Below are 108,483 nucleotides of genomic sequence, written 5' to 3'. Positions count from 1 at the left end.
ACTAAATAAAATATTATTATTATTAGGTTAAATTATACAGTTGGTCCCTATACTTTTGGTGAAATTGTAAATTGGTCATTACACTTTAAAAGTTTGTAATCGGGTCCCTAAAGATAATTAAAATTTGTAATTTAGTCCCCACCGTTCAAAAAGTGTTTGATTTAACAGAATATTCTCAGAATATTCTTTATTTTGAACATGTGACCTACTGCACATGTTTGAGAACAGGGACCAATTTACAATTTTAGTAAAAGTATGGGGACCAACTGTGTAATTTAATCATTTGGAGTGACCAAAAACTCCCTAGGCTATCTGAACCTACCCGTCCCTCCCCAGCTCTCTCACTCTCACTTTCTCACTTTCTAAAACGACATCCGAACCCCACCGCTCTCTATCTCTCACCTCGGTTTACCGTCGCTACACCGGATCCACCGCATTTGTGCTCACGAGTCGGGTCTCGCCTCCTTTCTCTATCTCGCCTCTCTCATCTGACAACTTTTTCTTCTCTTCCAATTCAAATACTGAACACCGACGATAAATGAAAGAGAACAATTCCAATCCCAAGCATGCTCAAAGCGAACAATTTAATGTCTAAGAAAAAAATAGCAACAAATCAACACAAAAATAGCAACTCAATTTATTAGTGAATTCAGCATGGTGACGGAGGCGAGAAGCACGACGATGGTGAGCCGAGGTGAGAGACAGAGAGTGTTGGGGTTGGGGTGCCATTTTGGAAAGTGAGAAAGTGAGAGTGAGAGAGCTGGGGAGGGGTAGGGTGGATTCAGATAGTCTAGGGAGTTTTTGGTCATTTTCAAATGATTAAATTACACGGTTGGTCCTCATATTTTCACTAAAGTTGCAAACTGGTCCCTATTGCAAATATGTGCAGGTCACATGTTCAAAATAGAAAATATTTTGAGAATATTCTGTTAAATCAAACACTTTTTGAACGGCGAGGACTAAATTACAAATTTTAATTATCTTTAGGGACCCGATTACAAACTTTTAAAGTGTAATGACCAATTTACAATTTCACCAAAAGTATAGGGACCAACTGTATAATTTAACCTAATAATAATAATATTTTATTTAGTCAATTATGAAGTATATTTAAAAATTGGCATTATGTTTTCAATTATTTACATATTTACTTAACTATTTTTTCTATTAATCTGTTAAATACTTTTAAATTCTAATAGTATCTAATTTATATACTTAATACATGTATTAAAATGACTAAAAAATAAAAAAAAATTATAAGAAGAGTCTAATTATGCAATGTTTATATATAAATGGTCTTTGAGTTTGATTGTAGTGAAATTGACTTGATTTTTCTTTTTATTTATAATTAAATGAAATAATTACATGACTGAAAAAATTTGAAATAAAAAATTGGAGAGTTATGTATTTATAATGTACATTATTTTTTATTCTTAGACCAAAAAATACAATTTAACTCTCTTATAATATTTTTTAATCGTATATAAATTAATTAATGGTGGAAGATTGTTTCTAACTAAAAATTAAAGACTCGTTTTTAACAAAAACACTATATATTCATTGTCAAGTTGATATAAAATTAGATTTTTTTTTAAGTTAAAATATTTAATGCTAATTGAATGTGTAAAAGTATTAGAACCTCACTTAATTAAATACTAATCAAATTAACTTATAGATAATGTAAAAATAACCCCACATTTAAAAAAGAATCTTTTTTTCTTGTATTCGAATATTAATGTTGTTATTATTGTTATTGTTGTTATTGAAAGATTAAGTTGTAATAGATAATGTTGTTATTATTTTTAATGACCCAATAAAGATTGATGACCGAATTTTCAATTCAATCAACTAAAGAGTGTGTTTGGTAAACACGTTTAAAGGGAAAAAACATGTTAGAATTTCTTGAAAGCTTCAACTTTTTGTTTGGCTAGTTTTCTTCTCTACAAATGCAGAAGTGATTTTGTTCATAAAACCAAACTTAAATCAAATTTGGTATAGAGTTGCCAAACATAAATCATGTTAACACAAACTTACTTCTACCCAAAATCAATTCTATAAAATCACTTTTATTCAAACTCTAATTTGACAAATTACAATCCAAATACACGCTAAGTCAAACTGGATTTACCAATTCAACTAAAAAGATTATGACCGAATTTTCAATTCAATCAACTAAGCTAAACTGGATTTACCAATTCGACTAACAAAATTAAACTGAGTTTAATAACTATGCTAAAAATAACTTTTACTAATTTTCAGTTTGTTTTAAAACCGTCCTTCGGACCAAAATGCCCATTCTCCTTCTTTCCCAAAATCATGCAGAAGCACCAGCAGAAGCACAAGCAGAAACAGAACAAGAAGTAACAACAACAATTAATCAAACAGAAGCAGAAGCAGCAGCAGGACGACAACAACAACAACAATGAATCATCGATGAATCAACAATGGAATCAAGTAGAAACAGAAGAAGCAGGAGCAAAAACAGAAATAGAACAACAACAACAACAATAACAATAAAACAATATAATCAATCAGAAGCAGAAGTAACCAGAAACAACAATAATAAAGGTAGAAGAAGAAGAAGAAGAAGAAGAAGAAGAAGAAGAAGAAGAAGAAGAAGAAGAAGAAGAGCCACCCAAAACCGCATCAAAGCACCGCAACCCTTTTCTTCTTCTCTCTTGCGCTACCTAGTGCCACCATCACAGCGCGACCTCTTCTCTTCCCTCATCTCACCACCGAAGTCTTCCCCTGTTCTTGCCTCAAACTATAATCCACCGCCATCGAGCACCTCTGCCAAGCCCAGAGGAGCAGCAGCGAGATCCAACCACCGAACGACGACGAGCAATGGCAGCCCTGACATTTGAAAGCGAAACTGCGACTGATTCTGGTGCTGTTGAACGGCGGCGGCGGCAAAGAGCAGCGGCAGCGATGGCGACAGCGAGGACCCTTCCCCCTCTTCTTCCTGAACCCCTCTCCCCCCAACCCTTCCCCCCTTCGCGTAACCCCTTCCCCCTTTCCCCTTTACTTTACGCGTTTTCCTTTTTTATTTTTTTATTAAGGGTAATTTGGTAATAAAAGCAAAAAATTTGAAAAAAAGGACGATTTTAAAACAAACTGAAAACCTTGGGGACCATTTTGTGGCGAAAAAAGGCCAGAGACGAAATAAATTTTTGGCCTCTACGTTAGGAACCGAAATCATACTTAACCCTTAACCCTTTAAAACAAACTTTCAATCTGAAACTGTTTGAATTCAGCAGCAGAAAATTTATGGGACAATTTCATTTTGTCTCATGAATATCAGAAAACAGAACAGAGCAGGGAAGAAAGAAGCTGACACCATCATGTATCCTGGTTCGGTTGCTTTGTGCTATGCAACCTACATCCAGTCTCCACCACAACAGTGGTAGAATTTCCACTATAGTTAAAGAATTACATACACAAATTCCACAGGATTGACACAATCCTTTCACACTCAAGTTCTAACCTAACTTGACTTAGTTATGCTAATACCTAACTCTTCACTCTTAGTGCTCACCCAACTAAGAAAGGGGTACCTCACATGTACAAGATACAAGACATTGGACCAACCTAAAGAAATCTGAAATCACTCTAGGCTTTTCACTCAAGTGTTTCTCTCTGCCTTTTTTCACTCTTAGGCTCTTTCAATAAACTCTCTCATTCAGCCTTTTACCTCAAGAAATTAAAAAAAAGATAAACATTGAAAAAAAATACAATCTATAAAACATGAAAGAGATTAATGCTTCAACAGCCTCTTTGCTATGTGATTAACCAGATTTGCTTGCCTCTGATTTAGTTCCTCATTCTGGCGGAATGCTCCTTTGACTAGGAAGCACTGTCCAAGTTGATGAACTTCTTTAGAGAACTCTTCTCAGAACATAAACTTCAAAATACTGGTTATCTCTCCTTACTTTCTGAAGGATGAAAAATCTTCTTTTGTATCTCCTTGCATGTTACTAAGTTGCTCTCTCCTAGGTCAACCCTCGAGCTGTGTGCTTCACCAACTCAGCCGTTCACTTTCTTCCATTAATCCTCAATTTAGGAACTTTGGTTCTGACCTTCTTTGTTGACCAAAAGCCACATGACAACAAAAATAAATATTTTCAATGGTAAACTCAGATCTTAGCCATTGACACACTACTTGGTCACCAAGACACAAATTTGACCGTAGATATGCAGCAGTGTTGATCAGAGTCCATCTTTCCCATGTATCCCAATTTGGACTGGCAGAGAGTTGGGGAAGAGTAGAGGAAAGCACGATGCATGTAAGAGGAAATAAATTACCTTTAACTTCTGCCTTAGCTTGATTTGGTTTGATTTGGGTGATTAGACCTCTGCCTTTCTTACTTAATCCTTCTCTTTCTTTTTTCTTTGGTGAACAGTTTAAAGGCTAAGCTTTTTCTCTCTTTCTCTGTGTTCTTTCCGAAGTGACACAAGGTGAACGTTGCTTTTGGTGAAAGCAAATTAGAGGGATTTGCTTGAGAGAAGCCAAACCGGGCTTGGATCAGTTCTATTCAAGTTCAGCCCGTTTGATTTCTTTGCCTTGTTTCCTTTGGGCTTCCTTTAGATTGTTAGCCCACCAACAGATTCAGTTTGTTCCTTAATGAGCTGCAGCTTTGTATATTTATTTTGGCCTGCATCACTCAACCAAAATAATCAAAACTAATTAGGTAATTAGTCCAATAATCTATTGTTTGTCATAATCATTTATGTTAGTTAATTTTTTAACTCAACAATTTTATTTAAATTGTAAGAAGAATGATAAATAAATATATTGATGCATTTACGGTTGATTTTGTGACTCTGGAGCTTGTACTTGTTCTCCATGTTATCAATCTTATTCTTATACTGCTATTATGTAGTACATTCCGTTTATTATTTAACTTTGACCTCACAGTAGGATTATATTAAAGCTAAATGAAATTTTTTTGAATTCAAGTAAGACACTTTAAACCTTAAAGACCCAAATAAAATTACACCAAAAAATAGAAAACCAATTTAGTACTTTAATCTTTTTGAATTATATAAGAGAAAGCTCTCTTTGATTATAATATATGAAATTAGTTACTAATTTTTTTCATCAATTAAAAAGCATATATGTCATAATTTTTTAAAAAAATAATTATATCAATTAAAATTTAATCCATATTTTAGCTAATTAATATTTTGTTTTGTCTTAGCTAATTAATATTGTTATTGGTATTAAAACTCTTTCTCTATTTTTGTTGTAGGACTCGTTAAGAAAAAAAAAAAGTTTCAAGGAGTCAAGAACCAATCCATATACAAAGATGGGTCCAACATGAATAATTTCTCTTTCCTTATATCTAACAAGCCGCCAACTTTCTAAACTACCGAAGTTTGCCAAGCTGCTTTCCCAACATAAAAACAAAATACACGTGTTGAAAGAAAAGCAAATATCTGTAAATTTAAATCTGTACCGTAGCGTGACCCTTACAATAATTGGCGTTAATAAATGTTATTTTCACGATGATAACGTTTTTTTATATACTCAGGGACGAATGTGTATATATATATAATTGTGGGGGCAATTGCTCCCACTACAATTTAAAATTTTTTTGAGTAATATATGATAATAATATTTATTTGTCTCCATTAAATTATTGAATTTGATCTTATAATAATTTTTTATTCAATTTTTTGATACTTCATAGTCAATTTAAAAAATTCATATTAGATGTCATTAGAATGATCAATTCTCAATTTAAATTAAATTTGTGTTTTTTTTCTTAGAAATCGACTCGAAAGAGTATTTTTTATCTTTTTTTATATTAGCTTTAATTTTTTTTCATAACAATTGCATTAATTGAGAGAACTTTCTCAACTATGAATCTCAATAAGAATTGGCTTCTAATTGTATGAGAAGTAAATTTTTAAATAAGTATTTACTTATATATATATATATATATATGAATAATACTACACATCCAAATCTTTTTATGAACTAAGTCTAATCAAGTTAAACAATAATACTTGAAATAATGTTAGTGATAACTGATTTTTGTTATCTTAGACTAATTTAGGTGGACTTGGTTAATAAAAGAACATGAATATGTAGCATTATCCTATATAAAAAGACAGATATTTTGATTGTATTGTTAAGAAAAAGATTACTTAATTTTTTTAAAATACGAAACCTAAATAATAAAATTCTAAATTATATGTTATTATTTAAATTATTATTTTAGTGTTTTAATTTATAAATTAGATATTTTAAAAACTAATCATATTATATGTACATAAAAAATAACCACATGTATATATATATTGAAATAAAAAATTTATATTAAAAATAAATTAAACAATACATATATTTATATACAAATACATAACGATTAATGAATAATTTGATAATTGATTGTTATGTATACATATTATTTTTATTATAAAAAATATTTTATATATATATTGCCCCCGTTATCAAAATTTTTTGGATTCGTCACTGTATATACTAGTGTTAAATTCGTGCAATGCACGAACTTACATTTTAATTTGATATAGTTGGTAAAATAATATTTTATAATAATACATTTTTCGAATTTAATATAACATTATCATCGTCATTATATAACAAACGTACTGAATATGCTGTTTTATCTTTATTCTAAGTATAATGCAAATGGAACGGTTTGAAGTCCATAATATTTTTGAGCCATAAGAAAAGTGGTCTATAAAAATAGGAACATATATAATTGTATTAGTAACATGTCAATTTTACACTAAACTTTATATCTAAAGGCTAATGAAAATTTATCGACAACCTAATATTTTACTAACCTCATTAGAAATACAATTGGCATATGATGTGTTGCTTCCTGTTACACATTTCATCTCAAGTTTGAAAGCAGAGTTATAGATAAATTAGTTATATCTACAATAAATATTTGTATAAAAGTGTAAATCATAATACGTTATTAAAATAAAAATACTATTTTTCTTACTTAAATATTATTAAAAACTTCTTTGAACACAACATTTGTTGTTGATGACTTTTGATTGTCGTCTTCGTCCAGAATTAGAAAATTGAGGCCACTGCAATTTTTAACTCTTGACAAAGCAACATAAAATTATTCATGGGTGAACACTGATTTTGGCAAGTAAAGTGCTACATGTGATAATGATTGACCCTAACTTTTGTTGATGGTCATTGCAAAACACACTGTTAATGAAAATTGTCTCCGTTGAAATTTAAATGACAATCCTAAATCTGAAGGGAACAAGTTTATTCTTAAAATGTACACTTTATCATCAATATTTCTACCAGTCACTACCGTTGCTCCAATTACGTTATATATATAAAAAAAAAAACATATACGTTATACACATATAGCAGTTTTGTGTATCTATATATGCACTCAATACATTGTAAACTATGTATCTTTTGAATGATAACCGACGTAGTTAGTAGCATTTACGCCCAGTTTGGTAAACAACTTAATTAAGTTATTTTTAAAGAAATAGCTTAATATCGAAAATATTTGGTAATCAGAGAAAATCAGTTAAAAACAGTCATAACTTGTCTTATTTAGCATTCATTAATTGTTGCGATAATTAATTAATGCTAAATAAGGTAAGTAGATCCGAAATCCGACACGATCTAGTGGTTTACAAAAAATAGAATTCAATCAAATTTGAATTAGTGCGATTTTAATCGATTTTCGATTTAGATTATATTGGATAAGCAGTTTAACTTAAAGGAAAAGTTTAGGGGCCAGCAATTTTGTTAAATTCTAGCCAGCATGTAATTAGCAAAGAAAAGTGAACCATTTGATGAAATTTCACATCAATCTTGCACCATTAAAACCATTATTGATGGCTATTTGATGGCTATAAATCACAAAAATTGCTGACTCCCTAATATTCTTCTAATTTAAATTGATTTAGATTTAAAAACTCCTAAATAAAACTGTGGAAGTGTCTTCCTGCTTTTTCTTTTTTAACTACAATTTTTTTTCATTCACATTATTATGTCACGTGTCATAATTCATGTGTTCATAACACGCAGCGAAAGAAAAGAAAGCAATCCTTAAAGATCTATTTTTGTATTTAAACTTTATTCCAATAATATACAATATAATAGATCAGATCTAAATACCTGTGTACGCTAGTAAAAATCACTTTCTCCTTCGATGGTACGAAGGCGCTATGCGTATCCACACCGAGACCAACCTTTGCTGTCAACTCCTTGACCAATGGACATCTGATCTAAATTGAGAAACCTCTTGCAACTCTTTGCACGCCATAAAATTCTTCTCCAAGAATCAGACTCACATTCGTTTATGTGTGTAGAGGTAAAAGAATAAAACCCTTGTATTTTATTCTCATCTATCTCTTTCCTCTACTCTTGGCATACATATATATAGTATGAAATTTGTTACTGATTTTAAATTTGATTCTCAATTCAAATTTAAATCATATCTTTAAATTTTAAATCTGAATCCTTCAAATTTATGAATCATATCATAACTCAATTTGAAACAAAATTAGTTAGGATCCCATCCAAATTTAGAAATAGAATAACTAATTATTCTCAAATCTCTTTTAATATTCTCAATTATCATACTATTATTATATTCTTAGTGCTAGCAAAAAATATAATAATATTCCATTTAAATTAATATAATTATTTATTTGATCAAATCAAATTAATAATTAAATAATTCTACAGCAAAGATTAAAACATTCGTTAGTGTGTGACCCCATAGGTTCAATACTAAGCGGGTAGTAAATTAGTCATACTAAATTTACTAATCAAGGTTGGCGTCTAGCAACACTCCTCAACGACCCGATAGTATGAAGTAATATATTTTTACTAAGAACCTCAGAAGAATAAAGTATAATTCCTTCCATCTTTCCAACTCTTGGTTATTATGTTTTAATTGTCAAACTCTAACTTGTTACCATTATTATAATGAACTGTGAATGACCTAAGAAACTCATTTCTTCATTCATTCAATCCCCTTGGCCAAGGTTTTATTTATTTCAGTCATTATAATCATAGAGCTCAAACTCTTTACCGAGAGTTGACGGATTCCTTATTGACTAATCATTAATTCTACAAGTATTTAAATCATACCCAATATCCATTCAACTAGCACCCTAAGGTATTAGGTGTCCGGAATCAAAGTATAATAAATACATTGTTAATTACTATGACAGTCGCAGGTCAAAGGAAACTCTATTACTATGTTCATCTTGAGAATATCCTATTGACAAATATACGGTAATTATAACCATTAGGAATTCTCAAAGTGAGTCAGTTCAATGGTCATATCTCTATATGCACCATCTATATATATAATTTAATAAATGAGATCTATTAATCTTCATCCAATAAAGACCATTATATATATATTAGTCTTTCTGGATTATTAATGTCCTTTTTAATAATCCTATGACCAAGAACAATTTAGATTAAATTATAAAAAATTTATCTCTCAATATTATGATCTCTATCACAATGATAAATCTCTAAATTTAATCAAGAACGTTATTATATTAACATTTTAATATAATAATAATAACAAATTATTTGACACATAATTAATTGAATTGTGGTCAAACTTTTTATTCCCAACAATACGCATTATTAGATATGACTAAATTATAATATAATACGGATTATCTCAATAAGTCATGTCAGAATACCGAAATCACAAAGACTAATGTTATGTACAGGTAATTGATGTTATTTGAATCTCAAATAATTTCGATGTACAACACCACTACAAAAAAAAATTAGTTTTAGCGACAAACTTTTAGTGGCAATAATATAATAGTTATTATTTTGTTTATTTAAGTTATGTTTTAGTGGCAATTATATATTTGTCATTAATATTATATATTTTAGTGGCCATAATACTATTCCCGCTATTATTCTTAATAACATTAACTAAAAAAGCCTTGTGTCAATATTCATTAAACTAAAACTCTCCTAAAACGCCAAAACGGCAAAACCCAACCAAATAGAGGAAGAGTGAGATCAGAGGAGTGGCGAGTGTCAGAAAAAGAGAGATTCAAAGAGAAGAGAGAGTTCGTCGCCGAAACCCTAAGCTCGCCGTAGCCGTCGCCGCCGCTATCGTAGTTCATTTGCTTTTCACTACTGTCGTAAAGCTTATGGGATCGAGCTCCGCTAATGCATCATCTCCAGATTTGTAGCAACGCGGAATCCCCTGATATCGAGAGAAAGAGCCTCTCCCGTTAACACATCTCATTTGCGAACGACGCTGTTGCATTCTCTGTCAGCATTCTATTGCAGGATAGGAAGCAATTGCATGTCACTCTTCTCAATTTGATTAGTTTAATGCATATTTTTGCGTTCCGAAAATTTTTCTCTTGATTTTTTAATCCTTAATTTACAAACTTAGTATAATGTGAATAGCTTGTGTATATGAATTTGAAGTAAATTCTAAGAAAATTGATAAATTCGCAAGGTAGATTATTGTACAGGTAGAGTGAGGAGGAGATGAACCCTAACCGTAATCCGCAATCAAGCAATGGAGGAGGCATGATGCGATGCTACACTCACTGAGTTTCTCACTTCGTTAATGCATTATACTCCTATGGTTCGTTCTGTTTTCTTCTATTTAGGTAATATCTATGTTTTAGCTCCTTCATTAGAATTGTTTCCTAAATTTGATTGAACATTGGACCAACTCTTTCTTCTTCTCAGTTACCTGATGAATTGGTGAAGCATTACTTAGCCAAGAGCGGGTTTTCAGTCTCTCGATCTTCGATTATTAGTGCCTTTTTCCTTTACAGATTTGTTCCTTTTTTATTGATGTGTGAGTTTAACTTTGATGTTTTGACATTGTCAACTAATTAGAGGTAGGAATTGCCATATTAGAGTTGATTATAGAGAATAATAGTTCAATTTAATATTTGGTTATAGGCTCAAATTAGGATAGTGAATCAGAGGTAGGATTGTCCTATAGCTAGAGGCAGAGGTAGACCCAAGAACAAATGCTTCCAAGACACAACAGAGGTAGCAATAGACCATCAGCTTAACAAGACAAAAGTCCTTCAAGGACCACCTATTTCTTGCTCTGCAATGCAGTCCTTCAAGAATCCCTTCTCTGCTCTCTTGGCTGTGTTGTTCGACGACGACGCTCCTCTTAGGAGAGTTTGCAGCACCGGTGATCTTCATGTATGCACCATATATTAGCTTTCTTTCGTTCGTTCATTCCTTCATTTTCTTACCCTTGGCATCCAACGTTTGTTTTCTTGGTACAGGGGACTCATGGCAGCATCATGCATAACAATAATGAAGTATGTTTCTTAAATTAATAAATTGGCAGTAAGGTTTGCTTAATATTTATATTTGTGTTATGCTTAATATTTTTTTGAGTATTATATGTTTAGTCATCAATTTGGTTTGTGGACACTCAGCTTTCAGTGTTCAAATTTGGTACTGGTCAAGTCTTGCTGAGATTCTTAATTCCCTTCAGTGAAATTGCGGAGTTTTCTTAGATCAAAGATCTATGATTTTCTGCATTCACGAGTCCTTTAGTGATGTTGGTACTTGGAATCATCTGTTTGATTTATTTTTTGTTCTTTCCCTTTACTCATGAACTTGGGGATGAGTATGGAATGATATTAAGGTTGGAATGGATAAGAGAGTGCTACATTTTTTATTCTTATTTTTTGGTTCTTTGTTACTATTTCTGATTTTGTCATTGCTTTGATGGAAAATTCTCCAACTCTTTATGTCATTATCCAAGTCAATTCCAGATGATGTCTCAACTATGTTGATGGCAAAATCCGAGAGAACATGCCATTGTTAGAGCTGGCATAGTATGCTTCATGGTTGTAAATTTTGACTCGTTTGAAGCCTTTTCATATTCAATAAGTTTCTCATGGATAATTATAACAGTTGTAATGGTAATTAAATATAAAATCATTTATATGCTTCTTCTTACAAGTTAGCTTTTTTACTTCCCCTTTTCAGCTTAGTTTCATAATTTCTTCCTGTCTTCCTTTTAAGATAGTATAGTTATGCAAGCTGATGCGTGATCTTAATACTAGTTATTTTTAGATGTTTCTAGTTGAATACCTTACTGATTCTTTACTCAAATTTTTTTTAATTCTTTGTATTCATATTTTCAATTTTCAATATATGTGTTATTGACTATCAATCAATACTTTGAATTGAACTTCAATCTGATCTGCTGCTCAGAACTTCAATTCATGCTTGGGGTTCTCTACTTTGTTGTCTTGGTATGTTTTTTCTCTGCTGCTTGGAACTTCAATTCAGAACTTCTCTTTACTGTTATCTTTTTTCCCACACCACCAAGTTTTGCGGGTATGATTTCTTAGTTTTGTTTTTGCTGTGTTTCACCACTAGCTGCATTGTTTGTGTTCATTCTCACAATTTCTTTTTTGTCTATGCCATCTTGTGCCATGTCAATATTATAACCCTATTAGTTCATTTAGCAAGAAATAATTTTAAATTTAAATCTTAAATCTTATTAGTAATGATATTGATATATTGATGTTGAACTATTTCGTTGCTTCTTTTTGGATAAATAAATTCTTAATTGGTTAAATCATTTTGAACCTCACAAGGTGCTACATAAATATTTGTAAAAACAACATATATTATAAACAATTATTTAAAATTGAATGTGAGATTCCTCAATCTAATAATTGATTTTAACTTTCAATTTTAACTATTTAATATGAAGTAAATTAAAAAAAGAAAAGAAAAGAGAAAGACCAGACTAAAAATTATGGCAAAGTGGAAGTTATTAATTGACTATCCACACAAGTAATACGGTCTCTCCATGATAAGACTGATCTTATTTCAAATTAGCTTTCCAATGCACAATAAAATGTTGGAACATTATCTTTACTGATTTTGTCAGAAGTGAGACTTCAAAACCACATTTGAGATGCTTAAGTGACATTTCATAACTTGCAGAGATAACAAAGCATTTTGCAGCTTTAACTGTGGATCCGAGGAAGAAGTGGAGCTCTCCTGGCTCAAGTTACCATGATCTCTTCTTCAAGGGTCTGCTTTGTTGGTTGTCATGATCCAATTTTCATGGTTTTATGATAGCTTTGGTAGAGTTCTATTCCTTCTTAATCTTGGTAACTTCTAGAAAGATAAATGCATTATAATGTTTCACTAGATGAGACAGAAAGAGGCCACTGGCTCTCACTCATCAATGCACGCAGCATATTGGCCATTGAGATTTTGAATATTTCATTGAAACTATTCTTATTCTAGAATGAATATGGTTAAATTTCAAATGGATAAACATTATATCAGTTCACTACTTTATAGTTATGGAAATTTTGAAATGGAACCTATTTATTATTTGAGGCCTAATTATGTGAAGAGAAGAAAGCTTACATTTAGATTAAATTACATAAGCCGTTTATCTCACAACAATATGCGCCAAAAATTGATGTCAATGTCTATTTTTTAGCAAACTTTATACTTTTTAAGACGAAGTATTTGTGCTTGTTTCAGTTGTTTGGGTGCCATGTCTCATGGCATTCTCCCAAGAAATATGCTATCATTGAAAACAAGGTGTCATCATTAACCGTTTTGAATTGACATGATAGCAACACCAACTACCAACACGAGGAGACTGGAAAGACAAAGGCATAGCTGCACTACAAAACAGGGTAGCAGAGAAGGAGACTCAAAAACTCTCCGAGAGAACAACTGTCCCTTGCTATAATGTGACCATGTTAGTTAAGTGTCAGGCCATTGACGAGTTTCTTAAGATTCATATAATTGAGCAATTGGGAACTTTGCTTCATTCTCTCTGCTGTATTATTGTATTGCATCTGTGTTAGGTTATATTTGTTTTCTTTTAATCATTAACTATGTGTTAATCATTGATGTAACATAGATTCGTAGTATTTGTGTTGTTTAAATTTGTATTATGCTTTATTACTTTTCAAGAGAACTTTTTGTATAAATATTTAATTAAATTTAATGAAATATTTTATTTTGTAGTAATTAATTTTAGTATATTTATATTATGTATAATAATAATAATAATTAATGATAAAAATAATTTGAAATTTTAGAAAAATGATAGGTGGTTATTTCTAAAAGAGTCAGTATAATTAAAAAAAAATTTAAGATTTTAGCGGCAATAGTAATGGCAACTAAAAGTGAATAATATTACAATTTTAGAATTATTTTTAGTGGCCATATTTATTACCGGTAAAATGGGTTTTGGCGGCAATAGTAATAGCCACTAAAAGTGAATAATATTGCAATATTAGAATTACTTTTGGTGGCCATATAAATTGCCAAAACAATGGCCGCTAAAAATTATATACTTTTTGTGGCCATTAGAAAGGTCTTTATCGGCAAATGTTATAATTGTCACTAAAACCTTTTAATGACAAAGCATAAGACGACTAATGTCTAATTGCCGGTAAATATATTAGCGGCTATTTTTATTGCCGCTAAAAACAAAATAAATGGCCGCTAAAAGTGGTGTTTTTTGTAGTGCACCAAATTGTGTGGTTGTTATATTTCCTTTTCTTTTCTTTTATTTTTTGTTATTTGTTATATTAAGAGAAATATTGAAACCTAAATTTTTATATATACATTTTGCCGTGTATAAAAAAAGGACACAATTAACTTTTTTTTTTTTTAATTTATTCATTTATTACCTGGGTTAGGTATAACTGTCTAAGATTTGGTAGGGCCAAATTTATACCATTACAATAATTGGCGTTAATAAATGTTATTTTTATACGTGTGTGAGCTAAACACTTTTTTAACTAAATTTTAATATTTTAAATCAATCTCTAAAAATTGTTAGTTAGATAATTTAATCTTCAATCAATTTTAATCACCATAGGCCACGCTTGATTTTTTTTTTTGAATGAGAAGTTCAACACAACAAATGGAGCAACGAGTGTAGTAAAGAAGAAGCAAAGCAAAAGTAAAAAAACCAGAATAAAAACAAATATAAAAATCTTTTTGTTATCTCCGACATTGCCATCAACAACAGAAGGGGTTCGGCACCTAACCACTTCTTGTAGTTCAGAAAAGACAAATTGATAATCTCTTCAACCTCTTTTTCTTTGTTCTGAAAAATTCTCCGATTGCATTCCAACCATATATTCCAAATGATCGCACAAAAGTACACCATCCATCTCTTGTACTCTTGTTTTGTTTTTGAGTTCTCAATCCAATTTTAAAAGTGCTCCTTTACTGTACCTGGACATACCCATTACATTTCAACGTATGATAATCAAACACACCATACCTACCAAAAAAAACTGCAACCAAAAAATAAATATATAATGACTATATTCAACACCATTGATATATAAAACACATAAAGTCTGGATTGTTGTCTGTACTTTTTCCTTTTTTTGGGACAGGAATTGTTGTCTGTACTATATGCCACGCTTGATTTCATTATATATAGTCCATGCGATTCACATTTGCCAATGCAAAACGGATTGTCTAATAAAATAAATAAAAATATAAAGAAACAATGAGTTTAACGAAAAATACAGTTACACATACACGAACCTTACTTCTTTACTTATGATTTCTTCTTATGATTTTTATAGGGATATAATATATTTTTATTTTATTAGACTAATTTTAAAATTTATTATTCATATTATTTATAAAAATTATGATCTATCTATCAAAACTGAATAAATAATTGATTGTGGCTCGCAATGTTCAATATATTGTGGGGATTGGACCACCTCACTCGTACAATAATTCAAAAGAAATATTACCCATACCAATTTTTAATACACATTGCATTAGTGTATACTTTTTTATATATCTATTTAAAATAATAAGATAATTAATTTTTTGAAAAGAATAATTTTGTAATGAGTTTATAGATTATTAAATAAAATAAATATCACGTGAATTTTGAAAAAACAAATTTAAGTCTTTATTAAAAAATATATTGAATATTTTTTTAAAAAATTATACAAAAGTTTATAAATTCTGACAAAAAAGTAAATCATATTAGACATTGTAATTTTTCAAAGACTTGTAAATTTAATATTTTAATTCTTCATATAATTATTTAATTTTTTTTACCCATAATTTTTTAGCAGAATATTTTCAAATAAGAAATTTCATAAGGCCCTAAGCAGAAAGGAATATGTAAGTTATTAAAAAATTATATATCTGAAAACATATACTGTTAATAAAAATAACGTAACAATAAATAAATATCTAAAACTATGACAAAATAATAAAAAATTATATTTTTAGAAGTGAAAAATGACTCTTGTATTTAACAAATAATTTGTACATTTGATCCAAATTTTAAATTTGTAAAAATATTTAGATAACTATATATATAAGGTAGCGTTTGGTGGAGAGACAAAGACAGAAAGACTGAGACTGAGAGACAGAGATTGAAATAAATTTCAATATTCTGTTTGATGTAACATGTGAGACAGAAATTGAAACAAGAATGAAACTCTAATTTAATTTGCACAAAGAGTAAAATTGGAATTAATTAATTGAAATTAGGGTATTTTAGGTATAAAATGTTATTAAAGTTTCAGTCTCCACTTTTTGAAAGTACTGAAATACTGAAATTTTAGAGACAAAGACAAAAATTTTAGTACCAGAACCAATAAATATAATACTGAATATCAGAACAAAATTTGATTTCTAGACTTTTTTGTTCATTCTTTAAATTTTTAATTTGACAAACTTAAGTGAATTTATACAAGCTAAGAACATAATTTTTAATTTAACAAAAAAAAAAAAAAACTTTACCATCGTGTTTGAGTAAATGCATGCTAAACTTGCAAATCCAAAAACCGGTAAGCATATCAAATCTTTCCACATGGTCATTCCTAGAAAAGAAAAAGTGTACATGAAATATAAAAATAAAAGTAGTATATATAATGAGTAATATAAAAATAAGGTGAACTCTATCCAATTCTTCTAAAATAATATTGTAAGTTATTTTTTATGATATGTCGTATTTTAATTGGTCATATTATCTTATTATTTAAGATGGGTAATGATATAATTTTTAAAATATCAAAACTCAATTTTTCTTCAATACGTTGCTTCGATTCGCCGTCGTCACAAGAAGTACCAGTAGTCATCTACTGTCCTCTCACGCAATTTCTTTTTTTCAGTGCATTATTTCTTAACGACGTCGTTGAATTTCTGTCGTCCGTAATTTTGCGGTCCTTCCCAATATAGCCAGTGCCGACGACATCACTATCCCCTGTCCTCTCACTCGATCCCTCTTTTTGCCGTGGATTACTGATCTTTACCAATATAATTAATGGTTAGTTGGGTTATTAAATTTTTTTATTAAAAAAACATATCTTTATTTAATTATATGATAGAACATATATTCATATGTAAAATATAACATAATATAATAAGAGAAAGTACAGGGAGCTAATGGAGTATCTATAGGGATGTTTGATTCAATAGGATATCAGATATTTATTGGTATCCGGATGGTTATTTAGTTATTCTGGATAGTATGAGTGTATTGTGTTTGAGAAATTAGTAGTAGTAGTATTCTACCTGGATGTTTATTTTTTAACTCATATTGGGCCAAATAAATAGCCCATTGTACACATTATACAAATACTCCATTAGCTCCCTAGCGGGACTCATAAAATAAATCTATTCAGAGTATTTAAAAATATAATTAAAATTAGAAATATACAAATATAATAATAAAATTTGTACTCTAAACAAGTAAACATATCTTTTAGCATACATAAATTATTTAAAAAAAATAAATAAATTGTTAAAATTAATAACACAAATTTAAAATTTAACTTTCTTACTAGTATTTTTTTATAGTATTTTTATTCTTTTAATTTTTAATTTATTAATATTTTATTATTTAATTAATGATTAAACAAATTATTTTCATGAGAAATTATTTTTTGTATTATTTTAAAGAAAAGACCAATATAACAGTTTAAAAAAATAATGTAAAAATAATATTTTAAATAAAAAATAGTTAATATTAAAATTTTTTAAATACAAAAATAAATTGTATAGATATTTAAGATATAAATATGAAATACATGTCTAAAATAAATAAAACAGATAAAAATAATTTTTTATTTCTCATAAGTACTTCTATTTTATCTGATTTATTTATTTTAGACATATATTTTATATTTAAAATATTATTTTTACGTTATTTTTTAAATTGTTATATTGGTCTCTTCTTTAAGATAATACAAAAAATAATTTTTCATAAAAATAATTAAATAATAAATTACTAATAAATTAAAAATTAAAAGAATAAAAATGCTATAAAAATGATTAAGAAATGCTGCAATAGAATTTCTGATATTGTATATAAGGAGTATCACATTTTGAACTTACATACACATACACATACTAATATTGAACATACAAAGCCAAAAATGGTTAGAATCAAATGTATCCACACTGTAATTCCTACCGAAGCTACCCCAAATGGCACTTTGTTGCTCTCTGAGAGTGAGCAAATCAATGCTCATACTCATGCACTCACAATTTACATTTACCGTGCAAATCACGATCACAACCACTACAATATCATTGACACAATCAAACACTCCCTTGGCAACATCTTGATTCTTTACTACCCTCTCGCCGGCCGCCTTCGCATGATTGAAGGCGGAAGAATGGAAATTGACTGTAACGGGGAGGGTGTAATGCTGTTCGAAGCGGAGTCCCTGAAAACATTGCAAGACTACGGTGATTTCGTGCCCAGGGCCGCCTTGAGGCCGCTTCTGCCGACGGTTGATTACCGTGAGCCTGTGGAAAACATTCCTCTTGTTCTGGTGCAGGTGACGAGATTCGCGTGTGGTGGCCTGTGTGTTGGGTTTGGAGTTTCCAATGTCGTTGTGGATGGAATCTCTGGCACTGTCTTCGTTGACGCTTGGGCTAAGCTTGCTCGAGGTGGCACTTTGGGAGAAGATGAGAAGCCAATTCTTGATAAAATGGTGATTCTAAAATCTGAGTTTATCGGACCGCGTTTTGTGCACCGTGAATTCAAGCCACTTCCGCTGATAATTGGTAGCTCTGACGTCAGTGAGGAGAGCAAGAAGGAAACAGATCTTGCAATTCTGAAGCTCACAAGGGAGATGGTAGAAAAGCTGAGGAAGAAAGCCAATGACGACGGATGCTTGGAATTTGGTTACGAGGAGCCAGTTACGCCGCAGAATCACCATCGACCCTACAGCAGGTACGTTTACGTACTCACAAAATGTAGTTGGCGAGGTTGAAAACAAAAATGTTATTCCTCCAACAAAATTATCCACTAAAATAAATTATTAATATATTTATCTATATTATATATATCATTTAATTTATTTTTAATATATATTTATATTTTAACATATATTTAATATTGATTAATTTTGATAGGAATATTTATAGATCATATCCAATCTGCATATCCACAGTATTTATTCTAATCCTATCCAAAAATTACGGATATAGATCGGATACAATAATAAAATTGCATTCGGATATCCGCGTATCCAATGCGTATATCCACGTATCCATCCACGTATCCGTAAAAATAAAAAAATAAAAAAATAAATATTTTTTGGTATTTTATTTCGACTAATAATTATTATATATATTATATTATTTTAATTTATTATTTAAAAAAATATATTTAATATTATTTTAAAAGTAAACATAGTTAAAAGAATAGAAAAAATAATTTTATTGATATTTTTTTAATAAAAACAAGTTTTAAAAATATTTTGTGTTTTGCGGATATATTCGATATCCGATCTGATTTGAAACAAGTTTTAAAAATATTTTGTGTTTTGCGGATATATTCGATATCCGATCTGATTTGTAAATGTAACAGTGCAGTTGAAAACAGTGATGACTTGACTTTTGGTGTAATAGTGCAGTTGAAAACAGTGATGACTTGACTTTTTTTTTTACCAAAGATAGGAGACTCGAACCCGCAACCTCTTAATTGAGAATGGGGAGACTATGCCATTTGAGCTATTACTCATTGGCCAGTGATGACTTGACTTATTAGTTGTTATTCATTTATTATTAATCGATTATGTTACGTGTACACTAAAATAATTAGCTATCAGTATAAATTATAAAATATATGTTAAAATATAAATACACATTTAAAATAAATTAAATTACACATGTATTTATATAATTATACATAAACTAGTATTTTTATCTGTAATAACATTACAAAAATATAAATCTTGTAAAATTACGCTAATTTATCCTGATATTATAGATTATGGCAAGAATTCAAAGATTTATAGAATTAAATTACTTTTATAAAAAGGTCGTAGGGGACAAAAGTTCTCGTCAACTAAGAAGACCAGGATGCTTGTGGATAAAAAAAATCAAATAATAAGATATTTAATTATTATTTTCATGTGAAATAGTGTAATTTTTTTACTAATAATTAATTTTAGCATTCGTTATCTAAAATTTAAAATAATTTAATGTTTATACTTTACATTTGATTAGATGTTACTATTACATAAATATAAATAATTAATTTTATGCATTTTTTTTAAATAATATTTTTTTCTCAATGGGTATAAAAATATAATTAGATATTAGTATAAAAAAATTTATATTGATAATTATAAAATTAATTCAATTTTTTTTAAACAATTGAATTTTGATTCTAACTTTTAATTACAATATTAGTATTTTTTTCAAATTATATGTAATAAATATTCGAAGGAAAAGAAAAAAAAATATAAATTAAAAAGATAAGCGGTAAAAATTTAAAATTAAACAAAAAAAATGTATATAATAATATTTTTTATTTGAATTATGTTATTTTATTAATTTTTTTTTTTGTAGAATTAAAAGGCAGAGAAAAATAGAGAATGAGAGAAAAGAGAGAGAAAGATAAAGAAAAAGAATAAGAGAAGGAGTTTGTTAATTTTGAAAGAAAAATTTTTATTTTAATTGTAATGAAAAATATTTTGTGATACATTTTGATTTGTGAAATTACTATAAAATATAAATTATATAAAGTGGAAAGGATATAAAGAAATAGAAAGAGAGAGAGAGGCAAATAAGAGAATGTAGAAGAGAATTTATTAATTTTGGAAGAAAATATTTTTTGTCAATTTTAATAAAAGAGCGTTATATGACACATTTTGATTATTAAATTAGTTAGTAATATATAATATAGCTATATTTTAATTTTAACTTTAATTTAATTTTAATGTGATTAGAGAATGTCATATTATATATTTTAATTCAAAAATAAATAATTTTAATTATAATAAAAGAGTGACATATAATTATTTTAGTTATAAAATTAATAATATATAATAAATATATTAGTAATTAATTTGAGTCACTGATTTTATTGTAAGTATTTTTTATTATGAATGAAAAAAAAAAAGAAATTTAATTGATTCAAAGAAGAAATATTAAGCTTGGTGTATTTGGAATCGGAGCAGGTATGAAAGCATTGCCGCTCATATCTGGAGGTGTGCATGCAAGGCACGCCACGTGGATCACAACCAACCCACGGTGGTCCTCACTGTCGCCGGCGTCCGAAACAGGCTAAAGCCACCTCTCCCTCTAAACTATTTCGGGAACGCGACGCACCCAACTGTGACCCCCACATGCCTCAGCGGGGAAATTGCTTCAAAGCCACTAAGATATGGTGCGCAAAAGATAAGAGAAGCGATCGAGTTGCTAACAGATGAGTACCTGAGATCAGCCTTTGAGTTCATTGGGAGGCAGGACCATGTAGGGTGGCTGAGGCCAAAGCTTAACAGTGAACCACCATTTCTTGGGAATCCAAACCTCAACATTTGGAGTTGGATGAGTAACATGCCTACCTATGGACCTGATTTTGGATGGGGAAGGCCGCTGTATATGGGACCCTGTGAGGTCGTCGGAGACGGCAGGGCGTTTATCATGCCAGCTCCCACCGGAGATGGGACTCTTTCCGTTGTCATTCGCTTGCAGACTCCTCATCTTCAACCATTTGAGAAGTTCTTCTACGAGGACATATAGACAGACGCATGTGGCTATTCCGGTGAAAATATTTTTATGTGAAGATATATAATTAAAGATCGTAAAATATATTAAATTATTTAACGATTTTTATTTATAATTTTCATATAAAAATTTTAATTCGAGTGATCATCATAAATATGAGTTACTTTGGTGTTTGTAAATTTTAATGAGTTAAGATATTTTAACTCGTTAAAAACTTTAGTTATATATATATGGAGTGCCTTGCCTTGTTTCAACTTCGATGTTGAAGCTGTGGGCCTGTGGTAGGTACTTTGCCAAATTTGGGCATGAGTATTTAAGTTTTGAGAAAAGGGTAAATAGGTGTCTGACTTTTTTTTTGTGGATATTTTTCTCTCTAACCATTGAAAAATATTTTTAAGTTTTTGACCTTCATAAAACTTGGATGGATCAATCTTTCCATCCAAATGCCTCCGTCAGAGACTGATCCGTCCAAATTTTATGAAGATTAGAAACTTAAAAATATTTTTCAATAGTTAAAAACAAAAATATTCGCAAAGCAAAAAGTCATGACCTATTTGCCCAATAATGTGAGGTGACGCATCTGCTATTCTGTGGCAATAAAAGGTAGTAAGGTACTACTCATATTTCATTTCATACGTACATCATTGTTGGCACACTAGTTTTCTTTGTCTCATTTCTAGAAAAATTGAAGACTTTTTTAATAAAATCAAATTAAAGGAAAATATGAAGACCTGCTAGAAGTAATAAGTAATTTAATTTATAATAATCTTATTTACACACATAAATCAATGCTTTATTTTTAAACATCTTTATAACTATTTGATTAGATTTCCGTCCCTACTCATCAGCCAATAAAATTTTAGGGAGGAAAATGTTAGAAAGTAAATTTCCCATTTACCGGAGTAAATATTATTAATAAAATTCTTTTTCATCTTGTTTAGTATTTTTCTGAATATACATTATACAATGGTTGAACTCATAAAATTTATACAGCATATAAAAAAGTATATGAATATTAATTTAACAGGCAATACAATAAAGGCAAGTTAGCAATTTATAAAATATAAAATGCTTTAAACAAATATAAATAGCTCGAACAAAAATAACTTATTAAGGATAAAAGGTAGTTAAATTAAAATCTAATAAAACTTTTTAATTTGAAGAAACTTGAAAAAGACTAGGACGATTTCGTAATCAATTATTGAGATGAATTTGGCAATGTTAGCTCACAAATTCAAGAAGGAAGGGAAAATGATATGGGAATTAATTCAAATTTTACATTTCAATATTTTTAAAGTAGTGGTGTATGTTATTATTTACTTGATTTTAATGATTAGTAGTTTTGCAAATTGCAATTTAACCATATCGGTTTGAATTTACTTCAAAATTTAGTTCTAAAATATGTAGCAAATATAAAAACCTTATAACATATCCAGAGGCAGATTTAGGGGAGACCAGCATGGCCATGCTCCCCCTAAATTTTCAAAACTTAAAATACATTAAATATAATGTTTAAAAGTTTTGATAAATATACTTTTTAGTTTGATGGTTAAAGAGAGGCATTATATACTTCAAAACATGGATTCAAATCTCATGTCATGCATTTAAAATTTATTTTCTTTTGTTCTTTCAATTATTTTTTTTATAATTTTTCTATCTATTATTATATAAAAATACTTTGATTTTTCTTTTGTTTTTTCAATTATTTTTTATAATTTTTTTATCTATTATTATATAAAAATAATTTGATTTTTATAATAGTTTTTAATTGAATGTAATAAAAAAATATATACATAAAAATAAATTAGATTAAATTTTATTTTGTATAATATTAAAATCAAAATATATTAAGTGAATTATTTATTAATATAAATATATCCTATATATTATATTCATTAATTTATTTTAAATACATATATTAAAAATATTAGAAAAATAAATTTATATTATTTATGTTATATCTTTTATAATAAGAATAAAAATTTAATTTTTATTATAATTCTTCTATCTATTATTATATAAAAATATTTTAGTTTTTATAATAATTTCTAATTAAATGTAATAAAAAAATATATACATAAAAATAAATTAGATTAAATTTTATTTATTATAATATTAAAATCAAAATATATTAAGTAAATTATTTATTAATATGAATATATCTTATATATTATATTCATTAATTTATTTTAAATACATACATTAAAAGTATTAGAGAAACAAATTTATATTATTTATGTTATATCTTTTATAATAAAGATAAAAATTAAAATTTGATGAAAAAAAACTTTGATATAAATTATTTTTTAAAATTAATTTTAGTTTAAAATAATATTAAAATATACAATTATTTTTTTATTAAAACTTTTAGTTTTAATATAGCATATTTAATTTTTTTTTTATTTCTGGCCCCTCTTTATAAGATTTCTGAATCCGCCACTGAACATATCAGTAATAATAACCTTCTAAAATAATATAAAAACCTTAATAAATATCGGTTTGAATTTAGTAATTTACTTCAAAATTTAGTTCTAAAATATGTAGCAAATATAAAAACCTTATAACATATCAGTAATAGTAACCTTCTAAAATAATATAAAAACCTTAACAAAGGGTACTAGAACTAATAATTGAGTTTAATTAACAGGTTTGGTAGTGAGGCCAAATCCAAAGGGGAAGAGAGGATCATAATGAGAATCACCAACATTCATAGGTAACTGATCAACAGTCTTGAACCATGTTCTTGAAAGCTTGCCAGTGAAACCATAATCACCAAACAGAACATCAGCAACACCTTGTCCCTCTGTTCCTGGAAGCCATGCAGCAACAAGTGCATCAATGGTGTCAAGATATGGTTGCATAACCAATGGGCGACCAGAGATTACTACAACAACACATTTGATTCCTCCACACACATTCTTTATAGTGTCATATCCATTGTGAGAGATTGTTAAGTTCTTGCTGTCACCCTTTGTTTCTGCATATGGCTCCTCTCCAACCACAACAATGGCATATGAGAAATTATTTGACTTCACATACTCTAGATCTGGGTTCTCCTTGTGAACTACCTTTGTGTCTTTGTCAACACTGTTTTTAATAGCACTAAGAATTGTTGTACCTGCAAACAATATAAAATATCACGCAATTATACACAAATATATAACGACTGATTTGACAGCTAATATTTTTATGTGTATATAGCAATTTTTTATTACATTTTGAGTAATTTGAAAGATATAAGATCATAAAAAATTAAAAGAATTATATTGAATACTATTATTGATTTATTCTAAGACAAAATTGCTTCACCAAATTAATAATTTTTAAAAAAAGTAAAGATTATAATTTGAATAGAAACAATGAACTTTTTGTACCTTTAGTAATGTTGTTGCCACCTTGTCCTTGCCAAGTAATGGTCCAACCACCACATTGAAAGCCAAGATTATCAGCGTGGCTTCCAGCAACAAGAATCTTTGATGCTTTCTTAGGAAGAGGAATCAATGGTTCATCACCATTTTCACCATTCTTCAACAGCACCAGAGATTTTCTCACAGCTTCCCTAGCCAATTCTCTATGCTCCTGTCAGTTTATTATGTGCAAATAAAAAGACGGCTTAACTATTTGTAAGAAGAAAAAAATGCATTGGTAAAAGAAAAATTATATACATAAGTGATTGATTAAGGTTTAATTATTCTGTAAGTTCCTGTAATTTTTATCGAATTTTCAATTAGATCTCTATATTTTATTTCTTTTTAATTGGTTCCTATATTATATCAGATTTTATAACTAAATCCTTACCGTGACAGAAACGTTGAAATTTACTGAATATTCTATTTAACTATACAGAATATTTAGTCAAGTGTTAGGCATATTTGTTTTGTTTAATAGAATATTCCGTCACCGTAGTAACTTAATTACAAAATCTAATATGGTATAGGGACTCAATCGAAAAAAAGTATAAGAACCTAATTGAAAATTTAGTAAAACTATAGAGACTGATAGAGTAATTAAACCATTAATTAACGAACCTGAGTTCCAATCTGGTTGACGAGGCTGTAATCAGCAAGTGGATTCTCAAAAAGACCCATCACAAACTTAACCCTTAAAATTCTCTCCACTGCATCGTTAATTCTACTCATGGGTACAAAATTATTTTTCACCAAAGAAGTTAAGTCATCTATGAATTCTTTGTAAGTAAATGGAATCATGACCTGCACCATGCATGAAAAAGAATTATGAGATAAATAATGACATGTTCAAAAATAAAAACAGGTCTAACTCAAAAAAATAAATCTGATAATTACATTAGTGACCTTAAAGTCATTTTAAGAGTCACTTATTTTCTCGTCATTTTCATAGTTTGAAAAATCAATTTGATGCTAAAATTCTTCGAAAATGTTCGATTTTTATGTGCTTTCATTAGTATATCAAAATGAAACAATTGAAATTTATAATTACCATGTCAATTCCAGCATTTACTCCAGCTAGAACAGAATATGTGTAGTTAGCATGAGGAGGGTAAGTAATCCTATCAATGCCTTGATAATCAGATATCACAAAACCCTGCAAACAAAAAATTAAATAAACTACGAATTTTAGGACTCAATCATGGACATAAAAAATTATGGATATATAAAAATTATGGTACCCTGAAACGAAGTGTCTTCTTGAGGAAACCAGTGACTAAATCACGGTTAGCATGCATCTTAACTCCATTGAGGCTTGAGTAAGAGACCATGACAGTTGCAACACCCTTAATAATTGAGTTATCATAGGCTGGCATGTGAATGCTAAGCAATCCATGTCTATCTATCACTGTGTTGTTCTCATTGATCCCTTTTGTGGTTCCTCCATCACCAACAAAGTGTTTAGCACAAGCTGCAACTTTTGTTCTGTCCCCAAAAAAGAATAAAAATTTTACAAGGTTTTTATATTTTTTTAGACCGTGGAAACTCATGTACTTAACTTCATGTGAAGTTAGATAACTGAGAGCCGTTAAATGATAACAATTTAGTCAAATCTGTCAAACCATTTAACGACTTTCAACAACTTTCAGCTACATGAAATTAACTGCACACGAGTTTTCACCTGTCAGTAGTAAAATTAAGCAAGCAAGAAGATGCATAAAAATTCATACTTTCCAGGAGCAACATAGGGAACACCCTTGGGAGAGTTTGCAGGGATTTCACCCTGCAATCCAGGGATGATCTCTGTCATAGCTTGGACTATCCTATGATCTTCGCTATAACTTTCATAACACCTTCCCCACCTTGGATCCCTACACACCTAATACAAACAAAATCCACAAAACTTACATAAATTATAAACCGTCAGATAATTTAGTCAAACATATTCGGTCAAACATATCAATTTATATAATATTTTTTTTTATTTTAATGTGTTACCGCAATGCAAGGTGCGAACGCATATGGAATCCCGGTAGCTCTAACTTCAAGAGCAGTTGCTTCCCCAATCTTCCTCACAAGTGCTGGGTCCCTGTGTTGTTCAGAAATATTTTTTAAAATACTTTTCATTATATAATAATTCATACAAATACATATTGGGATATATATATATATATACCTAGTAGCTCCTAGCCCAACATTATGAGGAAAAATCGTTGCTTTATAAACATTGTTATGGCCATGAACAGCATCAATTCCATAAATTAATGGAATTCCCAGCCTTGTTGATAAAGCACCCTTTTGAAGTTCATTCACCATGTCAACCCAATCCTCAGCAGTTGCATTGACTTTTGGAACACTTCCACCTCCACTCAACACACTCCCTGTAAAAATTCATATACAGTTATCTTTGTATAAAGTTGATAGACAAGAACCACTGTTAGATGATTCAACGGATTTGACTAAATAAAAAACAACTATACATAGATTTTAATCTTATTTTTTATATGGCCAAAAGAATAATTACAAAAAGGTGAAAACTCAGGTGAAGTTGACTTCACGTGAAGTTGACACCTGAGAATCGTTAGATGAAAATTTAGTCAGATCAATCAAATCATCTAACGATTTTCAGGTATCAACTTCACGTGAAGTCGACTGTACCTGAGTTTCCACCTTACAAAAAAAGTATCTCTTTGTTTTATGAATAAACTCAAACGTTAAATCTTACCAATGAAATAGTTCTTGATGACATCAGCAGAAGCAACAGTGCGTTCGATCTGCACCATTTGGCCAATTTTCTCTTCCAAAGTCATCCTTTTCATAAGATCCTTGATTCTAATATTTAATGGCTGTTTTGGATCTTTGTATTTCAAATACTCTGCCCCTGTTATTGACACACAACATGTCAAAAGCATAAGCCCCACCAAAAGATTTAGAAATTTCGCCATTGTTTCTTTCTTCTCTTCTTCACCTCTCGGCTATAATTTCACAATTGAATCAGATTAATGTTCAGGCTTAATATATAGAGAGTTAGTATTGGGTTAATTTTAAAATTAAATTTGATTTGTTGTTAAATTTGCTTAGTAAATAAAAAAAATTACAGATAAGATAGAATCAGCGTGATTAAGGATACGGATATAAGTATTTAAATTCAATGAAATCTAATTTAAACAGCACAAATTTAAACTTCTGTTTTTTTTTCTCTAATATTTTAAAAAAAAAAATGATCATTACCTTTTAATTTAATTTAAATTTATTTAAACAGCACAAATTTTTTTTTTTTTGGGTGACTCAAACAGCACAAATTTAAACTTCTGTTTTTTTTTCTCTAATATTTTAAAAAAATAAAATTATCTTAATATTTAAAAAAAATAAAATTATCTTTACCTTTTAATTTAATTTAAATTTAATTTAAATTATCTGTTTTTTTTTACTTTTAAAAACATAATTAGTTATAAAAAATATCTTCGTAGATGATTTTAAAAACATTCTTAATTTTTTAAAACTAAAAATAAAGATGTTTAAAACGTCTTTTTTTTTAAGATATTTTTTAGTAATTAAAATGTAATACATATAATCGATTAAACCGTGTTATTTTTTAGTAATAAAAAATTTAATATATATAAAAAATCTTGAACCGATCTAAATTAATATTTTTTTTTATAAAAAATAACTATAATAACCCTATTATAAAAATTGACTAAAATACTTCTATTATATATATATATATATATATATATATATATATATATATATATATATATATATATATATATATCATAGTTTAATCAATTATATTTGATTAAAATACTCCTATTATATATATTAATTATGGTTTAATTAATTATATATATATTAAATCTTAATTACTAAAAAATATTTTAAAAAAAAGACGTTATGTGAGTCAGTCCCTCCTTTTATTTATCAAATATAAAGCTGTTTATATTTTCATACACCAAGCCTAACACAAAATTAGTGTTCTACAAGACTCAAGAATTACATTCTATTCCATCAATTTGGAGCGTTTCAAGCCAATCCTAGCACAAAGAATGAATTCTTAAGTGAGAATTATGGATCTATTTTACTATCTCTGACCTGTAGAGCTGAAGATAATGCATGCATATGTAAGACCAAACACATGATAAAGTTTAGTATCTAAGTATTAACTAATACTATATCATGTCTTCTAAGTGAGAAAGAAATAGATATAAAAATCAACATCAATTTTTTTTATCTTTTTATTAATTTCTTTTATGAAATTAAAAATTGGTTTACAGACGTAAAGGCTTCAAACCTAACAATTGCCAAAAGCATAACTTGGTTATACCTTATAAAAAAATGTTATTTCCATACCAAAATCAACCATTAAAATTAGCAACCATGTATACAAAAATACATGTGTAGTTTAACTCATTTTTAATGTGTATTCTACCTTAATAACTAACTTTAATGACTGATTTTAGTGTACATCTAGTATGGTTGATATCGAACATACCAAGCACAACCACAAGAATGGTACATGGTGGCTGGCTAACACTTATTAAAGTTCTTATTCTACTTTGTTGGGTTTGGTTGTAAGGCCAAATCCAAATGGATAAAGTGGATCATAATCTGAATCACCAACATTCATAGGTAACTGATCAACTGTCTTAAACCATGTTCTTGGAAGCTTGCCAGTGAAACCATAATCACCAAACAAGACATCAGCAACACCTTGACCCTCTGTTCCTGGAAGCCATGCAGCAACAAGTGCTTCAATGGTGTCAAGATATGGCTGTATAACCACAGGGCGACCAGAGATTACTACAACAACACATTTCACTCCTCCACACACATTTGTTATGGTTTGTGGACCAGGATCTGCTATTGTCAAGTTCAAGCTGTCTCCAAATGTCTCTGCATATGGATGCTCTCCAACTACCACAATTGCATATGAAAAATCATTGGACTTCACATACTCCAAGTCAGGGTTCTCCTTGTAAACCACCTTAGTGTCTTTATCAACAGTGTTTCTAATAGCACTTAGAATAGTTGTGCCTATAAAATAAGAGAAATGTTAATACAACATATCAGTCATCAGTATAGAATACATGTTAAAAAATCAATATTTTTTATGTTCATTTGAAAAACAATAACAAAATTGAGAAGTAAGGTTATATATACCAGTGGTAAGATTGTTTCCACTTAGTCCTTGCCAATCAATGGTCCAACCACCACACTGATAACCAAGATTATCAGCATGGCTTCCGGCAACAAGTATTTTTGAAGCCTTCTTAGGAAGAGGAAGCAATGGTTTATGTGCATATTGACCATTCTTTAACAATACTAATGATCTCCTTACAGCTTCTCTAGCTAAGTCTCTATGCTCCTGTCTCCCAAGTTGGTTGACTAAGCTGTAATCAGCGAGTGGATTCTCAAAAAGGCCCATCATGAACTTAACCCTTAAAATTCTCCTCACTGCATCATCAATTCGACTCGTGGGTATGAAATTATGTTTCACTAGAGAGGTTAGGCCATCTATGAATTCTGTGTAGTTGAAAGGAACCATTATCTGCAGGATTACCACACCCAATGAGAAAGCATGGCTTGAGCAATATAAAATTAAAGAATTTAAAATGTCAATGTTTACCATGTCAATTCCAGTAGTAATTCCAGTAAGAATGGAATATGTATAGTTGGCATGAGGAGGGGAAGTAATCCTATCAATTCCCTGCCAATCTGATATAACAAAACCCTGCAACAAACCAAACTGTTTAACACTCATGATAATATAATATAGGAAGAGTTTCAAATATATTAGGACTAACAGTACTCCAGTAGTTTTAGTCATTGACCTCAATCTGTATTTGTTGATCTCAACATATATATATACAAATTGAGATCAACGACTAAATTACTAAAACACTAGTATTCTTGGTATACTTAAAAACTTTTTTTATAATATAATATTTGCAATAAGTTAATTATTATAGGTTTAATTATTCTTTTGATCTCTATAGTTTCATCAAATTTGTAATTAGGTCTATATATGTTTTTTTTTCTTTTCAATTGGATCCTTACACTGTTTTTAACTTTGTAATTAGGTCATTCTTAGTATAAAAATTGTTAAAGTTAATTAAATATTTCTCCCAAATTTAAAGTATCCATAATTAAAAACCTAATTAGATCTTTGACTACATAATTTTTTTAGAAAAATATTCGGTTAATTTTAATGTTTTTTACATGAAAAGAACCTAATTATAAAATTAAAACAGTATAAAAACTCAATTGAAAAAAAAATAAATATAAAGACGTAATTAAAAATTTGATAAAACTATAAAGACCAACAAAGTAATTAAACTATTATTATACCCTGAAACGAAGTGTGTTTTTGAGGAAGCCAGTGACTAGTTGACGGTTAGCGTGCATCTTAACTCCATTCCAGCTTGAGAAAGAAACCATGACAGTAGACACTCCCTTGATGATTGAGTTATAGTAGCCTGGCATGTGAATGCTAAGCAATCCATGTCTATCTATCACTGTGTTGTTCTCATTGATTCCTTTTGTGGTTCCTCCATCTCCAACATAGTGTTTAGCACAAGCTGCTACATTCTTTCTGAACAAACAAACAAACATGCTCCACATTTTTATTTGAATATTAAAAAAAAAAAGTTAAAAATATTATATGATTGGTATGAATTCTTACTTTCCAGCAACAAAGGGAACACCCTTGCGTGAATTTGCAGGGATTTGACCTTGCAATCCGGGAATGATCTCTGTCATAGCTTGGACTAGTGTAGGATCTTCACTGTAACTTTCATAGCAGCGACCCCACCTTGGATCTCTACAAACCTTTATTTACAAACATAAATGGCATAATAAGAGAATTTTATTGAGATAACAACAAATTTTGTATATTGTGAATTATTATTACCGCAATGCACGGTGCAAACACATATGGAATTCCGGTAGCTCTAACTTCAAGTGCAGTTGCTTCTCCAATCTTCTTCACAAGTTCTGGGTCCCTGCTTGTTCCCACAAATATTTTAGAAGAAATATGCCCAAACATGTTAAAATATTGAGTATACCAAAATTTGCTACTAAAATTGACTACTAATATAAAATATATATTAAAAATAAATTAAATAATATATATATTTATATACAAATATATAGTGACTAATTTTAGTATGTAAATATATATAGTGACTAATTTCGTAGGTAGATAACATTTTTATTTTTTAAAACATAAATGCCTTAAATGGTTTGTTTGATTTATATTTTTTATTTTTTGTTTCTATTTTTAGTATTTTCTGTTTTCTAGATTTTATAAAAAAATGAAAATAAGAAGTAAAAACAGAAAACAGAATTTTATTATTTTTACTATTTTTATTTTTTCCTTCATAAAATACAGAAAATACGAAATACTAAAAACAAAAATAAAAAATAAAAACGCAAACCAAACACGCTCTAAATTGTTCTTAAGTCAATAAGAACAATATGTTAATATTACTTTTAAACTCCTTAAAGTTGTATTATTCGAATTTTCTTTCACATTATCAAAAGAATTTATAAATTTAATATTTTTTCGTAACAACTATATTAAATAAATACTAAAATCAGACATTAGTATAAAATATATATTAAAATATAAAATATACATAGTGAATAATTTTAATGACTAATTTTAATGAACAGATAATATTTTTGTTTTCATAAATTAAAAATATATGAAGATATTCTTTACTTTAAAATATTCAAACCTTTTCATTTTTCTTCTTTTGAGATTTTTTCCAAACACATTACATAAACTCGAAATCAAAACAGGACTTTCTAATTTGAAAAATAGTAACGATTAAGGCTTTGTTTGGATATAGAAAAGAAAATGGAAGGAAAGAAAATGAGAGGAAAAAAAATGAGTGGAAAGAAAATAGAAGGAAAAGTAGAGTTATTTGTATGTTGTTTGGATTAAGAGAAAATGGATGGAAAGAAAATAGAAAGAAAGTTTTCTTTTGTTTGGATGAAAAGAAAAGTGAGAAGAAAGAAAATCATAATAGCATAAAATTACATTAATACCCTTATATATATTATATGTAAATTATAATTTATTAATGATAAGGGGTAAATGTGTAATTTTATTCAAATTGCTCTTATTTCTCTCCATTTTCTTCTCATTTATGGAAAGAAAATAATTTAGTGGGTCCCACATTATTTTTTTCTTTCCTCCCTATTTTCTCTTCTCATCCAAACAACAAAAAACTTACTTTTCCATTCATTTTCTTTCCCCCCATTTTCTTTCCTTTCAAAATCCCTCAATCCAAACAATGTGTAAACGCTTTATAAAGCACAATGGCAACATTAGAAACCTTTTTTGGCATCATGCATAGTAGATAGTAAGTGTAAGTTTGACTATCAAAATGTTTTTGTTTTTATTTCAAATCTTATTTCCTATTAAACATATAATATTTCTTCTTAAGATTTGAACTTAAAATAATCTTATATGTAAAAGAGAACAAGAATAATTTTACCTAGTAGCTCCCATCCCAATGTTGTGAGGAAAAATGGTTGCTTTGTAGACATTGTTATGGCCATGAACAGCATCAATTCCATAAATCATAGGAATTCCCAGCCTTGTTGATAAAGCACCCTTTTGAAAATCATTCACCATCTTAATCCAATCCTCTGCACTAGCCTGCTTCTTTGGAACACTTCCTCCCCCACTTAGCACACTCCCTAGAGTGATAACAATAAATTTATTTTTAAAAGTTTAATTTAAACTATCTTTTTAATAACGAGTTTAAAATTTTGTTATTTTTACTGATTTAGTAATACATGATTGTATGACGGTCTAAAATTTCGGTATTATTTTTTTAAATACCTATAAAGTACTTGTTAATGGCATTAGCTGATGCAACAGTGCGATCAATCTGCACCATTTGGCCAATCTTCTCCTCCAAAGTCATTCTGTTTATGAGATCCTTGATTCGAACATTCAAAGGCTGTTTTGGATCTTTATATTTCAAGTACTCTGCATCTGCCAAGGCTACCCAGCAGTTCAACAGCAATAAACCCACCATAAAGATGAGAATTTTCTTCATCTCTTCTCAACACAACTTCACAACAAAATTAAAAAAACCATCAGGTCTCAACTTGCAACACAAGTTGAATCATTTAGTGGCATTCAAAAGTTTAATACATTTAGTAAACAAACAAAACGAGAGGATCTTTGTCTTAATAAGAAACAAACTTAAATTTTTTTTTTTTTTTTAAATTCTAATGGTCAATTCTCTAGTATGTTTGACTTTCATGTCAAAATTGCCAAAACAAATGTCAATAGGAAGTTTTACATCTTACGATTTACACAATTCGTCACATTTTTTTGGCAATTTCGACAAATTAGATTAGATTTAGGTAGACAACAACATTTTTAGTATCTATCCCAGAATTATTTTAACCTTGCATGTAATCTATAAATATTTCTGTAATCACTATAAAAACTTGAAAATATACCTTAATAAATAAAAAAATAAATAAAAATGTATGTTACCGACCACTTTACAAGTGTGTGAGTGTATACTCAAAAGACACCCCAGCTGCTCTCTTATGATAGTGCGTGTACTCAAGCTCAGTGTCACTGTTGTATATATAGATCAACAGATCAAAGCAATAAGAATTTAGCTCTAAAGTAGTAGTAGTATTATTATAATGGCGGCTAATTATTATAGTGGCGGCTAATTAAGTATCAAGTTAATTATAAAAGAGAAATACCCATTTTAGTCTATGAAATTCAAAATTACCTATACTGGTCCTCCAAATTCAAGTCCCGACACCAATGTGGTCCCTCGAATTTTTTCGGCGTTGACTAGACAAATAGAATGCGGAGATGGCATCTTCCCTGCTACGCTGGATGATGAGTAAACGATGTTGTTTATCCTTGGCATCCAAACAAGTCAGAAATGTCGTCGCTTTGTATATGAAGGGAGAAGAAACGATGAAGACCCAAAATAAAGTATTATTCTTCTCCTCTACCTCTAATATTCTTCATTTCTGACTTGTTTAGGCACTAAGGGTAAACGATATCGTTTACTCATCATCCAATGTAGTAGGGAGGGTGCTATATCAGCACTCCGTTTGCCTAGTCATCACCGGAAAGAGTCGATGAATCATATTGGTGCCTGGATTTGAATCTGGAGGACTAGTATAGGTAATTTTGAATTTCAGGGACCAAATTGAATAATCGCGTGAATCTCTAGGACTAAAATGGGTATTTGGTCCTAATTGTTAGCTCACTAGTCTGCTTAAACAAGTGTCGGGAGTTCGAATCTCGCCATGTTCATGCAACAACCCATTAGATAACTAAATGGAATTCAGTACTGCGATGGATTAGTCATTGACTTGCTGGGTTGGAGGATACGATGGAAACTAAAACTAAAAGAATAAGAGTCAATGGCTCCTTAGCATGAAACATGGAGAATGCGTTGAGGAGAAAATCAGGGAAACGTGCTTCCCAGCTCAAGGTAGTTTTCCTGCTCATCTGTTACTCTCTATATATATTTCATTTTTCTATTCATTCCTTATTCAAAGGATTAACCATGTGGGTATCTAGAGTAGTAGTGATAAAGTCAAACGCCAGTTTAGCATTGTGATCTTGTTTGTGAAATGGTGGCCTGGGGAAGGTAGCACCTGAAAATGCAGATTTTGATTATAATGACTTCAGGAACATGCTTTAGTGTGTGTTTCGATATTATTAAACCGTAAGAAAAAATAATTTTCAATACTTTTTTTTTTAATTTTAGCATATTTAGAAAAAAAAAATTTAAGTAAACATAAAGTATTAAAAAATTCAAACTTTTTTTTAAAAGATATAATTAATACCTTTTTTTTATGATTTTTACTATTTTGATAAAAGGTGTATACATATAAATTAAAATAGTCCATAAAATCCAGAGGATATTCTTTGCAATAAAAATAGTAAAATCATAAAAAAAAAAAGGTAAAAGAAGAAGAGAGACCCACATACTATTACAGTATTACTCTCTTCTTATGAAACACCACACTCACACTGTGACACAACACCATACTAGGTATGTAGAATTGTAGATACACCAACAAATGAGTGTATACTATTAGGTTATTTTATTATATCTTATTCAAGAAAATTTACACAACATTGGAAAATAAATGTCTTTTCATATGAAAAAAGACAATAAAATAGCTTATTTAAAATTTGAAACTGGTTTATTAGAACAAATCCTATTTAAGTACCAAACACAACCTAAACAATGTTAAAAGGTGCTTGAAAGTTGAGTTCCCTATACAACTTTGTTGGGTTTGGTTGTAAGGCCAAATCCAAATGGGTAAAGTGGATCATAATGTGAATCACCAACATTCATAGGTAACTGATCAACTGTCTTAAACCATGTTCTTGGAAGCTTGCCAGTGAAACCATAATCACCAAACAAGACATCAGCAACACCTTGACCCTCAGTTCCTGGAAGCCATGCAGCAACAAGGGCTTCAATGGTGTCAAGATATGGCTGTATAACCACAGGGCGACCAGAGATTACTACAACAACACATTTCACTCCTCCACACACATTTGTTATGGTTTGTGGACCAGGATCTGCTATTGTCAAGTTCAAGCTGTCTCCAAATGTCTCTGCATATGGAAGCTCTCCAACTACCACAATTGCATATGAAAAATCATTGGACTTCACATACTCCAAATCAGGGTTCTCCTTGTAAACCACCTTAGTGTCTTCATCAACAGTGTTTTTTATAGCACTTAGAATAGTTGTGCCTATAAAATAAGAGAAATGTTAATACAATCATGCTGTGTGTATCAGAAATAGAAAAATCAACTGCGAATTCAGTCATCAGTATAGAATACATGTTGAAAAATCAATATTTTTTATGTTCATTTGAAAAACAATAACAAAATTGAGAAGTAAGGCTATATATACCAGTGGTAATATTGTTGCCACTTAGTCCTTGCCATTCAATGGTCCAACCACCACACTGATAACCAAGATTATCAGCATGACTTCCAGCAACAAGTATTTTTGAAGCCTTCTTAGGAAGTGGAAGCAATGGTGTATCTGCATCTTCACCATTCTTTAATAGGACTAATGATTTTCTCACAGCTTCCCTAGCCAATTCTCTATGCTCCTATCAAATTATGGCGCCAATCTAGTTAACCACTAACCAGAAACCATCAATAGAAATAATGGCAAGTAGTAAAGAAATGATTAACTAACCTGACTTCCAAGCTGGTCAACTAGGGTGTTATCAGCTAATGGACTTTCAAAAAGACCCATCACAAACTTAACCCTTAGGATTCTCTTTACCGCATCATCAATTCGACTCATGGCTATGAAGTTGTTCTTCACTAAAGATGTTAGGCCATCTATGAATTCAGTGTAGTTATAGGGAACCATTATCTGCATCATTAACACAGCTAGTAAGACAAGATATCGTGTTATGTGAAATTATGATGCACTATATTTATTTACTTTAGTATCGGAATGCTTTTTGCAGGTCAAAGCTTTCGTAATATAATTCATTCACAAAAGAAGAAACAACTTGCACTTATTCAAGACGAATTATATCTCAAAAAGCTCATCTAGGGCTGTCAAATGGGACTGTCTGGATTATTTAAGTCTGGCCCATTTAAACCTGCTTCATTTGAGGGCCATAATTTTTTAGCCCAGACTTTACTTTTTTTTAAAAAATATTTTGACAAAAAAATAATTTTTAGGTCAAAAACCTTAAATAAACAATATTTTTTTTTAATTGACGGATCAAATTTTCGGGTTGAATCAGGAGAAATATTACCTTAAAGTGTTACTTTTTTTTGAAAAAAATAAATGGGCCGTCTGTAAAACCTGTGAACTAGTCCGTTTAACCCGTTATTTTTTTATTAATCGGGCTCAACCCGTTTAATCCAAAATTTAAACAAACCTAATTTTGGAGGTAAAACTCGTCTGTTTAAAGTTTAAACGGATAAACGGACCGATCCGATAGATTTAATCCATTTTGAGGCCCAGGCTCTGCTCATCAGTGCAAGAACATTTATAATTTAAAAAGACTTTGAATTGAGAATGTTGGGTACCATGTCAATTCCAGCATTGATTCCGGTAATAATCGAATATGTATAGTTAGCATGAGGAGGGGAAGTAATCCTATCAATTCCTTGCCAATCTGATATCACAAAACCCTGCAACAAAGCAGAGAATAATTTACAGGTCTCCATTAATATATATAGTAATTATGAGAGTAACAGAGTAATTATTATTACCCTGAAGCGAAGAGTGTTCTTGAGAAAGCCAGTAATTAAGTCACGGTTAGCATGCATCTTGATTCCATTCCAGCTAGAGTAAGAGATCATGACAGTTGAAACACCATTAATGATTGAGTTATAGTAGCCTGGCATGTGAATGCTAAGCAATCCATGTCTGTTTATCACCGTGTTGTTCTCGTTGATTCCTTCAGTGGTTCCTCCATCACCAACATAGTGCTTAGCACAAGCCGCAACTTTCTTTCTGTGCATAGAAAATATTATTTATGAAAGATTATATTACAACAAAAATTGACCAAAATATTTAAAAAAAAAAAACCAAATATGATTACTCATACAAAGATAAACAGTATAATAAAATATAGAGAAAAAGACAAATAAATCATGACCTTTTGTACCGCGGACATTTTTGTCCCTGACCATTGAAAAATACTTTTAAGTCCCTGATCTTTACAAAATTTGGACGGATCAGTCCCTCCGTCCAAATGCCTGGGACTGATCCGTCCAAGTTGTGTGAAGGTGAGAGACTTAAAAGTATTTTTCAATGGTTAAAGACGAAAATGTCCGCGGAACAAAAGGTAAAGGACCTATTTATCATTTTCTCTAAAATATATCATATCATTTAATAATTTTTGACAGACATTTTTAATTGAGTATTAAGAAAAAAAATATTGTATGATTGGTATGAATTCTTACTTTCCAGCAACAAAAGGAACACCCTTGCGTGAATTTGCAGGGATTTCACCTTGCAATCCAGGAATAATCTGAGTCATAGCTTGAACAACACTATGATCTTCACTATAACTTTCATAGCAGCGACCCCACCTTGGATCTCTACAAACCTTTATTTACAAACATAAATGGCATAATAAGAGAATTGCATTGAGATAACAACAAATTTTGTATATTGTGAATTATTATTACCGCAATGCAAGGTGCAAACACATATGGAATCCCAGTAGCTCTAACTTCAAGTGCAGTTGCTTCTCCAATCTTCTTCACCAACGCTGGATCCCTGCTTAAGAGTTCAATTAGAAAGTCAAATTTTAATTTTAATATTAGGTTACAGAATCAATTAATAAAAGAGTGTCGCTAGGGAGACAATAGACTATTTGTATAATATTTACAATGGGCTATTAAGTTACAAAATAAATATCCCCTATACTATCTAGAATAACCATCCGAGTATTAGGATAATAAACATCTTCCCAAAAGTTTAAACTGATGGGAGAAAATAACACTAATAGTTATATCTCTAATACTCTCTAAACATCAATTGTACACAGTATATAAATATTCCATTGGTTCCTCATACTTTCCCTTAATAAAATAAACAAGAAGTATAATAGAAAAATAGCTTATAAAAATTAATTTTTAAAAAATTATTTTTTAAAAAATTATTTTTTAAAAATTGTAGTATTTATGTTTGATAAATTAAATTAAAATAGTTTTTAATAAATATAAGTATTATCAATTGTATTTGGTAAAATAATTTTTAAAATTTAAAAATACTATAATAGACATAAATATAAGCATTAAATTTAAAAATTAATTAATTATATTAAATTTTTAAATTTTAAAAAGCACAAACTAATTTTAAAAAAGTCTATCTTGAGTGCTTTTAAAAGTATTCGATCTTTTAAAAATTACGAATACAAATACATGATCTTTTTTATTTATTAAACACAAAATAAAAAGTTTGAGCTTTTAAAAGATACAAATATCTCTTTAAAAAATTTTACCAAACCAAACTTAAATGTAAAGCTAATTCTTTGTACAACTTATACAATTTTCTTCAATAATAATAAAATGAATGTATTAAAGAAAAGTAATGTACGAATGTCATTTTCCTTATATTATTATTGCGAATTTCTGGAATGTGCACGTATTCATATCCATGGAAATATGGAATCATGATTTCTGGAAAGCGCTTTCCACCACTTTGGTCAACAAGTTGAAATTATTAATTCGTTTATATAATTAATTATCGTTTATTTGAGTTGGGTACCATCCCCAGCATATATATATACACGAATAACCCAAACAGGCAAACAGTCCTTTTCCAAAGGCATTTGGCCTCCACTAAATGATAACACTTATGACAAATGACATTATACAGTTCAACTTTACCCAATAAATTAAATAATAAACCATATTGACACATTAAATCAATTAATCAAGCATAATTAAGTCAACTTCACGTAAAATTAATAATTAAGAGTATATAGTCAAATTAATTAAATTATTTAACTATTTTTAACTATCAATTTTACATAAAATTATCATAATTAAAATATATTATATTTTAATATATATTTTTTTTGAATGATTAATTTTTTTTATATAAATAACTAGTTAATTCAAGATTTGTAAAACTAAAATTGTCAAAGTGACTATTTCTCCAAAAATATTTTTATACGAAGGTCATATTTTGAATCATTAGATAATTCAATTAATATATTAAATTATATAATAAAAAATATTAAAAGTTATCAAAATTTATTATTTTATATTATTAATTAATTATTAATATTTAAAAATATAGAATAAAGTATGTTATTGAATTTTTAGACTAAAAAAAATTACACTAAAAAATTTGAATTCATAACTAAATATTAACTAAAAACAATAAATTCTAATAATTTCTTGATATTTCTATTATCTAATAGTTCACAATATTATGTTTGTATAGAAAAATGTTTACCCAATTGTCAAATATGAAATATGAAATATACAAAGATGCTAGCGTGAAGTGATTAACCTGGTGGCTCCCAGCCCAACGTTATGAGGAAAAATGGTTGCTTTATAGACATTGTTATGGCCATGAACGGCATCAATTCCATAAATCATAGGAATTCCAAGCCTGGTTGATAAAGCACCCTTTTGAAAATCATTCACCATCTTAATCCAATCCTCTGCACTAGCCTCCTTCTTTGGAACACTTCCTCCCCCACTTAGCAAACTCCCTATAAAAAAAAAAAATAAGCAGACTCGAACCCGCAACCTCTTAATTGAGTATGGAAAGACTATGCCATTTGAAATATAATTCATTGGTCATGCATTTGACCTTACCGATAAAATACTTGTTAATGACATCAGCTGAAGCAACACTGCGATCAATCTGAGTCATTTGGCCGATTTTCTCTTGGAGTGTCATTCTGCTCATAAGATCCTTGATTCGAACATTCAATGGCTGCTTTGGATCTTTATATTTCAAGTACTCTGCCTCTGCTGCCATGCCTAACACTATGAAAATAATCCCCACCAAAAATATGGGAATCTTGCCCATTTCTTCTCCTCCTCACCGCACCTTCATCAAACAAAAAAGCTTTATAATAACAAGATGAAGATGATGATGATGATGATAACATCAAATATACAAAGCATTCTTTCATAAATAAATAAATTGGATGCTCACCACTTTACAAAGTGAGAGAGAGAGAGAGACAAGTTAGGAAGCAGAGGAAGAATGGGTGTATGTATTTATTTATATATGGATCAGCATTCAACAGTGAAACACTCTAAAACAGTTGTCACATAACAGCTATTTTTCCGTTCTGTCAAAAACGTTCACATTCTTATCGTTTTTTTTTAATTTTTTATCCTTTTTATGTTTCACACGATTATTCTTTCCTTTTTGCTTTTCAAAAGCAGGGGATTATCTCTTTTTTTTTATTTTTTATTAGAAATTTAATTTTAATATACTGTGAGTATAAAATAATTTTATATATATATTTAATTACCTGATGTTATATGACTTATATCATTAAAAATAATAATTTTTTTTATAATTACACAAATAATCATCCAAAAATAATGAATATAAACTAACTTAAATTGATCGAATATATTTTTTTTATCTTATACATGTAATAATTTACTGACCAACAACAAACGTTAAAAAATATCGTAAATAAAAAAAACGAATATAAATATTTTGTTCTGTCAGTGCGTCAAAATTAAATTTTTTATTTTTATTAGACTATCATTAAATGTTTCTTTTCAATTTAGCTATAAATTAATAAACCATATATTTTATCTCAATATGTGGTTGATCAGAATCAATGCATTACTAATAATTTTGTAAATAATATATGGACAAAACTAATTATTAGCTACATACCGACAAATATACTTGTGGTTTTCTAGAAAAATAAATAAATAAATAAATAAGAGTTATTGATTATATATTAGGTAAAAATATTTTTTTTTCCTATATGCAACTCGACCTATCATTATCTACTCCCGTCATTTAGATTTCCCTCCAATTTCTAACTAATGTCAATTTTATTACAAGTAAAACATTATTTTTATGTTTCAATTTCCTACCTGTAAAAGATATTTTGTCCTAATCATATCAAACAAATATTAATAAATTAGGGAACCAGATAATATATTATAATTGAATATACTCATTTGGTAATAATGGATAAGTGTTAAAACTGCAAAAGCCTGGAAAATGGATAAAATACATAAAACGGCAAATTTTAGTATGTATTATTTATTATTTATGTGTACTGACTACTGAATAAGAAAAGATCACATATATAATAAGGCAATAACTCATATAATGTAACAAAATTTTTCAAAACAAGGACTAATTTCTTATCCTAATGAAATGGTAGAAAAAAATGTTAAAAGGGCTGGATACTTGGAGTTTATACATTAATTAAAAATATTAAAAATATTATTTCTATGTTAAAATCAGCCACTAAAATTAATTATTAATATATTTGAATATAAATATATATGTATAGTTTAATTTATTTTTAATATATTTTTATATTTTAATATATATTTTATATTAGTAACTAATTTTAGTGTATATAAAAAATAATATTTTTATCTTTTATAAAATGTCTAAATGACACTTATTCTCTTTTGAATAAAATATTTTTTAACAAATATTATAATTATATATAATAGTAAAAATATAAAATATTTATTTAGTATTATCATAATACATTTTATTTATTTTTAATAATTTAACACATATTTAATTTATTTTTTTATATATTTCATGATTAATGATAAAATACTAAAAATAAATAAAAATTAATACATTAATTATAAATATACATTTTATATTATTATTTCATTTTTTTAAACAACCAAATAATTACAACTAATTAGTGTATATATAATGATTATTGAAGAGTATTTAATAAAATGAACTGAAGTGTAATGATTTAACTCTTACAAAAAAAGAAGAGTATACATTTTTGAAATAGAGAAAGAAAAGCGTTATTTATAGATCTAACTAGGGGTGGCAAGCGGGGAAGCCCGCCCCGCCCCGCCTAGTGAGGCGGTCCCAGAATCCTAGCCCGCTCCGCCTAACGGCGGGCTGGCGGGCCGGCGGGCTAAGCCCGCCAAATATCCTCTTTTTTTTTTTTTTACTTTTAACTATTAAATAATATATATAAAGATATAAAAAAATCTCTTTTGTTTTTTACTTTTAACTATTATAATTTCTAAAAGTATAAACAAATTATAATTTTTGTATTCACAAACATTAAAGTATTTGTAATTATAAATATTGTTTTCAAAGCAAAATAAACATAATCCAAAACATAATTAACAATATTGTCTCTAAAACAAAACAAACATAATCTAAAACACCCAATTTTCATCTTCATTCTCTTGTAAGTTGGGTTAGGGAAGTTGGGTTTTGGTAAAAAAAATTATAAAAATACCCCTTGCTAAAAAAAGACTAAGCCCGGCGGGGAAGCCCGCCCCGCCCCGCCAAAGCCCGCCAAAACCAGCGGTTTAAGCGGTGCGGGTTAAGCGAGCTTTTGCTATTTGGCGGTCCCAATTTTCCAGCCCGGCCCGCCTTTTTTGGCGGGTTACGCGGGCCGGCCCGGCGGGTTTAGGCCCGTTTGCCACCGCTAGATCTAACAAACAAAAAAAATGTTATTTTTTCTTATTAAATTCACAAAAGTCAGAGTATTATATGATATTTTTATATTCATAAATCACTAATGGTGAGTTTTATCTCTCTAAAATTGTAAATAGTAATTTTTTCCAAGCTCGTATTTACGAAAATCTCCTCACTAAATCATTTCGTGTAATTTCACCGTTTTAGGGGGCTATATTCGAAATTTTCAGCCTGCTTTTTACAACTAGTTTTTGGTCATTTTTTATTAATCGATCATTTTAAGTTTGGTTGATTTGACACATTAACCTCTTATTCCTTGTTGAATGTTATTTTATAATTTGTGAAGATACAAGAGTTTATTTATGATGAATTATACACAGAATTGCAAAGAATTTTTATTAGGTCCATATTAATATTTTATTTGCTCACTATCTAGATTAGAAAATGAAAGGTGCTTTGAATACATAAACATATTTTGGCTTCCAATTAAAAATGTGTTGAACGGAAAGCGAAACTATTCCAAATAAGGTTCGTGGATATGTACGTACTTGTATTTTTTATTTGAAAATAAAATCATATTTTCATTCATTTTTATTAATTTTTTTTAAATTTAATTATTTATATATTTTTAATATCATTCTTGCACAATAATCTTAGTTGAGGTATAATTTTTTTTAGTACTAAAATATAACTCCTTTTTCCGTTTATATAGAATTTTCTGTTTTAAGAATATAGATGCCGAGCTATACTTCAATTGTCGAGGATCATCGGAAAGAATTGGGACCTGTAAAAAGATTCTAATGTTCAAGTAAAAATAAGTATAAGATGAGGTATAAATTATTTAGAGGGAATAGCGTATCTTTTATGTGCTTTTGTATTTATAGAGTTATTATGCTATGAGTGGTTATCCCATAGTCTTAGTATTTTGATAACGACTTCTGTACGTGTTCAGATAGTTTCGTTATAACTGAGATTCTCTCTATTTAAAATAGACACATTTTATTTATTTTATTTAAATTCCGCTTTATAGCTAAATTTTATGCCGAGCTATAGCTAACGGATCAATAAATAAATTTAGGCCGAGTTATAGCTAACAGATCAATAAGTAAATTTGGGCTAAGGTATAGATTTTCATTGGCCGAGTTATAGTTAATGGATCAAGACTTGTTCTTTGAGTAATAGGTGGCAATTATTGAGTAATACGGAATAGACCAAATTATAGGGCTGCACATGGATCGGATAATATCCGCATATCCGTGGTAATTATCCGCATCCGATCCGAATTTGGCAGATATTATCCGATCCGCACCATGGTTGGATCGGATTGCGGATTTGACAGTGATATCCGTAGATCCGATCCGCAAATCCGCATATCCGCACATCACATATAAATAGCATAGTTTAAAAAATTAAACCCTAATGTGATATGAATTTTAGTGTGTCATTTTATGAATTTTATGATATTTTGTTTTTAATTTTTTATGTTGTACTTTAACTTAGAATAATTAAACTTAAATCTTGTGTTATTATTTTGTTTTTGTTATTCAAGAGAACTATTATTGATAATATTTTAGGAGTAAATAGGCTTAAACAGATAAAAAATGAATTTTCTGGATATTTTTTTTGTAAAAACAGCCAAACAGAATCTTAAAATAAATTTTTTTTGAATTATGCGGATATACCCGATATCCGATCCGATCCGATCCGCATAAGCAAGTATGCGGATCGGATCAGATCGGATCCGGCGTAAAAAATGCAGATATCGTATCCGATCCGATCCGATCCGATGAATGCAGTGCGAATCGGATAGAATTTTAGGTTATATCCGATCCGATCCGATCCGTGTGCAGTCCTACCAAATTATAACGGCCAAGTTATAGATATAACGACCGAGTTATGTGTTCGTAACTTATGAGTTATAAAAAATCTAACGTTCTTTTCACTTAATTTTCGAATTATAACTTGTAATTGTTGAGTTATAGTGACCAAAACATAGCTCCAAACTTGACCTATTTATTTTCAAAAGAAACAGATTGAACTTTTATAAAAATTAAATTATAATTTAGCATAATATAAAAGAGATGCAGTTGTGCTATAATTTAGAGATATAAAGATTAATCTCTAAAATTATCTTGATAATCTTAAAAATAAAATTAGATAAATTTGTCATTGAAAAAGGTGTTAATTACTTATATTAGTATATTTTTAAATGAGTTTATAATTGGTTGTTTGTTGAATTGACACTGACTTATAAATGTTGGTATACTTTAACTGATTTCGATTTATAATTATCAATTTATTTAAAGTGATTACAATTTATAGGTATTGATTTGTTTAGATTGATTTCAATTTATAATTGTTGGTTTATTAAATTGATCTCAACTTATAATTATTGATTTGTTTGAATTGATTCCAACTTATCCCAAGACAATAATTAGTTAAGAGAACAAAATACTTATTAATTATCTTTATCCAATTTCATATTTGTTATACTATAATATTAAATAAAAAATTAATAGATACGATAATCCTACACTATACCACATGCCCATGCCACCTACACTATACCACATGTGTTGCTAGCAACTTTAAATATTTTGTTTTAAAATACGAGAAATAATGTTATCTAAATAAATAAATATAATGTTGTTTAACAATTGGTGAGAGAAATTATGTATATATGTAGCTGGAATTTCCCCCTTAAAGTGACAAAGCCTATAATTAAATAATGGCTCTTACATGAATTGTTGAAATTTGTAAACAATTTAAAAAAAGAAAGAACCAAAAAAGAAGGCAGGAAAAGTTCAGTTGCAACACGATATATTTATAATAATATACAAGTAAAGTATTAATTTGGTTTCTTATATTTGAGCGTAATTTTATTTTGGTCTTTAAAATTTAAAATGTCTTATTTGAATTTAAAAAAGTTTCATTTAGCTTAAATATAGTCTTACCGTGATGTCAAAATTAAATAATTAACGAAATGTCATACATAACAGCAGTACAAGAACAAGGTCGATACTAGAGAACAAGTACAAGTTCCAAATGTACAAAATCAAACATTAATGCATCAATACGTTTATTTATTTATTTTCTCTTTAGTTCTATAAAAAATATTTTATTTAAATTGTAAGAAGAATGATAAATAAATATATTGATGCATCTACAGTTAATTTTATGCCTCTGAAATTTGTACTTATTTTTTAGATATCGACGTTGTTCTTGTACTGTTGTGATATAGGACTACATTGAAGTTAAATAAATTTTTTTTGAATTCAAATAAGACACTTTAAACCTTAAGGACCAAAATAAGATTACGCTCAAATATAGGAGACCAATTTAATACTTTATCCTAATATATAATGACAAAATATGTTTTGTTGTCTATTTTTTTTTTAATTTTATCCTTTATTTTTAATATTATTTTTTATTATATATCAGTTATTACACGTATATAATAGAGAAAAGATAAGATCATGACAGTTTCTAGACATGGAATAATTAATATATAATAAAAAAAATTATTAAAAAGGACAGACTAAAAAAAATTAGACACCAAATTATATTTTGTCATTAGATACTAATAGATATAAAATTTCAAAAATTATTAAATGAATTAATTTTATATCCAATAAAAAAATAATTAAATAAATATAACAGTGTCCGACAAATTTTATAATTTGTAGTTATTAATTAATTAATTATTAATATTTTAATAATATAAAATTATATTTAATAATATAAATTATTTTTTTTATTAATTAAATATTGACCAAATTTTAATAAAAATATTAGTTCTAAATTTTTTCATATATATATTTTGAAGATTAGTAATATATAACACAGTCATTACTGCCTTACCTAACTAGTCGGAAGTTGCTTCAAGGAATCATTGATGGTTATATTTTTGTCATATTTTTATAGATGACATATCCATTTAAATAAGGTGGAAAATAATAGACTTTTAATAATTACCCCTAATTCCCACCCTTCACAATCTGAACTTCCTAATTAAAATTAAAATACAACAAAAACCTAGATAACTTAAATAAGCTAAGTAGCTTTTAAGAAATGACACGTATGATAAAAATTTGGGATATATCTAAAATTATATATATATAAAATCTTTGTGTTGATTCTTATAAAAAATTTACAAGATCAACAATTTCTTTTTCAATGGTTAACAACAGTAATAATTTTTTTTATTTTAGAGTAAAATATCGTTTTTGTCCCCAACGTTTGGCGTAAGTTATAAAGTTGTTCCTAACGTTTCAATCGTCCTATTTAAGTCTCTAATGTTTCAAAATTGACTCAATATCGTCCTGCCGTTAGGGATCCGTTAACAGAATTGACGGCGAGACAAAATTGAGACGATTTTAAAACGTTAGGGACTTAAATAGGACGAAAACGTTGGGGACAAAAACGATACATAAAAATAAATTTTAATTTAATTTTATGTTTCAATAATATCAATTTTTTACTGTACATAGTATTCAATTATTTTTTAATTACATCTAAGTAAATTACACTTAATTACATTACTTTCATTTTAAATAAATTTATTTTTTTATAATTTTAAAGAATTTTGATACATTAGAGAGACAAAAGGTATAATTTATATTTTATTGTATATATATTATTTTTTTCTTTTCTGCAAGTTTATATACTAGTTATTCTACAAACATTTCATAATAATTAAAAATCTTTAAGAGTAAAATTATAAAAAAATAATTTATTTAGAATGAAAGTAATATAATTAAGTGTAATTTACTTAGATGTGATTAAAAAATAATTGAATACTATGTATAGTAAAAAATTGATATTATTGAAGGATAAAATTAAAATTTATTTTTATGTATCGTTTTTGTCCTCAACGTTTTCGTCTTATTTAAGTCCCTAACGTTTCAAAATCGTCTCAATTTTGACCCGCCGTCAATTCTGTTAACGGATCTCTACCGGCAGGATAACATTGAGTCAATTTTGAAACGTTCTACCGGCAGGATAACATTGAGTCAATTTTGAAACGTTAGGAACTTAAGTAAGACGATTGAAACGTTAAGAATAACTTTGAGACTTACCCCAAACGTTAGGGACAAAAACGATACTTTACTCTTTATTTTATTACCTTCTGTACATACACGTTCAATATAATTTATACGTACACTTACATTGTATAGAATCTGCATGTAGACTAACAGAAATTGAATACACATTACACACATACATAAATTATTATACAAAAATATTATATACACATAACAAAATTATTCACTAAATCAATTTTTATATATTTGTGTGAAAATACGATACATATTTAATTTATTTTTAATATATATTTTATATTTTATTATATATTTTATATAAATAATTGAATTAGTAGTAAATTCTTTTTTCACAAATAACACGGTTGATTATTGTATTAGTGCATGCACACATGTTTGAGAATATTCTATATAAATATTGTAATATATGTAGGCCAAAAACTATTAGCTTCATTGCAATCTAACAGGAATTTCTATCATCACTTAATGAGTTTGGGAGATGTTATTAAATTTACAGGAGAAGAACAAAATAAAAAGATAATATTATAGGTAAAATTATTGTATTAAAGTTATTATATAATACAAGAATCATTTATTTATAAAGATATTATTAACTTAATTTTTAACTATTAATTATTCTAATAATATTTTAATAAAAAATGTTATTTGTACACTAAAATTAGTCACTAAAATTAATCACTAATGTATTTGTGTATAAATACATGTGTGGTTTAATTTATTTTTAATATGTATTTATATTCCAACATGTATTTTATATTGGTGGGCTGACTTTGGTGGCTGATTTTAATGTACACGTAGCATAATCTTATTAAAAAAATAATAGATTTATGAAATTTAGGTTAATAAAGACAAAAATGATACATAAATTTAATAAAAATAGCGATGATTGTATCTAATTATTTTGTAAGATTTGAACTCAACTATCTTAACGTGGAGTCAAACTTAACAAGTAACGCGGCAAATTATTATACATACAATTGTACAGCTACTCCTAATACAATTACAAAATTTTGTGCAGAAATGTGCTCCAACCTCTTGATAGAGATCTCACTTAACTTTTATATATAGTCACACAAAAAAACTTAAAATTTATATGCTCAATTTTTTAAATCAAATAATAAATTATTTTATAAAAAATATGAAGTTACATGTGATTAATTATAGATTTATTCAGCTTATTGTATTATTTATTTACTTAAATAAATATTAAAATTTAAATTTTATTTTATATATAAAATAATTTATTAATTAATTATAAATTTTAAATAGAACTCAAATTTATATTTATAGTGAATTATGACTTTATATATTATGAAGATAAATAATGTCTATAAATTTTTAAGATGCTACATATGCTTGAATAAAGATGACACTATTTTATCACGACCTTCAATTATTTATCTAATTTGGAAGAGAGATGTTTTCGAGTAATATTTTATTTTTATATTAATAAAATTAAAATCTCAAATTTAGTATAAAAATATTTTTACAAATTAAATATTAAAAATAATAAATTTTATTCAAATTGATAAACAGCCTCCATATTATTCCATGTTAGTCGTTTTAATTTTAAACAATCTAAAATATTTTAAAAGAAAAGTATAAGTTGACAATAAAAATACTAAATAATGTGAATAATAGATATATCGGATGTTCATTTCATTAGGTGTACGGATTGTTATTTTAATATTGAGATTTAGATGGTTAATTTAAAAATATAATATATTTTTATTTGATTGGTAATTATTCATATTGTTCAAAATGATCATTATTTACCTAACACTCTCCTATTTTAAATTCACGGTGAATCTAAAATATGTTACTGAATTATCTTTCTAGTTCTAATGTATAATTTTAACACGTTAATATAATAATTAAAAATTATTAAATAATTTAATAAATTTAATTAAATTATCATAAAATTAACTACACTAAATTTTTACCAAAACTGCAAGTGACAGTTGTGCCGACAAATCTGAATTCTTAGCGAAGCTGAGTCAATGATATGGTTTCATGACTTATGAGGTATACCACATGCACGCATGTCCTCCATTAATTGGATATTTAGTTAAGTGCACAAGTGGGGATGCTGCAAAACCCCACCTCATCTTATCTTAATAGATTATGGGATTCGAATTTTTTTAATATTCTATATTAGCTATCTATATTTTGATTTACATAAAGTAATTTTATTATTGGTTTAAATAATAAAAAAATAAATTATAATTAGAGTAAAGTATATTTTTTGTCATTGAAGTTTGACAAAAGTTTTAAAAATACCCATAAGTTTTTATTTTGTTTTAATTTTGTCCTAAAAATTTTCGATTTGCATCAAATATACCCCGAACGGCTAATTTTTCAAAAAATTTAAGACTAATTCAACAATAATTTTATAAGAACAACCCTCAACACAAACAAATCAAGCATAGTTTTCATACATTATTGTTAGATTGGTCTTATTTTTTTTGAAAATTTAGTTGTTAAGGGTATATTTGATGCAAATCAAAAATTTCTAAGACAAAATTATAACAAAATAAAACTTAAAAGTATTTTTAAAATTTTTACTAAACTTTAAAGACAAAAAATATACTTTACCCTTATAATTATTTATCGATGAGGTCTTAATGAGAATAAACTAATACTAATCTATTTTATGTGGTAGTAATGATCGTTGCCAGTGTCACATATTTGTAATTGTAGAAGCCATTGTTGTCAACAGGAAAGATTAATTTGACCATCAAATAAAAATTGAGAAATTAATTTAATTGTTATCTGTTAAAATAAATATAAAATCATAATATGAAATATGCTCACATCAATGATTTGACATGTTGACTAAGGGCTAAGAGTGCAATACACGTTATTCTGTTTATAGTGTGTGAACACTAGTTAATATGCTTATCAAATTTATAATTTACTAGTGTATTAATAGGTCTTAGCGTGCTTATTAATATACTTTTTTTTATAAATTAAATATGTATAATAATAAATATAAATTTAATTAAGATGGTAAATATTTAACATTCCAAATAAAAAAGATTTGGATTCAAATATTCAAAATAGTAAAATTATTGATATTTCAAAACTTAAAAAAGTTTTTGTTCCAAATGTTGGAAATAGCTTTTTTTTTCTTTCTTTTTATTTTTTTTTTCTTGTTGACATTGGTTTTAGAGTTCTTGGGTTTGCCGAGATGTGAAGCTGAATAAGTGGATCAAAAATTTTTTTTTTGGTAAAATGTTGGAAATGGCTTTTTTTCGTTCTTTTTTATATTTTTGTCTACATTTTTTTTCCCTTCTTATTGGTTTTAGAGTTCTTGGGTTTGCCTAGATGTGAAGCTGTATAAGTGGATCAAATTTTTTGGTTGCCCATAATATTTTTCAACTCAATAGGTCAATGATTAATTTCTCGTAAATCGGAGTTTCATTTAAAGATTTATCGCTATCTAATGAGTCACTGCATGCACAAGGCGAGATTCGAATCTCCGACACTTACTTAAGCAGACAAGTAAACTAACCACTCGACCAACCCAAGTTAGTTAATAAATGGACCAGTTTATCACAATAAGGATACACTACACCTTGGACCCAAAATTAGAGTGATGACCAAAAACTATAAACGATGGACCAAATTTGGAATCCAAAATGTAGTGATTAACTTTAACTCCGAATAGTGTTGTATCCCGGTCCTTAGTTTGTCATTTTGGGCCTTTGGCCTATCATAATGTATTATAAAACATTAGGCTAATCGTCAATTTAGTGATTGCTTGCCAAATGCCAACTTAATTTTTCTTGTCCTTCCTTTATTTTTCTTTTCATTAAAAAATCCAGAATACAACCCCTTACAATTCAACCAAAATCTCTTTTTACCATTTTTTACTCCTACGGAGTTGATTAATGGAGGACAACATGATTAAAAGGGTTGCGAGCACTAAGCAACTTAATGAGAGAGTTCAATAGAATAATCATGAATGATTTACAAATGATCGAGAATCTATGATCTATATTATTTATTGTAGTTTCATTGTTTCACTTCATTACACTCAGTCATAAGCCCATTAAAAAGCCGGAATGAAAAACGCAAAAAGACCACATTATCACATGCGATGAGTATTTATAATTTTATATAACTTACTAGTGGCTATCCTTTCAAATTAAAGTGTAAATACATACATAACCTAAAGCGAAAGTAAAATTCTTACATGATTCTATCTGACAAAGATGGAAGCCTCCGAAAGAAGTTCAACGCCGGAGAAGGAGACCTATCACGGAAGATAGGGTGCCGAAGATAGTAGAACCCAGCCGCCATCGCCACCATCTTCGACGGCACCAAGTACAGTATCAACGCCACAACCAAGCACAACAAAACAAACATCCCCGTGGCACGTGGATCACGCCACGTCACCAGCGCCTGCACGCGCTCTCCTTGCGTGGCAAAATCTCCTAGCACAGTTTGCACGCGCGCCCCAAGCGTACGCAACTTATCATACCTCGCTCGCACCATCTCCGATGAACCACTGCTTGGCACAGCATCAAACTCTTCATCCAGCTCCTCTCTATCCACCACCTCAGCAAGCGAAATTTTGGGATCAAAATGTGGAAGTGGGTCACGCGAACGAAACCTGTAGTTCCATGCACCAATCACGAAGACGTAGAACAAAAATGTTGGAATGATCAGATCTGGAAACCACACTAGCATAACTAAAAGCGCGTGAACAAGGATCGTGGCCGTTGGATTCTTCCATCCACGTGTATCGTCAATCCACCGTACGATATCGATGACTCCGGCGACCACGTTAATTATCCTATACCAATTCGCACGCACTTTTCTCATGCTGAAGTTGTGAGAATCGGCATCCAGCATGTAGTAGACAACTTCCTTTCTCAGCGGCGGCTCCGATCTCGACAAGTGCATCGCCACCATTTTCACCGCCGTGTTCCGCAGCACTTCCTGTTGCACCACCCCCAATGGCTTTATGTGGTGCATTAGTGGCAGCATCGGTTGTGAGTACACGTGGAGAAAATCTAGCCGCTGAGTCGTTCGAATGAACCTAATTGCTATCTCTATTTCACCCATCTTCTTCAAACCAGCATGTGTCAGGACTAGTAGCGGGTACGTATTTCTGTACACACGACCCGTTTGGAGCGTAGAAATACGGATACGTACCTTTCCTATACGGAAATCGGGTCTAGTAGATTCTTTAGGACTGTCCACTTCGAATACACCCCAACTATCGAATACTCCAATGGTTAAAACTGTGCAAGGATCGTATACCTTCCACGTGTACTGCTCATTCCACTTTGGCTCTAATGTATCAGATACAGTTCGTGTACGTACCCATTTGTTGCCGTATTTGGCTACGCAGTATCCATCTGTTGAGCTTTTACCGTTCACCGTCTTCATCGGTATCAAGTTCTTGCAACCGATTATTCCAAGCTCAACTGTGCCAACTGCTGGCTTCCAAAGTTGCCTCGCCGTTGGGCGAAAATCGCTACACACGTGAGCTGACTCATCCATCACGTGATACCCTCCGTCAAAGCACAAGCGTAAGTGGACTCTGCCTTTGTAAGAACTCTTTTCCTCGTTTGGATCTTCGAATGTGAACCAACGCGACGCGACGTTCCGGTCATCCACTCTCCTTTCAATTGAGGCCAGTGGTATCATAAGAATTCCCATTGTCACCGGCGCTTTGGGTTGCCGGATTTCCAAAGTGAAAACGAGGTCTCCACTAACAGGCTCTGCCGCTACAAAGAGTAAATCTTCATTCCACAAAGCGGTGCCGTTTCGAGCAACGGAAGCCTTTGACTTCAGCACCTGAAATCCAAGTTGAGCTTTAACTTGAAACGAAACCTCCTTTGACGACGTTAACGGCATGATATCTTGAGCTTCAAGAACAGTGGCTCGTAAGTACCACAGCTTCGGTGACTGATACACCTTGGCTCTAGAGTTAACGTGGCCATGTGTGTCACTTTTCCACGCGTCCGCAAATGATTCGTCAGCTTGTGTGCCGAGCCACGTGGCAAGCATGAGATCACCGTGTTGGGCTCCACCTCCTTCTAGCCTGTACCACTGTGGGGCCAAAGGGCTATCCGGTGGGTCCCTCACAGGAATTTCTGTTACGTCAAAGCATACTCCACCAAGCAAGCTTCGACCGTCAGAAATAGCGGGGTCCCACACGGAGACCTCAAGAATGGGGGAAGAATCTGGTGCGTCGCGGCTGAAAGCGAAAGCCTGGTTCCACTCGAATAACGTGGTCTTGCGAGCTGGTCTGGACATGACTTGGTTACCGGAAACCGCTATCTTCACCACCGGGTTACCGTTGGTAGGCAAGTACCTCGCCTTCACCACATGAACAAAGAGGTAGTGCATCTTCTCCACGAGATCAAACGTGGACCGTTCGATCAAAACACTATCGGAAGAAGAAGCTTCCGATGTAAAGCTTGCCGTTGACGCAACCCTTCTTATTGGCTGTGGAGCGTTCATCCCACTGAATCGTACCTCAGAACTCGACCTTGACACCGACGCCGCCATAACATCAACGTTTAAAGGAGGCTGCGCAGGTATTTCTGGTACTCCCGGATCCACCTGATCCACGCTTCCATTTGGTTCAGGTTCTTCATGCACCGACTCAGGTGGCTTTTCAACTTCTGGATCTGCTTTTTCTTCTGCGTTACCGTTTTCAGTTGTCTCTTCTTTAGCCTCGTCACATTCCGGCTTCGCGTCAGCCTCTACCTTCGGTTGTTCTTCAACTTTCTCAGGCTCAGCCGGTGGTTTTGTCTCTGATTCCTGCGATGGCGGCGGCGGTGGCAGTGGTGGCTCTTTCTGCTCCGGTGGAAGTTGAGGCGGTACCTCCTCGTCTACGTAGTAAATCTTCAAGCCAATTTCGCCTTGGATCATGCTGAGTAAGTACTTCTTCTCGAGCGCGTAATATATGAGAGCCTCTTCGCCTTTTTTCACGAACTGCGTAGAACTAAGCTTTAAACGTCCCAAAGAGTTGTTCCTCCGGGTAGGGCCGTGGTTCTTGTCGTGGTAGACGTCGAGTTCGAGAACGTCGCCGAAAATGTCAGAAGGCGTGCCGACGTTAAACGACAGCGTTTCGTTCCAGACAGGGTTGAGGTCGCGAAGCACGGTGTGCGTCTTCCTCCGCTGGCCATAGAAATCGATAACGACGTAGGGGCTGGAAGTTCCGTGGCCATCCTTGGGCAAGAGGTTGCGAGCATCTACAACTTCCACAATGAGTTTCCGAACGGTTCCCATTCTTGCATGTGGCTTCTAATGATTTATTTGTGTTTGTACTAATTTAAGCTGAAGCAATTATTATCATGGCAATGGTGTTGCTGTGTTTGGGAATTCTGGGAGAGAAGAAGGAAGAACGGTCTCAGCGAAGGTATTCCCCTTATATCATTTGAGAAACACTGTGACAATGAGCAGTTAAGCTGGTCAGTGATTATACTTCTATAATATGAAACTATTCTATACTATTTCTTTCTTTCTTTCTTTTTTTTGCTTATTAATGTTATCTATTCGATTTTTATGCAAAGAAAATATTGAGTAAATAAGAGTTGAGAAAGCAAAGAATAAAAATAATACAAAATCCAAGGTATATATTCTTTAAATTTTCTGGCTGAACTTAGCTGTTTTTTTTTTTTTTTTTTTTTTAAAGAATATATGATGATAATTAAATTGGTTTTGTTTGATATCATCTTTCCACTTTTTGAAATTAAGAATAAAATTATTATTCCTATTGATTTGTTATTTTGTTGTGGTCATCTTCAATTTTTTTTAAAAAATAGAAAGGTTATTAAAATTTATTATTTTTTGTCATGAGTTAGTTATTAATATTTAAAATAATAGGATAAAATATATTGTTGAATTACTAGATTAAAGAAATTAGACTAAAGAAATTGAGTTGGTGACTGAGTGATGATAAAAAATAATAAATTCTAATGGTACCTAATAAATTTCAAAAAATATTTATGCATCAAATCAAATTTATTTTATTTGTATAATTATTTTTTAAGATAATAATGTCACAATCAATTTATATTTAAATACTCTAATTTAAATTTAAAATGGTTTTATAAAAAACTATTTTAAGTAATATAATTATAAAAATGAGTATATAAAATGGAAAAATTTTTAAGTGCAGTGTTTTAATAATTTTTAATCATTAATTTTAATTATAAAAATATATATAATTAAAATTAACGGTTAAAATTTATTAAAATAATAATGTACCGTATATTTAAAAACTTTTTTTATGAAATGATTGTTTTTATTATTATTTAATATATGATGATTGAAGTTAACCCAAAAAAATGCTTTTTTTTTTGTGACCAAAAAAATGCTTTTGTTTATATACATAAGTTTTAAATTATTATTTTTATATTACTTACAGTTAGTTATTTTTAACCAGAAAAAAAAATATTTTCTTTAATAATTCCCACACGTGCTCGTAGAGTTCTTTTTCCCCTTTTATCTTCAACTTAATCTCATAAGAAAAATATTTTGAAATCTTCTCTTTTTCAGGCAAAGCTTATGGCACTTAAAATTTACCTATTGCTTTGTTTGAGTTAATAAAATATATTTTAACTAGAATCAATCAAGAAAAAAGGATTACATAAATAACTATAGTCAATAACCAGATTAAGAAAAGCAGGAGTGGAAGTCTTAGCTGTGTTGTTTGAAAAAGATGTGTGGTATGGAAGCCAGAAGTGATGATGAGGGGTATAAGAAAATAATGCATATATAATAAGGTGTATGTGGTGCTTAACTTGATATGCAAGCACCTTTAGACCTTTGCAGCTTTGTGTGTCTGTCTGTCCAATTGCACCATAATTTTCTTTTGCTTTGCATATTAGGTTAATTAATATATATATATATGGTTTCCCTTTCTCTCTTTTTATTTGTATTCTTAGTAGGGAAGATTCTTTGTCAAACTAGGCCTTTGCTTTTTGGCCGTCCCTTGAATTAAAGGTTCTATATAAATTAAGAAGACGAGCGAGAAAGAAGGGCATGGCAAGCCTTTTTCTTTTCCTTCCAACATAAATGGCTTTTGTGTCACCGACTCATCATCAAAGGTTCTTGTCCGTGTGAATACATGTTTAGATATGAATGATAATTGGAATTTTTTGACGAAAAATATGACACTAGCTCTAGCTGCAGCTTTTCACACGTTTCAAGGTTCTAGGGATAATTACGATCGGAACATATTAATCAATGTTATCAAATTGGTCCTTAGATTGAAATATTATTATTATTCTTTAGAAATATATTATTATTTAATTCTTATCCTCGATCGTCATTAGTTCTAGGAAGTTGTCATTACAATTTTTTGTCTCCAAAGTTGTGCAGTTTTCGTTCTTTTACAATTTGGACTGTTGCCTTCAGCGCATCTTGAACAGCTTAATTACTCTTTATTTGTTGGACTGGGTACTTATATGTTACCAACAGTGTATCTGCCAACTTCTGCTAACTCTTATTTATAATTGTATTTTATGGAAGTGTGTTCGTGGATGTGTCTAATAAAAATGTCTTTTTTATAGCTGTGTTTAATAGAAGTGTCTTTATAAATATATTTTCTGGATGTGTCTCTTTATATATGTATTTAAAATATATTAATTATTAGACATATCCACGAACACACCTCCATAAAACACAATTATAAATAAGAATTGGTAAAAGTTGACAGATAATATGTTGGTACCCTATACTTTTCCTATTCACAGGATTATTGAATTTAATTCTCAACTTTCACACTTTTAAATGATAAAAGCATTTGGTTCATTCTTGTTCAATTCAACTAAACCTTGGGTGGTGTGACATTTAACTCTAGTCTCCACTCTCCAGGGTTCTAATCTTTCGTTAATGTTCTTCATATATACTTAGCATTAAATGTATTTGAACATGTAAATAAATCATTGGATATGTTTGTTTGGAAGAAAATGTTTCAAATTTTAAAAATAAGTACTGCCGTATTTGAATAAAAAAATGGTGAAAACTCATGTGTCAGTCGATTTCATATGAAGTTGATACTTAAAAGTCGTTAGATGATTTGACTGATTTGACTAAACTTTTATCTAACAGCTTTCACCTGAGTTTTCACCAAACAAAATAGTGATCAAGTATATCTAAATATGAATTTCATTACATGTGAATTTCATTTACTTTCTCACTATACAACTGAGCTTCATCGTATGAAATCAAGTTAGATTCAATAGACGCTTTGAAAATTGAATAATGTAAGAGTATATACCTATCCCTAAACTCTTCAACAATGGAAAAACATAAGAGAATATAACTAATCCCAAACGCTTCAACAATTGAAAATGGTAAGGGAATAAAACTGCACCAAAATCCAATAGATGTCTCCACAACAAAAGAGCACAGCAAAATATGAATGCTTGTAGTGATGTGCTTTTCTCGTTCCCTTGGTTTGTTCTTCTTCCCTCATCTATGTGCCGTTTGTGCAAAACCATCATCTCATCATCATCAAGTTCAGGTTCAGGCTCTGGCTCGGGCTCAGGCTTAGGCTCGAGATGAATTGAATTTTCAACTTCCGTTACCGACATGGTGTCTTGTTCCAACGGCACATCGTCCGCTGTGGCTGATTCGTCTTCGATTTTGTAGGAGAGTTTCAAACCAATGTGGCCTTTCATATTCTTGAAAATGGACCTCTTGAGAGGGTAATATCTCAAAACTTCCTCGCCTCTCTCCACGAAATGCTTCAAGTCCAAGCAAACTTCACCAAGGTCGCCACTCCGCCGGGTTGGGCCATGGCTCTTGTCATGCTTCACCTTCACGCACATTCCAGTGTAGTTAGTGGAGGCACTGTCACTGCTAATTTAACTTGCCTTATTTAGCATTCATTCATGCCACAATTAATGAATGCTAAATAAAGCAAGTTTTCATTGTTGTCTTTCTAGCATTACCCATTTATTTAATATTAAAACAAGCTTTCATGTGAATTAAGCCCAATCAAAATAATAAAATTTGAGTGAGAGTAATATTTGTTGATATCCTAAATAAAAAGATGAATTCTATTCTATTAACAAAAATAATAAAAAAAATTTAAAAATTAACTATAATATAAATCAACTAAATCAATTCTCTTTTTTTTTTAAATTAAAAAATTAAAATAATAAAAAAATTTATAATCGACTTATTTTCCAACTAATTAACTATAATTAGCTTTACTTCTAGCAGAACTGATATAATAATTAAGACATAGTAACACTTCTATATATTAATTCCGTTTGCACGAGAATATTAAATACTCATCATTTGATATGAAAATAAAAATGCAAAAATTGTAGGAATAATTTTTTCTTAGGAATAAGTTATTTTGAGAATTAGATTTTAAAGTAGTTTCAAACAAATATGAGAATAATTTCTCTCTATTGATAACCTTCAGGCATAAATTAGAATTTTTCTAAACAAATACGCACTTAAAACATTCAATTAAAGATTTTTTAAAAACAAATTTGGAATACACATGAGAATGTTATCTGAATATTTGGGAAGTACTTTTGTCCCACTAATAAAATTTTCTGCTTGTGAGTTGTGACTTGTGACTGACCTTGAGGCTGATAACATCATTCCGCGGTCGGTTGTTGAGTCTAAAAAATTTAACAGTATTGTTGTTGGGTAAAGGTGGTTCTATCTCAAACGACAACGTTTCATTCCAGACCGGGTTCAGATCACGAACCTTGGTCTGGGTCTTGTATTCCTGGGATCCAAATCTAACCACTACGTAGGGACTAGAGCTACCAAAACCGTCCTTGGGCATAAGGTTTCTAGCGTCCAAAATTTCCACCCTCAGTTTTCCAGTTGTAACCATTTTGTGGTTTTTCACTTTTTCACTTTTTCTTCTTTTTGAATTTAAGGGAACCACTTATATTTAACTTATGGAACCATGCATGCATGCTTGAAGATATGTATTTATTGGGCAATTATTATATTTGCATGCCCTTATTTTTGTAATAATTTTTTACCATTAAATAGGTAGAATACATCAATTACAAGTATATATATTTGAATATATAAAATTGAGTGAAAATTTTGATAATGAGACGCACTCTCATGCGAGTTTTTTAATCATTTTCTTCCTATATATATTTTAAAAAAAATCAGTCCTAAAATAAAATAAAATTAAAGAGAATATAATCAATTAGAAAAATTTTATATATTTTAAAAAAATTCAGTCCTAGAATAAAAGTAAAAAATGAGAATGTAATCGATTAGAAATTTTAATTATAAAAAATCAATTAAGGGATGTTACTACTACACCCACGCCGATTACTATTGTTAATATTGATTGGGATTTATCAATAACAGCCGCGATCTTTCACGGAGCACGAATGATATGTGTTTTAAATGTCGGTTATACGAAGAGTTAAAGTATTATTTAAAAGTTATTAGTTTATTTTTTTAGAATGTTCAATTTAGTTTGATATATTTTAATTTTATTTATTTAGTTACTAAATTAGAATTTATGTTTATGAATTTAGAATTTTTCTTTATTTTAACCTAATAAAAATGTTATAAATATCTCAAAAATTATTGTAGATGATATTCAAAAATTAGAGGTGTGAGATATTTTTTTTTGGTTTCGTGATAAAATTATGATATGGACAATTAAAGTTGAGTGAGTTCCTCTCTTGTTGTGTCAAGAAATTACGTCGAAAATAGAGTTATATGAAGATTTCAAGTATTATTTAAAAGTTATTAGTTTATATTTTTAGAATGTTCAATTTAGTTTGATATATTTTGATTTTTGTTTATTTAGTTATAAATTGAATTTTATGCTTATAGGCTCATAATTTTCTTTATTTTAACTTAATAAGAGGTTATAAATACCTCATAAACTATTGTAGTAGTTATATTGAGTGATTAGCGATATGAAATCTCCTTTTTTTGGGTTTCGTAATGAAACTATGGTATGGACAAGTGAGGTTAAGTAAGTCTCTCGTATCTCTTGTTTGGGGAATTGAGTAGACGGTTGAATGAGTTCATTCGATTCAATTTCCAAACTATGATATGAACAAGTTAAGTTGAGGAGTCTTTTTCTTGTCGCATCAAAAAATTGAGTAAAAAATAAAATGACTGTTACGGTGGGTAACCAGAGATTAGTGGGCCGGATGGCGTTGGTTGGCCCAAACGTGTGAGGGAGGCGACTATCGAGTGAACCTGAAACTCGGTGTTCCTCCGTTCGACTTGTACGTGTGGAAGAATGGGGGGTGGTACCTGCAAAGACACTCCGATGCCTAAGTTAGCAAGAGTGTGAGCAAGTTAGAGAATATTGGACTTAGTGATACCTGAGGGAAGTCAGGGTATTTATAGTGGTGAGCCAATAACCACCGCTGGAGTAGTGCCACCTTTTTAGGTGGATAACCGTTCCCATATCTTAGGGAGGTTAAGATATGGCTTTATGAGGTGGTTAGAGAGTTTCTAGGGGCAGTTACTCATTCGAATGAGTGTTATCTGCCAGCTAACCTCGTATCCGACTTCTTTGGAGCAGGTCGTGTTCAGCACCGACTTCTTGGGATGAAGGTTGGTACTGGGTTAGGGCCAACCCTTTGGGTTGGGCCTATTTGCTTGGATCCTAGACCTTTATTATTGGGCCAAGGTATGAACAATGGCTATCTTTATATTCAATTTCAATCTATCTGTTTTGTTTTTATTTCAATTTTAATATATCTTTTTATTTAGTTTGAATTCTTATATATCTTCTTGTTTATCCTCTTTTTCTTTATATGACGCATTTTGATTTATGTTTTTTGAATTAGTTCTCTTCTATGTGTCCCTTCAAAAAAAAGCATCAATTCTTATTCTTGTGTATGTAATAAAAAAAAATAAAAATGTTATAAATCAGATTTTACTTTATCTTTGTTATAAAAAGAAATAGTTAAGAGGAATAAAGAAGATATAACGTAATCATATGAATAAGATTAAGTGTAAAATATAATGATGTGACATATTATGATACATGTTTAATTTTTAAAATGCTTAATTTTAAAATAAATATTGATGGATAAATTTAAATAAAAGAAAAGAAATTCAAGGTGAAACAGTATTACGAGAATTTGAGTAAAGAAGAAAAAAAAAATTAAAACAGTGAAAAAGAAATAAAGATAAAATAAATCAATACAAATGAGATCAATTAGTAATTATTTTAGAATTTGATGTTAGTTGAAAAGAAATATGAAAAATAATATATAAGCTAATTAAAAAAAATAAATTGTAATATTCAAAAATAATTTTTTACGTTGTTAAAATTTAAATTATGTAATATACATAGGTTAAGGTGTTGACTGAGTAAATATTGGTTGAGTAGTATTTTTGTTTCTAGAATTAATTATTGAAAACAATAGTTTATAAATTTGTTAACACCACTTTAACAAAGGAAATCTATATATATTATGAATATGTATATGTGTATGTATATATAATTCTATTAATGATTAAAATTGTCTATTTGTATTTATGCAACTTAAAATTTTGGAGGAGATTACAACATATTATTAGATAATATTGATAAAAAAGCTAATAACTTGAGATAGTTTAATGCGGGTATTGGGTTTTTCTTATTTACATCGTATTAAAAAAAATTAATTGTTATATATATATATATATATATATATATATATATATATATATATATATGTATGTGTGTGTGTGTGTGTGTATATGTGTGTGTGTGTGTAAAGAAAAATTTGATGGTGATTTTGAATTTATTTTTTTATATTTATTCATTTAAAAAATAATAATATAAGTGTTTATCTTATTTAATTTACAATACTCTTATTTTAGCTATTTTATTTCTAATTATACCATTGCATTATAAATGTTAATTTTTGTTTATCATATATGAATATGTAACATAAATTTGTATTTTTCAATAATTATTGAAAAATATTTAAACAAAAATATAATATAGAATAATAAAATATGAGTAATAATTAGGAGACTTAATTTATCCTTTTGAATAAAAATTTAAATATATTTTATTTTTTTAAATGTTAAAAATAAAAAATAAAAACCTTATTTATTTAAATTAAAAAAATAATAATTAGAAGAATAAATTAAGTCTCTTAATTATTTTTATATAAATTAAATAAATTAATAAAAAATGAACTTTGAAAATACTAATAAAACATAAACTAAATAAATATTTTTCATACATCATACGGATATATACATTAGTTTTTATTAACTAAAATTGTTTTATGACCTTGATATTGTAAATAATCTTTACTGTTATATACTTACATTGCTTGGTTGAGTTAGCTGAATGCATCGCTCAAATTTAGAAATGTTTCTTGAACCACAAAAAAAATTTTTTTTTCCTTCCTTTTCTTTCAACAATTTGATTTTTTTTTTCTTGACTCCTTGTTCTCTTTCCATTGTTCTTTTTCTTTTTCTATTATAAAAGTGGTTCCAAGTATCTAACCTACTTTTATAGTTTATCTATCTAAACTTCTTTTAAACATTGAAATGGGGAAAATTCAAAATCTAACACAGTAATTATTGGAATATTTGTTTATATATATATATATCCTTTAGTTAACAAATTTTTCGGTGTATTATATTTGTCGATCATACTAAATATACACTAAAATTAATTACTAATATAAAATACATATAAAAATATAAAATAATATATATTAAAAATAAATTAATAACATATGTATTTATCATAAAAAAATTTAATAATTAATAAATAAATACATAATATTGTTGTATTTGTGTATATTCTTTATTAAAAAAATGACACTCTTCTCACTTAAATGTCTAAATAAGAATTGAAAAAATATATATATATATTTTTTCTCCTTTTAAATCAAAATAATTTTCAGAAACTTTTTTTTTACATTGTCAAAATCCAACTTTGTGTCACCAGAAAAATCTTGGGCTAATTCTATGATAAAAAAATTTTTACGTAAAAAAGAGCGTATAATTTATTTTAAAAAAGTAATAAAAATAAAATACACATTCTATATATTCTATATAAGTATTTAACTATTTCTCTTCACAGTAAAATGCACCAAAACCTTGACCCTTTACGATGTAGACGTGCGTGCGGTCCAGGCACGGCATGCTTCTGCAGGCTGCTGCTCTATCACCAAGGTTGGAGATGCATGCATGTGAACACCCTATAATCTATAATCAGCCGTAACTTGATTTTAATTAATATATATTATAAAAAAATATATAATATTAATTTATTATTAATAATAATTAATTATTATATTTTAAACACATATATAAAAAGATATATCTAAAAAATATATATATAAAAATATTTTTATTAAACACTATGATAAAAAAGATATTTTTATTAGATACATTTATAAAAACACTTCTATTAAATACAGTCATAAATAAGAGTTGGTAGAAATTAACAGAAATGTTATTAGCAGAATTAATATATTATATATATTTTTTATAATTTAGATTAACAGTTAAAATAACTAGAATATCGATATTTTTGATACATTTAAAATTCTTCCTAATCTATATATAATGTTGTAACGTCTAAGTTCTAACTTTTAATTAGAGGTGTTTATGAATAAATTCGATCCTAAAAATTTACTGGATCTATTTTGATTCGATTTAATAGTGATATAAAATAAATTGGGTTAAATCGAGTCTATCTGATATATAATTAATATATATAAATTTATAAAAATTTTATATATTAAAGTAAAAAAATTTTATTTTAAAAAATTAAATTTAATAAATATTACATCATATTTATATTAAATAAATTATTTAAAAAAATATCATATAATACAAAAATATTAATTAAAAAATAAAAATATAATATAATATTACTAATTTTATTAACAAATATATATTTTTATTATAAAAAAATTTATCCTAATTCAAAACATAACTCAAACTCGACCCTAAAATATCATCGGATAAAAATAATAAATTCGATACCAATAAAATATATAGAATCCAAGTTGAATTTTACCCCAGACCTTGAACGCCCCTAGTTTCTAACTACATTTATTTTGAAACCCTCATCCTTCGTATTAAAATATCAAAAGTTTGATGAAAAATGAACTGTACGATTGATGCAACTTTTCTCATATATAAAACCATAATTTTCTAGGTTGCATGGCTAATGATGCATCAAAGTATATATCAAAGATAGAAGATTTGTCAGAATAGCATTATATTGTTCAATGGGAAACTCTCAAGGTGGGTTGGGTTTTGGAAAGGAAGAAGTGTGTACTAAAAGCTTACTTGGAAAGCATTGAGAATTATTTGAGCAAAAAATAAAACATCACATGGCACCAAGACCCACCTATACAACCTGCGTTACACATCACCATCAACTCCATTCAGAGCAAAATTTCACTTCATCTTTACCTTTTGGACTTTGAATTCCACCCCAAAAATGTTTTGGAGGGGAGTACACTACTCATGACTCATGACTCCCCCCACTTCCCATTTTTGCTTATGATCCTGCCTTGCCCTTCAAGCAAGAATTGTACTTTTTGGTGACCACAAATAAAATACATAATTTTTAGTTGAGAAAAACACAAAATAGCCCCTAACAATTATCTCAAAAGACAATGAGATCCTTGATAAAAAAAAAATTCAACCCGGTCCCTAACAATTACTTCGAAATGACGAGACCCATGTGTCAAAAAAGTCAATATTATTTTTTTTTGCACAGAAACTAATCAATCCAAAAAAAGATCAGGAGTCGGATTGGGTGCTTTTTTTTTCTTGGGACCTTGTTGCCGGTATTCACTCTTTTTAGTTCTAATCTATTTGCCTTGTCTTTGATTAGTTGCATTTTTGTTTAAGTAACGTTAGGTAACTAATTTTTTTCGATTAATTTTTAAAAAAATTATTTTGTTTATCTTAAATTTAGACTTTAATCATAAATTTTTAACTATAAATCTTAAATTATAAACCTAAACTCTATAGTTGGCTAATTAAAAGTTAGTTTTTTTAATATTTTTTCTCTTTTTTTATTTTCATTATTAATATTTAATGTTTTTAGTATTTTATAAAAAATATGAAGATAATAAAATATTATTTTTATTTTTATTTTTATTTTTTATAAAATTCTAAAATAAAAAATATTGAAATGTAAATAAAAAGACAAAGAAAGTTTTTTTTTGGTTTTAGTCATAAAATTTAAAAATGATATATCTTAATATTTATTGCTAATTTGGTTCTTTAAATGGTAACGTGGTATGCCAAATGCTGATATGTGACAAGTCTTGTTAACATAATTTAGCTTGCCAGTAAGTATTGTAATTTGCCAAGTCAACATTTAGTTAATTAATAAACATCATCATGAGACTTTTAGGGTAAAAAATAGAGGACTTTTTTCATTGCTAATAACCTTTACATATGGGATTTAGAATTTAAGGACGAAGATTAGCATTTCTTATATATGTATTTTATAGAACCAACAAACATTATTGTTAATAACATTTGGCACAAGTATATATCAAATGCTCAAAAAGTATTTTAACAAATGATTTATAAAATTTCTAAAATTAATCATATTATATGAGCACAAAAAAGTTACCGTATAAAAGATATATATTTGGTATTTATCAAAAAATTTAATTATGCTGATGAAAAAAAAATTGATTATTTTATCAGAATTTGGATCTTCTAAATTTTAAATTTGTATTTTAGAGGGTAAAGTGTGATCTTCTACCCTTGAATAGTTTCTCTCTCATATTTATTCTTGCTCCCATCTATAAAATAAATGGTGAGAGATCACACTTTACTCTCTAAAGTGAAATTCAAACTTTAGAGAATCTAAATCCATTTTATCATTACACGTTTGATTATTTTGTTGTAAAATGTTTGTTGATTTAAAACCTAATTTTTTTTGGTTATGGGACATTTTCGTTCTAAAATATGTCCCATGCTACTTTAATGGCTGATTAGTAATACCAACTAGCTTAATTAAATTATTTTATAAAATAAAACAAAAAAAAAAGATAAATAAGTCTCTAACTTTTTAATTCAAAAACATACAAGTCTTTGACTAATTGAAAATATAAAAATGTCTCTAACTTTTTAAAATATAAGACATTTAAGTTTCTCTATGCAAAATATATAAGAACAAATCGATCACTCGAAAAAACTTAAATGTCACGTATTTTAAAAAGTTAAACAAATCAATCACTCCAAAGAACTTAAATATCAAAATGAGTAATATTTTTGTATTTTTAATTAGTCAAAAATTTATTTGTCTTCGAAATAAAAAATCAATGATATTTTTGTCGTTTAATAAAATAGGAACTCATGTTTGTTTAAATAGGAGTCAGTTGTAGTCTCTCCCTAAAATCTCTGTTTCTCTCTGTCTCTCTGATCTCTCTCATATGGCTACCAACATTCTAACCTTCTCAAACCACAATTTGGAGCTTGATTCCAAGAAGATTCAAGACTCTTTGGTGGGTTTGAGGCAACAACTGAATCCATCTTCTCTTGCTGGATTAAGCCAACTTGAAAGGCAACAACTAAGGGAAACCTACAAAGCAGAGTATGGTGAAGACTTAACAAGTCACTTCCAAAGATATTATAATGAAGAAGATGATGGGTTGAAATCATCATCAATGAAATGTTCTTTGTGTGCTTTGTCCTTGTGGATTCTTGACCCACATGAAAGAGATGCAGTTGTAGCCAGAGAAGCTCTTCAACAAGATGAGATCAATTTCAAGGCTCTTGTGGAAATTTTTGTGGGCAGAAAATCAAGTCATGTTCTCCTCATCACACAAGCATATCACAAAAGGTTTAGAAGGCTTTTGGATCAAGACATTATCAATTTGGACCCTCCAAGTCCATTTCAAAAGGTATGCCTCTTTGTTTTGAGTCTTGTGGAGACTACACTCAAATCATTCATGCAAGTTATCCATTGTTCTATTTATAAATCTAAGGAAATGATTTTTTTTTAAAACAAATTTTGTTTGATTATTATTTTATTATTATTTTTAGACATATAATCATTCATGTGTCTAATTTTATCCGTTTAAATTTAAAAAAAAATATTTTGATGATATAATATTAGAATTTCTCAAAAAAAAAATCTTAAGACAAATAAAAATTAGAGATATAATTATTCGTACGTATATTTTTTTCTATTAATTTAACTTTCTGAAAGAAGTAATTTTATGAGAATTATTATAACAATAAAACTACATACAAATATGTCTTAAAAAATTCTATAATATAATATTTAAAAGACAAAATTATTCATAAAAGATTAAAAAATTATTCACTATTAGATAAAATTTTAGTTTTTTTATGGTTACTCGTTGGAGTGATAAATATTTGAGTAAATTATTACAGATTCTGGTGGCATTAGCTGCATCACACAAAGCACATGAAGCAGATGTGAGCCAACATATATCTAAGTGCGATGCAAGGAGGCTTTATGAAACTGGTGAGGGAAGCTTAGGAGCTGCAGATGAAGCTGTTGTTCTTGAAATCCTGAGCAAGAGAAGCATTCCCCAATTGAAGCTAACATTTTCCAGTTACAAACGCATTTATGGCCATGACTACACAAAAGTACTATTAGCTAGCCAACACAATTTCCTACTAATTAAAATTTTATTTAATTGATTATTTGAATTAATTTAATTGGTTTTTTATTAGGCCATCAAGAGGGGAGAGTATGGGCAATTTGGTGAAGCTCTAACTGTGGTTGTTAAATGTATTTATAATCCAGCATGCTATTATGCAAAGGTAACCCCCCTTCTCCCCTGTATCACCTCCATATGTTAATGTTGCGTGTTAGAATCTTATGAAATTAGTCCCACGTTGAAAAAAAAAAAAAAAACTAAAAATTTATAAAATGAGAGACTCATTAATTTAATATCTTTAATATTTTGAGTTGAAAATAGTGTATTTTTATTTTATATTTTCATGGTTGAATTATTTAAAATCTTTAAAATTCTATTGACAGTTACTGCATAGAAGCATGAAAGGGGGAAGAAGAGGCATAGAAACATTGGCACGAACATTGATAAGTAGGGTTGAGGTGGACATGGATGACATCAACAACGTTTTCAAGGAAAAGTACGGCAAGGACCTTACTCATTTTCTTCATGAAGCCATTCCATCTGGTCACTACAGAGATTTTCTAGTTACCTTGGCCACCAGATGTAATAATAATAATAATAATAATAATAATAATAATAAAATTGCTTCTTCTTAAGTATATATATATACACTTCCAAATTTTCCTATATTGAAAACAGCAAAATAATTGGTTTTATATTAAACGAGTTGCTTTTGTAATTAAGTGGCTTGAATTGTAGTGCATGATTGACGAATGCCAGTATATAGTATAATTTTGAAGCACGGACTGATAACTCAATGTTTAATTATATCTATTTTATTAGATAATTATTTATAGAAAAAGTATAAAAAAATAATTGTTAATATATTTTTTAATTTACATTAATAGTATATTAAAATTATATATATGCGTATGTAAAAAACGAATAGATTAATTTAATTTTTTCTTTTGTATATGATTTATTATATTTTATAATAAATATAAAAAATAATAAGATGATTCATTTTATCTGTAATATATATTATAATCAAACTATCTAGTATATATGATAATTAAAAAATAAATCTCATTTAAGATTAAAAACAAAAACAACTAAATAAAAAGCAGTGACATTAAAGCTAGAAGCACATACATCTGAAACCGTTACTTTCCATAACAAGCAACGAAGACGAAGAACCTCAAACTAATCTCAGAAGAATAAAATGGCAGCAATGGCAAGAGTTGCAGCAATGTAGAACGACGACGACGACGGCAAAGAATGAGGAGCACCAGAAGTAGGAGCAGGTGCAGGAGCAGCAGATCCGACATAGATGAGTAGCTTCATCTGACGGTTAACACAGTGGTCGCTCTTTCCACAGATGTACCACTTCCTTCCTTCGGTTTCCAGTGAAATGAAATCATGACCTGAGGAAAATGGCTCTGTGTCGTTTGGGGCGGTGCATGAGTTAAAGAGTGTACCATTCACTTTGAACACATTGTGCTTCTGCTTGTCGTATTTGAACACTGCACAACAAGCGTTAAAAGAGTAAGCTTCCATTATTTAAGCCACCTTATAGTAAGTTTTGTTCCTTTTTATGGACTTAAGTTTTTAGACTAAGTGATTTTATAACATCTTATGATATTAGAATTTTATGTTTAAAAAATTTAAAATTTAATAATTTATATTATTTTTTTATTAATTTTTAAATTTTTAAAATAAATAATTTGATAATAAATTTAATTTAAAAGATTTTTTTAATAAATTTTAATTATTATATCATTATATATAAATATATATTATTTTATTTATTTTTAATTTATATTTTATACGAATATTTTAGAGTGGAAACTCAGATGCAGTCGACTTCACGTAAAGTTGATTACTGAGAACGGTTAGATGATTTGACTGATTTAACTAAATTTTCATATAACGACTCTCAACTATCAACTTCACATGAAGCTGCTATCAACTTCACATGAAGTCGACTGCAGCTGAGTTTTCACCATAATTTATTTAGCAGTTGAATTTTTTTAGTAAACATACCGAGGCGGTCACCGACGTGGAAATCTTTATCATGTGCCCACTGTGTGTAATTGAAATAAGGAGACCAGCCCTTGTCATCACCCACGACGTAATCAGTTGCTATACAGACCGACCAAAGCAAAACCATGGAAACAGCAATCAAGGCTAAGCGAGCTGATGATGACGCCATTTAATCTTAATTAATTAAGCTAGATGAAAAAAGAAGCTAATAATAATACGTACTGAAAATTCTCAAACAATGTTTCTTTTAACTATAATAATTAGTGTTCAGAATGATATATAGCTAGCTAGCTACGAGTTTGCATTTTCTGGCTGATCAATATATATAGTATGTGGTATGGTGTCATGGTGATATTAGAATGTTGATGAAGGCGACATTTGATGAAAATTAGAAAATAATATAAGAAAGTGGAGGTACCGGCATAGGGCGGCTTCTTCCGCAACTGAGGGAGGGTGAAAGCAAGTAAGTGTGGAACATTGGTTTAGACGATGGGAAACAATTTTATATTTAATCAAGATGTGAAAAGTTGCAGGCGCTAGAAAATAAGAATGTGCAAATTGGCACATATGAGGAATATAAGGGCTAAAAATTTTTTAAATGGGAGCAAAATGAGTGATATATTTTGACATGATAATTTTTTGTGTTTTTTAAAATTGTGGGAGTACACAAATTGGAGGTTCCGATTTGTGTTAAAAAATGGAAAAAAGCTCAGATTACACAAATCGGACCATGCGAGTTGTTTAATTTTAAAATTTTGCTTAAGAAATCGCATGGTCCAACTTGTGGTTGAGCAAATATGAATTTCCGAAGCTAGAAAACAGACCCTTCGAATTGTTTGTTGTTGTCAATTATTTTATGAAATGAAATATCAAACGCAATTCGGACCGTCCGTTTACTGATGAAGAACTCAAACTCTCTGAGTTTTGTTCCACTGACACCACATGGCTGTGAAGCACCTTAATTTTCCATATTCGAGTCTAACACCACTTTTTCTTCCATATTCAAATTAAAAAGTGGAATATAAGGAGATAATATATATTATATGTCAACGCTTGAAAAATAAGGTGTTCATTGCAATTTAATTTAATTTAATGTTTAAAAAATATTGGACTTTCATTAAAATCTGGATAACAAAAATGGCTACACTACTCAGAAATTAGATACAAACTATTCTTCTGTTTTCACTTAACGAGCAATTACAATCATGATTAGAATATTGATCGAATTGGATTGATATTATAACAATACTCTCCAGTTATACTAGTTCAGCTCAATGGACCTTAAGGATTTATAGGAATTTTCTATGGATAAAATTTGAATGATCAGACAAAAACCAAGAAGCTTTTTTAGAGCACTTGCACCAAAACTTTAGGATCCTTGTAGCTGAGTTTTTGTGTTTAGTGGAAAAAATATTGAGGGCAATGATATGATAAGTTTTGCATGATAAAAGACATCTTAAAAAAGTTCTTTTTTTTTTTTCATTATATTCAAAGTATTAGTTACGCCCTTTAAAGTTCTTTTCATCTAAAGATTTGATCCCCCAAATTTGATAAATAGCATAGTCTTGCCAAACACAATCCATTTCAGACTCGCAAACTATGATACACATTACAAGCAAGTCTGCAGATTCTTCTACCAATTTAGTTCTCAATGGGAATATTCGTAAGCAACCCATTTTTCATCACTAATTGGCATCAAAGTGCCACCTCCTTCAACTTCCACATTAGTCTCCCGCGAGTAAACTACCACCCTTTTTCTGCGTCCCGGGGAGCCTGATGCAGTGGAAGGCATATTGTTTGTGTTGGAAGCCATATTCTTGCTGTCTGAGAGTGAAGGTGTGGCTGCAGCCGCCTTGACAACTGATGAGAAAGAGTCCTTCATGCTGCCATTTGCGCATCCAGATGCATTGACAACTGATGAGAAAGAGTCCTTCATGCTGCCATTTGCGCATCCAGATGCAGAGGAGGACCCTTTCTTCTTTGTAACAACAGGCTCTGGAGATGGAATGGCAGTGCATGGGTTAGCACAAACTCTTCTCTTCTTTTCTTTTATTTTTTCGGTCAGAGTTTTACAGCAAACTTTAACACATTGTTTTTCTGTGTCAAATGAACTTATCAATGAATTACACATTATAAATCAACTGTATCGGTTCATCCCCGAAAACTAGGAAAAGCAAAAACAACAAAATCTATTTATCATATTTCTATTTTTTCTTCACAAAATTATAAAAATAGTAAACATCGAAAATAAAAAAAGAAATCAATCATGCCCTTATCTAGCTACAGGTCACTGTATAAAGGCAAAAAATCTGTCATTATAGGTGGCAAAAGGCACTAAAGCTATTAGCACAACATTTCCAAACATCAACAGTGGGAGGCCAGAAACTGCAGCATCCTCAAGGATTCTTATGCTTAGCGCTCCTGGAAATTGTCCAAAACCTTTCTTAAATTGAGTGCAGCATATCATCCACCATATGATGGACAAACCAAGACAGTTTTAATAGATTTTTAGAAAGCAACCTTTTGCTGTCTTTGAAGTGATTAAGCTAGACATTGACCTAATTAATTGAATTGGGTGAAGTTCTGATCTAAAAAGACCTACAATAACACTAAAAGCAGGACTTTCTAAGAGCATATTGGATTCTGTTTACTACTGTATTTGCAACCAAGTGAAAAACCATTGCAAACTTGCCAATTAGTTGTTGTCCCAAAAAAAGCTAATGGCAGTTTAGTTATTTAATAGATTGACTATAATGACCTTAACTTGAATTCTTAATTCTCTATCATTAACATTATGATCTAACTTATATATTCTCGAATGCTAAAGAATATAGTATTTGGCCTTAAGACACCAGAGAATTTACAAACTTCAGGTAAGATTCTGAGATTTCCCACAATCTTGTTTCAGAAAAGTGCAGCGAGTAAAAATGAAAATAGTTTTGAGGACTTACCCTTACTTTTGTTAGGTTGGCTTGATGAGATTACTCCAGGGATTACAGGATAGTTTGGATTAGCATGATGCTGGAATTCAGTTTGGACAGTTGAATCTAAGTAGTCAGGTACTGACTCAGGTTCAAGAGCTTTCCCCGGATGATCTAACAAAGGGAGTAAAGACCTCTGCTCTGACTTGCCTGATCAAAACACCAAGCAGAAATAAAACAACCAGCATTTCAGAGTAAATACCAAGATACCAGGCACTTAAACCTTAATAAAAATATAATAATAAGAAAAAAATATAACTTAATATTTTAATATTTTTTTTATAAATATTTTAATGGCAGTTTAGTTATTTAATAGATTGACTATAATGACCTTAACTTGAATTCTTAATTCTCTATCATTAACATTATGATCTAACTTATATTTTCTCGAATGCTAAAGAATATAGTATTTGGCCTTAAGACACCAGAGAATTTACAAACTTCAGGAAAGCTTCTGAGATTTCCCACAATCTTGTTTCAGAAAAGGGCAGCGAGTAAGAATGAAAATAGTTTTGAGGACTTACCCTTACTTTTGTTAGGTTGGCTTGATGAGATTACTCCAGGGATTACAGGATAGTTTGGATTAGCATGATGCTGGAATTCAGTTTGGACAGTTGAATCTGAGCAGTCAGGTACTGACTCAGGTTCAGGAGCTTTCCCCGGATGATCTAACAAAGGGAGTAAAGACCTCTGCTCTGACTTGCCTGATCAAAACACCAAGCAGAAATAAAACAACCAGCATTTCAGAGTAAATACCAAGATACCAGGAGCTTGCACCTTAATAAAAATATAATAATAGTAACAATACAAATTCTTTGGCGAATTTTGTGCTTTCCAGGTTCCAAATATTCTATAAAGTCACATTTATTTGGAGTTAAATGCAAAAAAAAAAAAAAAAAAAAAAAACTAAAGCAGAATTCCCTGCCTCAGTTGCTTTAATGGGATATGCAGCTCATTTATTCCTCCTCTTGCTGCTCATCTATATTCTATGGTTAGATTCAGAGGGTTTTACATGTAATATGCAGCAAGAGCAGGAAGCTAAGTTGTGCAGAAGTTCACTTACTGCATTTCAATGATGATCAGTCCTCAGCATTTATAGGTCAATAAATATTCAGATCCATATTTGTGGACATATTATAAAATGGAAAATTATGAAACTACCTTTTTGTTCTTTTAAAGTGGTGTATGCAACCTTTGCTGCATTCATCTCTGCCTGTTTCTTGGTTTTGGCTTCTTGACCAGTGAAAACTTTCCCTTCAACTTCCACGTATGAAATAAATGTCGGAATATGAGCTTCGCCAGATCTTTCTGTATTATAAGAAGGCAGGCTAAATCCTTCCTTTTGGACCAATTCTTGTAAAAGGTTCTTGTATAATACGGAATTATCCTGAATCTTTTCAGAAATCATATGCATGCAAGCAACATTAAGAAAAAGAATTAAGATGTTATACAAGAAATTTCAGTAAATGGCTATAGGTGAATAAGACTAACCTCTTGAAATCCTCCCCGCAATAATGACAATAAAGCAACTTCAGCTGCTGCATGTTCAGCATCCTTCAATTTAGAAAAGGCGGTAGGACATTCGTAGGTCTGTCCATCAAGTGTGACTTTGCACTTGAAACGCATGGCATGAGGAGGGCCCTCCCACTCGGAAGTGTACACCGGTAACGGTAGGTTTTGCTTTTGAGCATAGTTTTGTAGTTGATTCTTGTACAAGTGTGCCATATCTGTAACAAATACAACGGGAAGAGAATATAACAACAGAACTTCTAAATTAGAATATGTGTATATATCGAATACCAACTATATCAAACCATGAGTGTCATACATACAAGAAAATAGATCATGAAATATACCATATTCAAAATAGACAACTACAGCTAAAGTCTTTTTCCTAGAATGACAAATTAGAATTTATACAACTTAACAAGTCTCAACAAAAAAGATATAAACCACAAATTTTGAGCCACCATTCAATCATACACTCACATGCATAAATATATGGTGAATGCTATCCTACCCTCTCTAAAGTAACATGCAAGTTACTCTCTCTGATGTGTCATATTTTAATTGGGTGTTTATTTAATCTGAGTTACTTTAATCTCATGAAAGTTAATAATATCTTGGAAGACGGTGATACTTAGGAGGCACAACGACAACAAAGGAATGGGGAGAAGTAAACGCAATTAGAGAGAATTGGAGTACCTTTTCTAAATTGAATGATTTGGGAAGAGAAAACAAGACACCCAATGAGACAGTGATGCTTGGGAAGCGTAAAGACGACGATGAAGGAGTACAATGGGGAGGAGTAAACGTAATTAGAGAGAGTTGGAGTACGAAAAAATGATTTGGGAAGAGAAAATAAGACACCCAATGAGACGGTGATGCTTGGGAGGCGTAATGACGATGACGAAGGAGTGAGGAGGAGTAAACGCGATTAGAGAGAGTTGGAGTACCTTTTCTAGAAGAATGATTTGGAAAGAGAAAACAAAATACTAATGAGACGGTGATACTTGGGAGGCACAACGACGACGAAAGAGTGGAGAAGGTAACTCAGATTAAAATAAACACCCAATTAAAATATGACACATTATAGAGTAGAAATAAATAGATACAATACTAACAATAGTTTATACAATACCACATGCAAACTTGTGAATCATTCATCATTTTGGATCATTAAATTGAGAAAAGAAAGAACCTACACAACTGGAAATAATTTTAGCATATAAGCATGCTAAACAAATTAAATGTCAAACTAATCAAACAAACTAACAATAACGGAAGCAGAGAAAGAGCAGTTGACTCACTTTTCCGATCTGCTGTTGTCACGGTATCTCTAGCAGCTGTAACAGGGCCAATTATCTGAGAAATTTGGCATCCTCCTTCTAATTTCTGTGGCAGCACTTTACTTGTGGGTAGTATGTTGTTGATACCAGTGCTCGCACTAGGGGTACCTGAAATATACCAAAATCAATCTCATTTTAACAATGTTCAATAAGATCTTATCCATGCATCTTCAATTCAAACAAGTACAAAGTCAGATTATTTCAGTTTGGAAAAAACCAATTCATTTTGTGTTATAAATGAAACTCTCAGAATCACTGATTTGATATCACAAATTTACAATATGAGAATGCAAAGAAAAGACGTACAGTGATGTGAAGGAGCCGATGAAGCAGCGGAATGAGCAAAGAGAGAAGGATGCTGCGGGAAAGAAGAGAGTCCCGGGAAGAGGGTGGGTTGGGGGAAAGAATCCAAGCCTGGGAGAGTAGGAGTGCCGGTGATTGGAATGTTGTTTGGCTTGGGCTTGGGCCTAAGCATGAGCCTGGGCTTTGGGGGGAAAGGAGGAGGGGAAGGGTTTATGACGGAGGGCTGTTGGGAAGAGAGATGCTCGAAGGCGAGCATAGCGGCATTGTTCTGAGCTTCCTTCGAATTCCGGCACAGTGACGGCGTCTCGTAACGGATTCCGTTAACAGTGACGGCGGCAGTGAAGCGAGGGTTATGATCGGGGCCGTCTCTGGTGGTTTCGTACTCCGGCAAGCTCCATGACCTCTTCTGGCACAATTCTTGCACCTTCGTTTTGTACATTTGGTATTGTGGGTGTTTGGTGCCTTCTTTCTGAATTCTGATTCCAATTTATTCTTTTGTGACTCTATTTTAGTGTTTTATTATGGAAGTGCCACTGTTACCTACCTCCGCTCACGTGCTTCAGCTGTAGCATCAGGAATCTCTCAGGTTCAATTGCTCAGGGTAGAGTCTTCAAGCTGACTTTCTTAGAAATCTGTATGGTATCTGCATGATGCATCTAAGGGATTAGATTTGGTACAAACAGAGAAATTTGCTTAATTGGTTAATGGGGGAATTACTACTTGGTACGAATTTTGGCACCGGAAATACCAACACTTTGACAATTTTATAGTTAGGCTTGTTTGGTGAGCTTCTAGAAAAAAATCTTTTTTTAAAAGATTTTATGAAAAAATAAAAGTAATTTTATGTTTGAATATTTTATGTAAAAAGATTTTTTTATATATTAATTATATTTAAATATAATAATATAAAAATATTTATTTATTTATTTATTAATTATTACATGAAAAATATGTTTTTTTAAAGAAAAAAAATCTTTTTAAAAAAGATGTAAATTACAACTTTTTAAAAAAGATATATTTTTTAATTTTTCTAATACTTTTTAAAAATTTATTAAACACACTAGAAAATTAAAAAAAAAATTTATCAAAATAATAGCGTCTAAACAATTACTTACTAGTAAGAAAGTTTATATTCTATTGGTCCCCTATCATGAATTTTCTTTTTTTTTTGTTAATAAAATTTTATTTTTATTTTTTGGTTTAAAAGTAAAATTTTAAAATTGTCAGTTTTACACCCAAATAAGGAGTACTCTTTTGGTAACTATGAATTTTTTGTCTAAAGTAGAAGAACGAATTCTCAAATAAAATTAAAGTTTTAAAAATTAAACCAATCATTAAATTAGTAGAATTAAAAATTCAAAGGTTCAATCAAGATTTATTTAAAGTTGAATCGAATATAATAAAATAATATATTTTATACGTAATTTTAAAAACAAATTTTTTTTGTGATTTATTATTTTAAATTGGTTAAACGTTTTTTTTTTTTTTGTGATTTATTATTTTGATAGATTCTTTTAGTTTTTTTTACCGTATCCTCTATTTCGATGAGCCATAGACCAATTGATTGCTATATGTTTTGATAGGTTCTTTGTCAAGGGATTTTTACTTTGCACTAGACTGGTTTGGCAGGCCGATTTTCGATTAACTTTTTACATTAAAATAGTTACACTTGATATAATAGAATAACAAAATTTTTTTATAATAGTGACCAGTCTCTCTATCTAAATTATATAATTACATGGGCAATAAGGCAAAGAGGTAGAATGATTCACATTCTTTCTTATATTTTTGAAATATACCTGGAATAAACATTGATTTGATAGTCGGAGTATTTTCTGCATATACACACTCCGAAGTCCGAAGCATTACTTGATATCATCTACCAAGGCGAAGTTCAGGGATACCAAAACAATTAACATAATTTTTTTTATAAACTGAAGCTTTCATATTCTTCTCTCAAGATTGGTGAACAAGGCTACATCGGAATCCAATTATACTGGATGGAACAAAACTAATAGCTGCGATTGCATATCAATAAAGATTGAGCAATGCTAAAAAAATACAAAATATTTATCTAGCAGTATAAGGCTCGGTGGGGAAGGGGGAAGAATTGCTCAGAGCATCACCAAACTAAGCACCTAAAATTTTTATAAACTAAAAACTCGGTTATTTCAACACACACAAAACAGCAAATATAAGCAGAACCATCTCTGTTGGCTACTGATACTCTCCTTTCCTACAGTGTTCACTTGCCAAGCTGCTTGCGGATGACCTTAGTGGCTTCAACCATGTTTGTGAGTGCAGGCTTCACCTCCGGGTACTTGCGGGTCTTGAGCCCGCAGTCAGGGTTGACCCACAAAATGTCCTTCTCAAGCACTGCAAGCATCTTGTTGATCCTCTCAGCAATTTCTTCCGTTGGTGGTATTCTTGGGGAGTGAATGTCATACACCCCAGGTCCAATTCCAGCTCCATACTTCACTCCTTCTCTGAACACTGATAGTAGCTTCTCATCTGAACGTGAGTTCTCAATGGTGATCACATCAGCATCCATATCAATGATTGAGTGGATGATGTCATTGAAGTTTGAGTAGCACATGTGGGTGTGGATCTGCCAAATATATACAAGATTATTGAATGTAGAAGAAAAATAGAAAACAGAACAAAGCTATAATTGGGAACTACCTGAGTAGTATCTTGCACGCCAATATTGGTGATCCTGAAGGAATGAACTGCCCACTTCAAGTAATCGGCTTGCTCCGACTTCCTCAACGGCAAACCTTCTCTCAAAGCAGCCTCATCAATTTGGATAACAGTAATACCTGCCTTTTCAAGGTCTTCTACTTCATCCTTGATAGCCAAGGCAATCTGATAGGTAGTCTCGGATCTGTAGATGAATTTTTAAACCATCTTAGGACTAACAACATGCTGATTCCAAGTTATTTCCATTTTCCTGAATGTATTTGAAGTTTATTCTTTTAGGCCTTGGGTATATACCTTGGCTGATCATTACGAACAAAAGACCAGTTGAGAATAGTGACGGGGCCAGTAAGCATTCCCTTCATTGGACGCTTGGTCATGCTCTGTGCAGCCGATGACCAGAAGACGGTCATCGGTTTTGGGCGGCTCACATCACCATAGATGATTGGTGGCTTCACACAACGGGATCCATATGACTGCACCCACCCATTTACAGTAAAGGCAAAGCCAGAGAGTTGCTCACCAAAGTACTCAACCATATCATTCCTCTGCAACAAAAGGGATAAGTAATTAGTGGAACCATAATTGGAATTGGAAACATCGCATTATGGTTAGAAAATATAGGAAGAGCATGATATTCTTCAGAAAGAAAGAGATGAAGAATATAGAACGGACCTCAGGCTCCCCATGTACCAGGACATCAATGTCAAGCTCTTCTTGAAGTTCAACAACTTTGCGGATTTCCTCCTTAATTGCTTTAACATATTCATCCTCAGAGATCCTGAAAAGTATAATATTAGTCAATAAATAAAAAAGGGCATACTCAAATAAACAAGTCTGGATAATCTAAGCATATGTTACTTGTTGGCCTTGTATTCTCGGCGCACCCTCCTCAGTTCTACAGTCTGAGGGAAGGATCCAATCGTGGTGGTCGGAAGGATTGGAAGGTTAAGCTTCTTTTGCTGAGCATCCAGTCTAGCAGTGACATTCGTAGCACGGCGATGGTCAGAACCCTTCAAAGCAGCAGCCTGAGAGGGAAAGGAAAGAAGTCATAAGTAATGAGAATAAATTTCACCAGAGTCAACTAAACAAAAATGAGCATCAGAACCGAAACAACAAAACATAAGCACTCACAGCTTTCTGAACATCTGCGTTAGTCACTCTTGGAGAAGACTTTCTTGAAGCCAGAGCTGAAGCATTAGAAGAAAAGAAGGCCTGGAAAGGAAACCACAAGAAGATGATTACATGAATGACGTAGCATTAGGGAGAGAAAAAAAGTAAAACAAAAACAACTTGGAAGAGAGATAACAATTTCGTTTTGCTGTGAATATTTGTAGTTTCTGCAACAAAGAAGCTACAATTTTATGGGGTACAAATATCATCCAGTTATTTAAAAACTTATCATGTCTAATCACTAATGTGAACTGCAGTAAGTAGAATGAACGTTACCTCATCCGTTTGACCAGACAATGCTTTAGCCAACGCATTTACTTCAACAACTTTTTGGGCAGCAAAAGCCAGCCATGATTTGATCTCATTATCCAACTTGGTCTCATTAACAAGATCAACAGCAGTATGAAGAAGTGAGCAAGAGCTGGACACAACAAGATTATCTGCACAGAATTTAGAAAATAAGGATATCATATGACTATATTAACTGCAGAGGTCTCCCAAAATTTTGCATAGAATGTGTAATTGTGATATACCTTTACCCACAATGCCCTCAAGACTCTTTAATGTATTCAAAGAAGCAGATAGATCATTAGCCCAAATGTTCCTTCCATCAACCACTCCAGCAAAGAGGTGCTTTCCACTAGGAAATCCACCCTTAATCAAATCAAGAGTCTTAGTTCCTCGGACTAAATCGAATCCAAATGCTGTGACGCCACTTAGAGATGTGAGGGTCTTGTAAGCCTCAGCGGGCACGTCAGCAAAGTAAGTCTCAATAAGTACATTTAATCCAGATAAAGAAGACGCAAATTCTGAGTATGCTGCAGTAAATGCTTGCAATTCTTTTGACTCAAGATCTAAGACGAGGGCAGGTTCATCAAATTGAATCCATGAAGCACCAGCTGCCTTAAGATCAGCCACAACCTCCCTGAGTTCATAGTTATAAGCAAGTTAGAGAAATAACATGAATATAATCACGAAGGTATAAAATTCAATAGCTGTATGCAAGTTAAATCATTACTTGTAGACTCCAAGGACTTTTGGGAGAAGAGAAAGAAGACAAAAGGATTTATCAACACCCTTGGCAGGTTTAGAGAGCAACAAGTATGTTACCGGACCAACAAGGACTGGAACTGTATCTACTCCAAGCTGCAAAAGAAATTAAGTATTCAATATTGTAATGAACTACGTTACGTAGAACAAAAAGTTGGCACATGAAAGATGGAATTAACCAAAAACAAAAAGAAATTTACTTATAGCAATAATCTCAAAATCTCTACTTAAGTAAGCTCCCAATACCTAACCTAACGTTTCCAAGTGATAAATAGTCAATGAGAATAATTTTAATACAAATAATACATACTGCCTTGGCCTCCTTGTACTCGTCTACTGCCTTGTGGGAAGCGTAAGTGAAGTTCATATCAGGTCCCAATTCAGGAACAATAAAGTGGCTGGATCAATGCACATATACAACAGATCAGAATTCAGATCAATAAAACTATGGCATCACGAAAAAGCAAACAACAAAAAGTAATAGCCATTATCCATCACTTACTAGTTGGTGTCGAACCACTTGGTCATCTCCATAGCAGGCACTGAGGCATTACCTCTAGCCATGGAGAAGTAGGTATCAAACCCAATCTCTCCACCACTCCAACCATATCTGGGTGGAACGGCGCCAAGCAAGGCACTGGTGTCGAGCATGTGATCATACCATGAGAAAGTGTTGCTGGGGATGTACTTGATCCCAGCATCTGCCATCTGCTTCCAGATGGATGCCTTGAGATCAGCAGCCACCTTCCTCAAATCCTCGGCGCTGCTCTTCCCCTCCCAGAATGACTCCAAAGCAAACTTTAGCTCTCTCTTTGGGCCCATGCGAGGATATCCAACAATATGGGATGCCATTGTTCTGGTACATCAAGACAGAATATGCAACCAAATCTCAGTTGTTTATGTGTGAAACTTTACAAAATTAACACAGCATAAGAAGTTTACATAAGCTAACAGCAAAAATTGCAGATAATTGAAGAAAATAAAGCAGATACAACCATAATCCGCACCAAGGTCACAATAGAATAGCATAAACAGCAAAAACACAATATTGAAACACAGTTAGCGAGTGTGAACTGGGATTTAAAACCATAAAGTCATTCAAATTAAATTGACTACTAACATGTGTTATGATTTTGTAGAGGGATATTAGGAATGCATCAAATCTATTTTATTTTTTAACACATGCATAATTAGCTTAAATTCTTATAACATATTCACCTGGAAACAGAACGTGCACATACAGGATAAAGAAATTAAGAACAAAAAAAACTCAATAATCATAAGTTTCTATTTATTTTTCAAGGTTACATATCAGTTGGAGGTTATTCAATTATGAGAACCCAAAATTATGATCTTTTAAATTGGTTGCAAAAAATCCAACAAAATGACACACAGAATCCATTTACTTACAACAAATCATGTTCATAAATTACAATGTTTGAAAACAACACTGTTGAATTACTATCATTATTATTACTAATTAAGCCATGAAAATTGAAGTGTAAGAAATGAATTTGGGAGAGCAAAAGCTATGGTTAGATCTATAGATTAAAACAATTCAAATAATCACCGAATCGGAACCACAAAATATCTTGCAGAATCGAAAAGAATGGGGCGCATGCATGTAAGCGTTAACATTTACCAGGATTATACCAATAACAATGAACGAATGTGTTATCAAATGAATATAAGAAACGAAAAAAAAATGTAGTTAGTTAGAAAAGAGAAGAAAAAGAAGCTTAAGGAAGGTGAAGAGCGTGTAATGAAGGGATATTTAATGGGGGAAAATGGAGTTTGATGAACGAAGGAGAGGGAGTGTCGTATCGTACCCTTGAATTGTGGGAGTTGTAGAGACCAATTCTTTGTTTGTGTGTGTGAAGAAGAGAGAAGAGCGCCACGAGTGAGGAGTGATCTTCGACGTATTTATAACAAATTTTTGTGTCCAACTAACGTACCAAACCGCCACCGTTTTCAGATTCATTACAGAAACAATTCAATTCAGATTTCAGAATATAAAAACAACACACTACTGCCTCTTAACACCATTTTGCATTATCTTTCACCTGACTATTTCTACAACACAAATATCAAAATATCAAAATATCCTTGAGATATATCAAATGGAATATAACTAAGTGGGAAAGTTTGTAAGATAATAAAAAATAAGTATAGAAAAGTTTTCAAGTTGTTTTAACTATTGATTTCGATTAAGGAAAAGTCTAGGGGCCAGCAACTTTATTAAATTTTGGCCAGCATGTAACCAGCAAAGAAAAGTGAGTCATTAGATAAAATTTCATACCAATCTCACACCATTAAAACCATTATTGATGGCTATTTGATGGCTACATATCACAAAAGTTGCTGGCCCCTAACATTTCTCTTCAATTAATATATATTATATAATATATATTATATATATTTTTTATAATTCAAATCAACAGTGCTGGAATACCAGTGTTCTTGGTACACTTGAAACTCTTCTATAAGTATAATCTCAAATTGTCTTAGTGCTGATAAAAATATTTTTGAATTTTATTATTGATAAAAATATTTTAAAATAATTTAAAAACATACTAAAAATATTTTGTCGTAATTAAATATCTACTTTGTTAACGAAAAAATATGACATATATCTCACTTGTTAATGTCTAACTCTCATTTGTCATGTACGAAATTTTGTTTGTTTCAGTCACTTTTTTTCGTTAACATAAAATGAAAAATGCATTTTTCTCATATTTTTAAATAATTTAAAGATATTTTTGTTAATAATAAAATTTAAGAATATTTTTTTAGTAATAAAATAATTCGGATGTATTTTTGTTGTTTATCCAAAAAATAAATATTTAATCACTTTTAACTTAAAATAATAAAACTTACAATAAAAGTTATAAATTTAATGATGTTATTTTATCAAGTTTTTACAGGTATTTTTTCCATTAAAAGTGTTTCTATTTAATAACCTAATCAATTATTAATATAAAGTATTTTACTATTCTTTGTGTTTAATAATATTTTAAAACTAAATAAATTATAAGTTTTATATTTAAAAAAAAAATAAAAAAAACCTCATGACAGACATTAATTTTGCAAAAAAAATGTATATTTTCTGCTCATAACAAAAACCATCCAGCTGAGTGAACTTGATATCAACTTGATATAGTAGTAAGAGTGAGAAAAAATAGCACAATTCTTTCTTCATTTACTCTTTGAACAATAAGATAGTTTTCAAAAAAAAAAATTCTAATAATTCTCCTAATTATTTTTTATGTAAGTTGTGGTACGTCAAGCGTTTGGTAAGGGACTAAACTGTCTCCGTGGTTGGTGATTGAAGAAGTTGGTCAGTGATGGCCGATGGGTCACCTCCCTCGCTTATTTATTTATTTATTTATTTATTATTATTATTATTAGAGTTAAGTACGATTTTGGTTCCTAGCATAGAGGCAAAAATTTTATTTTGTTCTCGACCTTTTTTTTACTACAAAATAGTTCCCAAGATTTTAGTTTGTTTTAAAATTGTTTTTTTTTTTCAAATTTTTTATTTTTATTACCAAATTACCTTTAATAAAAAATAAAAAATAAATAAATAAAAAAGAAAAAAAACGCGTAAAGTAAAGGGGAAAGAGGGAAGCGGTTACCCGAAGGGAGAAGGGTGGGGGAGGGGGGAGGGAGTTCGGGAAGAAGAGAGGGAAGGGTCCTCGCCGTCGCCGTGTTCTTCGCCGCCGCCGCCACTTTTCGCCATTCTATTATGTTGTTAATTTTTTATTATTATTGTTTCTGCTTGTTTCTGCTTCTGATTGATTATATTGTTTTATTGTTATGGTTGTTGTTGTTTTGTTTTTGTTTCTGCTCCTGCTTCTTCTGTTTCTATTTGATTCCATTGTTGATTCATTAGTGATTTATTGTTGTTGTTGTTGTCCTGCTGCTTCTGTTCGATTAATTGTTGTTACTTCTGGTTCTGTTTCTGCTTGTGCTTCTCCTAGTGCTTCTGCATGATTTTGGGGAAGAAGGAGAAGGAGCAGTTTGGTTCGAATGACAGTTTTAAAACAAACTAAAACATTTGGGACAATTTTGTAGCAAAAAAAAAAATTGGAGACGAAATAAATTTTCGGCCTCTACCTTAAGGACCAAAATCATACTTAACCATTATTATTATTATACGTGCACCGCTACAACTTTTACATTTTTTGGCTGTTTGCTAGTTTTTTTTTTTTTTTTTGAGAAAATGACAAATAGGTCCTTAATCTTTTGATCCGCGGACATTTAAGTCCTCAAGGATTTGAAAATGCATTTAAGTCCCTGACCTTTTTAAAACCTAGATATATCGATCCCTCGTGTTCACTTGGGTCTGTCAGACCCAACAGAAAAATTAAACGTGACTTTCGTCGTACTGACCTAATTGATATGGATGCACATGTGAGAGTTTTTAAAATGGAATAAATTAGACACAGGATCGATGTGTCTAAATTTTAAAGAGATCAAGAAGTTAAATGTATTTTTAAATCCTTAGGAACTTAAATATCCGCAAACCAAAAAATCAAGGATCGATTTGTCCTTTTCTCTTTTTTTCATTACTAATTTGTAATAATTTCAATAAATTAGACAACTAGTTTAGAGTTTTAAACAATTTTTAATACCAAAAACAAGAATTGAACTTTCATAACGTAGCTAAGAAAAAAAATCCGTTTGTTTAACCACAAAGTACTTTTGTTGCTTTAACATTGCATTTTCATATTAATTAATTTAATTGGGGATTTAGTTGGTGGAATTTTAAATACCATGTGATCAATTTGATATTTTTATGACATATTTAATATTTTGGAGAATTTGTTTTTTACCAATAATTATTTAGTTGGTGGAATTTTAAATACCATGTATATTTCTAAAAGGTCATCCTAATATGATTATATTATGATAATTACTGTAACTATATATAATATTTTAAAAAATATTATTAAAATTAAAATAATATTTTTATTGTTAAATAATATCTTTTAAAAAATATTACTTAAAATAGTATTACCAAAATATCAAAAAAATATATTACTTGAAGTATATGGAAAACATTATTGATATAATTGAATAAACGCTTGACTCACCAAATCAGGAAGGTGGAGCTTTGAAAGCATAATATCATATCAAATCAACAACCAAAACCAGAAATAATAAGGAAGATACAAAAGATTCACGACCATCAAAAGCAATATATATGGTAAACTAACGTTTATGAGAGGAATATAGAAAAAGGCACACCTGAAACAAAGACAAAAAAGATAGGTTAAGAAAAATTAAAATTTTGTTTCTTTGTAAATGGGTTTTCTTTGTTTCTTTGTATGAATTTGGGATTAGTTCATAGAGTCCTCATTCTCTAAGTTGAGTTAGCTCTTTTTTTTTTTTTTTAAATATAAAAGACAGAAGTACAAAATTTTGTATTCTTATATTCTGTATGGTGATAAACTAGAACAAATTATAAAAATTTAATTTATTCTCATTTTTTTTCATTAAAAAAATTTGAGGCAAAAAAATATAATAATAAAAAATATAATTATAAAAAATTAACAAAAATAATAAAAAATAAAAAATAAGTTGTGTCCTTTGTTAGTGTTCAGTGTCCTTAAACATATTATTTCTGTCCATGTCTCTTTTGTCGAATACAATTTTATGTTTTTACTATTAAACCAAATCAAAATTTACAACATAACATATGTCTATGGTTGAATCTGTATGTATTTTTATATTCGAAGACAAATCTAATATTTTTATTAGTATAAATTTCTTATTCTCCGATCAAGTATTTGTGTTGGAACAAAAGAGTTGAAGGAAATGTATGCATGGTATTGCAGGAGAGGAGAAGGGGATCAGGAACAAGAATGGGTTCAAGAACATGTGTGTGAAGAAAGATGGATGAAGATGAAGAAAAAAGAACAAATGTTTATGTTGCTTGTGGGTGAACGAGTTGCTTCTTCCACATGAAAGAGAAGGAATGTGTTTTTATGCTATTTGTCTCATTATAATTTATTATATAGAGTCCGTTTGGAAAGTAGAAGAAGCTAATTTTTTTTTTTTACTTTTGGATTATGAAAAGTCATAATCTGTGTGTTTGGTATTATTTTAAAAAAAAATTTAACTTTTCGAAAAGTTAATTTGTAGCTTTTTGAAGAAGTAGAAATATATGACTTTTCTACTTCTCAATAAGTCATTCTACCACTTACTTAAAAAAATTAATTTCAAAACAAAAAAATCTACTCCTTCTTGACTCTGTGAAAAATACTGACCTTTCACCACCATTTTTACGCAAGATATGCTAGAAGTACTAGCCTTCCACCATCATTCTCACGCAATGTTCCAAACTCACCATTTTCACGTAATAATTCATATGATGGAAATATTGATCATCCACTACCATTTTCAGACAATATTGTATCTGAACAACCTACTGTATATATTCCTTCTAAGTATTTTTTTATCATTTTTGTTACGGCCTGGCCCAAACCCTCTGCTGGCTTGGGCCGACCCGAGCTCCACCCGACCCGGGTGGTCAGGGATAGGGCGCTCCATCGCCGACCTGGACACGCGTCCGTAACAACTCACCCACAGCTGTGAAGGGAGCACCTCGAGAATAGTGGGCCTGCCTTTATAGAGCCCACCTCTGATAATATATAAGGGGAAGATTGTCTCTTCTCCCGAGGTACGTCACATATCACACCACTCTTTCTGCCTGCACATTTACTGACAAGAGCGTTGGAGTGTCTTTGCAGGTGGCACCCCCCTTTCTTACACGAAGTGCTCGGGTCCTTGCACACCCCTGACCGGCAGTCCACGACCCGACGAGCCCCTACTATCTCCCAGGATCTTCACCCGAACCGACCGGTAACCGACACACCAAACATTGGCGCCGTCTGTGGGGACTCGTCCATGGACTTCGTGCTAGTCGAAACGGAGACAGGCCGCGAGGCCGTACCCGGAGGCGACGCCGCCGGGACGGGAACCCGACAACATCCAAGGTCACCCCCGAGGGACGCAACCCAATCACATGAAAGACGCCCCTTTGGGGGGATCGGAGACAACCACGCCAGAATAATGCAAGAGCTACGCCACAGGATGCAAGACTTGGAGCGCCGGCTAGCAGATAGGGAACGCGACCAACGCACCCCAGAGCAGAGTCACTCCCGCTCTCGCTCCAGGAGTCGCTCCAGACGCACGCCTAGCCCCCAACCTGAATCCGAAAGCACCGGGGAGAGAGGGCGCGCGAGAAGACGTCGTGACCCCGTCATTTACGCCAGACGCGAGGGGCGGCGTACCAGGAACCGCAGAGATGAGGACACTCGTCGGGAAAGCGATGAGAGAAGAACGACGGGAACACGGGGACCCGTAATAATGGGAGCAACCCCATTCCACCGTTCCATACTCGAAGTCCAGCTGCCGAAACACTTTGACAAGCCAACGGACATGAGGTACGATGGAATGCAAGACCCACTGGAACACCTCACGGCCTTTGAGGCCAGGATGAACCTAGAAGGAGTGGGAGACGAGGTAAGGTGCCGCGCTTTCCCGGTCACCCTAGCGGGACCTGCAATACGGTGGTTCAATAACCTCCCGCAGGCCTCGGTGACCCAATTCTCCGACATCAGCCACGCCTTCCTGGCTCAGTTCACGACTAGGATCGCCAAAGCCAAGCATCCAATCAATTTGCTGGGAGTGACCCAGAGAGCCGGGGAGCCGACCAGGAAATACCTAGATCGTTTCAACGACGAATGCTTGGAAATTGACGGGCTCACGGACTCGGTGGCGAGTTTGTGCTTAACGAATGGGCTCCTGAATGAAGACTTCAGAAAGCACCTTACCACGAGGCCGGTATGGACCATGCAGGAGATCCAGTGCGTGGCTAAGGAGTACATCAATGACGAAGAAGTTAGCAGGGTCGTGGCTGCCAATAAACGGCAACCCCCCTACAACCAAGCCCGACACTACGAGGGCAGAGAAAAACAGAAGGAACACGCCAGAGACGGCGGTCCGAACAAGGCGCCAAAGCCATTTCCCCGAGTTGGGAAATTCACCAACTATACCCCCCTCACGGCTCCGATCACGGAAGTCTACCAACAGATAGCCGAGAAAGGGATACTATCGAGACCCCGACCCCTGAAGGACAGGACGGGGGGAAACAAGAGCCTCTACTGCGAATATCATAAGGGATACGGGCACAAGACCCAAGACTGCTTCGATCTAAAGGATGCCCTGGAACAAGCAATCAGGGATGGAAAGCTCGCCGACTTCTCCCACCTCATAAGGGAACCGAGGAGACGGAATCGGGATCATGATAGCGAGGATAGGTCCCGGGCGACAAGACGACGTCAAGAACCCGAGGGAGACGACCACGGTCTCACGGTGGTGAATGTAGTAACAGCGAGGAATTCCGCCCCGAGGTCGAAATCGGCGCAGAAAAAAGACGCCAAGATCCTGGCGGTCTCCTCCTCATCCGCCAGAAGTTCCCGGGGACTCCCATCAATCTCTTTCGGCCCCGAGGACCAATGGTTTGACGAGGTACCGGAAAGTCCCCCCATGGTTATCACGGCCAGGGTTGGAACCGGACTCGTCAAACGGATCCTAGTAGACACGGGAGCGGACTCGAACATCATGTTTCGCAACGTTTTCGATGCCTTGGGACTGCGTGATGCCGATCTGGTGACCCACCAGCACGGCGTGGTAGGGCTGGGAGATCACTTCATCAAGCCAGATGGGATCATCTCACTCCCGACCTCCCTGGGACATGGACAGAGGCGAAGGACGATAATGGTCGATTTCGTCGTCTTACGAGACTCCACAGCTTACAATATCATCCTGTGAAGAAAAACCATCAACGACCTTGGGGCGGCGATTAGTACGAAGCTGCTCGTAATGAAGTTTGTTACTGATGACGGATCTGTAGGATCCATCAGAGGAGACTTAGAAACGGCAGTCGCTTGCGACCACGCCAGCCTCTCTCTCAGGAAAAAGTCCAAAGAAGCATCGGGGGTTTTCCTTGCCAACCTGGACGTCAGGATAGACGACAGGCCCAGACCTGAGCCAGAAGGGGATTTGGAAAAATTTAGGGTCGGTGACGGGGACGAGAAGTTCACATTCATAAACAGAAACCTCCCCCATGAGTTAAAAGAACCTTTGATGGAGATGATTAGAGCTAATGCCGACCTCTTTGCCTGGACACCAGCCGATAGGCCAGGGATAGATCCCCAGCTCATGTCACACCATCTGGCCGTCAAGCTGGAGGCCAAGCCAGTGGCCCAGAGGAGGAGGAAGATGTCACAGGAAAGAGCAGAAGAGGTGGCCAGACAAACGGCCAGCCTACTTGAAGCAGGGTTCATCCGAGAACTGGACTACTCGACTTGGCTGTCGAACGTGGTTCTGGTGAAAAAACACAGTGGGAGGTGGAGAATGTGTGTAGACTATTCCGACCTCAACAAGGCATGTCCTAAAGACTGCTATCCCCTGACCAACATTGACGCACTCGTCGACGCAGCGGCGGGGTACCGGTATCTGAACTTCATGGACACCTACTCTGGGTACAATCAGATACCGATGCACCGACCCGATGAGGACAAAACGGCGTTCATAACGCTGGGAGGGATCTATTGTTACAAGGTGATGCCATTCGCTATGAAAAACGCCGGCGCCACATACCAGAGACTGATGAACAAGATATTCAATGAGCTCATAGGCAAGACAGTAGAAGTTTACGTGGACGACATCCTCGCAAAAACCGCACGGCCCGACGATCTCTTGAGCGACTTGGGGAGCGTGTTCGCATCCCTCCAAAAACACGGCATGAGGCTCAACCCGCTCAAATGCGCCTTCTCCATGGAGGCCGGGAAGTTCCTGGGATTCATGATCACCCAAAGAGGAGTAGAGGCCAATCCTGAAAAATGCCAAGCGATCCTCCAGATGAGGAGCCCGGGTTGTATCAAAGACGTCCAACGGTTGGCGGGGAGGCTGACGGCTTTATCACGCTTCCTCGGCGCATCGGCAGCAAAAGCCCTACCCTTCTTCAATCTGATGAGGAAGGGGATAGCATTCGAATGGACCCCAGCGTGTGAGGAAGCGTTCAATCACTTTAAGGAGATCTTGGCAACGCCTCCGGTGCTCGGAAAGTCCAAGGCCGGAGAGCCACTCTACCTCTACCTAGCAGTAACAGAGGAAGCACTTGCAGCAGTGCTCGTAAGAGAAGAAGGGAAAGCTCAGCAACCAATTTACTTCGTAAGCAGGGCTCTACAAGGAGCAGAGCTGAGGTACAGCAAACTGAAAAAACTGGCGCTGACACTCCTAACCTCCTCCCGAAGGTTGAGGCAATACTTCCAGGGTCACCGAATAGTCGTGAGGACGGATCAAGCAATTTGCCAAGTGCTCCAAAAACCTGATTTGGCCGGCAGGATGATGACCTGGGCCATCGAGCTCTCCCAATATGACTTGCAGTATGAGCCCCGGCATGCGATTAAGGCACAGGCAATGGCTGATTTCTTGGTAGAGGTGACCGGTGATCCCCCCGAGGAAACGGGCACACGGTGGAGGCTCCACGTAGATGGGGCCTCCAACCAGACGTCCGGGGGAGCCGGCGTCATCTTAGAAAGCCCGGCGGGAGTCATTTACGAGCAATCGACCAAGTTCAAGTTCCCTGTGTCGAACAATCAAGCGGAATATGAAGCCCTCTTAGGTGGACTAACGTTAGCCCGGGAGGTCGGGGCAACAAGGTTGGAGGTATGCAGCGACTCACAAGTCGTCACCTCACAGGTAAACGGGAGCTATCAAGCCAGGGACCCCCTTCTACAAAAATATTTGGAAAAGGTGAGAGAATTAACAAGAGAGTTCCAAGAGGTCGCGGTCCAACATGTTCCAAGAGAAAGGAACACACGGGCAGACCTCCTGTCCAAACTAGCAAGCACGAAGCCAGGAGCGGGTAACTGATCTCTCATCCAGGGCATGGTGAAGGAACCGACCGTCGCCCTCCATTTGGCGGAGTCAAGCCCCTCCTGGTTGGACCCGATCATGAACTTTCTGGAACTTGGCAGGTTACCTGATGACGAGAAGGCGGCCAAAACATTGAGAAGGGAGGCAGCCAGATACGCAATCATACAAGGGCAACTGTTTAGGAAAGGGCTCAGCCAACCCCAGTTGAAGTGCTTACACCCCGACCAGACGGACTATGTACTTAGGGAAGTCCACGAGGGATGCTGCGGCCACCACATCGGGGGCAAGGCCCTAGCGAGGAAGCTCATCCGAGCTGGATATTACTGGCCATCAATGATGAAAGATTCCAGGGAATTTGTTAGAAAATGCGTAAAGTGTCAACAAAACGCCAACTTCCACAAGGCCCCAGCCTCTGAGCTGAGCCTGCTGACGTCTACATGACCTTTCGCCCAATGGGGAGTTGACCTTTTAGGACCTTTCCCGGTTGGCCCAGGACAAGTCAAGTATCTCATCGTGGCCATCGACTACTACACCAAATGGATAGAGGCTGAGCCACTGGCCAGCATATCTTCTTCCAATTGTAGGAAGTTCATGTGGAGACAGGTGATAACCCGTTTCGGTATCCCGGAGGTCGTCATCTCGGAAAATGAGACGCAATTCACAGACAAGAAGTACATGGAGTTCCTCACCGGCCTAGGAATAAAACAGAAATTCTCCTCAGTGGAACACCCCCAGACAAATGGACAAGTGGAGGCCGCAAACAAAGTCATCCTGCTTGGTCTCAAGAAGCGCTTAGACAATAAGAAAGGCGCATGGGCCGACGAGCTGGCTTCGGTCCTCTGGTCCTACCGAACAACTGAACAAAGCGCTACGGGGGAAACCCCTTTTCGCCTAACGTACGGGGTCGACGTGGTGATACCCGTCGAAATCTGCGAGCCGAGTCCACGTCTACTGCTCGCAGGTGTAGACGAAGCGGTAGAAAAGGACCTGGTGGAAGAGACCAGGGAGATGGCCCACTTGTCTGAGACAGCATTGAAACAAAGGATAGCTTTGCGCTACAATACTAAAGTCCTCAGAAGGGATTTTGAGGAAAGAGACCTCGTCCTACGACGCAACGACGTCGGTCTACCGACCCGGGAGAAGGAAAACTGGCGACGAATTGGGAAGGCCCCTACAGGATCAAAGAGGTGCTCGGTAAAGGCGCCTACAGGCTGGAAAGACTCGACGGCAGGGATATTCCGAGAACCTGGAACGCGATTAACCTGAGGAGGTTTTATTCATAGCTTGGGCTCACCGACCAACCGACCCGATGAGCTGGGTAGAGTTTTGCTTTGATCAAATGTTAATTCCCAGTTATTCGCTTTTATCAAATGCCTTTTGTGTTCATAAACATTGTCTAGATAATGACTAATTCTTACTTGTCCAAACTCTTCTATTTATTCTCTTTCAACGCGCACCTCACGAGGTCGCAATCACAAACGGCAACCCGGGACTGATCACCCCGGGAGGCCAGCGGAACCACGGCCATATCAAACGGCTTCATAAATAAAACCACAGCGGTTCCAATCGAATTACCAGCGCAAACGGCAAAACGGACACAAGCAATAAGCCCGCCTCGAAAAAACGGTAACAAAAATAAAACGACAAGCAAAATAAACGGTAATAACGACAAGTCGACCAAGCGACTAGTTAGCCATAAAAGTCACAAAGTCAGCCACAAAGTCACAACAAAAAGTTCAACAAATCCACACCAAGCCAAAGTTAAAAGAGATCATTTCCTAGGCATGTCAACAATTTTGCCATCTTGGATCATCTTGAAGACCCCAATGGCTGACGTGTCGAAGTCGGGAGCCACGATCTTCACCTGGGCCTTCAAAGCGTCCTCAGTCATGGAGATCGCGTTCTTCCCTTGCTCTTTGGTCGCTTTCAGCTTCTTCCTGAGCTCCTCGACCTCGGCTTTAGCGGCTTTAGCCGACGACACGGCTTGGTCACGCTCCTTCTCCAAGACCACCACCCGACCCTGAGCGGCGTTCAGCTGGCTCTCCAGGGTCATCTCCCGCTCAGCTAAACGGGCCACCGTCTCGTCGGAAGCCTTCAATTTCTCCTCGGCAGATGTCATTTTTTCCTCAGAAGCCTTGAGCTTCTCCCCCATCTCGGACAACTGGCTCTGGAGCAGCTCAACTTGCACCTTGAAATCATTGTTTGCCTTGCCAGAGGATTCGAGCTTCCTCCGGAGAGCCTGCATTCCCGACAACTCGAACTCAGCCTTTCGAGCTATCACGGCCCCCCGGAGCAAAGTCCGGTACATCCATCTCGCCTGTCCAGCCAGGTCGGTTCCATGAAAATGCTCCTCCGTCCCAGGGATCAGCTACGAGTCAATAAACTTTGTAGCATCGAAATTTCTTTCCATAATGGTGAGAGTCCCCTCCGGGCTCGCAGACGCCCTCCGCCTCTTAGGGGTGTGAATGAGTTCCACATCATCATCTTCCTGATGGGTAGAGGACGAATGCCCACCAACGACAACCTCAGGAAGGGGGGAAGCCTGCGACCCTTCTGGGTTCTTGTCCGACATGCCGGTATCCTGAGGAGAAGGCACAGCTTGATTCTCCTTCTCCCCGGAAGGCCTCTCCGACTTCCCGGCGTCTTTCTCTTCGGCCTTCTCCTCACCACTGTCCTCGAAGAAGGTCTTCATCAAATTTTCAAGCCCTGTCACTGAGGCAGACATCTCCACTGCAGCAAACAGATAAACGCATCAGTCGTCAGATCAAGAAAAACAAGCAATAATAAAGAGTACGAGCACAAAACAAAACAACTCACGGATATAGCTCCTGGCGGTCTCCCGTTCACCCATGAGAAGATGGGGGTTCACGGGGTTCTTTCCAAAGAGGGCAAACAACACATCAGCTATTTTCTTATCTACAGGGGACATCCTTTTGTACGTCACCTTAATAAAAGAATTAAACCCTGCCCCAAAACTCCAATAAGTTGGGATGAGGCGCTCCCCCTCTAACGATAACTAAAAGGGATGGCGACCCTTAGCAGGGCGAACTTTAAAGAATTTGTCCTTGAACCATGGTAAGAGTCCTCGAACAGACCAAATATCCTCCGACCTTGAGCAGACCGGAAAGAAAGGAACCCTTTCCTCGCCTTCCCTTGTTTGGAGGGGTTGGTGAGGTTGAAGAAAAAGAGGAAGACATCCACTGACGCCGGCAGCTCGAGATATTCACAGACCATCTCGAAACAGCGGATATAAGCCCAGCTGTTCGGATGGAGCTGCGACGGCGACACGGATATCCGACCGAGAAGAGACATCTGAAAGTCAGAGAAGGGTAGGCGAACGCCGACCTGGGTGAACATGGCCTTGTAAAACCAAATCCAGTCGGCAACCCGGGGAGAACGGAGGTTGATCTCGTACAACCGCTCGTCGGGGGCAGGAACGAAGGTCTCGTAGTTGGTCTCCTCGTCCGTTCCCCTACATAAGTACCCGGCTTGTCGGAATTCCGTCAGCTGATCCATCTGGTTAGGCAAGTCCTTTATGTCCGAGGTCACCCAAGCGTAAGGGTCGTAATTTGTGGCAGAAGTAGAAGTCCAAGCGACAACGCGAGGCATACCTACAACGGGGTACCACTCCGTTAGACTATGAGATCGGGAGCCCGGAAAACGCCCAGAAACTATGTTCATCCTACTGAACAGTTAAAATTAAGCATGGGAAAAGCTACACTTATCAAGCAAGCTACCTAAAAACCTACCCCGGAATGGTACCCCTCCCTTAACCCATTCACCTAAGCACTGGAAAGTCATCCAGCAACAAAAACCAAACGAAACAGCAGGAAACACAAAAGCAAATGCAAGCAATAGACATTCAACAACAAGGCAAAAAAGAGAGAAGCCTAAGGATTACCTGAATTTGTCGCGAAAAACTAAGAAAGACGAAGGGAAGATGCGTGAGGATATCACACCAATGCTCTGAGATCTTCGAAAGAGGGAGGAAGAGATAGCAAGAAGATAGAAGAAGCAGGAGTGTAAAAAATGGAGATAAAGCGAAAACAAACCATTTAAAACTATCCCCCAGGGAGCGCGAAAGACTGGGGGCAAAATAGTCTTTGCGTACGAGGATTCCCAACCCATTATGAGCATTCAATGCTCAGTACGGAGAACGAAGCGCTGAACGGTTACCTCAGTAACCAAAAGACACGCGCGCAGGGGGCACGTTCCCCCTACGGGCGGCCGATCTGGCGACGACCTATGAAGAAAGAGAGAACGCGCCACCAATAGTCCTCACGGCTACTACCACTGGCGCGTGGGGGCACTGTTACGGCCTGGCCCAAACCCTCTGCTGGCTTGGGCCGACCCGAGCTCCACCCGACCCGAGTGGTCAGGGATAGGGCGCTCCATCGCCGACCCGGACACGCGTCTGTAACAGCTATAAGGGGAAGATTGGCTCTTCCCCCGATGTACGTCACATATCACACCACCCTTTCCGCCTGCACATTTATTGACAAGAGTGTCGGAGTGTCTTTGCAGGTGGCACCCCCCCTTTCTTACACGAAGTGCTCGGGTCCTCCCACACCCCTGACCGGCAGTCCACGACCCGACGAGCCCCTACCATCTCCCAGGATCTTCACCCGAACCGACCGGTAACCGACACACCGAACAATTTTATAACTCTATTTTTTATTATTAAATTTGTATTTAACTGTGGTATGAAATTTCAGTTTTAATTTTATTTTTTTCATATGTAATTTTATAACTTGCTATTGTTTTCATAGTTAATTATAGCAAATTTTTTACCTCAATAAAGAAGAAGAGAGTTCTAATAGGAGCAAAAAAAATAAAAAACAGCAATAAAATATACATTGACACATATTTTATATTTTTTTTTTTATTTTCACCTACCATATCATACACAATATTAGTGATTAGGTTATGTAAAATCAACATTTAATATTGGAAAGTATTTGTTATCATCGTTATTTAATATTCATTCACTTCTGTAAAAAAAATATATTTTTTGAGTTATTTATTCAAACGCTACAACTTTAAAATAAGTATTTTTATAACTAAAAATCCAAACACAAAATAACTTATTTATAAGTTGCTATTAATAAAAATTCTTATATTTTAAGCTCTTCCTCCAAAAGAACTTATTTAACTTATGGGGAGTGCTAGGGGAACAATAAAAATTTTGAATAACATGAACAACCACTAATCAAATGAAAATATACTACACCTTAATTTAATGTTACTAATTAAATTTACTCTTTTAACCCTATTAATTCACATTGTTTACATATTGTTCAAAAATCTTGTTGGTTATCTATATTTTTGTTTAACTTATTTACTCAAACGGAGCATATTATCGCCTTAAGAAGCATATTGAAATCAAATTCTTGTAACTATCATCTCTATTCTACACTTCTTTGAAAACACTGTCTCCATTTTTATAATTATTATTTGCGAATATGATTATAAATTTATAACAACCACCATACGTGTAGTAAACTAAAATCAGCCAAAAAAAAAAAAACATTAATCATCAATATTGAATATACAATAAAATATAAAATATATTTTAAAATAAGTTAAATTACAAATATATATATAAATTAATTTTAATAATTAATTTTAATTTTAACGTATAAATAATATTTTTGTTTGCTTAATAGTAAGTAAATAACAAACTAATTATTTCTTATCATTATTAGTAAGTTTTTAACAGAATAAGAGAATGCAACATATGATATCACTATCTAAATAGCTTCTTTATTTTGGGAGTCACTAAAATAAAGACGTTAAAAATATCTTTTTAAAAAAAAATTTTAATAATTAAAATTTAATATATATAATCTGATTAAATCGTGTTATTTTTGTTAAAATTAGGCTAGACAAATTTATCTGACCGAAAAATAGTAAATCAAATCTTGAACTAATCTAAATTAATATTATTTTTTATAGAAAATGACTAAAATAATTTTATTATATATATTAATTTTAAAAATCCTAAATTTTAATTTTCTATCGTAGAGTTGGGATTTAAAATTTTTAATATATATATATATATATATATATATATATATATATATATTTTAATCATTCTCTATAATAAGGGTAATGTAGTCATTTTTTATAAAAAAAAATAATATTAATTTAGATCAGTTCAAGATTTGATTTACTATTTTTTCGGTTAAATCAATTTATTTAGCCTAATTTTAACAAAAATAACATAATTTAATCAATTATATATACTAAATTTTAATTACTAAAAAATATCTTTAAAAAAAGACGTTTTAGGCGTATTTATATTATCTGAGTAGCTCCCCTTTATTTTTGGCAATATTAACATCAATGTTTGATACCTATGCCATTGTATACGAATGGATGGTCCAAGCTAAGCCCGAATGCAAAAATCTTCTCAAGAGTATGAAAAATAATTAGAGTAGTGCTAGGGAGCCAATGGCCTAAGTGTACAATATGTACAATGGGCTAAATCGGTTTATGAATTAAATGAACATCACTTATACTATGCAGAATAACCATCCGGATAACCATCCGGATACCAAGGATAATAAACATCTCATGTTATAAAAAGTTAATTTTGGGTTCACCAAAGTTCAAACTCTTGACCTTCCGCATCTGGAACTCTTATACCATATCCTGAAACCACTCATCCCAAAAGCATAACCTGACAGGATAACGTAACACTAATAATGATATCTCTAATACTTTCTAAATTGGCTCCCTAGACTTTCTCAAATAATTAACATCAGAAAACAACATTCTTAACAAATCTACAGTTCCCATTCAACAACTTAAGAATTACACCAGCCAAAAGCCTCAAATCATCTCCAATAATAATTCTTCTCATTATAATCAATTTCAAAACGAGCTTATAGCTATAGCTAGCTAGCTTTAGAGTTTAATTAGAGCACAGCCAGAGGCGTTGAAGAACGATCAAAGTTATTATTATTACCCCGTACCACTCTGCTCCTAGAGATCTTTTTCTTCTTCATCAACAAACTTCCATCTTCCATGTTTTTCCCAAAAGGAATTACAGCAGGCGCTGCTATCTGATTCAAATTGTTATCTCTCGTAGCGCCTCCATTAACAAGAATCCTTGTGATCCCTACATAGTGTAACGACTCCGCTATTTGCAGAGCAGTTACACCTTTGCTGGTTCTTCCTTCCACGTCAGCACCTTTCTTCACCAGAAACTCCGTGACGTCAGCATGACCCGACTCAGCAGCGCAATGCAACGCAGTGTAACCGTCTTCGTCCTTCGCATCAACATCGATCCCTTTTTCCACCAAAACACGAACCGCATCCATTCTCCCTTTAAACGATGCTCTGTGAAGTGCTGTCCATCCGTGTTGATCCCTTCCATTGATCGATGCGCCACTTTCTAGAAGCTTCTGGATTGTTCTAACCTCGCCTTTTCTCGCTGCCACGCACAAGTTATCACCCAACCGAAGCGCGTCGAAGAGACGCGCGTGTCCGTTCTCAGCTGCCACGTCATACGCGGTCTTGCCCTGTAGATTTCTCACGTCTTTGTTCGCGCCTTTTTGCAATAAGAGCTTCACCATGTGATCGTCACCCGTGGATGCCGCTATGTGCAAAGGAGTGTCACCTTCCCGCGTGTTTCTAACGTCCGTTCTTGCGCCGTTTGCCAGAAGGAGCCTAGCGCAATCCCTTCTTCGCTCTTCCACGGCGAGATGTAACGCCGTGTTGCCATCTCTTGTGAGTGCGTCCACCTTGGCACCTTTGAGAAGGAGAAGCCTTAGAACCTCCACGTGTCCCGCTCTAGCTGCGTAATGAATCGGTCCGAACACAGATGATTCGGATCGTTCTGGGTTGGCCCTGTGGGCCAGCAGAAGCTCCACAATCAAGGCTTCGCCCGAAGAGGACGCGGACTCGAGTGGGGTCGACCCAGAACGACTCGAAGCTTCTATGTCCGGCTCGAATTCAAGAAGCAGCTGAACAAGATCAGCTCGTCGTTGCGAAATCGTGAGGTGTAGCAACGATTGTCCTTGTGAATCAACGGAATCCACAGGCTTCCATGAGGGGTCACTCTTTTCTAGTACCTCTCTGATTTGGTCCATTGAACCATCGGAAACAAGCTGAGCTAGGATCTGAGACCCAACGAACATGATCTTGATTCCACTATCTACAAAGACTTGCTTCTTCTTGGTGGTGAACCAGTCAGTGGGAACAGCATCGTACATGGAGGAAGGTTCTTTGATGGTTGCGCCGGGGACGACGACGCTGTGGAGAAGGAAGGAATCATCTGTGTGAGGGAAAGAATGTGGAAGATTGGAACCCGGAGGAAGGTAGTAGAAAATCTCAACCGTTACGGTGCCTAACGGTGATATGACACCGGTTTGTGGCTTGACGGCGTAACGAGTCCTAATGAGTGGCTGAAGCCTGAAAGCCACCGGCATAGTGTACATGACGTTTCTCAAGGTGATCTTGCCTTGACATTTTTGACCAGGTTCAACTCTTATTGGGACTATGTTTGAGGGGTCTAATCTTATTAATCTATCCATCTTTACTTACTTGGAAGAGTGTTGAGAAAAATGAAAGGAAGTGAAGAAGGTGAAGTTTGAAGGGGGTATTATTAGAGATTGGGGGATGCACAAGGGGCCGGCTATGTTTTAAGAATGTGCCAAGTGGTGGGTGAAAAAATCAATGATGACTTGTTCTATTCGGCGTCTTAACTGTCAATAACTCAATGCAGTTATATACTATTCCTTGGCTTCTCTCTAAACAATACTATATAAGCTTTGGGGGCTACCTTTATTTTAAGCAGTCAACATTTGAGCCAATATTTAAGTATAAAAAACACCTTTCAAACTTTTATTTGAAATTTAATTAAAATAAAGATTCTAAATCTAAATTCAACAAAAATTTATTTCTAATAAATTTTATATTAGATTTATTTTACAATTGATTATAATGTTAACTGAAATTAATTATTATAATATTAATTTTTTTTTAAATTACTCTTATAAAATACTTTTTATTTCTACGGGTGAGGGATTAAATTTCTACTACTTAATTGAGAGACTTAACAAATTAAAGTAACAGCTCGATGCACATATTTTTTATATATCAACAACATAGTAGACATAAAAAAAAAACCTATATAGCAATTATTCTAGAATCCGTCTTATATCAACAAGAAAAAAAAAATATGATTAAATAAAGAGTTAAAGACATAATAATTAAATGATAAAAAAATATAGCCAAATTTAGTTAAATTATCAATATACATATTTGTGTTATTAAATTTTTAAATAAAATTTCGATCCGTAACAGATTAATTCTTAGTTTGATAGGCTAAAAAATGCTGTCGATAACTAAAAAAAATTCTTATTTAAACATCTTAATACTTTAAAATTCTCATCTTAATTATGTAAATAGATTAAAAAAATCATTAATTAATATTTTGTGTTTATTTTTTTTGTCATTTCTTATGTTTGCTAATCGAATTAATTATTGTTGCTTATATTTTATAAAAGCAATTATTTGTTACTAAAAAAATTTAAATATAGAATAATTACCGTATTTCACTATTTGGAATGGAGAAGTCTACAAGTGGAAGGATTATTGTAAGAGAAATATCACGGATCAGCAATTTTTGTGATTTTTAGCCATCAAATAGTCATTAATGATGGTTTTAATGGTGTAAGATTGGTGTGAGATTTTAGAGCAATGTTAGGGGGCCAGCAACTTTTGTGATTGGTAGCCATCAAATAGCCATCAATGATGATCTAATGGTGTGAGATTTCATCCAATGACTCACCTTTTTCTGCTGGCTACATGCTGGCCAAAAATCAACAAAACTGCTGGCCCCTAAACTTTTCCGAGATTTTATTCAATAGCTCACTTTTCTTTGCTGGTTACATGTTAACCAGAATTTAACAAAGTTGCTGGCTTCTAGACTTTTCCATTATTGTAATTCAATATGTCTATTTCCTTCTGCTGCGCGTCACTTTCAGTGTTTTGGTTTACGACTATTTTGCAAACAAAGAGCCAAATTTTGTTGTTGAATTAGACGTAATTTATGAGGAGCCGTTAATTTTGGTGATAATAATAACATATCATTAAAAATGGGACCATGATGTAGTGTGAAAATTCAGATTCTTTTGAGATGCTTGCCTTTTCTCTCATTGTTTTCTATGAATCATTCATTCCTTAACTAGTACGAATAGGTACATCAGGTGGATATAATCATATAATATTTGGTTTGGCAATGTGGGAAAACATTCCACTGCGACCAACAAGAAGCATTAACGTTTTGTGTTGCCAAGTCTGAGTACGCAAGAAACATGATTCGTTTACTTGGCCAAACCATAGTATGGACATAAACAAATGGATACTCTTATTTCCTTTTTGCTTAGCACTATTAGTTTTTTTATTTCATGTTTGATTTGATGCGCCAAGTACACTGAAATGTGAAATTCGTTAGTTATAATTATTGGCACAACCAACTTGGGATAGTTGAATAGTAAGCTCACTCATTCGTTTAAGTAAGTGTCGGGAGTTTGAATATCGTCTTGTGCATGCAGCAATCCATTAGTGAGTGACAAATCTTTAGATGAAGTTTAGATCCGCAACGAATTAATCTTTACTATGTCGGACTGAGAGATACTTTAGAATATATATAAAGAGATATTTTTAAAACTTAAAATTTTCTGTTTATTTTAATGTTTTTAATGAGATTATTTCTTTGCTTAATGATAATTCAAAAGAAATTTTTGTTAGGACGAAAATAATAAATATAGAAAGTTTAGGGACTAACATTTTTATTAAAATTTGGTCAGTACTTAACCATCAAAAGAAAAATGAGTAATCATATTCATTAGATGTCATCTCACATCATTAAAAATATTGATAATGATTAATTGATGATTACACATCACAAATTATGCGCCTAAAACTCTTCAAATAAATATACTAAAAGAAACTAATTCAAACATGCAAAAGTATTAGGCAGAACACGCACAGCCATTTGCCTCAAGTGCAAGATGAGAATCAGTTCTTACTTTGGTGTTTGGCAATAGTAGTAGAAGACAAGTAGAAAGAAGAAGAACATTTAAATAATAAGAATAATTGTGTATGAAACGTTCAAGACTACATGTGGACTCACCTGAATTCAGCTATTGTGCATTAGTGCATAGTTGAAATTAAGAGTCCCCTTTATGGCATTTGAGCTTACTTTAGGAGAATAGCATGTGGCAGAATATAACAAATAGGCGGCCACTCACATACCCACGCTATAAACGTCTTTTTTTACGGACGATGAGGTGGATAAACTAGTTGACCGACATGTGTCTATTGTTCATTAATTAATTAATACAGCAGCTAAGTTATTTTTGAAAAATCGGTTAATAAAAAATATACGATTTTAAATGAACCAAAGATTTTTTTCTGTTTAACCAAAAAATGAACAGCAATTTAGTAAACCGGTTAATTTTTGTGGGCTTCTTTATTTTTTTATTTACTTTTGAATTTTGGACTTTATAATATCCAAACAATAAATTTGAGTTAGACTCTTATAATTTGAGTTCTTCTATTGCTTTAGTATTTTTAATTTATTTTTAAATGTAATTAAAAGTTTTAAAATAGTAAATTAACTAATTAAGTATCATAGATTAATAGATAAAATGAAAGTAAAAAATAAATTAATTCAACAAAAAAAATATGCTAAATTTATTATGTTCTAGTCTATTATCCATTTAACTTCTAATAAAATAAATAAGGTTATTGTTATTTGGGAAAAAAATTTTAAATATAATGCAATTTATTTAAAAAAATTAGAGAGATAAAAATCTTAATCAGAACCAAGTCTAAATTAAAAGCATATAAATGTGGACGAAGTTAGGTTCGATAGTGTTCATATTTATAAAATATTTGATTGTTTTTGTAATTAATTATTGTTATATATATATACCTTTATAATATTCTTTTTTTTATAGAAATATATATTTTTTTTTAATTTGGTATGCATGATGAGATGTAAATTTGGATGATCTTGAATAAAAAATGAAATAAGAATTAAGCTGAATTTTTAATCTTTAATATGTTAACAATATTTATGTTTTAGTCTATTTTATTTTATATTTAGATACAATTATATATTTATTTAATTTTTTAGTTGATTAAAAAGATAATCACACAAGTGTATTTTTTGTCTAGAAAATATATTAAGAATCAAATACTATTAAGCAAATCAATTATAGAATTAGTTTTTTGAAGCATCAGATTGAATTGAACATCTAATTTATGCACAATAGTTTATAGAACTTAATTAAGAGTCAAATTTGTCTTTTCTCTAATATTAGTTTCCAGACCTTTATGGACAGCCTAGAACCATTTTTTTTAAGTTATTGACTTCATTCCACACTCCTAATCCAAAATAAGCAAGCTCCCTTCATGTGTAAAACAATTAGCAATGATTGACGGATTAGGGAGGAATCACTACAACACACCCCTATATACAAAATAAGAGCGACGACACACTAGTCGTCTGCCAGCAGAAGCAACGCATCCTCCACGATTAACGGTGCACGAGAGAGCCGTCTATCGTGATTACGCCACACGCAATCTTCTCCTCTTTTTCTTATCCAATGACCATTACTGTTGTCGTTCACCTCTTCTCAGACCTATTCTTACTTGTGTCTGTTTCAATTTTTCTTCTACTTGATTGCTTTAATTATGTGTATTTTCTTCTACTGCTTTTTTAAGATTGATGCTTTGACAAGGAATATTACTTTAAAAAAATTATTCCTACATTAAAAAAGAATAAATTCTTTTGTTCAATTTTTTTTGTTTGTTTTAAATTATTAAACTAAAATATATCTCCTCTAAATTTTTAAATTTAAAATATTATAATTTAATAATGTTATAATTTAAGATAAAATATATTTATTATTCTTAACGTTTTTAAAATTTTTTTAAATTACTCTTAATATTTTATTTAATTTAATTTTATCCTTAAAATTTAAGATAATTTTAATTTTATCCCAACAATTAATATCATGACCGTCAACATATAGTAAAAAATTATAATTCTTTATAAAAAATTTATCCCTAATTTTTAATTCATATAATAATATCAACACCATAAAAATACAAGGCCATCCAATTTTCACTGTAATAACCCATTCTCATCCCCTTTCTTCTCACCCATTATTACTGTGATCTCGCCACCACCACCTCCTACACCACTATTTCCTAAAAAAATAAATAAATATATAATTGTATCTAAATATAAGATAGAATAGACTAAAACATAAATATTGTTAACATATTAAAGATTAAAAATTCAGCTTAATTCTTATTTTATTTCTTATTTAAGGTCATCCAAATTTACATCTCATCTCATGCATACCAAATTAAAAAAAATTACATGTTTTTATAAAAAAAGAATATTATAAAGGTATGCATATATATATATATAAAACAATAATTAATTACAAAAACAGTCCAATATTTTATAAATATAAACACTATCAAACTAACTTCGTCCACAATTATATATTTTAAATTTAGACTTGATTTTGATTAAGATTTTTATCTTTCTATTTTTTTTTAAATAAATTACATTGTATTTTAAATTTTTTTCCCCAAATAACAATAAATTTATTTATTTTATTAGAAGTTGAATGGATAATAGACTAGAACATAATAAATTTAGCATATTTTTTTCTTTTGGTTGAATTAATTTATTTGTTACTTTCATTTTATCTATTAATCTGTGATATTTAATTAGTTAATTTACTATTTTAAAACTTCTAATTACATTTAAAAATAAATTAAAAATACTAAAGTAACATATAAGAACTCAAATTATAAGAGTGTAATGTATTGGTCCAGTCCATTTTCAATTTAAATTTATTGTTTGGATATTATAAAGTCCAAAATTTAAAAGTAAATAAAAAAATAAAGAAGTCTACAAAAATTAACCGGTTTATTAAATTGCGGTTCATTTTTTGGTTAAATAGAAAAAAATCTTTGGTTCACTTAAAACCGTATATTTTTTATTAACCGATTTTCCTAAAATAACTTAGCTGCTGTATTAATTAATTAATTAATGAACAATAGACACATGCCAATTAATTAGTCTATCCACCTCATCGTCCGTAAAAAAAGACGTTTATGTCGTGTGTATGGGAGTGGCCACAAATAACCATTTATATTTCTTCTTTTATTAGCTAAGTTTATACTTTATAGAACAAATTAAATAGTTCAATAATATATATACT

At 31.9% G+C, this 108,483-nt stretch overlaps 10 protein-coding genes and 1 long non-coding RNA gene across 24 annotated transcripts; 3 read left to right on the top strand and 8 right to left on the bottom strand.

Annotated features, from left to right (window-relative positions):
• The first annotated feature begins 9,985 nt into the window (after positions 1–9,985).
• On the top strand, positions 9,986–13,923 carry LOC107623703 (uncharacterized). 4 transcript variants are annotated; one of them, XR_015882348.1, is made up of 7 exons: positions 10,015–10,601; positions 10,709–10,820; positions 10,928–11,182; positions 11,269–11,304; positions 12,212–12,337; positions 12,956–13,098; positions 13,511–13,923. It is a non-coding gene; the product is annotated as an uncharacterized LOC107623703 (long non-coding RNA). The 4 variants fall into 4 exon arrangements; XR_015882359.1 differs by lacking the exon at positions 12,212–12,337 and having other exon boundaries at positions 9,986–10,626; XR_015882365.1 differs by lacking the exon at positions 12,212–12,337 and having other exon boundaries at positions 9,996–10,601.
• Positions 13,924–18,398: 4,475 nt separating this feature from the next.
• On the top strand, positions 18,399–22,123 carry LOC107624423 (hydroxycinnamoyl-CoA:piscidic acid hydroxycinnamoyltransferase). Its single transcript, XM_016326917.3, has 2 exons — positions 18,399–19,220; positions 21,457–22,123. Exons 1-2 carry the CDS (start codon positions 18,415–18,417, stop codon positions 22,019–22,021), a joined length of 1,371 nt encoding a protein of 456 aa, XP_016182403.1. The 5' UTR covers positions 18,399–18,414; the 3' UTR covers positions 22,022–22,123.
• Positions 22,124–24,551: 2,428 nt separating this feature from the next.
• On the bottom strand, positions 24,552–28,523 carry LOC107622685 (uncharacterized). Its single transcript, XM_016324666.3, has 9 exons — positions 28,139–28,523; positions 27,590–27,794; positions 27,412–27,502; positions 27,144–27,292; positions 26,655–26,898; positions 26,465–26,569; positions 26,035–26,217; positions 25,381–25,585; positions 24,552–25,124 (listed from the first exon to the last, which is right to left on the bottom strand). The coding sequence occupies exons 1-9, from the start codon at positions 28,356–28,358 to the stop codon at positions 24,643–24,645; spliced, it is 1,884 nt and encodes a 627-aa protein (XP_016180152.1). The 5' UTR covers positions 28,359–28,523; the 3' UTR covers positions 24,552–24,642.
• Positions 28,524–29,849: 1,326 nt separating this feature from the next.
• On the bottom strand, positions 29,850–34,986 carry LOC148582046 (uncharacterized). Its single transcript, XM_088499494.1, has 9 exons — positions 34,941–34,986; positions 34,268–34,502; positions 33,918–34,122; positions 32,324–32,414; positions 32,096–32,241; positions 31,762–32,005; positions 31,040–31,144; positions 30,574–30,961; positions 29,850–30,447 (listed from the first exon to the last, which is right to left on the bottom strand). The coding sequence occupies exons 2-9, from the start codon at positions 34,485–34,487 to the stop codon at positions 29,960–29,962; spliced, it is 1,887 nt and encodes a 628-aa protein (XP_088355620.1). The 5' UTR covers positions 34,488–34,502; positions 34,941–34,986; the 3' UTR covers positions 29,850–29,959.
• A 1,488-nt stretch (positions 34,987–36,474) lies between these two features.
• Positions 36,475–42,241, bottom strand: LOC107622684 (uncharacterized). Its single transcript, XM_016324665.3, has 10 exons — positions 42,105–42,241; positions 41,759–41,996; positions 41,448–41,652; positions 39,611–39,701; positions 39,383–39,528; positions 38,687–38,930; positions 38,501–38,605; positions 37,647–37,829; positions 37,353–37,557; positions 36,475–37,189 (listed from the first exon to the last, which is right to left on the bottom strand). Exons 2-10 carry the CDS (start codon positions 41,973–41,975, stop codon positions 36,702–36,704), a joined length of 1,884 nt encoding a protein of 627 aa, XP_016180151.1. The 5' UTR covers positions 41,976–41,996; positions 42,105–42,241; the 3' UTR covers positions 36,475–36,701.
• Positions 42,242–53,592: 11,351 nt separating this feature from the next.
• Positions 53,593–57,141, bottom strand: LOC107623507 (C2 calcium/lipid-binding plant phosphoribosyltransferase family protein). Its single transcript, XM_016325812.3, has one exon. The coding sequence runs from the start codon at positions 56,876–56,878 to the stop codon at positions 53,819–53,821; it is 3,060 nt and encodes a 1,019-aa protein (XP_016181298.1). The 5' UTR covers positions 56,879–57,141; the 3' UTR covers positions 53,593–53,818.
• An 11,807-nt stretch (positions 57,142–68,948) lies between these two features.
• LOC107621252 (uncharacterized) lies at positions 68,949–70,909 on the top strand. Its single transcript, XM_016323284.3, has 4 exons — positions 68,949–69,462; positions 69,959–70,177; positions 70,265–70,354; positions 70,575–70,909. The coding sequence occupies exons 1-4, from the start codon at positions 68,992–68,994 to the stop codon at positions 70,824–70,826; spliced, it is 1,032 nt and encodes a 343-aa protein (XP_016178770.2). The 5' UTR covers positions 68,949–68,991; the 3' UTR covers positions 70,827–70,909.
• A 470-nt stretch (positions 70,910–71,379) lies between these two features.
• Positions 71,380–72,382, bottom strand: LOC107622188 (blue copper protein 1a-like). The gene is made up of 2 exons (XM_016324069.3): positions 72,214–72,382; positions 71,380–71,693 (listed from the first exon to the last, which is right to left on the bottom strand). The coding sequence occupies exons 1-2, from the start codon at positions 72,380–72,382 to the stop codon at positions 71,380–71,382; spliced, it is 483 nt and encodes a 160-aa protein (XP_016179555.1).
• A 1,290-nt stretch (positions 72,383–73,672) lies between these two features.
• On the bottom strand, positions 73,673–79,086 carry LOC107623203 (uncharacterized). 11 transcript variants are annotated; one of them, XM_088486005.1, is made up of 7 exons: positions 78,350–79,086; positions 78,005–78,151; positions 76,686–76,921; positions 76,356–76,587; positions 75,719–75,898; positions 75,165–75,344; positions 73,673–74,634 (listed from the first exon to the last, which is right to left on the bottom strand). In XM_088486005.1, the coding sequence occupies exons 1-7, from the start codon at positions 78,783–78,785 to the stop codon at positions 74,501–74,503; spliced, it is 1,545 nt and encodes a 514-aa protein (XP_088342131.1). In that variant the 5' UTR covers positions 78,786–79,086; the 3' UTR covers positions 73,673–74,500. The 11 variants fall into 11 exon arrangements, with proteins under 11 accessions (XP_088342131.1, XP_088342127.1, XP_088342130.1 ...); XM_088486001.1 differs by having other exon boundaries at positions 73,673–74,208; positions 78,350–79,083; XM_088486004.1 differs by having other exon boundaries at positions 73,673–74,208; positions 75,725–75,898; positions 78,350–79,052.
• Positions 79,087–80,343: 1,257 nt separating this feature from the next.
• LOC107623306 (5-methyltetrahydropteroyltriglutamate--homocysteine methyltransferase) lies at positions 80,344–85,355 on the bottom strand. Its single transcript, XM_016325519.3, has 12 exons — positions 85,096–85,355; positions 83,769–84,122; positions 83,577–83,664; positions 83,235–83,362; positions 82,750–83,141; positions 82,493–82,656; positions 82,178–82,258; positions 81,905–82,071; positions 81,719–81,824; positions 81,341–81,591; positions 81,029–81,230; positions 80,344–80,954 (listed from the first exon to the last, which is right to left on the bottom strand). Exons 1-12 carry the CDS (start codon positions 85,245–85,247, stop codon positions 80,592–80,594), a joined length of 2,448 nt encoding a protein of 815 aa, XP_016181005.1. The 5' UTR covers positions 85,248–85,355; the 3' UTR covers positions 80,344–80,591.
• A 15,427-nt stretch (positions 85,356–100,782) lies between these two features.
• Positions 100,783–103,064, bottom strand: LOC107624554 (protein VAPYRIN-like). The gene has a single exon (XM_016327054.3). The coding sequence runs from the start codon at positions 102,757–102,759 to the stop codon at positions 101,140–101,142; it is 1,620 nt and encodes a 539-aa protein (XP_016182540.1). The 5' UTR covers positions 102,760–103,064; the 3' UTR covers positions 100,783–101,139.
• Positions 103,065–108,483: the final 5,419 nt, after the last annotated feature.

The sequence above is a fragment of the Arachis ipaensis genome, chromosome B10 (genome assembly GCF_059453495.1).
Source record: "Arachis ipaensis isolate K30076 ecotype BB chromosome B10, ASM5945349v1, whole genome shotgun sequence".
Taxonomy (NCBI): Eukaryota; Viridiplantae; Streptophyta; class Magnoliopsida; order Fabales; family Fabaceae; genus Arachis; species Arachis ipaensis.
The sequence above is the reverse complement of the archived record's forward strand: the minus strand, read 5'-3'. Positions and strand labels throughout refer to the sequence as shown.

Excerpts from the sequence above, each read along its gene's own strand:
- LOC107624554 (XM_016327054.3), bottom strand. The coding sequence starts at position 102,759 with ATGGATAGATTAATAAGATTAGACCCCTCAAACATAGTCCCAATAAGA.
- LOC107622684 (XM_016324665.3), bottom strand. The coding sequence starts at position 41,975 with ATGGGCAAGATTCCCATATTTTTGGTGGGGATTATTTTCATAGTGTTA. Across the intron at positions 41,653-41,758 it reads CATTAACAAGTATTTTATCG|GGAGTTTGCTAAGTGGGGGA; the intron begins GTAAGGTCAAAT and ends TTTTTTTTATAG. Across the intron at positions 37,830-38,500 it reads TCAATGCTGGAATTGACATG|ATAATGGTTCCCTATAACTA; the intron begins GTACCCAACATT and ends TTAATGATGCAG.
- LOC107623507 (XM_016325812.3), bottom strand. The coding sequence starts at position 56,878 with ATGGGAACCGTTCGGAAACTCATTGTGGAAGTTGTAGATGCTCGCAAC.
- LOC148582046 (XM_088499494.1), bottom strand. The coding sequence starts at position 34,487 with ATGAAGAAAATTCTCATCTTTATGGTGGGTTTATTGCTGTTGAACTGC. Across the intron at positions 32,415-33,917 it reads ATTGGGATGGGAGCTACTAG|GGACCCAGAACTTGTGAAGA; the intron begins GTAAAATTATTC and ends GGGAACAAGCAG. Across the intron at positions 30,448-30,573 it reads TGGAAACAATCTTACCACTG|GCACAACTATTCTAAGTGCT; the intron begins GTATATATAACC and ends CTTATTTTATAG.
- LOC107623203 (XM_021112814.2), bottom strand. The coding sequence starts at position 78,785 with ATGTACAAAACGAAGGTGCAAGAATTGTGCCAGAAGAGGTCATGGAGC. Across the intron at positions 76,922-78,004 it reads GACAACAGCAGATCGGAAAA|ATATGGCACACTTGTACAAG; the intron begins GTGAGTCAACTG and ends TATTTGTTACAG. Across the intron at positions 76,588-76,685 it reads TGCGGGGAGGATTTCAAGAG|ATTCAGGATAATTCCGTATT; the intron begins GTTAGTCTTATT and ends ATTTCTGAAAAG.
- LOC107621252 (XM_016323284.3), top strand. The coding sequence starts at position 68,992 with ATGGCTACCAACATTCTAACCTTCTCAAACCACAATTTGGAGCTTGAT. Across the intron at positions 70,178-70,264 it reads ATGGCCATGACTACACAAAA|GCCATCAAGAGGGGAGAGTA; the intron begins GTACTATTAGCT and ends GTTTTTTATTAG. Across the intron at positions 70,355-70,574 it reads CAGCATGCTATTATGCAAAG|TTACTGCATAGAAGCATGAA; the intron begins GTAACCCCCCTT and ends TTCTATTGACAG.
- LOC107622685 (XM_016324666.3), bottom strand. The coding sequence starts at position 28,358 with ATGGCGAAATTTCTAAATCTTTTGGTGGGGCTTATGCTTTTGACATGT. Across the intron at positions 26,218-26,464 it reads TAAATGCTGGAATTGACATG|GTCATGATTCCATTTACTTA; the intron begins GTAATTATAAAT and ends TGCATGGTGCAG. Across the intron at positions 25,586-26,034 it reads TCAACCAGATTGGAACTCAG|GAGCATAGAGAATTGGCTAG; the intron begins GTTCGTTAATTA and ends ATAAACTGACAG.
- LOC107622188 (XM_016324069.3), bottom strand. The coding sequence starts at position 72,382 with ATGGCGTCATCATCAGCTCGCTTAGCCTTGATTGCTGTTTCCATGGTT. Across the intron at positions 71,694-72,213 it reads CCACGTCGGTGACCGCCTCG|TGTTCAAATACGACAAGCAG; the intron begins GTATGTTTACTA and ends CTTGTTGTGCAG.
- LOC107624423 (XM_016326917.3), top strand. The coding sequence starts at position 18,415 with ATGGTTAGAATCAAATGTATCCACACTGTAATTCCTACCGAAGCTACC. Across the intron at positions 19,221-21,456 it reads CACCATCGACCCTACAGCAG|GTATGAAAGCATTGCCGCTC; the intron begins GTACGTTTACGT and ends GAATCGGAGCAG.
- LOC107623306 (XM_016325519.3), bottom strand. The coding sequence starts at position 85,247 with ATGAATCTGAAAACGGTGGCGGTTTGGTACGTTAGTTGGACACAAAAA. Across the intron at positions 82,657-82,749 it reads TGAGGGCATTGTGGGTAAAG|ATAATCTTGTTGTGTCCAGC; the intron begins GTATATCACAAT and ends AATTCTGTGCAG. Across the intron at positions 81,231-81,340 it reads GTTCGTAATGATCAGCCAAG|ATCCGAGACTACCTATCAGA; the intron begins GTATATACCCAA and ends ATTCATCTACAG.